Below are 144179 nucleotides of genomic sequence, written 5' to 3' on the forward strand. Positions count from 1 at the left end.
CACTCCACTGTGGTGACTGCACCCAAAGATTTCAGCACTCTTCTTGAATGAAGATAAGCAACTAGCTAGAAATAAAAGTTGACAAGTTTGTTTTCGTTGTCCATAATGAGAGAAATGCAAAAGGTAAACCAACATGACAATGTGAAAATACTTATTAAACTTTTAATAATTTGAGCTTTTATTTGTAAGCTTAGATTTAAAAAAGTGTTTACTAAAACAATATATTCTTAAGATAGCATTCTTTTAAAAATCTCTCAGTATTTTCCTTAAAAATAGAGATGTCTGCCTTCTGTCCTGGCCAAATTCCAACATGGATAATTACATTCTTCCTACTTTCTATGGCCTCAGCAGTTGCAGTTGGACCCAGTTTGGGATAGTGGCCCCTAGTGCTTAATTTGTGCCAGGGCTTGCCAGTGCACCTCTAGGCTTGGCAGGTGATAGCCCCGACACCTCTGGTCTTGCCACGTCAGTTATGAAAGTAAAATAATTTTCTGAGCCCAGGCACCTCTTTCATTACAAATTAAGCACTGGTGGCCCCATTGAGGTAGGCCCTATATAAATAGATAAAAAGTTTTAGCCATGAGAATTTACAATCTATGTAAAATTGTACTTGCAAGGGGCACAGAATCAAACCTGGGTCAACTGCTTAGAAGAAAGCTGTGCTCCCCAGCATACTACCAACTGTATTATTTCATGTTCAGTGCTAAACTGTTCAGATACATTTGCTGTGCACTCGAGAGACAGACAGATTTAAATTTCTGCTCTTTAAATTTTGTTGGTCTTAGCCTTTACTCAAACAAAAGATGTACACCTCTACCCCGATGTAACGCTGTCCTCGGGAGCCAAAAAAATCTTACCATGTTATAGGTGAAACCGTGTTATATCAAACTTGCTTTGATCCACTGGAGTGCGCAGCCCCGCCCGCCCCGGAGCGCTGCTTTACCACGTTATATCCGAATTCGTGTTATATCGAGTCGCGTTATATTGGGGTAGAGGTGTATTTACTTCATTGAGAGTTCAAAGTCTGTGGGATTTGAACTTTGAAAATGTAAACAAAAATATTACTGGATATAATGTAACTATAATATTGGATAGGGCCATAGCAAAAATGGTAGAAGTTTGAAACTTGAAGTAGCACTGAATTTGTTTCTGTGTCTATGCTGGTCTACACCAGTGTAGTTTCCACTGAAATCAGTGTGAGCTGTAATCTGTTACACCAGCGCTGAATTTTTCCCATATTCCTCATTGAGAACTAGCACCTTTGTATAATTTCTGATACAGCACCCAATTTGTTTGATTCAGGACACTTTTCTGTTGTTTTACAGAAACATATGAAAAGAAAGATGTGGTATAGTGAACTGATTATAGGGTAGATTATAGATAGAAGATCTGGGATCTATTCCTGACTCTGCTAAAGATTCACTGTGTGATCCTGCAAAAGCTATTAAATCTCTTTGTGCATCAGTTACTCCATCTATACAATGATAGGGTTGCCAACTTTCTAATTGCACAAAACTGAACACCCTTGCCCCATCTCTGCTCCACCCCTTCTACGAGGCCCCGCCCCCTGCTCACTCCATTCCCCCTCCCTCTATTGCTTGCTCTCTCCCTCTTCACTCGCTCATTTTTACTGGGCTGGGTCAGGGGGTTGGGATGTAGGAGGGCGAGAAGCATAGGCACCAACTTTCCCCGGCGCCGGTGGGTGCTCACGCCCCGCCCCGACTCCACCCTTTCCCAGCCCCTGCCCCACCCCCATTCCAACCCCTTCCCCAAAGTCCCCACCCCAACTCTGCCCCCTCCCTGCCCCTATTGGACCCCTTCCACAAATCCCCAACCCAGCCCCGCCTTTTTTCCGAGTGTGCCGCATTCCCCCTCCTTCCCCCTTCCTCCCAGTGGCTGGGAGGGGGAAAAAGCAGGCATGCGGCGTGCTCAGGGGAGGAGGCGGAGGCAGAGCAGAGGCGGAGGTGAGCTGGGGTGGTGGGGGGCGGGGAGCTGCCGGTGGGTGCTAAGCACCCACCAATTTTTCCCCGTGGGTGCTCCAACCCTGGAGCACCTATGGAATCGGCGCCTATGGGGAGAAGGCTCTGGCTGGGAGTGTGGGCTCCGGGGTGAAGCCAGAAATGAGGGGCTTAGGGTGTGGGAGGGGGCTCTGAGCTGGGGGTGGAGGAGGGGGCTCTGGGCTGGGAGCTGAGGGGTTTGGAGTGTGGGAGGGGGTTCCGGGCTGAGGCAGGGGGTTGGGGTGTGGGAGGGGGTATGGGCTCTGGGCTAGGGGTGCGGGTTCTGGGGTTGGGCCAGAAATGAGGGATTCTGGGTGCAGGAGGGGCTCCAAGCCAGGGCAGAGGTGCGGGGGGTGCAGGCTCTGGGAGGGAGTTTGGGTGTGGGAGGGAGCTCAGGGCTGGGGTGCGGGAGCGGAGGTAGGGTGCGGGCTCTGGGAGGGAGTTTGGGTGCGGGAGGGGGCTCAGGGCTGAGGCAGAGGCATGGAAGGGGGTGCGGGCTCCAGGAGGGAGCTCCAGGCTAGGGCAGGGGGCTGGGGTGCGGGAGGGGGTGTGGGCTCTGGGCAGCGCTTACTTCCAGGGGCTCCCCGGAAGCGGCGACATGTCCCTTGGCTCCTAGGGTTAGGCATGGCCAGGCGGCTCTGCGTGGTGCATGCTGCCTCTGTGCACAGGCACTGCCCGCGCAACTCCCATTGGCTGCAGTTCCCAGCCAATGGGAACTGCGGAGCTCGCGCACAGGGAGCCGGCGCACGGGGAGCTGCGCAGAGCCAGGTAGGTAGCTTGCCAGCCCTGCCAACTGGACTTTTAACGGCCCAGTCAGCGGTGCTTACCGGAGCCACCAGGGTCCCTTTTCGAAAACCGGACACCTGGCAACCCTAACAATGGAGCAAACCATGCTGTGCATAATAAAGCACTTGACATATACAGACAAAAGTCATTGTAATTAGTAATATTATTTTAATTGTTATAATTATTTGAATATTGCATACTGCGCTCATACAGCAGAAAGTTCCCTTAAGCCAACTGAAGTTTATTTAAGTACAGAACAGATGCATTATTACAACTCCTGTGCAGACCAGTTTGCACTTGTTTATTCAAAGAGCATACAAGCTCTGTTGGCACCACCAGTAGAGTTAGTGAGATATACAAATTAATAGTTGCAATACAAGTAGCTTACAAACTCCAGTGGTTAAGACAGAAGACCTCAAACTGTGAAAATCGATTCCTTAAAAGAAAAAAAAGAAAATGTGGAAGTAATGTTTAAAAAATTAAGTGCAAAAAAATAATGGTAATACAACTTTAAAAGCACTGAAAAGTCAATACATTTCAAAGGTTAAGGTCATTGTGGCAACATTAACTTGGCCTAGTTTTACATACATATGTAGGATTTTCTATTCCTTTTGTTCCCCTCTGAAGTACGAGCTTATTACTTGTTATTCATATACACTTAAAAATTTACAAGATCCCCCTCAGATCCATTAATTTATATCTTTTTTACTCTTTCCTTACTTTCAAAGGTATTGAATTGTAGAGTCTCTCTGTAGCTGAGGAAGGCTCCAGTCTACTCTGTATCAGTCCTTGAACAGCTGGAGTGGTCAATAGTGAAGAAAACCTCAGGGCCCAGGATGCTTCCTTACAAGATCTTCTCTATATTTTATAAAGAGTTACCTAAATTACTTCCTTATGACTTCACCCAAGTCTCTCATCGCTACTACTAATAGAATGCCAATGAAAAGTTTTCATCTTTCCATACAAACAAGATGTCAAATTCTGCAGAAATCTATGCTCTGTTACATTTTTGTTATTTTTCTAATCACACACTACTGGTGGTCTGCAAATTATAAGATTTTTCATCCTATAGAGAGTTATCATATCAAACCAAAAGCAAGCTGAAGAATTTCTGGACTGAGACATATTAGAACAGGGGTGGGCAAACTTTTTGGACCGAAGTCCACATCTGGGCGGTGAAATTGTATGCAGGGCCGGGGCAGGGGGTTGGGGAGAGGGAGGGAGTGCAGTGTACAGGAAGGGGTTCAGGGCAAGGGATTGGGGCAGAGGAGGGGTGCAGGGTGTTTGAAGGGGCTCAGGGAAGGGGGTTGGGGTGCAGGGTGCGGCAGGGGGTTGGGGTGCACAGGGGTGCAGGGTACAGCATGGGGCACAGGGCAGGGGGTTGGGGTGCAGGAGGTGTGCGGAGTGTCTGAGGGGGCTCAGGGCAGGGAGTTGGGGTGCAGGAGGGGTGTGAGGTGCAGGAAGGGGGCTTAGGGCAGGAAGTTGGGGGCGGGATGCAGGAGGGCTTCGGGCTCCGGGGTGGCAGCGGATCACAGATCAACTCAATGAGAAACCAAAACAAACTAATCAGAATAAGTATATTTCCTTTAACATATTTCCCCCTTCCTTTAAGGGGCCCAGGGAAGGAGCATTTGGAATAATAGTCTCAGAACCCTGGTTCACAGCTCCCAAACTTAAAGTCCAAAACAAAGCCTCAAGCTAGTCTAGAACCTGAGGAAACACACAAACAACCCTGCACTATAACCTGCATGACTTTTATTCTCCACCTTGTTGCCTCTTCCTCTTTATATAGCCCAGCCCCAGGGCAGGGCCTCCTTGATTATACTCCAAGCTATCATTTTTTAAAGGATTAGTACACTATTTCACAGAGATAAGTACACGTACTTCAGGAAATATGCAAATGTCTGAGAGGAGTGGAGAGGAAACTTTTCTTTGTAGGAGGTAATCCCATAATTTCCTTTTGCAAGGATTTCTTGCATCTTCCTCTGAAGCACCTGGGATCATCCAGTCACTGACTGAGCCCTGTAAATACCTATAAACTTGCCCAGCAACTAAATTTTTTCAGTAGAAGTTCCTCTGTGCCTATCCTTCTGCGCATATGCACTGCAGCCCCATGCCTAAACCCCAGAGAGATGCATGAACCAGAGGCGTAAATGCGCGTTCCTCCACCTAACTCACCCGTAGGGCCCAATCCACTAAGGGCAATAAGAGCTCACCTACCAGTTTGGGCCCTTGTGGCTGGCCCAGAGGGCCCTCCCTTATAACTTTTAGCTCAGTGGTTAGGGTACTCACCTGGGATGTGGGAGAGCCCCAGTTTAAGTCTCCCCCCACCTGTGTGGGAGAAGGGATTTGAACTGGGATCTGTCACCTCCCAGTGGTCCATCTAGTTCAGTGTCCTTCCACTAAATGTTTCATTTTGATCAAAAGTCTGAGAAGTTTATCTTTGAGAATTTGTGGCGGATGCGTGAAATCCAAGAGGACTGGAAAAGGGCAAATATAATACCTATCAAGGTAAAGGGGAATAAGGCAACCCAGGGAATTATAGACCAGTCAGCTTAACTTTGGTACTGGGAAAGATAATGGAGCAAATATTCAAACAATCAATTTGCAAGCACCTAGAAGAACATAAAGTGATAAGTAAGAGTATAATGGGTTTGTCAAGAATCAATCTTGTCAAACCAACCTAATATCCTTCTCTGATAGGATAACAAGTCTTTTGGATTGGGGGATGGGGGGAAGCAGATGATGTGATATCTCTCTACTTTAGTAAGGCTTTTGATACAGTCTCACATAGCCTTCTCATAAACATCTAGAAATGTAGTCTAGATGAACATACTGTAAGGTGGGTTCACAACTGTATGGAAAAGTATACTCAGAGAGTAGTTATCAATGGTTCAGTCAAGCTAGAAGGACATAGCAAGTGAGGTCCCACAGGGATCAGTCCTGGGTCTAGTTCTATTCATTATTGTCATAAGTGATTTGGATAATGGCATAGAGAGCATATTTATAAAATATGCAGACTATACCAAGCTGGGTGAGGTTAGAAATGCTTTGGAGGGCAAGATGATCTTGACAAACTGAAGAAATGTCTGAAATAAATAGAATGAAATTCAATAAGGACAAATGCAAAATACTACAATTAGGAAGGAATAATCAACTGAACATATATAAAATGGGAAATGACTGCCTAGGAAAGAGTACTGTGGAAAAGGATCTGGGGGGTTATTTAGTTTATGATCCATTATAAGAGTCAATAGTGTAACACTGTTGCAAAAAAAGTGAACATCATTCTGGCATGTATTAGCAGGAGTGTTGTAAGTAAGACATGAGATGTAATTCTTCTGCTCTACTTGGCACTCATACAGACTCCGCTGGTGTATAGTGTCCCATTCTGGGCACCTCACCTTGGGAAGGCTGTGAACAAATAAGAGACAGTCCAGAGGAGAACAACAAAAATGATGAAAGGTCTAGAAAACATGACTTATGAGGAACGATTGAAAAATAAAAGGGGGTTGTTTGGTCTGGACAAGAGAGGGCTGAGGGGGGAGCCATGGTAACAGTCAGCAGGTACATAAAGGCTGCTGTAACAAGACGAGGGATAGCCACCCACTCAGGGCAGGACAACGTGCTGTCAGGGTGGGTAAGCACTGGGACAAGCTGGAGGTGTTTAAGCACCGGTTAGACAAACACCTGCCAGGGATGGACTGGCTAATACTCACACCCCGCGGGACCAGGTGACCTAGGGGTCCCCAGCCAAGCGGGAGGAGGGACCGAGGCGGGGAGTGGGAACAGCCGCGTTCGCCCTAACCGGACTCAACCCCGGCAACCTGCCCCCGCACCTACCAGTGCCCGGCGAACTCCTGTCGCAGGCAGCGTCCACCCCCGGCAGAGGCTGAGCGCCGGCCGTCTGCGCCTGCGCGGCCGGTGATGGAGCGGCGTCTGTGGGGTGCTGCGGCGAGACTGGGGGAGGCTGCAGGCCAGGTCACGTGATTCGAGCCGAGCGCTGCGGACCATCCCCAGCCGGCAGACTCGGAGCCCGGCGCCTGCTCCGCTGCGCCCGCCCGCCCGCGCGCCCTGCCTGCCCGCGGGCACAGGCCGGTCAGCGCGAGGCGGAGTCTGCAGCGAGAGACCCAGCGGCGGCACACACTTAAATTACGTGCCCGGCGCGAGCAGGAGCAGCAGCAGCCGCCGCTCCGGCACTGAGGCACCGCAGCGCAGCCCTAGACACCTCTGCTGCTGCTCGCCATGGGATCCGCCGCCGAGCAGCCGGGCAGGGCCACGGGCCTCGTGTCCAGCCTGCTGAACGACACCCTCGAGTTCTACCGCTGGAGCTGGAGCATCCGAGGTATCCGGCGCCGCTTGCACGCACCTGCGGTGCCCCAGCCTCCGCTGCGCCGCAGCCAGTGCCGTGCCCCGACTCTGCTTCTCCGCGGCTGCCGCTTCACCGCCCAGCCAGTGCAGTGCCCCAGCCTCTGCTTCCCCCTACCCCCGCCGGGCCCCAGCCTGTGCTCCCTCCTAGCCTCCGCCGTGCCCGTCTCTGCTCCCCTTAGCCCCCGCCGTGCCCCAGCCACTGCTTGCCACCCCATTCTCTGCCTTGCCCCAGCTCTCCGCTCTTTGTTAGCTCTCCAGACCCTATTACTGTACATCCCCCTATGGATCTCCTTCCCTGCCCTGATGGAACCTGCCTCTATCGAGCGCCTTCTGCTGTATTCTCTTCCCCTCCCCGTTCTCCTCATCTCCCCCAGCAGTCCTGTCCCATTATCCCTCGCTCTCCAGTTAGTCTTCCTTTGCCAACCCCTGCTGACCCCCTCATCCCCTGTTATCACTATTTACTGCTTTCTTCTTGTCCCCTGCTACTCTCCACCTGCCCCTGCCATGCCTACTATCTCCAGCCTTTCTACTGCTCTTTTCTTCTTCCAGTCCACTCTGGAGAGAGGCTGTCCCTCCCCGTCTTCTCCCTTTACTCACTGTCACTGTCACACAGCGGTCAAAATGGCTCCATTCCTCTAGACACCATCTCTCTGTGCAGAGCACACAGGGACTCTCAGTCCATTAATAGTGCATTGAACAGTTCTGGTTTTAGCCAGTCAGTGGGGGTGAGGAAAAGAGCAAGGTGCCCCCATCCCTGAAGGTAAATTATGAAATATTAGTCTCTTCTGCCTCAGCTTTCTCTATTGGGGTCCCTGTTCAGTTATAAATACTGAGAGCTTATTGGTGCATGAGCTTCTGTTCACCCTCTAACCCTAGGTTACTGAATGATATGTTATGGTTCAAGATAGTGGGAGTGTCTTATTGGAACATGAGACTTTTCACCCCTTAGCTCATCTTCATGATGATATTAAATGCTGTGTTGTAGCCTGCATTCAGTAACAATCATATTATTGGTACTCTGGGATTTGATTGCTAAGTGAACTTCTACTTCACTTCCTCCTTTCCCCAATTTACTTTCTTGATATTTGATAGTAGTGATAAACAAGGCCTATATATTCCATGGCATGATATACCTAAATTCACCAATTAGCATGTGATTTCTCTGGAAGACTGGAAATTATGCTGCAGCCGCATTTAAATTTTACAAATCAGGGTTGGTTTTTTTTGTTTTTTTTTGTTTTGCAAAATAGGGAACCAATTAGTATAATTAATACACAAGCTTTTCTATTTATTTTTTAACTAAAATCACTGTATTCCATTGTATAGTGTTCCCACATCTTCCTTGTGCTGCCTTTGTGTCTGTGTGTATTGATAACTCATAGCTACAATGTAGAAGTTGTGAAGGGGAAAGCTGGAGGTTTTGGAACTTCGAGCAAGGTAGGAAACAGCTTGCAGTTTTAGGGCAGGCCTGTTAGGTGGATGTTTCTGCTAAAATGATCAGCAGTGAAATAGTTAACAGTAATTGATGTTCAGATGGTCATCTTTAGGTTGCAGAGTTATCCCAATGATATGACATGGGATAGGTTCACACTTGTCAGAGTTGCTTTTCCAGCCAGGCTTCAGGCTCAGGATGACAATAATGCATCTGTTTATTCTTAGTTTGTGATTTTTTTGGTTGTCTATAACAGGCAATGGATTCCACAGCTGTGCAATGACAATGTATGGAGCCTTGGTTACAGATCCTGGGAACTCACTACTTCATCAGCTGCCTTTCCCCTTCCTGCTCTGCAGCCCCCCACCCACAGCCATCTGTCAGATAATAAATTAAGCTTATGTTGTAGATACAGACAGCTTATTTCATGATCTGCCTTCCTACCCTAGCTTCTGGTTTTACCTTGACATATTTTAAATATTAAATTAATCCTATGCACTCATCTCTGCTATGGTTCAGATCTTCCAGAAGTCAGGATCACATGGAAAAGCTGCAGCAGAAATACATTGCAGTCAGCCAGTGTGTGCTACACTGAATCGATTTGCATATACCCATGTAATACATGAAAGATACCCTCTTCTCCCTAATCAGTGCTATAGTCAGACTGAAAGAAAATTGTGGTAGGGGTCTCCTTACAGCCTTTTCAGGAGAAGGATTGTTTTAGTTTTCCTGCCTACTGCATGTGTGTTTTTAGTGGCTACTGTGGTACAGTAAAATAACCGTAGTGATCAAAAGACAGAGCTGGAAGAAAGAAAACTCAAGAAAAGGGCAATTACAAAAAACAGCAGCAAAAGAGATGGCTATCTTCTATTAAAACTGCATATTATAGAAAACTTTCTAACACTATGCAGTTTCTTTGTGCCATAGGCAATAATAGATGTCCTTTTGATGTTTCTAACAGCATGCTGAGCTTCTTTCTAATTAGATCTTCAATAATTTTTCATTATTTGGTTAATTGCTGGTAATGAAGTAGTATTTTAATTTAGGATTTTAAAAAAATTAAATGTCAGTTACATTGGAAAGGGGGAGAACGTTTCTTGTTATGACCATCAGGTTATTATTTTTGGAGGCTCCCTGCGAGGACAGTCTTGGAAGGGGCCTAAGCCATACTATAACCATTTTAGTATTTCTTATTTATATAGTGGCAATATGTGTTATCACTGCATTTGATTGTGCAGTAATATAAAAAATTTGCCTCATGTTGTTACATAGTCTGTGTGTGATGATTCAATTCACGACAACTTTAGAGTCATCACATGAAAATGCTGTGTCATCAGATAAGACATGACAATGCCCCAAATTCAGTTTAGGGATTTGTGGCAGTCTTGCTCAGTTCTCTGCTATTCTGTATATGCTTTTACTTGGGGAAGGCGGCCATGGAGCATCTGGATGCCCCTCTTTCTAAACTAATCCATTTTAAAATCATGAATTTACCACCATCATGTCCTGAAGAACCATAGCAGTGATGTTGTTCAACAGCCAAGAAGAAGAAACTATGCCATGCAATCATATTTCACAGCACAGAGTGTGGGCAACATCACTACGTGGTATAATTTCATCAACTAGTGATACTATGAATCACTATTACTGAATAAACCGTATTGAAACTTCACTACAGGAACATTACACAATACACAAATGAAGAAATGGTATTCCCATTACAACCTGTTTATTCCAGCCTTCCCACATTACCTTGTTTTTCCCATCATTTATAATCATGCATCCCAGCCTCTCACCTCTTCTCATACAGTAGAACCTCAGAGTAACGAATTGACTAGTCAACCACATACCCCATTTGGAACTGGTGTATGCAATCAGGCAGCAGAGAGACAAAAATAAATAAATAGTACAGTACTGTTAACTACTAAAAAAAAAAAAAAAAAAAAAAGAGAGAGAAAGCAGCATTGTTCTCCTGCATAGTGAAGTTTCAAAACTGTATTAAATCAATGTTCAGTTGTAAACTTTTGAAGAACCATAATGTTTTGTTCAACTTCAGAGTTACAAATGTTTCAGAGTTATAAACAACCTCCATTCCTGAAGTGTTCGTAACTGAGGTTCTATTGTAATGCACAACCAGACCTTCCTGCCACTTTGCAATGTTGCCAGCCTTCTTTCCTTTTGCTGCCCCAAAAATCCAGGAATGGGACCAGGGATATCTTGGCTCACTTTTCAATTTTGGCATAGACTTCTTGTGCTACCGTAGCTCCACCCTGTCATAAGATCACCAGGAAGAGAAAAATATTGTGTTTTTTTTTAAAATCAGTTTAATCTGTCCTGGGATTATAAACACTATTGTGATAATCCCAATTGTACTTTTTTCATGCTGTCACTATAGGGCAAAGTTGTTGTTTGTCCTTCAGATTCAAAAATGACCATGACATTACTGAATGGTTTGGTTTCTGTGAACAAGTGAGTGGCTGATCAGGCCAGTTTGAGCTTTGAACTTTTTGTGGCACACTGAACGAGAGATGACACTATGAGTTACTTGATTAAGAGCGGACATGCTGCTGTTGTGACATTTACACTGCTGGCGCTTCTGCTATGCCTCAGTTCTCCTCCGCTCATAGACAGTAGCTCTGGTATGGATGAGACTTCGCCAAGTAGAACGATCACGAGCGAGATCTTCCCAAAACTCTGGGTCAGTGTTGAAATGCTTGAAGGATAACTTGAGGGAGTCTTTGAAACGTTTCTTCTAGCCTCCCTGAGAGTGTTTTCCCTCCTTTAGCTCACCATAAAAGATCTCCTTTGGCAGTCGCTCATCTAACATTTTGGTGACATGGCCTGCCCATTTCACCTGTGATTTCATCAGAGTATGGATGGTTGGAATACCTGCCTATATGACAACCTCAGTATCTGGAAATTTGTCTTGCCATCTTATCCTCATCAGTTTCCTCAGACAGCCCATATGAAAGTGATTCAGCTTCATAACATGGCGTCTGTATACTGTCCATTTTTGCGTGCGTACATCAAAGTGCATGCAAACACAATAGCTTTGTAGACCTTCAGAATTGTTTGTTGACTAATGCCTCTGCACTCCCACACATTTGCATGTAATCTGCCAAAGGTCATACTTGCTTTGATTTCATCATCAATGAGAACTGCATGCGACAGTTTACTGCCAATGTAGGTAAACTTGTCCACTGCCTGGAGCGCTTGGCCATTCACTGTGATAGTAGGCTCTATGTAAGGCTTTCCTGGTGCAGGCTGATATATCACTTGTGTCTTCTTGATGTTGATTGTGAAACCAAAATTGTCACAAGCTGAAGAGAAATAGTCCACACTCCACCCCATGTCAGACTCCGATTTGTCATACAGGGAACAGTCTCATCAGCAAATAGAAGATCGTGAACAGTCACTTCCTGTATCTTCGTCTTTGCCTGTAGTCTCCTCAGATTGAAAAGCTTGCCATCAGTCTGGTATCTGATGCCAGTCCCAGTGTCACAGTCATGAAAGGCATCTGAAGCATGGCAGAAGAGGCTTGGGCCAACATACAGCCCTGCTTTACTGCACTGGTGACTGGGAATGGTTCAGATGACTTGTCATCATACATAACACGAGCGAGTATGCCATCATGGAATTGCCTAACCATTGCACTGAATTTCTCTGGGCAGAGTTAAGGTTGTTTGGATGCCCTAAATGTACATTTCCATTCTTTAATGTGTTTGGATTTCTTGTAAGTTTAACCTTAACTCTGAATTTCTGTATTTAAAAGGCTTGGTTTTGAGATAATTGCAATATCTCTAACTTTTTTCTCTTTAAGTTATTCATGTACTTTCAACTTTAACACCCTGTAATGTAGCTTTTTGGTCTTTCTTGTCTATTTAGGCCCCAGTCCTGCAGATACTTAAGCACGTGTAACTACTCACATGAGTAGTCTTATTGGAGTATATGGGAGTATTTCCATGAGAAGCACATGTATAACTTTAATGTTTAAAATCAGAGTCTTAGAGTTTAAAGTAGGATGGATTGTTTTAAATCAGTAAGCAGGAAACTTTGATTTAAATCAACTTCAAGTTTGTATTTTCCATTTGTATTTCTTACTTTCTCTTAAAAAAATTGATTCTCATTAGTTTGCATAATTTGGTACTACTTTTTGCTAACCAGGGTTGAGAGACACCTAAGCCCTACTTGCCCTCAGCATGAGGAAGTCTTTTCTGTGCCTGCTGTGATCATCTCCCTGAAACTCACTAGTCTCTGCCAACAGAAGCACCATCTTGCAGGCCTGGCTTTCTGCACAAGTAGTGATAGGCACACACCAACCCTCAAGTCCATGCAGCATTCCTTGTAGAATCTAGCCCCTTATCCATTAGACACTCACAGAATTACCAGACCTGCTTTTCCCAAAGGAACAGTATATACCAGATTGTAAGAGTCAGCTCAGGATCACCACTTTGCTTAATACCACAGCACTTAGATATGTTTATAGTGAAAATACTATACTTGAATCTTCTTTAAAATGTAAGAATATTGGAAACAAATGGTTACATACAAATCATTGCATGCTTTCTAGAGACTTAAATGTAACTAACAAGTTAAGCTTCTTTAGACAGGAGGATACCTCACCGAAAGTTCTCTCCAGTGTTTTCAACCAAGCCTGGCTTAAACCCCTGTTTTATGAAGCAAATTTGCTGTCCATTTACTTTCTTGGTAAAGGATGACTGGTTATTTTCTTTGTCCCCCAAAAATATAGTAGAGTAAACCTTTGATGTGCACCTCAAGATAGAGTCAGTTCCCCCCGCCTTGCTGTTTGCTTCTTCCTGTTACTTTTCTGTCTTTGAAGATGTTTTTTTCTTTTATAACCTTTTAGCATTTAGATTAGACTAAGGAGAGGGAGACCTGTTGTGAACCATAATACTTAATTTACATGTGAACAGCACAACAGGTAAACACTTCTTGTCTGACAAATCTGTTTTTCACCTTTGCTGGTGACCAGTCCCTAAGAACATAAGAATGGCTCTACTGGGTCAGACCACTGGTCCATCTAGCACACTATCCAGTCTTCTGGCAGTGGCCAGTGCCAGATGCTTCAAAGAAAATGAACAGACCAGGAAAATTGCAAATGATCCATCCCGTCATCCAGACCTAGCTTTTCACAGTTGGAGGTTTAGGGACACCCAAGCATGGGGTTGCGTCCCTGATCATCTTAGCTAATAGCCATTAGTGGACCTATCCTTCATGAATTTATTTAAAATTTTTAAACCCAGTTATACTTTTGGCCTTCACAACATCCCTTGGCAACAGGTGCCACAGGTTGACTGTGAATTGTGTGAAGTAATTCTTCGTTTTCATTTTAAACCTACTGCCTATTAATTTCACTGGGTGGCCCCTGGTTCTTGTGTTATGTGAACAGGTAAATAACACTCCTCTATTCACTTTCTTCCCAAAATTCATGATTTTGTAGCTCTCTATGATATCCTCCCCATTAGCCATCTCTTTTCCAAGCTGAAAAGTCCCAGTCTTTTTAATCTCTCCTCATATGGAAGCTGTTTCATAGCCTCAGTCATTTTTGTTGATCTTCTCTGTGCCTCTTCCATTTCTAATATATTTATTGAGATGGGACGACTAGATCTGCACACAGTATTCAAGGTGTGGGCATACCATCGATTTATATAATGGCATTATATTTTCTGTGTTGTTTTTTTTAATCTATCCCTTTCCTAATGGTTCCTAACATTGTTAGCTCTTTTGACTGCCACTGCATATTGAACAGATGTTTTCAGAGAACTATCCACTATGAATCTCTAGATCTTTGAGTGGTAATTGTATGTATAGTTGGGATTATGTTTTCCAGTATGTGTTACTTTTCACTTAACATTGATTTGGTCTGCCATTTTGTTGTCTACTCACCCAGGTTTGTCTATTTTTTGCCATTTTGTTTGCCCAGTCACCCTAGACACAGAACATAATTTTCATTGTATATACATAATTCCTTACACAATACCTGTACATGAGTTGTGCAGTAATACTGATGACGAGCATGACACCAGCTTTGATCTGGGACCTCACATGACATCCTTTGAACTAGAATGTACATACCAGACCCAGACAAACCTTGTAATCCCTGCATGCCTCCTTGCCAGTTGGCATTAATTGGTTCTTGGGTCACACTTATAATGCATGTCTAACAGCATGTGGATGAAAGTAGGAATTAAAGAAACACAAAACCAGCATTTTAAAATTGTGTTATTAGTTAAATCTACTTTAAATGTGCTGGATACATAAGGAAATAGATGTAAAAAGTTTTAAATTGATCAAAACACAGTTTTATTGAAAAAAGGAAGTGTTCTCTGTAGTTAGTGAATTGAACTGATTGTTTGTCACCATGTCCTTCAAGATTTTTAGAATTAGTATCTCTCATCCTCTCACACCTCATTTTTATTTTTTAGAGTGGAAGAGGAAAACAAGCTTTCCTACTTTTCAACTCCCAATCAGGTTCTCAATTTTGAATGAGTTAGTCATTGAACTGAATCAGTTGAATAAACTGAAAAGAAGAAAATAGTCTGACTGCACCCACAGCCGAGGCCGCTGTTGTCAAAAGCTGGTTTAGCACTTCCAACTCTGGTTCCAGATGGTGAGCCAGTGATTTCCACCAGCTCATTTTAAAGGATGTCAAGCAAACTCAGACTTAAGGCCAGAAGGGACCATTGTGATAGTGTGGTCTGACCTCCTGCACGTTGTTGGTCACAGAACTGCACTCACCCACTCCTGTAATAGACCCATAACTTCTGTCGGAGTTACTGAAGTCCTCAAATCATGATTTAAAGACTTCAAGTTACAGAAAATCCACTATTTACTCGAGTTTAAACCTGCAAGTGACCCGTGCTGCTTGAATATTGATTTGATTTAAACTACTATATTGTACTAAGTTTATGCCTTAAAATAAGTGGTCATAATTTCAAATTTAACTTTAAATGATCTTGTTTTAAAAATTAAACCTGTTTAATTCACATTTAAAAAATCCAGTTTAAATAAAAATCAGAATTAAAAAAAAAAATTGTTTCTTCCTCCCCCGCCTCTCCCCTCCCCCATTTTAAACTCTCCAGGGCAGGGACTAATCTTGACTGTGTACAACACCTAACACAATGGGGACCCTATCAACTGATTATTCTTCTTCCTATCCCCCCTATTTATTCTTCTGTTTTATCTTAGTTTTTTTTCCCCCCATTCTGTCTATGGTTTATTCTCCCCTTACTATTTTAATTATCTATTCTCCTCTCCCACACAGTCTCTTTCCTCAGCCCTATATCTCTGCATACGGGACATTTGGGGCTTTTGGTATCTCAAAGAGGTGACAGAGGCAGTTTGGACAATCAGGCTATGCAATCGTACCCGTTACAACAGTAGCTAGATCAAGGTACTGACATGATCAGCAGCAACAACATAGTTAACAAGTCAAGCACTGGCATGTTTATCTTTAGTTTTCAGAATTAATGCTCCTTTGAGAAGAATGAATTCACATCAGTCTGATCAAGAATTGTTTTAGAATATCTACAACCACACAGAAGACAACATTGCATCATACTTTGTTTTAAAAGGAAATTAATATGAAAAGCTGTTACCATAAAGCTAATGCAGTTTAAAATCCCAGGAAGTCAAACTGGCAAAATTAAGTTCCAGCTTAAGATGAATTGTACATATGAAGGCATTGTCTATTCCTGTAAATTTTTTGTTAAGTGTCTGTCTGGTTTAGTACACTTATATCATTAAAATATATAACAAAATAGGTTCACAAACTTTTTCATAGCAAGGACCATGTCTTTTGTGGATCACTTCCCTCCCCACTTCTGCTTACATATGTCAGTGTGGAAAAGCAATTCCTTACATGCAAAACTAGTAACAGAAAAGAATTAATGTATTTTTGAAGCAACAAAACACAACCATCACCACATGACCCATGAGTGCTACGTGGAGCACTGGTGGTACATGAACCAGTTTGAAAACTGACAAAATATACAGCAAGTCTAATGTGCCTTGTTAATTAATGTTGCTGGATCTTTAACTTGTGTGTTGACTTCTTGTGATTGTTCGATCATAATGTTGTATTAATATAGCTTTCTGCATTTAACTTGCTTGTTTTTAAAGAAAAAAATTCTTTGTTTAATAAGCATTTAAATGGCCCCAAATAGGTTTTAAAGTTCAAGTCTCCGAAGTGAATGGGATGTAAACCTTTACTATTGTTGTATGATTAGAGTATTTTTACTGGGACTAGGTTAGAAGAACAGCAGTGCCCCTGTTGATATGGCTGCATCACATTTGCAAAGAGAGGTAAAAAATGAACTTTCAGACTGTTGCAGGATGTAATAAGTAAGCTGAGACCATGAAATTCTAAGGTCCACATTTTTCTTTCATGCCCATAGTACTGTCACTGATGTTAAAGCCATATATATGAGTTCTGTTTTAAACATTTTGCAATGTGTTCTTCACTGAGGGCATTTCTACATGTACACATACTGCATGGCTCTCAGGGGTGTAAATCTGCAGTGGTCCAGTATGCTAAGTGTCTGTGCAGAACCTACTACTGCAAGCTAAAAGTATCCTAGTGTGCTTTGGCATACAGCTGATTCAAACTGTAATATATCAAAGTGCACTAAGGAGCTTTTAGTGTGCATCAGCAGGGTCCACATGGACAGTTACTGCACGGCATGCGGAAGCACTGTAGATTTGCACCCCAGGCATGCCAAATGGTAAGAGTACATGGTATACCTGCCTTGAACCATTTGCATTGTCCCAGCAGCATCCTTCCCATGTTTGGCAAGGTGGGTAGGATAGATGTGTGATGGTGTCAAAGAAAAAACAGCCTAATTTTAAATGTAAGATTTTTCACTGATGCTCACTGTATACGCGCAGAAATGATTTGGGTTGGGATTTTTTTTTTAAAGTTAGAAGTAATTATTTAATCAGTGTTCACCCCACGCCCCATGACCAAAGTCACTCAGCAAAGACACTGCTGACTTTAAAACATTGGCAGTTCTGTAGCATTTAAAAAAAAAAAAAAAAAACGCTGTGGTTAGTGGGGTGTTTTTGTTTTGTTTTATGGTGGAAATGCCATTTCTCCACTGAGCTGTTTCCTCTCTCCATTGTGACCTTAAGTAGAGCTGGTGGCTCAGCGGAGGAACTGATGGTAGATGTCATACATGGCTGCAAGCCCTCACAACAATGTTGGCTATCTGGGGCACCTACAAGCTGTTACTATCTCCAGCCCCCAAATCCTTCTGTGCCCATAGCATCATTGTAACAATTTAAAGAGAGTCTCTGCTAGGATTGCCATGTCATTAAACTAGCCTAATGTCACTTCATTGTGCTTGTGCATGTCAAGGAAGCATTTCAGCACTATGCCTACAGTCGTCTGGTGCTTGTAGGTATGTGAAAAATATTTAGATGGATGAGAACAGTTACATTAATAAGGATTATAAAATAAAGTTTGAAAGATATAAACCCCCATGCTTCTGAACATAAGTTGGTCTTTAACCAAGGGGGCTAGGAAGACCTGCCCGTGAGGAAGTATCTTTTAATAATTTCCCATTTCAGGATTTCCAAATATAGACTAGACGACCCTGTGGTCTGATCTGGTACTGCAGTTTATTCCATAAGTGTGGAATGCGTTTATACTGGTGCCCAGTAATGCTCCTATAACTCACTGTCTGAAGCAAATGGAAGTGTATATATCTTGGCTATAAAGCTTTTTGCTCAAATTTGGTTTGCTAATCTCAACCAAGTAATGAGTTAAAGTGATACTGCAATTAAAGATGGTGATATTTCCATTCTAAAGTTCTCATTTTAGTTGCTTACAGTTCTCAAAAAAAAATATATTTTTTTTTTTTGTCTAAAGCTTCTCATTCCTGGTTTCAGGAAAGTTTCCCACTAGCTTTTCCTTCTCTTGGTGGTTTATACCTTTTTAAGACAAACGATTTTTGGCTTGGCATTTTTAATACTGCTCAAAGGAGGAGGTTTTTTTATTATTAGAATTACAGAGTGGGAGGAAAGGGGAAAAATTGAATTAAATCTGTCTGCCTGTTTTTAAAGATGGGAAGTAATTGACAAAGGCCAGTTGCTTGGCTCCCATACTCATTTTTGGGCTACTGTCCACATAATTCGCCAGAGTTAACGTACTCACTCCTCAGTGCTCTTGCAAACACCTACCATGGCTGTCACAACAATGGTGTGTGTAGAATCCTCTTACACTAGGCCTATGCTGTTTTCCCTATTAGCATAGTTGAAATGCTGCTGGGTGAAGATAAGGCCCAATCAAACAGCCAGTAAGGCTGGTTAAGGTTGGAGTGGGTTCAGAGAAGGGCCATGAGATTGATTAAAGGATTGAAAAACCTGCCTTATAGCAAAAGACACAAGGAGCTCAATCTGTTTATTTTATCGAAGAGAAGATTGAGTGACTTGATCACAATCTGTAAGTACCTACATAGGGAACAGAAATTTGATAAGAGGTCTCTTTAGTCTAACAGACAAAAGGTATAAAACAAGATCCAGTGCTGGAATTTGAAGATAGACAAATTCAAATTAATAAGGTTCACATTTGTAACAATGACAACAATTAACCATTGGGAAACTTGATGAAGAGTTGTGGTGGATTGCCATCACTGGACATTGTTAAATCAAGACTGGGTGTTTCTCTAAAAAAAAAATACGCTCCATTTCAGGCATTAATTCAGGGAAGTCCTGTTGTCTGTTATGTACCTCCAGCTCAGTGATAAATCTGTGCCTTAGTTTTCCATCTTTAAGAGTCCCAGAATGCTAATAAATTAATTAATGCTTCTGAGTCACACATAATAGAGTGGTAGAAGAAGAGGAGTATCAATTCCTAAGAAGACAGTCATGTTAAAAGCCTTTTAAAAAAAAAAAAATCCACGTTACCAATATCTCATGTTATTAGAAGTGAAATAATTTTATTTACTTTTTGCATTTTTCTTGGCTTGAATTAGTCAGTTTTACTTGAGTTTATAGAAATTTGCTACTCTGGTTCAGTAGCATCTTTTCATATAACAGCAAAATATTGCAATGTTTGGATTGCAAATGCCATAGGGGAAAGTTTATTTTTGAAAATTGTTTCTACTGAAATTTTCAAAACCTGACATTTCTATTAGTCTTGGGTTTTGCAAAAAGCTAGTTTTTGTTCCAAAGCTTAAATCTGACAAAACTAGATGCACTAGCGTCATTTGAAGTGCTGTCTATGGCACAACTGGCTGAATTGTCAGAAGAGGAATTTAGCAGAGGCCTGGGTGGGAAAAGCATTGCTTTTTTCTCCTGTTTGATGGTGTTTAAGGAAACTGAGATAGGAGGTCAGTTCTCACCTTCAAACTCAAATTGGACAGACTGGTCAGTCATTCGCCAAAGGGTTTAAGGGCATATTTGCAGCTCATCTGGAAAGCATTTCTCTTGTCCATTCTGAGGTTTCAGTTATCTTGAACTACTGAGCAACAGGATTCACTCATCTATAGGGCACCTCTTCCTGGCTGCTCAAGGCCTGGTATCTCCTTCCATTGTTCGTTCTCAGTGTTCCCTCTCACTCACTGGGACTCCACACACTCCCTCTTCATGACTTGGTCCTCCAACTGGGTCACCATGTGTTTTCCCTTCTGGGGCAGGATGGCTGCATATCAAAGTCTCTCCAGATGAACTGTCTGGCTGCCTTTCCAGGCCATCCTCTAATTCAAGACTAGGGCACTTTCCTCAGTGGTGGACTGAGTACCCCAGCCCACCCAGTAATCCAGGTTCCAGTACAGGGACCCTCTGTTCAGCAACCACAGTCTGCTTACTCACAGACTCTGTTACTATTTCTCTGTGCTTATTCCTTATTTTGTCCTCTAGCACTGGTCCTCCAGGATACTACTGGAGCTCCCTGTGGCTGCCTCACTCCTCTCAGGTGCTTGCCAGAGTCTAGATTCCAAACATACCTCCCTACTCCCTGGGAATGATTGCAGACTACTTCCCCTGTAGTCCCCTTCTATTCTGAGCCTTCTGGCTTTGTATGAGCCCACCCTACACCTGCTCAGCTGAGCTTCATCTTCTATTAGGGCTTGCCTAGCCATCCTAATTCTCCCCTAGGTGCAGCCTGCTAAGTTAATTGGCCCTTTCCTAGCTACCTTAACCCCTCCAGGTGAGAATTCTTTTGACATCCTGGCAGACTCTTTTGACAAGCTAAAAAAATGTGATAGAATGTATTTGTAATAAATGTATTTGAAATGTTTATTATGTGTGCTAATTCTTCAGTTCACAAGCTTAGGACCGAGGGTTGCAGACACTTATTAGAGTGTCATGCTTTGTACCGTGAGTGATTCCCTTCAGGTCAAGTAGATTATGTGCAGTAGTAAATACTGTACTTGTTAGTAAACGTTTGCAAGACTGTTATTTAGTAAACATTTGGGCCATTATTTCTGAAGCATAGTGTTTCTTTTAGCAGTTTAAATTCTTAAAAACTCCATCAGAAGGAAGCTAATTTAAAGCCTTTATAAACATTTTGTTGTAGTTTAATGTGTGTGAGCTCATTAATCCTGACTTGCTTTCTTACGATGGTACTCTTTTGTTTTGTAAAGTCCTTGCTTAATGATAGCAATAGGAGGGCTGACTGAAAGTATCTGAAAAGTCAAATAAAATAATACGGTACCTCAGGAAGTGATCAACTGGTTAGTAATATCTGGGATACTATCATTTTTGATGGAATTATTAAAATACCAGTTTAAATTTTGTCAAAATACACTGAATAAGCTGAAAAAGCTTGCTCATGAAGCACGCGCCTTTAGAAATGTAACTGTTTAAAGACATCTGCAGAAGTGATGGTAATTGGACAGATGGATATGCTGGATTGGCACTGTAAGTGTCTTTGCGCTGAGAATAGTAGCCATAGCTATTAATACTTTGAAAGGCTCCCCAGATAAATTAGTGAGTAGCAACCTTCTAGCTAAAGAATGAATATGCTCTTAATCTAAAAACCTAGACTATTGTGTGTTGATATTACATGAAATATGAATGCAAGGATATTTTAAACCTGCATTATGTATTTTTAGATGTATAATGCTTTCCAAAGCTAATATAGAAACTGGATGGAAAAGCCACCTTAGACCATGAAGTCATCTTCCTGCCAATGCAGGATTTTCCCCTACAATATATATTTGTAGATACAGTGTTCTTCTGCCTCTTTTCACAGTTTATACTTACTGGTTAAAATAATTTGGAAAGATTAATTTTTGAGTCTCTATAATAACTTACAGATAATTATAAAGAAAATAGCCCTTAGATTTGACAGAAGCAAATTTCACACCAAAAAAATTGAACACCGTATAATATGATTTGGTTGAGCTTCTTTCTGTTTTAGCTTTCGCTCACCACATTATTGATTCCCTCCCCCGTAAAAACGTTGGAAGATAGGTTAGTTTTGTGTCCTTAGTGTCCTTGTGTTCTTTGTTTTCTTAGCATGTAGGTGTTTTATTTAAGTCCTTTATTGAGATTCTCCCCCCACTGCATGTAACTTCCACTAATGCTAAAGCCGCATGTGTCTCATAAGGAGAATTAAATACCACAAAGATAGGTACTTAAAGAATATATATTTTTTATCTCTTGCTTCAGATTTATAATGTGGGATTTTGAAGAACTTTCACTCCCACCCACCCACCGACAATTACAGTAAAACTTACTCCATATGAAGGTCTGAGTTTTGCATAACTATATTTCTCATGTGGTAAAAACATTAACATTTGTGACTGCTAGACTCCATGTTTTTTGTTTGTTTGTTTTTTTGAGTTCATTCTTTCGGCTAAGTGCAAATTAAAACTCTTACCTTTTTGGAATATACATTTTTATTTTTCTTACAAAAAGAGATGTAGTTGTGTTGTTGGCTATGCTGTAACAAGTCATTTTACTTGTGATCAAATTAGAATCTGGGTTTTAGGATTTGGAAGATAAATGCATTAATCCACTGAAACATTCAGTCACTCTCTGTCAATTCTAATCAGATAAAGGCATTGGTAATTTTGAACTGAAGCAGTTGGAGGGGTCAGCTATCTTGCTTTTATATTTAATTTTCATGAGAAGATTCATTTCTCAACTTCTTGCGAGTGAATTTGCTGGATTTAATAAGTCAGTAAGTCCCTTTAAAACCATAGTTTTTTGTGCCCAGCAGATGTCATTTATGGTCATCACACTGTAATGAATAGGGTGCATAATAGTACTGATTTTGCTGATGTAAGGATGTTTGACTTTTTTTTTTTTGCCTGTTAACAAAATATGTTCAAATTCATTATAAGTACGATATATTATCTGATTGTGTGAATTAACTTTTCTGAAAAGAAACTCAGGGCAACATCAGAGTGACTGCAGACTATGTTCTTTTGTATATTTCAGTCAAGCAACCTTAAATCAGTAAACCGTAGAGAAGTTGTTTTATTGAAGGTACTTATTATGTATTGCCGGATTTAACCATAATTGTGTGAGTTAATTTACGCTGTTATAAATAGATTTTGGATGGACATGCAAAGTAACTTATAAAAGAAATGTTGAGACATGATACACACCTCCAAAGGACTGCTATATTTCCTGATATATTGACTACATTCCAGTAGCTCTACTGTAAAAATATATCTTTGCATTTAGTATTGAGACTCATAAATAAATATAAGAAACCATGATGTAGTAGGTGTGATAGAAGTTACCAACAATTAACTCATCAGTAGTGGAATGTCAATAGTAGAATTGATTGTGCTCTCTTTGAAAATGTTTTGGGTGGACCAGGGAGCAGCTATTAACTGTGTATCTGAACTATGCAGATCCATTGTTCAAGCTGCAAGCACAGTTACAGTTCAGGGATTGTAACAGCAACTGTGTAGCTTCTGTGTGATTTGCTCTGTACATTGTGGGGAGGGTTGCCACTCCACTGAGATGTTTCCTCAGGTATTGCATAGGTGGTAAAGATTTTACCATAAGTAGAACATATCCATATTTTTTTTTAAACTAGATGTTGTATAACTTGTAGCATTATACTTTTGTATTGTGATTTGGTGACCTATTAAAGGCATAGCTTTGCACCTTTACACAAAAGAGAATGTAATTACACTCAAAACTATTTTTCTTGTCACTTGGAGACTTCAGCTTTACTAGCCTTTTTTGCATTTTATCAAGTTTTCATCCTATTTTTGAATTTCAGGGTCCCATGTGAAATCTTCGGCCATAATCCTGAAACAGATCTGCATGGGCAGGCACCGGTAGCAGTGTGCAGCCCTAATAAAATCATGAGGGCTCATCACTGGGTAGCAGTGTCTGTCCATCAAGATCCAGTTCCTAGATCAAGGTCTTCTTTGGTTTTTCTATCCCAGGGAAGGAGGGGAACCTCAAAACCCTTCTAGAAACTGTCAGATTCTTTTAAGTTTAATGGAGTTGAGTGCAATTAGTATTTGTGGAAGGAAGGTGGTGGTGATATGTCTCCCATATTTTTTCTTATGGAAGGAAATGAAAATATAGGAGGAGATTTTATATCTGGCTATTTTTGTCAGGGGTGGAGCACCTAGTTCTAGTGCTGGCTGCCACTTCCCGCAGCCCCCATTGGCCTGGAACGGCGAACCACGGCCAGTGGGAGCTGAACTCGGCCAAAGCTGGTAACGCAGCAGGTAAACAAACCAGATTTGGCCACGTGCCAAAGATAGCTGATCCCTGAATTAAGCCAATAGATATTGTGACAAAGTTCCTCCTCTATCTTGGTGGGTCCTGCGCTTATTGGCGGATTTTCTTGCTTCAGAGATTCACCATGTGGGTTGGGGAACAGCCCAGAGACCTTCCCCTCTGGAAGAACCCACAGTCCAGGTCAATTGGGAGGTTTGGGGGGGGGGGGAAGAGTGTTCAGTAGTGTTCCCTTGGATCTCAATTTTTTACTGGGATGGTGGGGTAGTAACTAACTGTCCCATGGACACATGTTATCCCCGTACGTTTAGCCTGCAGCAGTTGACTACGCTTCACGAGCCTCCCTGAGATGAGCGTGATAGCACTCCCAGTGCCGTGGTCCCTACCCCATTTAGTTTCACTGGTCTGGTATACGTATGTGGGGTTAGTGAGACCCCCACAAGGTGGATTAGGGAGCATGGATCTGTCCAGTTCCCCAGGTTACACCATGTGGGTTGGGGAACAGCCCAGAGACCTTCCCTTCTGGAAGAACCCACAGTCCAGGTCAATTGGGAGGTTTGGGGGGAACTCAGGCCCGCCCTCTACTCCAGGTTCCAGCCCAGGGCCCTGAGGACCGCAGCTGTCTATAGTGCCTCCTGTAACAGCTGCATGACAGCTACAATCTCCCTGGGCTACTTCCCCATGGCCTCCTCCAAACACCTTCCTTATTCTCACCACAGGACCTTCCTCCTGGTGTCTAATAACGCTTGTGCTCCTCAGTCCTCCAGCAGCATACTCTCTCTCACTCTCAGCTCCTTGTGCCTAGCTCCTCACACTCGCACCACAAACTGAAGTGAGCTCCTTTTAAAACCCAGGTGCCCTGATTAGCCTGCCGTAATTGATTCTAGCAGCTTCTTCTTAATTGGCTCCAGGTGTCCTAATTAGCCTGCCTGCCTTAACTGGTTCTAGCAGGTTCCTGATTACTCTAGTGCAGCCCCTGCTCTGGTCACTCAGGGAACAGAAAACGACTCATCCAGTGACCGGTATATTTGCTCTCTACCAGACTCCTGTACCCCACTGGTCTGGGTCTGTCACAATATATAGGGATAGCCTGAATTCTACCCCACCAGACGCTGAACACTGCCAAGTACTGCCAAAGAGGGACGAACCTGACCTGTCCCAGATGGTAACAATACAATTCCCAATTTACAACTGGGAGAATTAGCTCATCAAAGCAGATTGCTTTGTTTTACTTTTTCCCTGCCTGGAAAGAGGATGATAATGGGAACTCTTACCAGAGCCTGGTCACCTTTTAGAGTTAGAGTTGTGGGCTATGTCTCTCCTGGTACCTGCATTGTCCATCTTCACTCTGGTTTCTTTGCACATATGGTATTTGATTAAGAGGTTTTCTGTGCCCGACATTTTCTCCTGTCATTTCTATTGGGGTTCCCCTTGATGCAGAAGAAGGAATTGCTTATTATGTTGGCAGTTGGTGGGATTCAAATGGTCTCCCTGTGCTCCCATTTCAATACTGGCATATTAGACATTCAGTGTCTTTTGAACCACTGGCTGGAGATGAAAGGCCAGATTCACTGATGCAATCTTGATCCTTTGTGCTGCTCAGGCAGTGCAAAGAAGCTGCAAAGCAACTGGATCTCTTTTCGTTTCTGTGTTACCACACCCTGGCAGCCCTTCATGTATGAGATGAGAAGGTGATGTGGCCAGAGCATGCTACTTCTTGGCTACTCCCAGCTCTCAGATGGCCCAGAACTGACTCCAGAATCTAGAAGCCATGATTGGTTCCATTGCAGACACCATCTTATCTTTGCTTGGCAGAAGCTGAACAAATTGAGACTCTGCGCCAATATTTCATTCTGTTGGGAAGCTGAGGTTCTGTTATTTCTGGTGGGATAAGTGGTGCACTTGTTTATCTCAATTTGCTAGAGAGAAAGCAGTTGCTAAAATTGAATGGTAATAGAAGTGTGGGTGGGATGGTAAAATGGTAAATCATCACAACTTGATTTCTGGGGAAATATTTAGCATCTTGCTAGGGCTGCAAACAAATGCTGCAGTGCTGAGTATCCCAGACTTTGAGTACTGTAAAGTCACGGTTCTCAGTCATGGTCACAGGTTGGATCATATTTTAAGAGAGATACTGTCCCAAGAACTATGTTAATTACAGTCACCTCTTGCCCTTCATGTTTTCTCCCATTCTCACCTGGTCTGTTCCACTATATCTCTCTGGCACAGTTGCCAACTTTCTTGTGGTAAATAAACACTCCAACTTTCACAATAAACCCAAAATCAAACTAATCACATTTCAAAACAAGGCCAAAACAAGCTTATCCCTAAGAACCCCAACACTCCATGTGACTAGATTTCCCCCCGGCGTTCAGTCTGGGGACTGTGGTGGGCCCACTGTGCACCCCTGACTCTCTTCCCCCCCCCCCAGCACCCTTGCCCCTGATTGTCCCCCCTACCCCTGGTTGCTGGGAGCCGATCAAAAAAAAAAAGAAGCTACAAACCAAACATGCCACCAGCGCGCTGGGCTGCGGGGCTGCGAGCTCCTGCCGGGCAGTGTGGGGGCAGGGCTGCCAGACATGCTGCTCTGAGTGGCATGGTAAGGGGGTGGGGAGCGGGGGGGTTAGATAAGGGCAGGAGGTCCTGGGGGGCAGTCTAGGGAGCAGGGGGCGGTTGGATGGGGCCAAGGTTCTGGGGGGGCTGTCAGGGGACGGGGAACGAGGGGTTGGATAGGCGTGGGAGTCCGGGGGGGGGGCTGTCAGGGGGCAGGGGTGTGGATAGGGGGCGGGGCAGTCAGGGGACCGAGAATAGGAGGGGTTGGATAGGGGGTCCCGGGAGGAAGCAATCAGGGCACAAGGAGCGGGTGGGGGGTTGAATGGTGGGGGGGTTCTGAGGGGGGCAGTCAGGGGATGGGAAGTGGGAGGGGGTGGAGAGGGGGAGCGGGACAGGCTGTTTGGGGAGGCACAGCCTTCCCTACCCGGCCCTCCATACAGTTTTGGAACCCCGATGTGGCCAAAAAGTTTGCCCACCCCTGTGCTAGTGACTCCAGTTTTTGAGGCTGTCTCCTGTTCCCTTTTCTCTTTCTATTCAATAGCAACAGCCCGCTAGTGGATGTAGTTAGCCTGGTTTCTCTTCCTTAATCCTTCTATCTAGCCTCGAAGCTCTTCATTGCAAAGAAGAGCTTGGACACTTGTAAAAGTGGCTGGAAGCAGGGAGGAAGCGCCAGCACCGTGTGATTTGGCCTTTCTGCAGGCTACAGTCCTGCAAATTTTGCTATACAGAACTTGTTAACAGTCCAGATGGTTTTGAGATATCTGACCCTAAAATATGGTTCTAATTTGTACAAATGGAAATGTTGTGCTTTATATTTTTTTCATCGATTCTGTATCAGAATTGCACAATTTACAAATAAAAAGATGGGTTTTCTGTCAGCCCTGCAACTTAAACTGGGATCATGTATTAGTTCAGGGTTATGTAACATGACCAGTAATAAAGATTCTTCATGCCAAATTTTACCCTTAGTTACATATGTACAACTGTATTTCTTTCAGTGAGGTTGCACAAGTGTAACCAAAGGCAAAATTTTAAGACAACGATATTCCACAAGTGGCCCTGTAATTGAAATTTAGTTAACAATACCACTGATAGTTCATGAGCCAGAAAATAATCCTGTTCACTCTCCTACAGCTGTGCTGATGGTAATGAAAAAGTTACTCTTTGTATGTAAAGTAACTAGATACAATTCTGAGTACAGATAAAAAGCAGATCTGCTGCTTAAATGGGTGCCGTTTTTTACAGGGTTATTTTTCAAAGTGGAGCCATGCTTTAATTATTGTATCTCAAAGATGTCACGAGGTCCTCAGACTAGCAATGCTTTTTTGACACCGAACCAGGACTTAATATAGCAAATTCTGGGCCTTTAAATATAACTTCAGATCTCTGGAGTGGTGCTCTTGAGTGACTCACTGAGTCTGTAAATAAAACCTTGGTCTCCCACATGGCAGTAGGTACTCTCACTAAGCCAACCCTTTAAACTGTTTTATTTAGTAGTTTTCCAATACTCTTATCATTACCTCTAGATCTGAGATCTGTCCTTTAAATCAGCTTCTATACCAGATGACTGGACGATAGCTAATGTGACTCCAATTTTTAAAAAGGGCTCCAGAGGTGATCCCAGCAATTACAGGCCAATAAGCCTGACTTCAGTACTGGGCAAACTGGTTGAAAGTATAGTAAAGAACAAAATCATCAGACACATAGATTAATATAATTTGTTGGGGAAGAGTCAACATGGTTTTTGTAAAGGGAAATCATGCCTCAGCAATCTACTAGAATTCTTTGAGGGGGTCAACAAGCATATGGACAAGGGGAAATCCAGTGGATATAGTATACTTAAATTTTCAGAAAGCCTTTGACAAGGTCCCTCACCAAAGGCTCTTAAGCGAAGTAAGCTGTCATGGGATAAGAGGGAAGGTACTCTCATGGATCGGTAATTGGTTAAAAGATAGGAAACAAAGGGTAGGAATAAATGGTCAGATTTCAGAATGGAAAGGGGTAAATAGGGGTTTACCCAGGGGTCTGTACTGGGACCAGTCCTATTTAGCAGATTCATAAATGATCTGGAAATAAGGTAAATAGCGAGGTGGGAAAATTTGCAGATGATACAAAACTACTCAAGATAGTTAAGTCCCAGGCACACTGCGAAGAGCTACAAAAGGATCTCACAAAACTGGGTGACTGGGCAAGAAAATGGCAGATGAAATTCAATGTTGATAAATGCAAAGTAATGCACATTGGAAAACATAATCTCAGTTATACATACAAAATGACGGGGTCTAAATTGGCTGTTACCACTCAAGAAAGAGCTCTTGGAGTCATTGTGGATAGTTCCCTGAAAACATCCACTCAATGTGCAGTGGCACTCAAAAAAGCTAACAGAATGTTGGGAGTCATTAAGAAAGGGATCGATAATAAGACAGAAAATATATTGCCTCTATATAAATCCATGGCATGCCAACATCTTGAATACTACGTGCAGATTTGGTCACCCCATCTCAAAAAAGATATACTGGAATTGGAAAAGATTCAGAAAAGGGCAACAAAAAAGGTATGGAACAGCTTCCATATGAGGAAAGATTAATAAGACTGGGACTTTTCAGCTTGGGGGGGGGGTAGATATGATAGAGGTCTATAAAATCATGACTTGTATGGAGAAAGGAAATAAGGAATTGTTACTTACTCATAACACGGGAACTAGGGGGTCACCAAATAAAACTAATAGACAGCAGGTTTAAAACAAACAAAAGGAAGTATTTTTTCATACAACGCACAGTCAACCTGTGGAACTCCTTGCCAGAGGATGTTGTGAAGGCCAAGACTATAACAGGGTTCAAGAAAGAACTAGATAAGTTCATGAAGAATAGGTCCATCAATGGCTATTAGCCAGTATGGGCAGGGATGGTGTCCCTAGCCTCTGTTTGCCAGAAGCTGGGAATGGGTGATGGGATGGATCACTTGATGATTTCCTGTTCTGTTCATTCCCTCTTGGGCACCTGACATTGGCCATTGTCGGAAGACAGTACTGGGCTAGATGGACCTTTGGTCTGATCCAATATGTCTGTTCTTATGTTCTTAACTTTAAGAAATGTGATTCCTAAAATTACAGTGAATATATTTTATGTAAACTTAATGAAAAAACATGTAGTTTGTTATTTCAGTTAATTTGTTATGTTTTATTTCCCTCAGACAAACGTGTTGATGACTGGTTCTTGATGCAATCTCCATTTCCAACACTGACTATAAGCACTCTTTACCTCCTCACTGTCTGGCTGGGTCCCAAGTGGATGAGGAGAAGAGAACCCTTCCAATTGCGCTTCTTGCTGGTTAGCTACAACTTTGGAATGGTTCTACTTAACTTCTATATTTTCAAAGAGGTTGGTATTGTATTTTTAAACTTTTGAATTGTGTTAGAATTCACAACTTTGACAGTGTTAGATAAATTGTATAATTTTTATATTCTCTGGATAAATTTACTGCCTGTTTTGGAAGCTGAATACATTGATTGGATTTTTAGAGCTCTCTTGGTAATGGTGTTGTTGAAAATGGTATATATTGAGTTTGTGAATCAGCATTCTGTAAAAACATATATGTAGGAGTCATGTAGAATAGCTTGACTTATTAATACTTTGTTTAACGCTGACGGTAAAAATCCTTTTTGAGTGGAAGGTATGTCTGCCCCTGCATCAGATTCTTCTCACAATTACCCAGTTCTGGAGCATATCAACGGAAGTCAGTGGAGTTATTCTAGACTTGTACCAGTATAACTAAAATCAGAATTTGGCACCCTGTCTTTATTTTTTTCCTGCAAGGTCTCAGACAAGCTATTATGTTAGAAACTGAAGGATAGCTACATTATATTGGATTGTATTTTCAGTGTATGTCTGCAAAATATTAGTGAGGTAATGGAAATTCAAACTTTTCTTGATCTTTAGAATGAGAACAAAAGAGATAAATCATATTTTCTTTTAGTTAAGGGCAGCGAGGCAAAATCTTACAATAGTATTCCTACTCAGTTCATGGAGTTGTCTATTGAAAAACATGAGATTTCACAAACATGGATTTATGATAGCCAAGTTACTTGGTCTTGCTGCCTGCTACACTTCACCTTTCTTAGGCCTTGTCTACCTGGGTAAATTGACCAGCATGGCTAAAACAGAGTATGTTACCCCTCAATAGCTATTCTGGAATAGCTCCCATGTGGACACTTTATTCCAGAATAGAGTATTCCTAAGGGGAGTTATTAAGAAATAGCTATATCAGGATATTTTATTCCACTACAGTTATGATAGTGAATTTCCTTGTGTGAGCAAGGCCTTAATGGGATCATGTTCAGTGACCTAAGCTTGAATTATCTTGCATACAACTTTATAAGGTGAGAAATGTTCACCTGAATGCTCTGATTACTAGAACATTCCTTACTGCTTTTTAGTGCAATTCATATCAGTTCAGCAAACCTTTTGCTGATTTAAAATTTGTGACTATCTTCATTCATTTGCTGAAAATCTTTCTTCAGATTAACTCGTTGATGGAAGAATTTAGATTTTGCTAGCACAAGATCTGTTGCCAGGAGCCTGGAATTAAACAAGTGAACTGTGCAGTTGAAACTAACCGCGTTTAGGAACTGGGCTCTTAAAAATCTATTTTTATGTGTTCACCATTGAAGTGGTATTGTTCCCGATGATTATTTTTTCATATAGACCTAGGGCTTCTTTTACAGCATTGTTGGGCTATGTGGAAGCTGCTTGTGTCAAGACATATTTCAGTAGAATGAATTTTAACCATGACTCCTCAGTGAAAGTCCTCTCCCTATTAAATTATTCAGAACATACTGGACCACATTCCTCTCCTATTTACACCACCCACTAAAGACAATAGGATTACAAAGAATATATGTTATAGCAGAATTTGACTCAGTGTGTGTCTCATCTAATTGCAAAGAGTAAACAGTGCCGTGTCAGCACTACATTTGATTTCTTCAACTAAAGGTGGGAAAGGTGAAGTCAACTCCAAGGTCCTCTCTGAAGACTTGTAATACAGATAGTGTATGCTGGAGAGGGGGAAAGAGAGATGGTTGATCTAAAAATAATATATTCTGTAGTTGATGTCACATTACATCACTTTTTCAGGTAGATGGCCATCTTCAACACTAAGTTTAGAAATGTTAGTGCTAATTAAAAACTTAATGTCAGTTTATTCATGATCACAAGCACTGCTTATCTTGTGAACTTTGCATTGAAGAGCACTGGTGCAGAAGCTGCAAATCAAAATCCTCAAGACTCTTCTCCATTCTTTTAATGAATAGTGAGACCAATTTCAGGATACTCTCAATGTGTTACTCTGCGCCTGTGGTAGACTCTTTAAAGTTATCAGAGTGTATCAAGTTCAGCTTCAAAAAAAAAATGGTTCCACTACCTACAGCTATCATTGAAACATCTCTGATGTGTTTATCTAATGTTAAGCTATCACTAGTAACTGGTACAAGCTCAGAGGGCGATAAAGTAACACCGGAGGATGAAGTAAAATGTAGCCGTTTAACCCAGGTTTTAATTGTTGGTATAGTGAAGAGTCTGATAGCCTTGGAAGATTAAAAAATGAACTATATTTCTCCATGTTTGCAACACTTTTTTGTTACAAATTTGTGTCTGAGCCTTGACATTTTGTTTTCTTATTGCCTGACATGGGTAAGCAGAGTGACATTCTGCTCAAATAAGTTTCTGGGGATCTCATACTAGTTCATATTGGTCCATTAGTTTTAAATCCAGGTCACTCCTAGCATGGCAGATGCAGTTGCACAGCAATAGGTATACTCAGGTGACTACTCAAGATTTGTCTACTACTGAGAATTTCAAATAGCCCCAGAAAGACTGGATTCACGTAGGAAATGAATCAGATTTATGTATTCTTAACATATCAAATTCTAATATATATTAACTGTTGATACTCTGAGTTCTTTTATTTTGCAAGAAATAAATTGGGATACTGTGTGTAGTAAGCTTTTAACTTTGTTACTCTAGTTTAAGATCATTATCCCAAGTATTCAGTATGTACTAAGCAGGACTAAATGAAACGCTTGTAATATCAAAATGCGTGTTTTATTGATCTTAGAGACAGATCAGAGAAGAGCATTTGAAATAAACATTTGCACCTTAAGTTTTCAGAGATGCATGGTTTATAGCTATGCAGCTTAGATTTCAGACAGCACAATGTTTTAGTGATTTACTGATTCAAGGACATTTTAACTTACATTAGTAACATGATGCAAGATTCCCACTGTTGTGAATTATCACAAAGTTCACAGGCAAGCATTTCATAGCAGATGACAGAATTTGGCCTGAAATGCCCAATAGAGTTGAAACAAATCAAATTACCCAGTAAACTCAATAGACATTAGGTACCATTTAAACTTCAAAATGCTGTCCAGGTATCCTTCCTGATGGCTAAATCCATCAACAGCCTTAGATACCTTTTGACTATGACACTTATAGATTTTTAAGGCCAGAAAGGACTATTTAGATCATCTTGTCTGACCTGTATAACACAAGCTATAGATTTTTACCCACTTACCCCTATTTTGACAATATGTGAATTCATAGGTGGGATCAGACCAGTAAGTGGGCTGGCCTTACAATGAGTTGTAAGAGGACTCAGTGGACTGTGCTGATTTCATTGTTCTCTCTCCCTATTAACTCTTTTGTGAAGGGTCGTTTTTGTCATCTCTCCCTTTCAGCATGTATATACTGCAACTAGTGAAGCTGGATGCCTTGGGCTGCAGATTTATCAGTATCTGAATGACATGCAACTTTACATCATCTCTTTGTTAGCTACTCTGTTCTTTTTCTCCTCTTCCAGTTTCTGACAGAGATGGGGACACCGAGCAGTAAATTCATTGAAGATTGATCTGAATAAGATAGATGTGACTGCTCTGTAGAGGCTGGAATAGGGGCTGCATTCTCTTCTGGAGGTCATCTATATAACCACTTTTTGCCATTATGGCTGACAGCCTAGAAGTCGGACCTGATTCATTGCTGTCTTTGGATTTGGAGACATGGCGGGGGAGGGAGGCAGCATGACACACCTTGTAAAGTTGACCAAGAGGCTGTGGCCCCCCCCTTCTGATGAGAACTCATCACAGTGATTGAAACCTTTATCTCCTGCAGGCTAAATTATTGCAAAGTGCTTTATTTGGGATGACCCTTCCAGAGCACTTGGAAGCTTCCGCTGGTACAGAATGCAGCAGTTAGCCTCAAAGTGGGGTGTATATGAACACATTATACTGCTGCTTTTTCCTGGTTTTGTATTTGCCTCTGTGTACAGTTCCAAGTGTTGGTTACAGTATTATAGCCCTGAATGATCTAGGGCCCAGCTATCTGAGAGATCATTTTCTCTCCCTATATCCCATCATAAAGTTACTCTTCTTGCAGGTTTCATTAAGGGATTCTGAGTCTCAGAAACATGCTCCCTCTGCTGGCAGGATCCATGTATGAATGGCTATAGGTCACAGTGGACGTGGTCGTAATTTATTCTGTTCTCTAAATATCTTGCAGACTATTCAGTTTATTTATTTTTTTCTGAGTATTTTATGTTTAATTTAGGGGACCACTTGTTTTGACACCACGAGATATGAAAAAGTACATTGTTAAAACTAAATATTGACCACTTTTTAAAATAGCATCTTTGTATTGTAAATAAATATGATTTAAAATACTGCTTTTGGAGTAAATTTATACCACCACTAAAATCACTAATAAATAATTATCTTTGTATGGACTCTTTCCCCTCATATATAATTTTAATATTTTCAGCTATTTTTGGCATCCAGAGCTCGAGGATACAGCTATGTCTGCCAGACTGTGGATTATTCAGATAATATTTATGAAGTCAGGGTGAGTACCCTTTTTATGTACTGTTATTCTGCACAGACAAGGGTGTTATTTTAAGCTTTAATTCAGCAAGTCTGAAAACCATATGTTTAGAATCAAAAGGTATTGATCAATCTTCCTTCTTCCCACCCCATGCTCTTCTGCAATCCTCTGTCTCCTATCATGGGTAGCTTCATGTAATCTTTTGCTCACTTCTGAAAGACAGACTAATACCATATAACAACATATATTGCATAAATTTATATGAATATGCAGTTTTCAAGATATACGTTCTAAATAAAGTCAGGAAATGCAAATATTAAAATTCTCTTACCACTGTGGATTTGCTCACATACTTCTACTTTTGTATGGCTTAAAAATAGCAGTGTTAGATGTGCACATAATCCAATTGATTGTTTCAGGTGCCAGAGTGGACTTTAGAGATACCGCTGGGATATGATTGGGACATTGATTGACAAGGAGTTCCATAGTTTGAAGTCTATTTCCACAGTCACAGATAGGCTTGTGTCTCAGTGCCCATTTATGGAGAAAGTCGGTGCATCTGCCATCTGATGTGTGGATGTGATTCAGAGTGAATCATATTTTCTGTGGGAGTGAAAAGCCACAGGGTTCTTTGGTTGAGTCCTTGCTGAGGTGTTATTTGTTAACATCTTTCCCCCTTGCCTACCTGTAGTCTTTGGAGGAAAACCCAAATCTTTGAGCTCTTGAGCTGTAACCCACAAAAAGATTTTCTGGCTTAGAGTTGGAATGTTGGTATATTATTTAGGTCTTCATGTATTGGAAGATTCTTGTTTCTTTAAATAAAATTGTACTCCTGAATAATTCTCATGTTTCAATGACTTTGAGGTGGTTAGATATGCACTACTACAGGAAGCCATGGTTGTGTCATTGACTTCACTGTGCCTGTAATAATCTACACGATGATGTTAAATTGAGAATGGACAAGTGATGTGTAGGAGTGGTGTATCCAGATTGGTTAGCAGTATTCTGTGTAGAGTAGACAAGGACTGGTGAAGAGAAGCATAGAGTTTTTGCATCAGCTCTCCAGGTCATTCCTGCTAGTTTCTGGATGAGGTTTACACACATTTTTATTTTGTCATGAATATTTTTCAGATATTGTTGGCATGTGAAGCTTCAGTCTAATGTCACACCAAGATATTTCAGGGGTGTGGGAATGTGTCCTATCTGCTGGCCACAGAAATCTGCATGGAGTTCCATCTTACCTTTTGATTGTTTAGAAAAATGCTGACACAAGGGGGGAGGGATAGCTCAGTGGTTTGAGCTAAACCCAGGGTTGTGAGTTCAATCCTTGAGGGGGCAGGGCAAAAACAGTACTTGGTCCTGCTAGTGAAGGCAGGGGGCTGGACTCAATAACCTTTCAAGGTCCCTTCCAGTTCTAGGAGATAGGATATCTCCATTAATTTAATTTAATGGTCTTAGAGGGGTTTGGTTTTAGCCTCCAGTATAAAAAATATCCTTCCATGATTTTAAGGTGACACACTGAACATCCCATATTTTCAAAAGCACTTAAATGATTCAGTGGGACTTAAGTGTTTCTGAAGGTTTTGGCCACTGTACATGAAAACTTAATTTTAACAGTCTAATCCAAAATATTGTTTATATAGTGCTGTAAATGTATATAATGTTTAATTAATAGAATATGCTAACCAAGAACCAGATCCCTGCCCTGAACAGTTGTCTAGCTATGGGTGAAACTCAAAAAGTCCACAGCCTGTTTAAACATCCATAACAACATGGAAATGAAGAAAAGAATCACAATTGTCATCATCACCACCACCTTATATCAGTTTCATGGCCAATATTGCAAAGCGTGAGCAGGAATAGTGACTCTATGTACAGGATTTATAGGCCATGTTGTCAGAAATCCTTCAGCTTCACCTTCATCATTACCATGTTCTTTGCCTTCATGCAGAGCACTGCTGCAGAGCTCAGTTCTGTGAAGGACTGGATGTCCTACTACTTTTGCATGACCTCTCAATGGCTCACCTCCTGCACAATGTAATCAAAATAATTTTGTTGCATTTTGGGCCTTCTGAAACCCCTCTGAGAAAGAGAGGTCACCTGCCATAATACATAAAAGAACACAATACAGTTAATAAAAAGAAAATGGCATTTGCTACAGACATTACTTATGCCCAGTGTGAGCAAGATAACATTGCTAACGGAACCTTAACTTTTTCAAACTTCATGATAAGTTCTTGATAAACGTTCAGAAAAGAAGCTTAAATGAATTCACAGATTCTAAACCAAAATGCCTAGGTTTCCAGTTGATCTAGCTGGAATATGGTGGAGAAAATACAAATTGAATAATACCTATTATTTTACTAAAATAGCAGTAATTAGTTGGTAATACCAAACCAATATTTTATAGACTTTGTCCAATATCAAAAGTTGATTTTCATAATAAAATATCTGATCATTCCAAATTTGACAACTTAATGATATGCTATTTACATTTTTTTAAAACTTTGTGTCCTATAAAGACATAACACAATTAAATCTACACAATTTCATAGGTTCATTTCCTCCTCCTGTAATACAAGACATTCCAAGTGTTGTTACCTAAATAGGAACTCAAATTTAATTTCCAGACAGAGTTTCAATAGGTCCTATTTCTGTATTAAGGACTTAATCTCATGAATCCTTTCTTTGACCAGACAGAAATCTTTAATTTAAAACAAAATATTTCCTGATACTCAATTTTCTTTAATTAAATTAGTAAAAATAACCAAAGGGGTATCCAAATCAGTTCTGGTTACTCTTTCACTTGAAAATTTACCATCTGCAAACTTTTTATCATACTTTAAATTGGTGGTATATGTTCTAATAGATCTAGATTTAAAAAAAAACAACTAATTTTAGATTTGAATCAAGACCGCTAATTTAATAGCCCAAAGATCTCTCTGAAGAAGAGTGTCTGTATTGGAATATATATTCTCAATGGTAATAGAATAACCAGTGGATAAAATTGTCAGGCGTATAGGAAAATGAATGGCTTGATCCTGCACTATTCAAATCAATGGGGGTTCTTCCATTGATTGGAATGGCAGCAGGATCAAACCCTAAGTGCAGTTGTGGAGCTTGTACTAGTAACCAGCAACTTCAACCCTCTAGGTGGTGCAGAGGTTCAACAGCTACCACTCCAGCCTATCAGGCAGCTTAGTAGACTAGACAGAAATCTCAGAATCAATCCTCTAGAAGAGATGAAAAGTTAACCATTTTTTCTAACAACATTCGAGTCTGTTGATTTTGCAAATGGCTGCTACCAAGTTGAATTTTGATGTTTAGACCCTCAAACCTGCAGATATATATGGCCATCATAATTCACCAGAAATGTTTGATATACCAATGGTTTGTGCATGATCTTATCATTGAAATCAAACTGTACTTCTCAGTCTATTAAGAAGAGAAAGGAGAAGACACAAATCATGGTTTTAACACCTATTGCACCCTAATATTCAACTTTTTATAGCTCTGAGTCATCTGTATATCATAATATTAGAAATAAGTTAATCATACACAGAAGTTATTTTCCCATAAAAAGTGAAATCATTTTCTCAATTTCTTGCAAGCTTAGTATTTGTTGTATAGTATGTAATGCTTTGTAGTTTGACCAGAATTAAGATAGAAGTTCTGGCAATTGTATTTTTTTTACAAACAAAGCAACAGTAGTTAGCTGAGGTGGTGGTTTATGACACTCACATTGGTTACAGCTGAAGATAAACTGGTAGTAATGAAACTGGTAGTAAGTCTCAACAGATCAACCCTAGTTTCCTTCAGTCTCTACTTGATTCTTGACAAATAACACAGAGAAGATGGGCATGAAGTCAGTGAACAAGGATTGCATAGAATAAGGGAGGCAACAGCCATTAGAAAGAAACTACACAGTGTCATATACGGTGAGGCCATTGACAGAACTGAGTCCATCGTTCATTCAGAACAGGCAGTATCAGTTGTGTGGCACAGAAATTGCTATGCCCAATACACTGACAAAGGCAAAATCCAGAGGTTACAGAACACAAGAGTATCTGCAACTGATTTATCACATGTGGCAAGCTGTAGTTTTCCCAATAAAAACGATCAGTGTCCGTAATACAAGACAGTCCAGTTTTGTGAAACCTATGAACTGGAGATGTTGCATGTTTTGACAAGGCGTGCACCATAAACAAATACTCATCTCTGTAACTACATTCAAGATGAGTGAACAGATAATGAGGGCAGGTGTATTTGACCACAAAATGAGTGTTCATTTAGCTGGAGTGAATGACCTCATAGCTGCTGAATCTAACTTGTTACATCCCGTTTATGAAGTTGATGATGAAGCAGAATGAGGGCACCAAAATTACTGATACAGCAATGCGTTGGCTTGAAAGTGAGCTTCAGCATGCAGCCATCTGAGGTATAGCGTCATTACTGCAATCTTGTAAAGGAAACTGGCACTGAAATTCCACACGCCTACATAAGTCATAGATCATCATTTAAGGACAAACTCCAAGCTCATATTGGAGACTTATTTCAGTTTCTTTCATTGTCTGATTGGTCTCCTGCTGAGAGACAAACACTCTTAATTCCAACCCAGTATAAATACATATCCAACTCACTAATGATTCTTGCCAAGATGATAAGAAAGCTGTCCCCATTTACTATCCCCCCCAGGAGATATATTTCTGTCACTGGGTACATGTTGCAGTTGAAATTCTAGGAGATACTTTGTCACACCCTGGCCACAAGGGTTTCAGGGTCAGTGAGGATGATGTCTGCACATGTTCCTCCAGTGCTGTATGAAGACGATGGTAATAAAGAGAACTCTGAGAAACAAGAATCAGTGAAATGCAAGGAGCTTAGTGTAGCTCAATATTTTGTATGTGGTGTGAGTATTGGCAGGAAATGGACACTAAAGCATATTGGTCTTGGGTGAACCCTCCATCAGGCAACAAGGTCAAAACAACTTGTTCAGCTTTTCCATAAGACTAGCCGCTGCAAGAGTGGGCACAGCCCTAGCAGAGAAAACCCTACAAAGTATGGAAGCTGAGAATGATGATGTTATTCCTTCCAGCTTGTTCTCAGAATATTTTTTCCTCTATGCAGCCACCAGTACTGACACAAATTATGTTTTCTGGATGTCAAAAACAAAATCTGTGCAACCCAAGTTACTGCTTGGCAAAGAGGACTTGCCCCATATCTGATGTTGAATCATTTAAAGCCATCAAATAACAGCATACTTTAATGTTGCTGTTGCAATTGACCCAATCCTATCAGACAATGTAAGAAATGGTAAAGCTAAACCAGTATACATGGACCATGTTTGCAAAGAATGATACTCTGAATCTGAAGAAAATTGCAAAGCTGCGGTGCAGGCAAGAGCTTCTGATTTGGCTTTTATTGTTAAACATCAAAATGAGACCCCAAGATGTGGGTTTTAGCCAGTTGCACATGACAACTAGCACTGGATACTGGCCAATCATTCACGTGCCTGCCCAAGAGCTAGACATCCTCAGTGCTGTTGTACAGAGATGCAAACGTGTGTCAGTGCTTGGCCAGCAGTATGTGGGTCTAAACGTTGATGAAACTCTGTACTGTAAACTGATGAAACTAAAAAGGGCACACCAGGGTACAGAGAATGGCTTATTCCATGATTAGGTGGCCTCCATATCTCAATGAACTTTCAAAGACTTATAGGCCAGCACATACAGGCTTGAGGGCTATCAGATGACTGTATTGAAAGTGGAGTTCTTGGACCAAATCATCAGAACAAGCTGTGATGTCAAATCACATGGCAGGGTGACGCAGGACTACAAGCAATGTTTCAAGCATTGTGTTGCCTACTTCTTCCACAACTCTTGGACTTTATAGGAGCACATGATCGAGAGCTTAAAGAGGATATTGTCAAAGCCAATCAGTCACATTCTTATGGTGAGTTCATGTCACTTCATCTTTGTAATTCACAAACATTTTGAAATCCCACCTTCACATTGGTGACCAGTTGAGGTGAAGGTAGTAGGAACTTCAGGTTTTGGTGGTGATACATGGAAATGGTGGCCTTACTGCTCATGCTCAACCATGCCCAGAGAGAAGGAGATTGGGAGCTGCATCTCTTCACCTTCAAATGTGTAATGTCATTCTTTATGAGAGATGACCACACAAACTATGTGCGGTACAATCTGCACTGTAGAAATACATCCACTACCACCTGAAGTGCTCAAGGAGTTCCAGCAAGGGAACTTTATTGTCAAGAAATCATGTCAGAAGTTCAACCAAATGGACCTTGATCAGACCCATAAGTGGCTTAATGGCATAAGAAAGAAAGGAGGTGGAATTATAGGCATCACTAAGATTTGGTCAGCTCCCAGCAGATGAGCCTTGTCTTACAAGCTGAGAGCCCATATTGCAGCAGACACCAAAGCCAAGTTCTACGTTGGCTTGGATGACTAGCTTATTCGCAATGAGTCAAGAAAGGCAAGAAAGCAATGTGACAATGAAGATGAGGATGCACTCTTACTAATACTTCAAAGGCTCAAAGTTTTCTCTGGGGAGGAACCACCCACATCATTGCAAAATATTTCAACAAGAAATCTGGCTACTGAAGCCATGCAAAGCACACTGTTGAATGCAAAGATCCTAAGACAAGTGCATTTGGACAGCTTTGTGGAGAAAGTTTATAACATAAGAGGGGATGCCTGAACATGTACACATTCATGAGTCACTGACAAAAAATAATGCTCCAACTTTTTTCTGCGCTATATGGGGTGAGAAAAGAAGTCAAAGGAAAGGCTTTAACCATGAAGGCAGACAGAAATATTCTTCAGTAACTAAACACAGCCTGTGAAGCCAGCAGGACTGTGAATCTGCAATAAAATTTGAAACATGAGTTAATGCCTGTCCCTTTGGTATTGGCACAGATAAATTGCAGTCTAAGAACAGGCACAAAAGCAATACTGGGCAATGTAATGACAGCTAATGTCCACTGTCCACTAACGGTTACCCTGAGGTAGTTGACAAGGGGTTTACTGTTCTTTACGAGCAACTCCTGTTTCAGATCTGACAAACTCACTACACCAAATACACCACTTTCATGGTATTAATCCATGTCAGGTAAGGTCTCTAATGAAAGCTTGTAACTTATCAATACTCATAAACACTGTGAGATGTGTGTATGGGTAATAGCTAAGGAATAATGCAATTATATTGAAAATTAGGTCTTATGGCTTTGGAGTAAAATTGAGTCACATGGGAACAGTATGTCTCAGTGCCAGCCCTGGCTATCTGATTATGCAGTATATTGCTTAATTGTCCACCTTTGCCCCAAGCAACAGAAGTTATTGGAAAGTTATCAAAGGTTTCCCTCAAAACCACTTGCAAGGAAAATATGACTCTCTATCTATGAATAAAAGTAAAAGACTAATTCAGTAGATCACAGGATGGAGAAACGCATTCTGGAACTATTCATTGAGGAGGTACCTGGATGCATGGGTGTGTTTCATGAAAAATTGGGTCCTAACTCCTTGGGATTGCAAGCACTGCAAAAGACTCAACTGTGTGGTGAGAATCTATTGTATTAGATAGGAAAGGTAACTGTTAATAAGTGTAGGCCCTATTTTGCGTTTTATGATGTTGTTTTGTATGTCACCATTTGTTTCCGTCACTCACACTTGTTTCTGTTTGAATCTCTGTTCTTTCTTAAATAAAATTCCTTTTGTTTTACTATAATTGAACTCCAGTGTTGTGTGTGATACAGGAGCAGTGGTCTGAGGTAAAACTGGTGAACTGGGGTACGCTGTTTCTTTGGGAACAAGGATGTGGGATTTGATCAGGGTCTGGATTCCACAGGGGGACACTTTGAAGGACTTGAGGGATGGGGTATATCTATTGTCAACCTGCAGGAAGCAGGGTTGGTATAGTCCAGAGGAGAGTGCTTGAGTGGCTAACGGGCTGGTTGTGTTAGCCATAGAAAAGCCATCCGGAGCCAAAACATTGGAGACTTTGCAGACTCATTTGTAAAAACGGTACTTAAGAGTGGAGAAGACTTCCACGGTATAGACGTTGTGTTTGACGGGTACTACCAGGACTCTGCTAAGGATGGTACAAAATAAAAATGCTCAAGAGGTACAAGACCCATGCGAAGAGTAGTGGAAGGCATATATGTGCCTCTTCCAAGTAACTGGATGAATTTCACTGTGTTTTTCAGAAAATATTTTTAACTGAGCAACTAATGACACAAGGATCTGACACAAATGACGCAAATCATTCTGGCTGGTGGCTTTCAGGATAAGGCTGAAGCATAGGGCTCAACAGCAACAGTTCACACCAATTGACTGGTGCTCATGAGGAAAAATGAGATACAAGAAAGATTTTACACCATGTCCACAGTGATGCTGATGCCAACAATGTGGTGATTGCAGCCAGGGACACTGATGTGCTTACTCTTTTGCTGGCATACTATAACAAAATGGCAGGCAAGCAGTTTGGATGAAACCTGGCACATCAAAGGAACCAAAATATTTTCTTGTTCATGCCATTTGTGAGAAACTACAGAATGGACCCACTGTTCTGGAAACCCTGCTCCCATTTCATGTCCTGACTAGTTATGATGTTACCTCTTCTATCGCTGGACACAATAAGATGACTGCATGGAAAGTGTTTCAGCGATACAGTCAGCTTCTAACACACCTTGGACGGGGTGACATGCACTTGTAGGTCAAAAGTGCAAAAGAGTTGATTTGTCAGAGGTAAGACTTGTCAGCAGTCCACAGTACTGATAAAACACGTGCCATTTTGTTCACATGCTTGCAGTTATCAGAAGCTATACCCCAACAAATGGTGCTCTTTTCTTCCACATACAGAGAGCTCATTACCAGGCACTAGTTTGGCACTAGACAGCTCCACTACCGAAATCTAATTCTTCCTCCTCCAAATACAGTGGGTTGAAAACAGGAGAATAGAGGTCTGGTGCCACAGGTCAGGTCATTGCCACCAGTACCAGCGACTGCCTGGAGGCAATATTCTGTGGCTTCACCAAAGGGTGCAGAAGTCAACGTTGCAAGAACAGGACAACACAACTTGCTTGTACAGAAGCATGCCAACGTAGAAAACTGGAACAAGGGTGTGTCAATGTACCTGACCCTTCGTGTTTACGGACAATATCAAATAAGTAAATGTCATAAGTGACCCAATAAGATGTTGATTCAATCTGCCACTGAATACCAAAGTTTATGGAAATAATACATTAATATGTGTGCTTAACTTGTGTGCATTAAAATGTTTATTTAATGTTTAGTCAAGAAAATATTTTCAGTTGTTTTTAAAACAGGTGTTTTTGGAGTACGTGATACATTTCTGATAATTGAATCAGGTTGCACACTTTTGTGTCAAAGTGCAAATGCTCAGGTTAAGAGCCATGTAAAAATTCTTTCATGGTTCTATAACATATTAAAATATTTCTAGTACCTCTTGCAAATAAGAAACTGAAATTCAGTAGCTTTATAAAAAGATTGTGCATATTTGATTACTTTTCTTACATCCTACAGCTCATTATGATTGAACTGAAAGATGTTAATTCGAACAAAAAAGAAATAGACATTTCAGCGATTTCTGTTTTGTTTCTTTGCTCTCTTTCTAGATTCCTTTATACACAACATACAGCTTGGTAACAACCATATTTGGATTCAGCACATCCTAATCCTCTTTAAAAGACTTGTTACCAACTTTTAACAAAACCTACTTCTTACAGTTAACTTTTTTGAAAATCCCACTAATCTAGAATACGCAGAGAACCAGTGTTGGGATTTGAGAATTTTACCCAGAGAGAAAATTTTCAGCAGTCTTATGGGACCTCTTCAAAATCCTGTACGTTCCTCCAAGATATGTATATGAACTTCTATGACCTCATTTCCTTTCCTGAAAATCTGAAAATCTTTTCTATTTTGTGTTACGCTACGGATTTGAGAAACATTCAGCTAACACCTTACAGTGGAACTTTTTCAAAGAAGGGAAGCTACACGTGAGCAGTGTTTCCCTGTTGATGTCTGTCCAGGCAGTGTCTTCTATTTCAATATGCATTTTCTGCTCACATTTTCTCTTGTTGTCTTGTAAATATATTCCTAAACTTGGCTAAATCTGAAACATTTTGTTTTCTGTTGCTTTTGCCTTTCCAATTAGTAATGTTACTAGTTTTGAAAACAAGGTGAACAGATTTAAATATATGCATAATTTAATGTAAATGTTTGGTGTAGCAGGATTTATAGTAAAAAGAAAATATGAAGCAGAAGGATCAGGGTGTGATGGGTTGGATCACAGAAACCCCCTTGGGAGCTGCCACCTGTTGTGCAAAGACTACCTCTGCTCCTGTTTTCCTTGCCAGCTCAGGACTCCGGCACCCTGTCTTGCTGAGACAGACACTCCCGTCTGCTCCAACACAGACCCAGGGTCTGAATCTCTTGCCCCAAAGCTGCAAGTTTACCTGAAAACAGCTCACGGAAGTTTGCTCGTCTTTAGCACTCAGATGCCCAACTCCCAATGGGGTCTAAACCCAGATAAATCCGTTTTACCCTGCATAAAGCTTATGCAGAGCAAACTCATAAATTGTTTACCCTCTGTAACACTGATAGAGAGATATGCACAGTTGTTTGCTCCCCCAGGTATTAATACATACTCTGAGTAAATTACTAAATAAAAAGTGATTTTATTAGATACAGAAAATAGGATTTAAGTGGTTCCAAGTAGTAACAGACAGAACAAAGTAAGTCACCAAGCAAAATAAAATAAAATGGGCAAATCTATGTCTAATCAAACTAAATACAGATAATCTCACCAGTTCCAGAATGCTCCCTTTTACAGGCTAATCTCCTTTTAGCCTGGGTCCAGCAATCACTCACAACCCCTGTAGTTACTGTCCTTTGTTCCAGTTTCCTTCAAGTATCCTGCGGGGGTGGAGAGGCTCCTTCTTTAACCAGCTGAAGACAAAATGGAGGGGTCTCCCACGGGTTTAGAAAGACTCTCTCTTGTAGGTGGAGACCCCACTCCTCCCTCCTATGCAAAGTCCAGCTCCAAGATAGAGTTCTGGAGTCACCTGGGCAAGTCACACGTCCCTGCATGACTCAGTCTTTACAGGCCGAAGCCATTGTCCACATGGTATCTTGCATGTCTCCAGGAAGACTTCTTATGTGGATTGGAGCATTCCAAGATGCATTGTTCTCCAAGTGTTTCCTGATCAGGTACTTAACCTGGCGAATTCCTTCCTAAAGAAGCTGACCAAATGCCTCCCAAAGCTTACTTAGAAACCAAGCAAGCATACAGCCCATATTCTTAACCTCAAGTAGAAAATGATATATATGTACAAATAGGATCAATAGATATAGTAGATCATAACCTTTACGGAGATATATTACATGGCCCTGGCAGCACAAAACATATTCCAGTTATGTCATACATACATTTATAAGCACCCCCTCCCCATAAAGCCTTATGGGGTACACTGTCATAAAGGGGATACGTGGTCATGTAGAAGGGGAAAAGTAAGTACAAAACCAAATGTGAACATTATGAACATTTTAAGGAAGAGCTGATCACGTCTTTGTGAATCTGTGCTGCTTGAGTCTCGTACAGTGTACAACAACTTTACATTGCCTTCAGCTGAGAGCAGTTTTCTCTCATGAAGAATAGTCTTTGAGTAATACAGAGGGGTTTTTGGATCAGGATAAGATATACGGGTTGGCAAATAATAATAAATAATGTTTTAACCTTTTTTCTGAAAGTGATAGCAACAAAAAGTGCAATTAGGAGGCATGGTACAATTCAATTCTCTTATGAGTTGGGCTATAGTGTTTGGCACTGTTGGAAAATTCAAGTATATGAGAAACTGCACAATATTTATCCCCTCTCCCCAACACAATGGAGGTTTGTTTTTTGTAACTTTGACTGTCAAGTCTTGTAAGTATAAAGTGAATTTAATTTAGACTGAAAAACTATACATCTTTCATACAGAGGCAAAAAGAGATGAAAGAAGAATCAACTTTTTGCCACATTCAGCAGTGTGTCCTGCTTTGCAATTAAATTTAAAGATAAAGACCTGAAATTTTCGAAGGTGCTTCAGAGAGAGAGAGAGAGCCATAACCACGGAAATCCCATTAAAGTTCAAACTCCCTTAGGCTCTTTACAGCATTTACAGCATGGTCTTTTCAAAAGTTATGCATTTCCTCTTTAATTCTCATCAACTGAACAAATTCCTCAAATAAATTAAAATTAAGCATCTGTTTTGCTGGATTCCAACCTCCAATTCTCATTCGATCATCAGAGCCTGGTTTTGTTCTTTCTTTGGGCACGTAGTCAGGCTCCTCTAGTCTATTGGGGTTTACAGGGAGCTATGGGTTGAGGAATTTGGGGTTATTGGTTGTGGGGGTATTAAATAGTTTGCAATTTTGAAATGTGCTATTTGTGATGCTAGGAGGACTATAGTGTGAAGTGGTCTAGGACAGCTATCTTTTAATAAAAGGTATTTCTCTTCTTTTGGCATTTCTAATAAGTGTACAAGTGCCTAGAACTTGAATAGGTATTTTTAATATAAAATAAACAAAATCATGTAAGTAACTGCAGATTACAAATAAATTTTGGATTACAAGATTCTAAACTCTTACAAAACTCCATAAGAAGGAAATGTGAGTTTAAAAAAACAAACAAAAAAAACCTCTCCTTCACAGTATATACAGTATATTTATGATCTCATAAAAGATACTCCTGCAAGTCCTCTGTAACCAGTCCTTTAATTAGAGTTCTTCTGAAGGGAAAGCAAGGAAAAGAGGGATTCCGCTTTAGAATCCTGTGGTGTATTGGGGTTTTTTTTGTTGTTTTTTAGTTTCTGCCCTTATACTAAATAAATAGCTTTTCAAATGGAATGATAAACATAATATGTGATACAAAACTGTTCAGGCACGAAAGATTTGTGTGTGTGCACTTGTTTTGGCAGCAAGTATATTAAAATTAGAATGAAATAGGAAAAAAATAGTGTAGTACCTATGCAAGGATGACATGCAAATTCATGAAGCATTACATACTTTCAGATTAAACTAGATGATCTAATGGTCTTTTCTGGCCTTTAAACTCTTTGAAAATAGTTAGGCCCTGTCTATGCTGGGCATTTTCACTTGAATAGATACAGTGGTGCAAATCCCAGCATAGCTGCACTACACCAGTGTAAAACAGGCCTTGTACCAGTCAGCTTACCCTGGTTTGGATCTGGTGAAACAAACCTACTACTGACAAGGCCTTAGGTTAAAATTGTTAATGTGAACATGAAGTCATCTTTAAAAAAGCTTGCAGTGTGCAGAGGTCATGGAGTTGGATCTGTTGCTGACCCCTTAATCTTAGGCAGTAATGTAATCTTTCTGGGCCATCTGGTGTCCTAACAGACTTAGATTTGACTCATATGAAAGCTCCCAGGAAAGAAATCTTATAATAATTACATTATTGGTTTAAAGAATATTTAGTATTGTATATTATTTTTTAATTAATTATTTTTATTAATTGAATTATTTCATTGTTACTCTTTCTGTTGAACTTGATATTAAGATGCAACTTTATCAAAAATACAACTATCAGTTAGGTCCTACATTTTTGGTGCTTTACAAAGCAAGTTTAATGGTGCCTGACTGTTCTTGATATATTACTTAATTGGACAGAGCATAGACATGCATGCTTTCCTATCCCCATCTCCAAGTGGCTGCTTGACCTTGGACAAGCAACTTAACATTTCTTAGTTTCATTTTTTCATCTATAAAAATAGAGGCCGTACCTCAATCCTTAGGGGTATTGGGATAATTAAAGACTTCACAGCACTTGAAACCTGTCAACTTCTTTGTAAGTGATAAGTAGTAGCAAAACTGAATTATTTATAGCTGTTGAGCAGAGCATGCAACTGATATTTTCTACTTATGTAGCACCCTTTAGGTGGGGATTTTGAGGTTCTGTTTAAAAAAAAAAAACTGGGTAGGCATAATCCCACTGAGAAATGGGGAATCGGAGGCAAATACCACCCTGGATCTTTAAAATTATTCATGCCTTACAGGAAGGGAATGTCTTTTAAATGGATTCAGTGTTGTTCACTTGAATTCACCTAACAGGACATGAATAATCTGCAGGACAGGTAGAATTCTAAGGCTCCTGGACTATAAATATTGAGTGACCTGCTCGAGGTCATATGGCAAGCCAACAGTGTGCTGGGCATAGAAACCAGGTTGTCTGACTACCAGACCTCACTTTTACTTCCACACTCTGCCATCCACATTAATCTTCAAACACTGCTTCTTGTTCCAGGGTTTCTTTAAGAGCAGTTACTGTACTACAGTGTCACCAATGGGTGTGACGCCAAGCCTTGCTGTGGGAGTTAAATATATGACTGCCTGGCCCAGAAACAGAAGTGCTACTTATTGAGCATTATGTATCTTAAAACTTCTTTTGGCTTGTCCATATATCTGGGAACTCCCAGCTCTGGCAGTCTTCTTTGTTTATTTCTTTCATCTACTCTCCCTCTCCCTGTTATGACAGAAATTACCCAGTTTTGTCTCTGTTCATATAAACTAATGAGTCTGCCTCACCTCCCTAGCATCTGCATTGGTTTCAAAATATGTGCAGAGATGATGAAGCAGGCATTCAGCAGTTAACATGCAAAGCATGCAGATTGGCAACAATAAACTGTGTTGTTACCCTTCTGGGAGCTCGCTGACTCTGCAAAGCAGAACTGCAGCGTCTGCTCCTGTGATGCTTTCTCCTTCCAACCTTTACCTAACCTAAAATGCTCACCTCACTATCCAGGGTGTGACTTGATGGATCCAGAGGCAATTGAGACATCCCCCTTGCTCCTGCTCAGGCTGGGGAGGGAGACATCCCCAAGCAGAAACAGCTGGGGCAGTGCTGCATATCCTCCTACATCCCCCTTCTCCTCCCTACTCAGTTTATGTATTTGAGGGGGAGTGTGCAGCTTCTCTCTCTCTTTCCTTCCACCCCCCATGCAGCGGGCTGTCCGACATGGCTTCCATGTAATGGAGCCCAGTACACCTACCACCACTGAACAGTGGAGCCATCCTGCCAGGAAGGTGGAGGAAAGGGTGGCTTCTGCTTGCTTTTTACTGCAGGGAGCTCTTGCTTTCTGCTGGCCTCCTGCCATTTTGCCTCTGTTCCAGCCCTGCCAGGGCCATTTTAATGGACAGGGGCCTCAGAAGACATGGGAGACCTTTAATTATGAGCTTACATATTTCATCTTCCATTTTTTATTTATGGGGCCCTAACACATATATGTATCCTGTGTTCATTACTGTAAGAGCAGGAATTTCTGTTCACGATTTTACATATTTATTTAATAACACTTGCAAACCTGTCCCTTGAAAATGGTTTGAGCATTTTTGATATGTGGCTTGACTGTTTTTAGATGAATACCAATGTACTTCAACTACAATTTGAATATGTAAATTAATACATGTACCACTGTGAAGGGTGACCAGAGGTCCCGTTTTTAAGAACATAAGAATGGCTGTACTGGGTCAGACCAAAGGTCCATCCAGCCCAGTATCCTGTCTACTGATAGTGGCCAATGCCAGGTGCCCCAGAGGGAGTGAACCTAACAGGTAATGATCAAGTAATCTCTCTCCTGCCATCCCCATCTCCACCCTCTGACAAGCAGAGGCTAGGGACACCATTCCTTACCCATCCTGGCTAATAGCCATTAATGGACTTAACCTCCATGAATTTATCCAGTTCTCTTTTAAACCGTGTTATAGTCCTAGCCTTCACAATCTCCTCAGGCAAGGAGTTCCACTAGTTGACTGTGCGCTGTGTACTGTGATCTGGCACACCAATTTAATTCAGAAGAACAGTACCAAAGAGATGTTCTTCAGCATGTGGTGGCAGTTATAAAGTTTTTAAGTGCTAATGGGTTTGGCTTCCATGGCCAGGATGATGTATTAGAATCCGAAAGCATTAGAAATTATTTTGGGATTTTGGAACTAATATCACAGTTTGAGTAATTTCTGGCTGACCACCTACCTACATTTGTACAGAAGGGGAAAATTAAGCCCTCCTATATGTCGTCAGCTGTCTCTGATATTCATTGAATTGATGGGAATGATAATTAAAAATACTATAGCAGCAGAATTACAGCAAGCCAAATATTTTTCTGTAATTGTTGATATAACTCCTGATGTAGTGCATGTAGACCGGCTCACACTCATCTTCTGATTTCTCAATTCAGAGGGGCATATAATTGTGAAATTCATTGAGTTTCAACTACCTGAGAACCACATGTGCAAATGGCCAAAGCTGTGGTGGCTATGATTAAAAAAAACAAGCTTTGGATGTGTCTGTCTGCTGTGGACAACCGTATGATAATACTACGTTCAGTCGGAGTCAACAGTGTTAACAATTGCTCAGATGCAGTCATTTTTGGGGGGCTATGCAGTGACTCTATTCTTTCCACTCTGCCTCAATATATTGATGGAAATCCATTTTCACAACATAAATACTGACACTAGCCAGAGATTGTTGACTCTCAAAAGTCTGTCAGATACTCAGTGGTGTAATTGTGCTGATTCTACCAAGCCATTGTGTCAAAACTATAGCAGTATTCAACAAGCCTTGGAAGGTCTTTCAAAAAATATAAATCAGCCTCCAGACACTTGTTTATATGCAACTTATCTTCAGATGAAAATGGAACAATTGGAGACAGCTGTCATGGCACTCTTTTGGACACTGTGCTTCAGCAGTTCAAACTGACCAGCACCCAGCTACAGAAGATGGACATAGATCTAAGTGTTGGTGTTAATGTACTGTGCTCCCTGGAAACATTTGTTGGGATATTATGTGAACAGTTTGAGGATTTTGAATTCAGTTCAAAGAAAATGTGTATGGTACTTCTGAATACAGTATATTCTACTTATTAGCAATCCCTCGGAAATGGCAGAAAAAAGTTGCCATTATCTGGCAGTTGCTAATAAGCGAAAGGCAGGTTTGCGAGGCTGCAGCCAGGGAAGGAATTGCTGGGATGTGCCTGCCCTGGCTTCAGCCCTGCAAACCTTCCTGTGGCAGGTGCTCCGTATGTCCCAGTGCTTCCTTCCCTGGCTGCAACCTCATAAACCTGCCTGCAGGTGTAGCCTTTCTTCCAAAAACAATATTGTTAATAAGTGGCATGCCATTGCCAATATCCAAATCCCATTAATATTAAAGTCATTGGGTTGGGATTGGTTCCTGGCAAAATTTTGCTAGTAACTGGAAGTTGTTAATATCCGGATCAGTAGTAAGTGGAATCTGTTGTACTATCAACATGAGTTTGTCGTCCCCGTAAAAGAAAACCAATTGAGGGTGAGTCTGAAGAGGCAGTAGAGCCAGTACTTGAATGAAGCCATCAGTTTTGCACTGAAACATTTTTTGTCAGAACTGACAAACTTGCTTACGTCACAGACTAGATGCTTTCAATGTGCTATATGAGTGCTTTGAAGACCTGTTTAAACTGGGTTCAGCGTATGCCCAGGGCCCTGCAGGGACCCCCACGAGAATATAGCATTCTATAGTATTGCAACTTTTTTTTTATGGAAGGGGCCCCCGATATTGCTTTGCCCCAGGCCCCCTGAATCCTTTGGGCAGCCCTGAGTGTCTGTCAATGAAGTTCGCAGATATACAGCAGTTTATCCTCAAGACTCGGACCAAAACTTTCTTGACAAACTCTTTCAGTGTCAGTTCTCTGCACAAAATGAAACAAATTACCATATGCACTGCATCAGCTGCTACCTCACAGTTGTCTGGTGTCTACATTTTCTAAAGTTGACACTGGCCTATGAATTTTTCTCAACCTATCTGTGACTAAATGTGAAGGAGAGCAGTCATTTTCAAAGATGGATAGGATAAAAAAAGAACCAAGATCCACAGTGCAGCAAAACAGTTTGAATGCTTTTGAGGGAACAGAGTTGGTCCAAGAAATGAACTTTGCCAACCTAATCACTGACTTTAGTTTGCTTAAATCTCAGAAAAAAACAGCTCCAAACAAAAGGTATGAATTGTTTTGTATAGCTTTTACATTGAGAGAAATGCCCATAGCAATGGTATTTGTTTTTTTCACCTATCAGACACACCATTCACTATGTCACATTATTAATTATAGTGTATGTTTGTTACTGCATTTCAGTTATTTGTGTTTACAATGCATTGCTTTACCTCTATGGCTATTTTTTTGCTGTTATGTCTTTATCAAAAACAAAAATTACTATCTTAGAAATTAGTCTTAAAAGCTTGAAAAATAAGCCTGATTATAATTTGGGTTGTTTATTGAACACAGTGTCAGTATGAAATACTACATTTTTATGAAATATCAGAGAATTAGAATAGTGTATATCAGGTCTCTAGAGAGAGCTGTTTTGATATCAATGCCTATTTTTGCTTTTTTGTAAATTGTTTTGGAGAAGAATTGATCAGACAAAGTCTGCGCAAAGTTGGGTAGTAATTCTAGATGATCTTGCTCTAGTGAATACTGTTTCTGAATTCCACTATATTTGGCTGCAGCAGTAGTCTGTACATGAAACCAAATTGCTCTATTTCTGCTTCCTTTGTAGTGAACTAGTTATCTGTTTTCTCTGTCAGTCCTTGCATGGAATTGCTAAAGTGTTTAGTGTCTAAACTGACATGCGATATTGAGCAGGCAGTACTTCTGAGGAAACGTATTAACTGTAAATATTAATTGCTAGCTAAAGCTAATTCTTAATGTCAGCTATGGTGCATGTTTTGTTCCCTTATTCTGTTAATTCTTTAAATAACATGTTTTTCATCATATCAGGAAGGTTCAAAGTTTCGGGGGGTTTTTTATTGTTTTTTCAGGAGGTGGCTTAGAGTATGTGCCCAAGGCCATGAGAGTTCTTAATCCAGCCCTGAGCCCTGACCTTACTCACCCTTATTGAATGAGCTAGATCTTTTACGATGCTGGGGCTAGGGCAGGGATCGGCAACCTTTGGCATGCAGCCCATCAGGGAAATCCGCTGGTGGGGCAGGATGGTTTGTTTACCTGCAGTGTCCGCTGGTTCGGCCGATTTGCAGCTCCCACTGGTCGCGGTTCACCGTTCCAGGCCATTGGGGGCTGTGGGAAGTGGTGACCAGCACATCCCTGGGCCCGTGCCGCTTCCCGCAGCTCCCATTGGCCTGGAATGGCAAACCGCAGCCAGTGGGAGCCGCGATTGGCCAAACCTGCGGACGCTGCAGGTAAACAAACCGTCCCAGCCTGCCAGCGGATTTCCCTGATGGGCTGCGTGCCAAAGGTTGCCAATCCCTGGGCTAGGGTAATTGTCAAACTTTGTTTGGGGACTGGAAAGAATTTTTCCCATATGGCAAAATTGGCAAACTGCTGTGTAGGGTTTTTCATCTTCCATTCAGCATATCTGAGGTCTGGATTTGGACGAGGTAAATTACATTGTCACAACTTTAGCGGGCTCCATTGTGGTTGGTGGGTTAAAAAATGGTCAAATATGAATCCCCTGTAACCCAGTGGGCTGGTTGGGCATGAGCTCAGAGCAATTTGTTGCATGATGATGGGGTGTGTTTTGTTCAGTGTTTGGCTCCCCTTTTCTCCATTCTCCTATTTTCTTCATGGAGGAAGGGAGCAGGATAGACTCTGACTTCCAGATCAGGCCTGAGCATGTAAAGAGGGTATTGCCCTTACATGTGCCTGTCAAGTTTGTAGAATCAGGCACCATTGTTACCCAGTTGAAATCCACGCTGGAACAGCCCAGCTAGGTAGTATTGGGGAATGGTCTTCACTGGTTAAGGGTTTTAGTAAAGTTGTGGCCTCTGCATTTAACCATATCGTGGTGTATGTGCCTCCTTGTTTCTGTGTCCATGTCAAATTGTGGTCTGCTTGCATACAGGACTTTCAGTAGCAATCTCTGTAGAAGAGACTAAGGTAAAGAGGAAGTACATGAGAGATAGTAAACTGCTTCTCTTTATAGATGGCTAAATTGTAAAATACGGTAGCCTTTATAAAATAGTATATTGAACCCATGTTCAGAAATTACAAAAAACTACATCCTTGGCTGGAGTAAAATCCAAAGAAGTCTAATGCTCTGATGTTGCCAGATGTTTAATAGTTAAATCATAACTGACTTCTCCTAACCTATGATTCCACTCCTGCTGTAAATAACCCAGAATTCAGGGCATTTTTCAGAAATGGAATAGAAACTGCCAAAAATGCTAGTCGTATCTTCCATTTCTTCCTCACCGCACATTGATGTAATTAACTTTAATTTCATTTAATTATTTATTTAAGAATCATTAGGATCTTTGTTCCTATATTGCAGATAGCTGGTGCTTTATGGTGGTACTTTGTCTCAAAAGGAATTGAGTACTTGGACACAGTATTTTTCATCTTGAGGAAGAAATTTAACCAAATCAGTTTCCTTCATGTCTATCACCATTTCACTATGTTCACCTTGTGGTGGATTGGTATCAAGTGGGTTCCAGGAGGACAAGGTGAGTGAACTGTCTTTTTCTCTTAAGGCAATATAGACATAAGAGTGAGAATCAGCCTATTTGGAATTAATAAAGAAACCAGTATTTCATGGAGTTAACTGAATACTATATGATAAATCTATTCAAACAGCATTGGATCATAGCAGTTACATAAGTGTAACTACCTTCTGTGTGAAATGAGGGGGAGAAAGAACAGAGCTGTAGTTTTATGAATTGCAAAACACTTTACTCACAGGCATCAAATGCAAGACTGAAATTCTGTTTTTACAAATTCCCTCTTTAAAAAAATTGTCACCTTGCTATATGAAGCAGGCAGATACATTTGAAAATTCAAGTTGACAAGTGTCTCTTTAAGGTTGAGCCGTACATGAGGATTTTCAAATGAAATTACAGGGAAATCCTACAGTCCATGGTGACAAAAAAAAGTATTACTGTCTTGCAAGGGGTATCCTACCCTGCAGAGGAAATTACCATGAGTTCTGGCAAGAAAAGACACTCTCTCCTGCATGACAGTAATCCTTTAGGCAATGTTAGCTGTGTAGCAATGTGTGGTTTGCAGTTTGGAATCCTAGGCCATCACTACTTTGCAAATGTATAGTATCTGTTAGAACATGCATGTCTAAAGTGCAACTATTAATTTTTTTTAAAGATTGAAGTATATTTACTATCTAAATAATATTTTTCATAGAATCATAGAACTGGAAGGGACCTCGAGAGGTCATCTAGTCAACTCCGCTGCACTCAAGGCAGGACTAAGTATTACTAGACCATCCCTGACAGGTGTTTGTCCAACTTGCTCTTAAAAATCCCCAATGATGGAGATTCACAACCTCCTAGGCAATTTATTCCAATGCTTAACGACTCTGACAGTTAGGAAGTTTTTCCTAATGTCCAACCTAAACCGCCCTTGCTGCAATTTAAGCCCATTGCTTCTGGTCCCATCCTCAGAGGTTAAGAACAACAATTTTTCTCCCTCCTCCTTGTAACAACCTTTTATGTACTTGAAAACTGTTATCATGTCCCCTCTCAGTCTTCTCTTCTCCAGACTAAACAAACCTAGTTTTTTCAATCTTCCCTCATAGGTCATGTTTTCTAGACCTTTAATCATTTTTGTTGGCTATTCTCTGGACTTTCTCCAATTTGTCCACCTCTTTCCTGAAATGTGACGACCAGAATTGGACACAATACTCCAGTTGACGCCTAATCAGCACGGAGTAGAGCGGAAGAATTACTTCTCGTGTCTTATTTACAATAGTCCTGCTAATATATCCCAGAATGATGTTTGCTTTTTTTGCAACAGCGTTACACTGTTGACTCATATTTAGCTTGTGATCCACTATGACCCCCAGATCCCTTTCCTCAATACTCCTTCCTAGACAGTCATTTCACATTTTGTATGTGTGCGGCTGATTGTTCCTTCTTAAATGGAGAACTTGGCATTTATCCTTATTGAATTTCATCCTATTTACTTCAGACCATTTCTCCAGTTTGTCAAGATCATTTTGAATTTTAATCCTATCCTCTAAAGCACTTGCAGCCCAACCCCTCCCAGCTTGGTATTGTCTGCAAACTTTGTAAGTGTACTCTCTATGCCAGTATTTAAATAATTGATGAAGATACTGAACAGAATCAGACCTAGAACTGATCCCTGCAGGACCCCACTCGTTATGCCCTTCCAGCATGACTGTGAACCACTGACAATTACTCTCTGGGAACAGTTTTCCAACTAGTTTTGCCACCACCTTATAGTAGCTCCATCTAGGTTGTATTTCCTTAGTTTGTTTATGAGAAGGTCATATGCGAGACAGTATCAAAAGCCTTACTAAAGTCAAGATATACCATATCTACCGCTTCCCCCCCATCTACGAGGCTTGTTACCCTGTCAAAGAAAGCTATCAGGTTGGTTTGACACAATTTGTTTTTGACAAATCCATGCTGACTGTTATTTATCACCTTATTATCATCTAGATTTTTGCAAAATGGTTGCTTCATTATTTGCTCCATTATCTTTTCAGGTACAGAAGTTAAGCTGACTGGTCTGTAATTCCCCAGGTTGTCCTTATTTCCCTTTTTATAAATGGGGACTATATTTGCCCTTTTCCAGTCTTCTGGAATGTCTCCCATCTTCCATGACTTTTCAAAGATAATTGTTAATGGCTCAGATATCACCTCAGTCAGCTCCTTGAGTATTCTAGGATGCATTTCATCAGGCCCTGGTGATTTGAAGACATCTAACTTGTCTAAGTAATGTTTGACTTGCTCTTTCCCTATTTTAGACTCTGATCCTACCTCATTTTCACTGGCATTCATTATGTTAGACGTCCAATCGCCACCAACCTTCTTGGTGAAAAACGAAATAAAGAAGTTATTAAGCACTTCTGCCATGTCCACATTTTCTATTTATTTTCTTTCCCCCCTTATTAAGTAATGGGCCCACTCTGTTCTTGGTCTTCCTCTTGCTTCTAATATATTTGTAGAATGTTTTCTTTTTTTCCTTTTATGTCCCTAGCTAGTTTGATCTTGTTTTGTGCTTTGGCTTTTCTAATTTTGTCCCTACATACTCGGGTTATTTGTTTATATTCATCCTTTGTAATTTGACCAGGTTTCCACTTTTTGTAGGACTCTTTTGAGTTTTAGATCACTGAAGATCTCCTGGTTAAGCCAGGGTGGTCTCTTGCTATACTTCCTGTCTTTCCTACTCAGTGGGATAGTTTGCTCTTGTGCCCTTAATAATGTCTCTTTGAAAAACTGCCAACTGTCTTCAATTGTTTTTCCCCTTAGACTTGCTTCCCATTGGATTTTACCTATCAACTCCCTGAGTTTGCTAAAGTCTGCCTTCTTGAAATCCATTGTCTTTATTGTGCTGTTCTCCCTCGTACCATTCCTTAGAATCATAAACTCTACCATTTCATGATCACTTTCACCCAAGTTGCCTTCCACTTTCAAATTCTCAACCAGTTCCTCCCTATTTGTCAAAATCAAATCTAGAACAGCCTCTCCTGCTGTTGCATCCTATCAAACAGTGCTTTCTACTGAAGAGTTTTCAGGCCAAGATTTTCAAGAGTGAGTGCCTAAAGTTTGACATTCAAGTCCATATTTTAAGGGCTTGTCTACACATATTCCTGGTGAACTCCATATTTGCGGTGCTACTTCTGGTTAGGGTTAACCCACAGGAACAAGGCACTCTTATTCTGAAATAAGAGTGTCCACAAATGGAGTTGTTCCCAATTAAGTCCATCGATACTTAAGTCCTTAGACACCTATGTAAGTGGTTCTGGTTTTCAGGAGACTGTAATTCATTGATGTTAATGGATGTTGCTGGGTGCTCAGTTGTTTTGAAAATCATTCTATGTATTTGGGTGCCTAATTTTAGCCATCCGTAGATGGCAATATTAGCCTAAATGTAAAGAATTATTAAATGTTAAGGGCAATCCTGAAATATCAGTGCTATTGTTTTAAAGTTAATTTTTTTAACAATAGATTGTTAAAAGTGGTGTATTGCATGTTGCAAACACCCATATAACTTTGCTCATGTGAGTAGTCCCATTGAAGTTAGTGGGACTACTCACATGACCAAGTCACTTAATTTTGGTACATGTTTATAGGCTCAAGCCTACATAGTCAAACCTGTCTAATGGACAAAAGATGTGGATTTCAACTTAAGTTCAGTTTTTATGCATATTACTATTAGTGCTGACAATACATACAAGATTTTAAGTACAAAATGTGCCAATTTTATTTTTACTGTGTAATACAAAAAAATAGAGGTAACTTTTTGGTTTTCATGTTTAAAAATAACACTTTGTTGTTGTTTTGTCTGAACAGCTTTTTTTGGAGCCCAAATGAATTCTTTTATTCATGTTGTTATGTACATGTACTATGGATTAGCTGCCTGTGGCCCTAAATTTCAGAAATATCTGTGGTGGAAACGATACTTGACCATATTACAATTGGTAAGTAAAATCTCTCTCTCTCTCTCTCTCTCTCTCTCCCCCTGTCAAACTAAAGGTGTACCAGCCAAGCACGAGGCTGGATGGCTGTCACTTATTCACAGATCAAGTCAGAAGCTGATGTATTTCTAGAAGTGCAATGGACTTTTGAAATAATTACACATAAAATTGCTCTTTGATTATTCTTTAAAACAGTCAAAATATGCAATTAGCCAATAATAGTAATTAAACTGTTATTTTGCTTTTGCAAAATAATCAAATCTGTATCAGTTTGATTATAGTGGCATGACAGAAATAATGAACACCTGATTACCAGAAGGCAGTTATACCATGAAACTATTCTGTGCCCTTAACGTAATCTCTTATTTCAAAGGAAAAGACAATCACTGTAAAGTTCGATATTTAATCTTCTTATTTACACAGCAGCACCTGCTAGTGCAGACTGTAGTTAAGGGTCTGATGATGTTTCCATTTGTTCTTTTTACATTTTTAAATGAATTTTAGTGTTAGTGAAACAGCATTGGTGATTGAAGAATGTATTTCAAACCTCAGAGCAGGTGCAACACACAAAGTGATGACAGTTTCCTAATGGTGCCCTACTGAGCTATTTCAACTCTGAACTACCAGGGATCTCCTCTAAGGGGGGAGAGCCTCCAGGTCTATTCATTTTCTGGTTTCTCAGACTGTCAACAAGAGTGTCCTTTGGTTCCAGCTGTGAATTATGGGTTTTGTGTTGTGTGAACAAAAATCCATAATGTGCTAGATTGAGTCCACTTACTCTTTCCACATAAACTACCAAACAGCAGCCAAGAGGTAATGACTTGCAATCACTGTTGGGCTGTGGCATATAATGGGGTAAGCGATAAGCAGTCACTCCCATTTTCATTTTTTAATGTCACAGATCAAAGATTTTTCTTAGATAATTTCTTCTTTGCCCAAACTTTGTCTTTTCCCCTGTACATGATGATAGCATGTATGGTATTAAATTATGATCTACATGCTGTGTTTTATAATAAATCTTTTAAAATATATAGACCAAAGGTTGTATATTATATGCTACTTTTTACAGTAAGTACCCGTGCGCCAATCCACGTCCATATTTTTTTTTAATCGTGGGGCCTCAGAACAGAAAAGTAATTCTGTATTCCTTATCAGCTTCAAAATGTAGGCTTGAGTTAACTGGCAGATGTAAAATTTAAAAGGTTTTTTCCTGTTGTTTTTATAGGCCTTGTCTATGCACAAACTTGCACCAAAATAACGGAATCAGTTTTAATACGCACCTTTTGTTAATTCAGTGCAAGTCTGTGTGTGGACACTTTGAATTCAGTCAGAATAGAATATTTGTATTCTGAAAGACATGTCCACAAGCAGACTTGCACTGAAACAACAGACTGTTTAAATTAAGACTCATTTAATTTGTTATTTCAGTGTGAGGTTGTAGGTAGAGCAGCCCTTAGCCAGGCCTTTACAATAGTTGTCTCTGTATGGTAAATAAAAATAGTGGTTGGAGCTGAGGGAAAGGAAGAGCTTTTTAAAATAATTTTATTAAATTTTGAAAGAATTATTTGTAAGCATTGAAGGCTTGACCTTCCTCAGCAGTAGAGGGAGGGAATAGTAGGGAGTGCAGCCACCTTTGGCAACAGGGTTTGGAGGGTATCAGAAGTTGAGGTGCCCATGTTTATAATCAGCATATGCATACATTGTTTTGAGACCAGAGTTCTGGTTCCTAGAGTACTGAGATTTGTATAGCTGCTGTGCAGCTTTTCATGATCTCGGGGGGGATAGCTCAGTGGTTTGAGCATTGGCCTACTGAACCCAGGGTTGTAAGTTCAATCCTTGAGGGGGCCATTTAGGGATGTGGGGCAAAAATCTGTCTGGGGATTGGTTCCGCCTTGAGCAGGGTTTTAGACTAGATGACCTCCTGAGGTCCCTTCCAACCCTGATAGTCTATGATTCTATGACAGATACTGTAAAGGAACAGCAGTCTAATCTCTAGTAACTTACTTAAAATGCTGTGAATGTAAATGTATTACTACTGTTTGTATTTGTTAGTGTAGAGAAATATTGCAATTATATATTACTTACGTAAACCATGAATTGTGTTTTTCTTTATAATGAATACATTATTGTATTTTCAATAAAAGTTGGTATAGTCAAACCTAATATAGCATCAAATGGTTTATTATGCAATATTTTATTTTTTTCAGATTCAGTTCCACGTGACTCTTGGCCACACAGCCATGTCTATTTATATCGACTGTCCCTTCCCTAAATGGATGCACTGGGGTGTAATGATCTATGCCGTCACCTTTATTTTCTTGTTTGGTAACTTCTACTATCGGACATATAAAATGCCCAAGGAACCCATTAAGAATGGCAAAATATTGAATGGTGCTGTTGCAAACGGTGTAAACAAACTAGAAAACAATCTAGTGGTGGAAAATGGAAAAAAGCAGAAAAAGGAAAAAGCAAAAGGAGAGTAACTTATCCAGGCCTTAACCATTGCTGGCAGTGGGGAACCTCCAGTTTGGTTTAAAAAGAAAAAGGAAAAAAAAAGAAACACAATGTACCAATTAACCCTTAGGTTACTGAAGAGCTAGAACACAGATATTTTCATTATTTATGAAGATTGTTTTAACAAAAATACTTCAAGTTAAGTTTCTGTTGTAATTATGTAATTATCAAGCATTTGATGATCTCTGTGTAAACTTTTAGATTGCTGGTGCTGGTGAATGTAAGAAAGAATTGCAGTAAATAACATGTTTTAGCAGTCCAAAGGTTAATATTACCAATGATCCAATGATTTGTTGAAGCCCACATTTCTATGTGGAAAAAGGCAGCTTTTGAATATTTCTGTTTCTGCCAGAAATTTATTAAATTCCAAATTATGATGTTGTATGTTTTTATCTGAAAATACAAACTCTCTTATCATTAATTAGAGATATCTCAAGACACAGTTATGTTTATATGCTGAACAGAATCTGTTGACTTATCAGACTCTCCTTGTTTTGATTTAGTGTCTGCTACAATGTTTCTTCTATTGTGGAAATATACCTACCTCTTAATCTGCTGAAAAGAACATTTAACATTAAATAACTTTAATTTCTGAAATATGGAGTCTTCTAATATAAATATCAGTTAATGCTAATTGGAGAAAGAAATTGCTTTTCTGAAAAAATACATTTTCACCTGTTTTGTAGAATTATCATCTGTCCCTTTCAATGCAAGCTTGGAATGGTATTTTGGATGTGATTAAATGGGGAGAAAACTTTAAAAAAATATATTTATATGAAACAAAGTACATCTCATAGCCTAAAATAATCCATCTGATGTAAGGTTATTCTACCTTGTCCCCCACCTGCATTAAACCCATGGTGCTAACTCTTACAACACTCAGAATGATTGTGTGGTGTTATGGTGAGGGGGAACATACTGTAGAACTTAATCCTTCTTTTGCAAATGCTACGTGCGTTCGACGCCAGTCATGTTTAAATAGAAAACAGGCACACTTCATCAGGAGAGAGAATCTGCCGTTAAAGTATGTCTTTACAGCAAATACATTGTAGGTATATTCTGGAAATATCTACCCATCAGTTGGTCTTGCATCTTAGTATTTTGATGATTGTAGACTACACATCTGGTATTGTTTGCAGGCCACTGCCTAATGCAAATGATAGAGGTAGATTGGCTGGCATTCCTCCAATAGTGCTGGCTCTTGTCAGTCTAAGTTACAGGGTTGCTCTGCCTATCATTCCTTAGTCAAAAAAGCTATAAGAAGACAAAGCCTTTTTATATAGCACTTCACAAAGATTAATCTTTCCTTCTGTGAGGAAAGCATGGCAGTATTTCTTATTCCTTTTCTGTTTAGATGGATACTGAGGCATGGAGAATTGTCACTTGTTCCAGCTCACAATGAATATGATGGGACTGGGACTCGAAAGTAGGGCTCTTAACTCCTAGTTCTCTGGTTAGATCCCAAGAGCTGTCCTGCTGGTTCCCAGATACGTTTCTGACATTTGTGGTTAAAAACAGGTGCATCACTAGTCAGCTCTCTTAGACTGAGGAAATGGTACAATTTTTAAAGTAAAGAATTTATAAGAAGCTCTGTATGTAGAAGTTAAAATATCCAACACAATTTAAAAATTTTAAGTTATCCATCCACCCTATAATAAACAATAGGCAAACAAAACCAACACCTCTTCTGTTACTATGTTTCTGTCCTTCCCCATTTTACTAAAAACTCTCTCTGTATCCAAATACCAAGATAGGAATGCAAGGAAGAAAACTTGAGGACATAGCCTGTAGTTCTGGAAATGAGGATTAAATTGGAAGTCAGTTCTTCAGTAGTAAGCCCTCTTCTTACCCCCAAGCAGAATACATGACCGGGTACTGGATGGCTAGAGCATAGGGGCTTTATTGCACTGGAACTGCATTAATTATCCTATTGGCTTAGTCTTGATGCTTTCCAAAAAAAACTCTGGATTTGTACAAATGTATATTTCTGTGTAATGATAGTCATAAAGCATGTGGGAGGGGAAAAGGGTCGAGGTCTTTCTCAAACAAATCTGCATGTATTCTCCCTACTTCTAGTAAACTAGCATTTTGGCTTGGATGTTTTTATTTCCTTTCTTTTTAAGCCAAATTAAATAAAGTGATGCATACATGTAACATCTTCTGGCTCCTAAAGAGCCTCTCGAGAAATGTTCTGGTACAGGTTCAGTTATCTCTCTGCCACATCTTTGAAATAAAAATTTCATCTTGCATGTTGACCAGTATTTGGGAACCAAATTCCCACTTACTGTATGCATCGAAAGTGCACATAAGGATAAAAACAGCTGAAGCCTATGGCAGGAAGTTAGGCAAATCTTACATTGGAATTTTGGGTCTATGACTTTGGAATTCTGGGTCAGCTGGTGATTGTAAATGGGGAGCTTGCTGGTGGTAAAACTACATTCTGAGTGAATCCAGGTGCAGGCACAGCTCTTATGTCAGCTGGGCTCACAGGCAAAGCCAGTTATAGAGATCTTTCCTGGCACACTGCTATATGTAGCGTTTACCAACATTGTCACTGAGGTAGCATTGAGCCTGCAGCATCCGTCCTCTGCTACAGGGTTTTCCTTGATCCAGTTCTTGTCTATTGATGCCCGTATGATTCAGTCCTACTTTGAGCCGGAGTATGATGTCTCTTATTGGTGGAGCGTTCTGCAGTTTGACGAATGGCATAGCATGGCTGTGAGTGGAATACTTCTACTTTCTTTCTATTCCTTCCTGTGTCTGAGAAGCCAGAGCTGCAGAACACAGCCAAAGTTGACATTTTGCAGTTCATCCTCTCTCCTCAGGTTTGAGGCAGTAATGCACATGTATGCACTGCTAGAAACTCACTGTCTTGCCCATTCTGTGCCTTGCCTGATTGTCCATGGCACCTCAGAATTTGGCTCCAGATGTAGACAAAGTAGAATGCATGTGAAAATACGTGTACAGATACACAAAATTAAAACTTAAGTGCTGAAAATTTGTATAGTGAATTATTTTTTTGCTATTCACTTTTTATATAATCATGACTCTATTTAACCATTTGACAACTAGGACTTTTCCATTGAAAGGAATTTCTTTCCTAAGAAATTTTGAAACCTTTGGACCAATCAGCTGTCATACCACTTGTACCTGACCCCACACATATCTCCTCAACCCTATTTCCCATAGTGAAACTTCATCTCTTGATAACTTAATTTTTTTTAAAGCAAACTAGGATTTATATATGTTCTTAACAGGTACTCCCAATTTGAGAAGTAACTGATAAATTTTAAATAGGACGTTTGGGTGCTTCTAGGGATTAACCACCAAAACCAAGCTGCTTTCACTGATTATAGCTTGATGCCAGGCATTTCAAATGTGAATGGCATTTGTTGGTCATTTTAGGCATAGGCTTCTGGGAACCTCACAGTGCCCCTTGTTCAAATGTAAAACAGCAGATTGAGGGATGTGATCATTCCTCTCTATTCAACATTGGTGAGGCCTCATCTGGAGTACTGTGTCCAGTTTTGAGCCCCGAACTACAAGAAGGATGTGGAAAAATTGGAAAGAGTCCAGCGGAGGGCAACAAAAATGATTAGGGGGCTGGAGCACATGACTTATGAGGCGAGGCTGAGGGAACTGGGATTGTTTAGTCTGCAGAAGAGAGGAATGATGGGGGATTTGATAGCTGCTTTCAACTACCTGAAAGGGGGTTCCAAAGAGGATGGATCTAGACTGTTCTCAGTGGTACCAGATGACAGAACAAGGAGTAATGCTCTCCACGGCCACTGGGGGGGGGAAGGCAAGTGGGGCAATTTGCCCCGGGCCCCACAGGGGCCCTCACGAGAATATAGTATTCTATAGTATTGCAACTTTTTTTATGGAAGGGGCCCCTGAAATTGCTTTGCCCCGGGCCCCCTGAATCCTCTGGGCAGCCCTGATGGTCTCAAGTTGCAGTGGGGGAGGTTTAGGTTGGATATTAGGAAAACCTTTTTCACTAGGAGGGTGGTGAAGCACTGGAATGCATTACCTAGGGAGGTGGTGGAATCTCCTTCCTTAGAGGTTTTTAAGGTCAGGCTTGACAAAGCCCTGGCTGGGATGATTTAGTTGGGAATTGGTCCTCCTTTGAGCAGGGGGTTGGACTAGATGACCTCCCGAGGTCCCTTCCAACCCTGATATTCTATGAAAATAAATATGGATGTCTCAAATGCACATTAATTGGGGGATCATTGTCATCCATACCTACAGACATCACATGTCATGCATGCTCTGATAGCTGACCAATGACTCCATTCGATGGTAGAGAGCATTTTAAGAAAACTACACGGTTAATGGGATAAGGGAAAAGTCTTCCTCAGAATAAGCTTCTAGTACATCTGGCAACCATGTGCTCGAAGTTGGGAATGGATACAGGTTTACAGGCCCCAATTCTGCAAAGATTTGTGAACATGCTTAGTTTTATTCACCTTTACCAACTTCAGTGGGATTGCTCATGGTGTGTAAAGTTAAACCAGGCATTGCTTTGGTGCAATAACTTGTAAATAAAAGCTTGTAATTTGGCATGTTGCAATTTGGATGGAAGGGAGATTTATTACTGGATGTCTTGAATCAGTTGCAAGCACAAGCAATGAAAATCTAGAAGGGGGGAGAAGTAGCAAGTCATCTCTGACTTCTAGTCACCCAGCAATGTGGTGCCAGAATTAATCGGACAAATTTTCTGCTAGTATAAGCTCTTGAAATTCCACTAAAGTCAATGGAGTTGTGCTCATTTACATCAGCAGAGAATTTGGTCCAATTACTTCAGTTTCCAAAGAATGAAAAAATACTTGCTTTCTGTGTGTTTGTTTTATTTGCCAATAATGCATGTAAATAGAACTAATGAGTGGTTAGGGAGGCTTCTTGTGCATAGGATGCTTTGCTTTTGTAAACATTAAAATAAAATTTATTTTTCCTGCTGCTCAGGAGTTCATTGGTTATGATTTTCATATAGATAGGTTTTTTCTCTCAGTGTCCCACTTGGCTTTGTAAAACTTGTCAACTCTAATTGCATCACTCCCTTTGTTCTAAAGTAACTTGTCACACAGCACAGTACTTCACAGGGAACATTTTTCAGGCACATTCTTCCACTTTATGATTTGGGGGATTTTCTACACCAAACTTGGGTCTGAGCAGATTAGTCCCGAGGCTTTGGAGTCCTAGTCAGGGAACTGAAAACTTAGTGAAGAATTTGGCTTCAACTTAGATTCTGTGGACCCCATAGATGTCTGAGAGGTTGTACAGTGTGCAAGTCAGTGCCATATGTGGTCCTAAATGTCAGCTTAGGCCAGCAGAAGCTGGGACTGGGCAGGGTTAGCATTTGATGCTTTTCCAGCTTGTTGTAACAGCAATAGTATTGTGCCTTGGTTACATGGGCAGAAGAGAGTGAGTAATTCAGATAAGTAAAGGGAGCCAGTGAAATGGTTGAGTATAATGATCATGTTGATGGAAGCCCTCAGAATCCAGCCTATTACTAAAACCTCTTCTCTCCTATTGTACACTGGAGAAAGTGCTGAGGAGAGAAACCTTGCACCATCTGAGGGCCTTAGACACTCCTTTCCTTGCAGTATTAATACTAAGAAAAGAGAAATTAAAAAGTAAAGCTACGTGATTTAGTAATTGCATCATAATGCTTTGTAATTATACAGCACCTTTCATCTGAGAATCTCAAAGAGCTTTACAGACATTGGGCCTGATTCCCCATGGCCTTGTCCTTTGCATAGTCACTCACACCTTTACAATCCCATCATTGGTAGGAGTGGAAAATTGTGACTTAATAGTGCTTTATACCTACTTTGCTCCCTCATTGCTCAGGTGCAAATGACTACACACAAGGTACAAAGCAGTGGTAAAGAAGGCCTAATAGGGGTATGTCTACACTGCATCTGGGAGCGAGACACTCAGCTTAGGTCCATAGACTTATGTTAGCACAGACTTGTGCTAGTGCTCACGGTAGTGCACTAAAAATAGGTGGACAGATGTTGCTTTGACAGTGCGGCTCAGGCTGGCACTTGTGCTCTCAAGCAATCTTTGTCTACCTATTTTTAGTGCACTATTGTGAGCCCCATCAGCACAAGTTTGTGGACCTGGGCCAGGAGGCTTGCTCCCAAATGCAATGTAGGCATACCCTAAGGGTATGTCTGTGTTGCTTAGCAAACCTGGGCTTAAACTCGGGTTTAAGCCCAACCCTCTCACCAGCCACAAAGTCTTCTGACTCATGCCAGAAACCTTTCATGGCTCAGGTCTGAGGATTACCTAGGATTATGGGTCCAAGCCCAAGTCACACTGTGGCATAAATTCAAGACCATTCAGTTTGCAGTGTGGAGGTAGCTGAAGCTTAGGTCACCAGGCTCCTGTCCATAGTCTGCCATCACTATCCCACAAACCCTTAGGCCTGTGTATCCCGGTCCTTCCACCACCAATTTCCCACTCGATTCCCAGGAACCAGAAGCATTTAACACTTCATTGCCACCCGGAATGCTTAACTGGAAACACACTTAACCCTATGGTATTTTAGCTATGGCCAGCACTAACAAGAAATCCAACATCAAACACACTGCTACTTGGTCAGAGGAACACAGCCAAATTCTGGTGAAAATGTGGTGTGAAGAGAGAAGAGCTTCAACTTCTGCAAGAGCACCAGAAACAACCATGTATACAAAAATATGTAGGCAAGGCTGGCAGCATTGGGGATCCACTGGACTGCCTGTCAATGCCGGGAGTGAGTCAAGCAGCTGAAGACCGAGTACTTCGAAGCCAGAGATGACAACAAAAAGAACAGGAGTACTTGTGGCACCTTGGAGACTAACAATTTTATTTGAGCATAAGCTTTCGTGAGCTACAGCCCACTTCTTCGGATGCATAGAATGGAACATATATTGAGGACACACACATACAGAGAGCATAAAAAGGTGGGAGTTGTCTTACCAACTCTGAGAGGCCAATTAAATAAGAGAAAAAAACTTTTGAAGTGATAATCAATATAGCCCAGTACAGACAGTTTGATACTTACATGGGGAGATAGATTCAATGTTTGTAATGGCTCAGCCATTCACAGTCTCTATTGAAACATAAGTTGATTGTATCTAGTTTGCATATCAATTCCAGCTCAGCAGTTTCTCGCTGGAGTCTGTTCTTGAATGCAAACAGATGGACATCATACCAAAAGGACTGAAGGTAAAAAATCCATTACAATCTACATATCACACAGACTATGCTGAGAGACTGTGTCACACACTCTCAAAGAAACTGCGAAACCACCTGATCAGCATCCTATACAGCAAACAGGGAAAGATTAAGAATGAGCTCTCAAAACTGGATACTCTCATAAAAAACCAACCTTCCACACAAACTTCCTCATGGATAGACTTTAGAAAAACTAGACAAGCCATTTACAAGACAAACTTTGCCTCTCTACAAAGGAAAAAGGACACTAAACTGTCTAAACTGCTACATGCCACAAGGAGCCACAACAGTAGTTCCCTTAGCCCACCCAACAATATTGTTAATCTTTCCAGCTATACTCTTAGCCCAGAAGAAGAGCCTGTCCTATCTCAGGGCCTCTCCTTTTGTCCCTCCAGACCTACGAACATGATACAGTTCTGCGGTGACCTAGAATCCTACTTTTGACGTCTCCGACTCAAAGAATATTTCCAACATTCCTCTGAACAGCATACTAACCCACAGAATCCTCCCTACCAACACTACTAAAAAAAAAAAAAAAAAAAAAAGGATTCTGCGTGGACTCCTCCGGATGGTCGAAACAACAGACTGGATTTCTACATAGATTGCTTCCGTCAATGTGCAAAGGCTGAAATTGTGGAAAAGCAAGATCACTTGCCCCATAACCTCAGCCATACTGAACACAACGCCATCTACAGCCTCAGAAACAACTCTGACGTCATAATCAAAAAGGCTGACAAAGGAGGTGCTGTCGTCATCATGAATAAATTGGAATATGACCAAGAGGCTGCTACAGGCCATTATCCTCTGATCCCACTGAGAAAAGAAACTACACCATCTGCTAAAAAAAACCTCCCTGACAAAGCATAGGAACAAATCTGTACAGACACATGCCTAGAACCCCGATCAGAGGTATTCTATTTGCTACCCAAGATCCATAAACCTGGAAATCCTAGATGCCCCATCATCTCAGGCATTGGCACCCTAACATCAGGATTGTCTGGCTAAGTGGACTCTCTCCTCAGGCCCTACGCTACCAGCACTCCCAGCTATCTTCAAGACACCACTGACTTCCTGAGGAAACTACAATTCATCGGTGATCTTCCAGAAAACACCATCCTGGCCACTATGGATGTAGAAGCCCTCCACACAAAGATGAACTACAAGCTATCAGGAACACTATCCCCAATAATGTCACAGCTAACCTGGTGGCTGAACTTTGTGACTTTGTCCTCACTCACAACTATTTCACATTTGGGGACAATATATACCTTCAAGTCAGCGGCACTGCTATCGGTACCCGCATGGCCCCACAGTATGCCAACATTTTTATGGCTGACTTAGAACAACGTTTCCTTAGCTCTCGTCCCTGACTCTCCTAAAGCCCTCTACTTGCACTACATTGATGACATCTTCATCATCTGGACCCATGAAAAAGAAGCCCTTGAGGAATTCCACCCTGATTTCAATAATTTCCATCCCATCATCAACCTCAGCCTAGATCAATCCACACAAGCAGTCCATTTCCTGGACACTACTGTGTTAGTAAGCGATGGTCACATAAATACCACCCTATACTGGAAACCTACTGACCGCTATGCTTACCTACATGCCTCCAGCTTCCATCCAGGACACACCACACGATCCATTGTCTACAGCCAAGCTCTAAGATACAACCGCATTTGCTCCAATCCCTCAGACAGAGACAAGCACCTACAAGATCTCTATCAAGCATTCTTAAAATTACAATACCCACCTGTTGAAGTGAAAAAACAGATTGACAGAGCCAGACGAGTACTCAGAAGTCACCTCCTACAAGACAGGCTCCTCCCCCGCAAAAAAACAGAACACCACTAGCTGTCACCTTCAGCCCCCAACTAAAACCTCTCCAGTGCATCCATCAAAGATCTACAACCTATCCTGAAAGATGATCCCTCACTCTCACAGATCTTGGGAAACAGACCTGTCCTCGCTTACAGACAGCCCCCCAACCTGAAGCAAATAAATACTCACCAGCAACCACACATCACTGAACAAAAACTCTGACCCAGGAACCTATCCTTGCAACAAAGCCCAATGCCAACTCTGTCCACATATCTATTCAAGTGACATCATCATAGGACCTAATCACATCAGCCATTCCATCAGGGGCTCGTTCACCTGCACATCTACCAATGTGATATATGCCATCATGTGCTAGCAATGCCCCTCTGCCATGTACATTGGCCAAACCAGACAGTCTCTACGCAAAAGAATTAATGGACACAAATCTGACATCAGAAATCATAACATTCAAAAACCAGTAGGAGAACACTTTTAACCTGTCTGGTCATTCAATGACAGACCTGCGGGTGGCAATTTTGCAACAGAAAAGCTTCAAAAACAGACTCCAACGAGAAACTGCTGAGCTTGAATTGATATGCAAACTAGATACAATCAACTTAGGTTTGAATAGAGACTGGGAATGCCTGAGCCATTACAAACATTGAATCTATCTCCCCTTGTAAGTATTCTCACACTTCTTATCAAACTGTCTGTACTGGGCTATCTTGATTATCACTTCAAAAGTTTTTTTCTCTTACTTAATTGGCCTCCCAGAGTTGGTAAGACAACTCCCACCTTTTTATGCTCTCTGTATGTGTGTGTATATATATCTCCTGAATATATGTTCCATTCTATGCATACGATGAAGTGGGCTATAGCCCACGAAAGCTTATGCTCAAATAAATTTGTTAGTCTCTAAGGTGCCACAAGTACTCCTGTTCTTTTTGCAGATACAGACTAACATGGCTGCTACTCTGAAACCTGTCAGAGATGACAACTGCACCTGAGGAAACTCCCTGTCTACCTGCCTCTTCTGTGAAGAATTTGGTGGTTGGAACTGCAGCAAACACAGAGCCAGCGGTGTTGCATGACAATCTGCTGAGGAGCATGACACACTTATAACCCCTCAGTCACAGGCACCATCAAAGGAGAGCCTGCAGCCTTAGGATCAAGCAGCTGAAGTAACCCTGGTCCTCATGCTTGTCAAGGGTCAGGCTATGCTGCCAGAGCATCTGCAGCACAGCCTGGGTCCATATTCAGAAGACTTGTTTGCAGATGGCCTGGGGGAAAGCAGCCTGCAGCTGAAGCAGCAGCAAGAAGAAGTTGCACTGAAGCCGGAGCCTGGTATGTATTGGCTTCCATATATTTTGTTATGAATACTAACAATGGGAGGGATTTCTGGGTTATGTAAATTTGAAATATTAGTACAAGCTGTGGGTTGGAGTGTGCTTCCATTGAGGGCAGAAGCCACACCATTTTCCCAGCGACCCTGGCCGCCTCCCAGACACCACATGGGATTCAAAATGGATACTGGGAAATGGAGGGAAGTGGGGGAGGTTAAGCAGTTAGCATGAAATTTTACTAGTTGCACACTTATTGTTAGAAACATGGATTTGAGTTATTAGACTTACGCATCTTACTTTCCCTTTCCTGCAAGTAGAACACAGCTTAGAAATTGGCCATGCTGGACCATCCTCCTAGCATAGCTGAAGTGTCCCAGACTGCCTGTGTTGCCAGCCCACATGACATCAGAGTATGTATTTAGTATTATGGGTATGAATAGTATTTAGTCCACAGTGCCTATATTATGAGTCCTCATGGCAGTTGAGGATATATTTAGTCTGAGGCTGCTAGTTGAGTCTGTACAGTAATTCAGGGAACTTTTAAGAAGGCGTCTCCATCCAAAATCAGCATCTTATTTATTTTGCCACTAATTTTCCCCCATTTCTGGGCGGTCATACTTCTCATAGAGTGCAAACTCCAGATAGTTACATTCTGGGCTAGTTCATACTTTTAGGGCTGCCTCTGTAGTTTATGAGCCCTATTCATTTGTAGATCAGTCACCAGATGCCAAAAAATCTCCTTTGCATAGGTAGATGGCGCTCCACTGCTGGCCTGGAATTAAAGCTTTTGCTTCCATTCAGGCACCTTCAAGACTATGATGTCCTCCAGAGCTTGTCCTGCCTGGAAGGATTATGAAACTGTAGCTAGTAACAGAGTCCTTCATAGGATTCCACCTCACCCCAGCCCACCAAAAAAGGAGATTTATGAATGCTTTTAATTTAGTATGGTATGTGCATCTTACCAAGATGTGTATGTTGGCTTCAACCATGACATTCAGGAACTTCTATGCAGGGCAATGAATTTTATGTGAATAAAATAAAACCAAAAGATAAAAAGTATCATCTTTTGACCTTAAAGTGACACAGTCCCAGGAAAACTGTAGAAATCTCGTTTATTTTCATAGACAATAATGCACTCTTTCATTTTTCTTGGCAGGCCCTTCCACTTATACTGGGCAGAGGGAAGGAACTAGCAGTCTGGGGGAGCAGACTGACACCAGCGTACAAGGAGAGAGAGTCACAGATTAAATTAGGCTGGACATTTTGGGCATAGCCAATGAGCAACTTTCTTATCTGAGAGTAAAGGAAGAAAGAAGGCAAGAAAGTCAGTGAGACTGCCCAGCAAAAGGAGAGATTGGCAGCCCAGTTCATGGAGGCAGAGTGGAGGTTGAGGGAAGAAGACAGTGCAGCAACAGTAGCTGTTTGAGAAGTTGCCCACTCTCATGGCAGCCAAGTGGCAGTCTTCAGCGGCAGCTTCATGCTCCGAGTCTCCTCCATGCTACCGTGTCCTGCAGGCTATGCAGCCTTTTGACAGCCTTTTCGAGTTGGCTGGTCCATGGCAAAGGCAATGAACATAACATTGAACAGTCATATGTACCCTGTATATTCCTCACTTCTATTCATCCACAGCCCATGCATATGAAACATGCTAGAAGGGCCAGGAGAACAGGGAGGACACAGAAACTAATATAGTGGCAATGTATATGGTTTGGCTGTTTTCCCCCTTTTTCATTTGGCTTCTTACTATGCTCTGTTTTTTTTATTTATTGTCTTTTACATCTTGATGGCAGCTAATCTGCCTCAAAGATTTTTAAAATGTAACTTATTTACTTGCATGTCTACAATAAACATTTGTAAACAAGGATACGAGTAATTTTTGTTAAAACCGATAAAGAAACCTCATTATAGTAATCCATAAGCTGCATGTTGAGATAAATCAGTTTTATAAAATACAAAACAAAATTCAGAGAACCTCATTACAGTAATCCGTAAGCTGTTTGTTGTACATTAACAGTCTTTATAAAACACATAACAAAATTCATAAAAATTCTAACATAACTGTCTGTAAAAACTCTACATGGAAGTCAGTAATTATATTATGTCACTCCCCTTCATCCATGTCACCCTGAATGTGAACACACAAAATACCTCTGGTTTCCTTTGTGTGTGTGGATCCTGCCCCAGTAATGACAGGTGTACTTTCTGATTGCATGTACCATTGCAGCAATCCAGCAATGTCTTGCGTCCACTCCTGGTAAAATGGTTTAGCTTTGCAGACATTGTGCAGTGCACAGCAGGCCACAATAATGTGATTGGCATTGACAAGATTGGCATCCAAACAGTTCTGGAGACAACGCCATCTGGATTTCAGTTGACCAAATGCACATTCCACCACCCTCTGACTGCTAGTGAGCGGGTAATTGAACCTTCTTTTGTCAGGGCCTCTGAAATCAGGGTACAGTTTCATAAGCTGCAGCAGAACAGGCTATGCAGGATCCCCTAGAATAACAGTGGAGACAATGGCTCCATTTATATCAATGCCATCTGGAGGGAATAATGTCCCAACTTGTCCATGAAGGTAAAGTCCTGATCTCTTGGAAACCCTGGCATCATGACAGGTTTCAGAGTAGCAGCCGTGTTAGTCTGTAGCAACTTGCCAGTTCATCCCACATTGGTGTCCAGGAACTTGCCTCTGTGGTTGACCTGGGCCTGCATAATGGTGGAGTAGTACCCTTTGTGGTTTATGTACTCCATGCACTCTTTGTGGAGGACAAACACTGAGCTCATAAGTCCCGTCAATAGACCCAGAGCAGTCTGGGAAGCCCATTCTCTCAAAGCTGGCAGTTATTTCAGGAACATTGTTTATGCCCAACACCTTTGGGTAAACCACAGTCCAGATTGCCTCACAAACCTCCACTACCATAACTCCCACAGCTGACTTGCCAACACTAAACTGGTTAGTCACAGACCTGTAGCTAGATGGCCATAGCAACCCATTTCTGGACTGGCATGGCCTCCCTTGTGTATGTCCTGATGCTGGAGGGTCAGGACAAGCTGATCACACAGTTCCAGGAACATCTACTTCTTCATGCAAGAGTTCTGGAACCACTGCTGATAATCCCAGGGTCCACATGACGATGCTATCCAACCCGTCTGTCCTTGTGGTGGTGCTCCAGAAGCACTGGTCTGCATAAGGGGCATCTGCAGTTATGTCAGCAAGCATGATCAGCGTCAGCTGGGTCATGGATGCCATCTCTGTACCCTTCTCGGAGAGGTGCCTTTGATAGGACAAATACTGCCTCCAAAATCTCCATCAGTGTCTCACAGATGCTCTGCTTGCATGCTGAAATAGCAATGAGAGGGCAAGTTGAGCAGTTCTTCCATTGGTGCTAGATCCAACTTACAGGCTCTGGTTGCAGGGAGAGTGCAGATCCAAAAATGGCTCCACTGAATGTGGTGGTGGGATAAGAGCACTTCTGGTAAGTGCCAGGCAATGGATAGAGAATTCTCCCACCATGCACCATGAACCAAGCCCCAGAGTGGCTACAGATAGCAAGGGCACTAAGAATCCTGGGATATGACCCCAGAAGCCACATTGTCTACTCGTGTCTGCATAATGCAGTATGGATGCATCGAAACAGGTATGAGACTCGTGTTATAATGCAGAGTGAGTGGTCAAGCATGAGCTTGCTAAGATCGGGTCTGCAGGCGTGTGTCCACAGACCCAAATTTACTATGAAATGTAGACATACCCTTAATGATAAAGATACCAAAGTAGGATTTTTAGTTGACAGTTATGACCAAATTCTGCTTTGATTCACACTTTTTGCAACTCCACTGAAATCAGAGGGCTGATATGGGGGTGTATGTCAGGGCAGAACTTGGCCCTCAGTTAGGTAGGAAAATGCATACTACAGTTAGACAATTATAAATTCTGAGGTCTGGATTTTTTTTCTCGAATATATGGCACAATACTTATTCCCTCTATATATGTACCAAGAACTAAGAGCTGGTATTTGTGACCAAGTTAAGTGTTCTGGAATTAAATGATTTGATAGAAAACAAAGGATCTATTGTATTTTATGTATTTATTTTATCATGTCACCTACATCTTTAGCTGTCAGGTTGGTGTTTTTGTTGTTTCGCTTGTTTGTGATTAACTACTTATCCGTTACCTCTATTGAGATCAAAGGGGGTTAACACAAAGGTTAAATTGGGTCAACATATTCTGTGGTTTGAGATGCAGTCTTGAACGCCATTACTCAGATAAAGCATTTAGTTAAAAGTCAGTTCTGCAAACTATAAATTCTTTATATGGACCAGTGCCTTTGAGTATCGTTGTTGTGGTTCACCTCCTGGTGAGGTGATCCCAGCAATTAGAGACCAGTAAGTCTAACGTCAGTACCGGGCAAATTAGTTGAAACAATAGTAAAGAATAAAATTGTCAGACACATAGAACATAAATTGTTGGGCAAAAGTCAACATGGTTTCTGTAAAGGGAAATCGAGTCTTACTAATCTATTAGAGTTCTTTGAAGGGGTCAAAAAACATGTGGACAAGCGGGATCCAGTGGACATAGTGTACTTAGATTTCCAGAAAGCCTTTGATAAGGTCCCTCACCAAAGGCTCTTATATAAATTAAGCTGCCATGGGATAAAAGGGAAGGTCCTTTCATGGATTGAGAACTGGTTAAAAAACAGGGAACAAAGGGTAGGAATAAATGATAAATTCTCAGAATGGAGAGGGGTAACTAGTGGTGTTCCCCAAGGGTCAGTCCTTGGACCGATCCTATTCAACTTATTCATAAATGATCTGGAGAAAGGGGTAAACAGTGAGGTAGCAAAGTTTGCAGATGATAGTAAACTGCTCAAGATAGTTAAGACCAAAGCAGACTGTGAAGAACTTCAAAAAGATCTCACAAAACTAAGTGATTGGGCAACAAAATGGCAAATGAAATTTAATGTGGATAAATGTAAAGTAATGCACATTGGAAAAAATAACCCCAACTATACATACAATATGATGGGGGCTAATTTAGCTACAACAAGTCAGGAAAAAGATCTTGGAGTCATCGTGGATAGTTCTTTGAAGATGTCCACGCAGTGTGCAGAGGCAGTCAAAAAAGCAAACAGGATGTTAGGAATCATTAAAAAGGGGATAGAGAATAAGACGGAAAATAGATTATTGCCCTTATATAAATCGATGGTACACCCACATCTCAAATACTGCGTACAGATGTAGTCTCCTCATCTCAAAAAAGATATACTGGCACTAGAAAAGGTTCAGAAAAGGGCAACTAAAATGATTAGGGGTTTGGAACGGGTCCCATATGAGGAGAGATTAAAGAGGCTAGGACTTTTCAGCTTGGAAAAGAGGAGACTAAGGGGGGATATGATAGAGGTATATAAAATCATGAGTGATGTGGAGAAAGTAGATAAGGAAAAGTTATTTACTTATTCCCATAATACAAGAACTAGGGGCCATCACATGAAATTAATGGGCAGCAGGTTTAAAACAAATAAAAGGAAGTTCTTCACACAGCACACAGTCAACTTGTGGAACTCCTTACCTGGGGAGGTTGTGAAGGCTAGGACTATAACAGAGTTTAGAAGAGAACTGGATAAATTCATGGAGGTTAAGTCCATTAATGGCTATTAGCCAGGATGGGTAAGGAATGGTGTCCCTAGCCTCTGTCTGTCAGAGGGTGGAGACGGATGGCAGGAGAGAGATTACTTGATCATTACCTGTTAGGTTCACTCCCTCTGGGGCACCTGGCATTGGCCACTGTCAGTAGACAGAATACTGGGCTAGATGGACCTTTGGTCTGACCCAGTATGGCCATTCTTATGTTTTTGTTAAGTGGCCTAATGGCTACAAATATGATTATGCATTGATTACTTAATGTGTCAAGAGAATCACATATTAGTTAATTACAGAAACTTATTCACATGATGGATTATGGTTCTTGTATTGAGCACTGTTGTATCAATTGTCTGTAGGCTGCTAGTACACATTGTCTTGATAGTATTGAGACTTTGGTGTCCCTGATTGATGGGCTGAACACCGGTGGAGTTAGGACAGCCTTAAATGAAAACAAAAGCAATTTCATTTTAGATTCAGTATGATGGAAATGATTATGCCTCATTCAGAATCACTATTGTCTGTCAAATCAATATGTGACAGATTGTAGCCTGCTACATAAAGAGGCAAAATTGATTCTTTAAAATAGATTAGTGACTATCTATTAGTGACTATTAGCGACTTTTAATAGACAAATGCAGCTTGGGGTTGATCCTTAGATTGAGGGCCCTTAAGACCGTAACAGTGTCAGATGATTCCAGGTCAGACTTGTGTTTCGTAAATGAACTACATTTACTAATTTGTTTTTAAAGGTAAGAAATACAAATGATGAGTCACGCCAAAAGTTGGAAAATTCAGAGCTGAGGTTCATTCTTTCCTTAACTTTTGCTATTGTATCTCGCTACTGCAGTGCTCTGAGACCATTACGATATTATTATTATTGCTACCTATTTATTATGTATATATCCTGTAACAGTGTTTTGTGAACATACTTGGCTCTTTACAAAACACTTAGAATGACGACAAGCATCTTAACTCCTAGCCACGACTGCTTAAGTTAAAGACAGGGTGTTAGATCTGCACACCTATAATGCTTACATAAACAAGTAAACTTTTGCTCTGAATTCTTTGACTTTTGGTCTGTCAGACTTAAAATATTTTAAAGCTCTTTGCAGGTGAAAGGTGCTATACAAGTGCTAAGTATTATTCCATATAGTTCCTTTACATCTGCTTTGTTTCTTTTTGTACCTGTGTCTCTTAGTCGGATGCCTACTCTTACAATATGTTCTGTGGGTTTCTTCTTTCTCTTTCTTTTTTTATGTTACAGAGTGTAGGAGGACATGTGATGTAATAAAATAGGTTCCAAAGGAATATTGCTATTTAATTCAAGTTGAGGTATGAACTTTGGGCCAGCCCAGTCCCCCATCTGTCACTTTTGTGCCTGCTGAGTAGCACAGAGGGAACGTAATCTGGCCACAGCTGACCTGTTGAGAATTTCCCTGGTAGAAGTGAATACTCAATTGGCATAAAGCATCAGAGTTGGTTCCTAGACTACACTCTCCCTCATTCATTCCTAGGCATAAGGGGCCAAGAGACTGGGATGGGAGGGCCAGAGCAGAGTTCCCTCACTGCAATTCTCAGCTGACATATGGCCCCTTAGGAGCCATAGCCAGCTGCTATAAGTTAGAGCAGTCCCTAGCATATATTGACACATGAGCAACTATTGCCCAGTATGTTTGAAAGTTTAGAATCTGCAGCTTGGGTTGCAGAATTTAGTTCCAGATTCATGTTTCTTCAGTTTAGCATCTAGTCTGTTCTTCCGTTCAATCTCTAGTTTCCAGTGGCTGGGTGTAAGCAAATGTATCCAGGTTTTCCCAAGAAAACAGTAAAAATTGTTCTTAATGGCTGCTAAATTTTTAATGGAAACTTGTCTCTCTCTCTCTTTGCTCTCTTTAACCAATGTTCATGTCTGTCTGTCTTTTTGCCCTGCAATGTTATCATGAGTTAATTTATAAAGCCTAGAAGAAAATTGCAATGTGCACTGAGGAAACAGTTACACTTGTTACAGTTTGTCATTCATAATTCAAAGCAATCAAATTTACTTATTTATTTTAGAATGTCTAATAAATAGAAAGCTGTATAGTGTTAATGGATTAAATAGAAAAAAATACTTTGCATTTACATAGTGCTTTCAAACCAAACATGTCAAAACACTTTAGAAAAGTGGGTATTTTTTTATACAATAGAGCAAAAAAGTTCTTTTCAGGTCATTACAATATTTAATTTAAATTTTGTCACTAATTATTGGGTTACAGGGACAAATTACAGTTTTGTACTCTGATGTCAACATATATATTATACACTGCTCGCAAGAGTTTAGGACTATGGGGGAGTGAGTGTTTATTAAACGATAAAAATATTGTTAGAGTTTTTGTAATGAGGTATTCTGTGATCTATCAAAGTTTAATAAAGAGAAAAGAAAAAGCCTTCCAACCTTGTCATGTTAATTACAGGCAATCAGCAAAAATGTAATATTTCTTGGATAGGACCAAATCCTTGCCCCATTGAAATCAGTGGAAGTTCTTGGCTCACTCTGGATTTGAGCAAAACGGTCTTTAACTTCTGGCTGACTTCAGTGGATGTCCTGGCTGATCAAGGACAGCGGCATTCTGCCCAAAATGTTTAAATAGGATTGCTAAGACACATGGTGCATAGTAAACCTTAAACCTTAATTGCGTGGATTTTTACAAAGTTCAAACTCTTCATGTATTTTACTATACACATGAGTAAAATCTGGAAATAGAAAATTCAAAGTTAAAAAGGCATCCTATTAATCTTGCTATTTAATAGGCAGCAGATTTAAAACAAACAAAAGGCAGTACTTCTTCACACAACGCACAGTCAACTTTTGGAACATGTTGCCAGGAGATGTTGTGAAGGCCAGAAGTATAACTGGTGTTGCAGAGCTCCGGCTTTGCCTCAGGGGTGGGGGTCTTGCGCTTGCAGTTAGGGCTCACCTCAGAGGTTTGCTGTGACCCTCAATGTAGCCTCTCTCCCCTCCTAGAGGTAAGGGTTACAACTTACTGATCCATCTTCATCATCGGCCAGTCAATGGATTTGGTGTAAGAGCCCTCTTTAGTCCCCATCTTCCTACTCGGGGAGTGTTTTTGTAGAGGGTTGGGGGGACCTAGGCCCATCCTCTTCTCTGGGTTCCAGCCCAGGGACCCTAATGGCACCGGCAACAGGTAGTTTTCTGAGCAACTACTGGAGCTATAGCACATCCCTGAGCTACTTCCCCAAACAGACCCTCCTAGCACCCTTCTTGGTACCTGACCATGCTTGTCCTCCTGGCTCTTTCACTGCACACCTTCTTTCTCCCAGTCTTCCCACAATATACCTTCTTACTCCCAGCTCCTACCAGCCAGCCTTTCTGAAGGGGCTTCCTTTTAAACTAGTCCAAGCTGGTTCTAAATGGGCTTCAGGTGATCTGATTAGCCTGTTTCCCTTGATTGCTTCTAATCAGTTCTTAATTGGTTCCAGGTATCTTATGGAGTCTGCCTGACTTAATTGCTTTTAGCACCTTCCTGACTGCTCTGGGGCAACCCCTGTCCTGGTCACTCAGAGAACAGAAAACTATTCATCCAGTGTCCAGTATCTTTTCCTTCTACCAGACTCCTGCACCCAACCGGTCTGGGTCTGTCACACTGGATTCAAAAAAGAATTAGAGAAGTTAAAGGAGGATACGTCTATCAATGGCTATTTGCAAAGATGATCAGGGATATAAACCCATGCTTCAGAAGCTGGATTGGACGACAGGGGATGAATTACTCGAAATTGCCTTGTTCTGTTCATTCCCTCTGAAACATTTGGCACTGGCCACTGCCAGAGCCAAGATACTGAACTAGATGGAACTTGGGTCTGATCCTGTATGGCCATTCTTATGTTCTTAAACATTTTTAAAGAATGAAAATGAAATTGCGGTTACCTGGAAATTACTTCAGTACTAAAGCAGAACGTGTGATAGCCACATGTATCTGAATGTCAGCCCCCACATACCACAGATGACAAACCAGCATATCCATTATAATTTATGTAATAGTCACTGAAGAAATAGTCTGCTGCACATTGCGGGGGAGCACACAAACAAGCTTTTTCTCCATCTGCGCATTTTCATTAAAATTGTCTTCATAATAAGAAGCCGTATCAGTTTCAAGTTTGCACTGGTAGCTCAGGCTTTAGCAGATTCCAAGAACTCCATTAGAACTATAGATTATTGCTACAACATTAATCCATGCATTTTGTAACAGTGTTTTATCTTATAGGTCTAAAAGCTATATTTTTTTGCTCCAAGAGCTTGATCCAGAGCCCACTGAAAGCTGGAAAAGGCATTTATTTACTAATAGCTTTTGATTCTGCACTGTTATTAAGCAAACATATATCAGGGCATTTTTGTTTTTAAATTATTGTAAGCCTTTAAGTATTTGTATATGTTTGGGCTCAAATATTGCCTTAGCAAAGGTATAGTTCTATTTATTTTTCAGTAGGAATTTAGGAGAATATTTCTCTATCAGGGCACTCATGTTTAGCAACATGCACCCTGGCTTAGTTTTAGGGCTTGTCCCTGGCTCCCATTGACTCCCAAGTGAGTAGGGATGGGCCCACAGTAGCAATCATGGTTCAGCATTTTGCTGTAAATATTAAAGAGAAGGTTGTCCAGCAATTTAGTAGATTGTGCATTAAATGTGCTTCAAGCGTTAACATTTTTATATTGCAATTTGAGACATTCGTTGTTATGTCGTAGCACACAAGTACAATGGCTGTACTATCTTAGGGCCAGATTCTGATTCCCTTATTCACGTGGAATAGGACCTTAGTCCTTGAGTAGTACTGCCAAAGTCAATTGGGCTGCTTGTGGACGAAGGTGCTACACCGCTACCTCGATATAATGCGACCTGATATAACACGAATTCGGATATAACATGGTAAAGCAGCACTCTAGTGGATCAAAACAAGTTGAATAGAATGCGGTTTCACCTATAACGCGGTAAGATATTTTGGCTTCCGAGGACAGCGCTATATCGGGGTAGAGGTGTATTCAGTATGAGTAACGGTGTCAGTTTGGCCCCTGCTGTTTACAGTTTGTAGAAACTGTAGCAGACTGCTTTCTTTATGGAATAAATAGAGGGGATTGGTAGATAAGAGCTAGAGCAGTGGTTCTCAACTCATGGCCACGGGCCGCATTTGGCTCAATTAGCACACAGTTGCGGCCCAGCTGTGTGCTAAAAAAAATCCAAAGTTTCCCACTCTGGTCTGGCAGGGGGCGGGGCTGGCTGAGTGGGAGAGAGCATCACGCAGCCCTGTTCCAGTATTCCTGCCAGCAGGGAAGGTGGAGCAGCCCGCTGTGGCAGGGGAAGAGCTCAGCAGTCCAATGTAGGGGGCCCTGCTGGGCAAGTGGATCCTGAGGGAGCCCGGCCTCCTGAGCAGGCCCTGCTCCTGCTCCAGCATGACTGATCGCTCTGTTCCCAACGGCCAGAGCGATCCCCAACCAGCCCCAGCCGCGCTGCCAGCTCAGCTTGATGGACACAGTCACCTCCCAGCAGGGCCGATGAATGCTGGGTTCTGCTTTGTAAATTACAACCTGCTTAACATTAACTTTTGGAATTACAATAAATATTTCCATGCATTTTGGACTAGGGTAAAATGAAAGAAGCAGAGGTGGCATATAGATTAAAAATGGTTTCCCTCCTCAGTTTTGGTGCTGTATTGAAAGTTAAAATATTGTATCGCAGTTTGGAAAGTACACGTTAGCACAGAAAAGTATTGTTTAAAACAATTTTCATGTTGAAAAGGCAAACTTGCAGGAAGTGAATTAGTGAATATGCTTTGAGTAGTTATGTATTGAATACTTAATATAGAAGAGCATAGAAAATAATAAGCTAATGATGGACGTCTAGTGAGTAGTTGGGCCTGATCCAACGCCCCCTGGACTTTGGGAAAGCTACTAACTTGACAACTGATTTCTATGTCTGTAATTGGCCAAACTAGAATCATGTCTCTGAGAGCCTTTGAACTTTGGAGAAGGTTTGGACCCATTTTTACTAGTAAAGCTTTCACAAGGAGAAAATGTGTAAATACTGATAAACCACTGGTAGGAGGGCAATCAAGATGTGCTAATAATCATAGTAACAATGTGTTAATGTTAAATGTGATGATATACAGAATTTAAGGCTAGAAGTGAGTGATTGTGTTGAGATTATGAATGCAAAAGCACTAGTCAGGGTTTGCTGGCTCTTAAATCACCGGGACAGTGAAAGTATTGCCTTGTTCTAGCTTGACAAACTAGTTTGAACTCTATGTTCCCAGTGTAAATAGTTAGGATAGTAATTTTGACTGCATAGCATCTTGAGGCATTGTGAATATCAGTTTTAATATATAGTATGCAGTGTGTGCCATATGACAGCTTCTTCCTCTGTCTACACTTGCATTACAAGAATAATGTGATGCCATTTAGGCACAAACATTGTCTACCTTAACACTGTTATAATTCGGAAGGCAATATATTCTGAACTTTAAATATATATTTTTGTCAATAACCTACCACTTGGAAAATGTAATATACTCTGCAGCCTCTTCCAATGACTGCGAAGTCCCAGGCCAGGACAGAAGGAGACTCTTTATAATGACACTAAAGTATAACAGGCTCTGTTTAGTCTGAGAGTTACTGAGCCTGAAAGAAGTACAGGCTCCTGTTTGTTTCCTATATCTTCAATAAAGAATCATCATTGTATTCACTACAGCTGAGTCTTCTTTTTAGTATAACAAAGGACCTATACAAAGAAAAAAATTAAGAAAAAGTCAGTAGATGGTGTGTATGGAGTCCATTGCCAAGCACTCTTTTGTACCTCTCTGCTATCCTGGTAGCAAAAGTAACCATAGTTAAGGAACACAGGCGGTGCAGCTAATTCTCACTATTTTACCATGAATCTTGAGATATTTTGTAATTTAAAGCCCCAACTCCTGGAGTCAAGTGATTAAATGGGAATCTCAGCTTTCATTAAAATAAGTTTTTAGCCCTCATGGTTGTGGAGAAGAGTTTGAAAACATGGACCTTAAAGGTTCCAAAACTAAAAGGCAAATAAAAACTAAAAAAATATTATTTGTTCATCTCTCCTGATATTTAAGTCTATGTTATGATTTCTGGGGCCTGACTCAAGAGTTTTCAATGCTTGGGATTGGCAATACTGAACCAGAATCAGACCTGCTGTAATCAAGGTGCAACTTTCAACTGGAACCACTCAGTTACAATACAGTTGCTGGTGCTTACACCGAGTCTAAATTTGGCACCATTATTTACAGAGCTGTGCTGACAACATGGGCTGTGCCAGTGGAATGAGCTAATGCAAAACTCTTTCAAGCTGCACTTGAACCATAGAAGGAACCACTAGACCCTAAAAAAAGGGGAAAGGGGTAAACGGTTAAGAAAAAATATTTGTTTTTAAGAGGATTAAAAACATTATAGATTGAAAGAATTAGAAATTCTAAAAGTGTACTTGACCAGCTCCTTTTAATAACTGCAGCTTGCAACCCAAATCACTGGCCACTTCCATTTACCTGTGTCGGGTTTGCTTGTGAGTGCTTATGAATGGGAATGGGAACACCATTCTGGAGGCTGGAAAATAATGATGAAATGCAGCTACTTTCAAGTACAATCTATGAAATTGTTTGAAAGATTTAGCATGTTATTTGAAACAATCAAAGATTAAGATGAATAGATTCCATGGTCAGAAGGGACCATTGTGATCATCTCGTCTGACCTCCTGTATAGGAGACACAAGGTGGGTGAGGTAATATCTTTTATTGGACCAAGCTTTGCAGCTATACAAAGCTCTTTGGGTGACCATGTAGCTTGAAAGCTTGTCTCTTTCACCAACAGAAGTTGGTCCAATAAAAGATATTACCTCACTCACCCCATCTCTCTAACATCCTCGGACCCAAACAGCTACAACTCTATAAACCTCCTGTATAACACAGGCCTCTTATAGCCTGGTAAAACCTTGGTTAGTTGGGTTAAAACCCTATTGAGGTTGATAGGTGTGAACTCTCCCTTCATTTAACATAACTGCAAACATAAGTGTGATGGGGTCTGCGGGGTGCAACCTGGACTGTGAGACCACTGACCCCTCTGTCCCACCAACCTGAGCTTGCACTCACACTATGATGCTGATGTCAAGCTACAAACCTCTGGCAGGCACTGCACCTACACAGACATCCACAGACAGGGACTGTGTTATATGAATGATCTCCGAGCCACTCATGAACCAACAATAGGGAAGCTCCAGGCAATTCCCCCCCAGCTCTCCAGTCTTGCACCCCAGAACTGTACCATCTTGCCCTGGTCAGAAGCCTGGCCAGTGTAAGGTCATTTAGTTAGCCACTTCCTCCATGTGGAATGGACACATGCTAGCCTTTGTAAACTGAGCTGAGATTTCCCAAGTACTTCAACCAAAACACACTGTTTTAGATAAAATATAAATCAGGTTTATTAACTACAGAAAGATAGCTTTGAAGGCATAGAGATCAGAGTTGGTTACTTAATAAACAAAAATAAATTCACAGTCTAAGTTCTACACTCTAAACAGGGATTTGACTCAAGCTGTGTCTCACCCTGACAGATCGTACAAGCAGGTAACAGATCCTCAATACACAGGGTACGTCTACAGTACAAAATTAATTCGAATTTATTCTATTCAAATTTTCGGAAGCAATTTTATACATTCGGTGTTGTGTGTCCCCACTAAACTGCGTGAATTTGGCGGAGTGCATCCACAGTACCGAGGCTAGCATCGAATGTCGGAGCGGTGCACTGTGGGTTCCCGCAGTCCCCGACGCCCATTGGAATTGTGGGCTAAGCTCCCAGTGCATGATGGGGCAAAAACATTCTTGCGGGTGTTTCTGGGTGTGTGCCGTCACTCACTCCTCCCTACGGCAGACACCATACTGCCAGCAGACGGTGCAGTACGGTGCACAGCCTGTCTCCTGGTACTATGAATCTACCTCGCATGTCCTCTCATTTTTCTATCTGCTCTTTTATCTAACCATTTCCCGCCTTTTTTTGGCTACTGTGAACCGAGCACCACAGCTTCCGCCACAAACTCTGCTCTCCCACTCTTGCATCGCTAGCTAATTTTTCCATGTTGTCTGTCCTGGGTTCGCATGCAAGCTACAGAAGGCAACAGTTCCCCGCCGTTTTTTGGCCATTATGAACTGAGCTGCACAGCTTCCGCCGCCTTTTCCATGTTGTTGGTCCTGGGCTCCCATGGAAGCTACAGACGGCAACAATTCCCCACCGTTTTTCAGCCATCATGAACTGAGCATGGAAAAGGCGGCGGAAGCTGTGCGGCTCAGTTCATAATGGCCGAAAAACAGCTTCCACCGCAAACTCTGCTCACGCTTCTGCCACAAACTCTGCTCTCCCACTCTTGCAGCTCTAGCGAGCTTCCTGACTCCGTGAAACATTTACCGCCTTTTATCGGCCACTTTGAACCAAACAGGCCTCCTACGTTTTGCGCCCTTTTTCCAGGATTACCCATACAGGTGCCATAGCATGGCAATCATGGAGCCCACTCAGAGTCTTCTGCAGTTTTGACCATTGTAAATACCTCGTGCATTATCCAGCAGTATGTGCAGTACCTGCAAAACTGGGCGAGGAAGTGACGACAGTGCGATTACTATACTCATGAGGACATGGACACAGACATTCCTAGAAGCACGGCATGTGGCGATTGGGAGGTTATGGTGGCATTGGGCCAGGTTCATGCCTTGGAATGCCGATTCTGGGCCCAGGGAACAAGCACAGACTGGTGGGACCGCATAGTGTTGCAGGTCTGGGATGATTCCCAGTGGCTGCGAAACTTTTGTATGCATAGGGCCACTTTCATGGAACTTTGTGATTTGCTGTCCCCTGCCCTGAAGCACAGACACCAGAATGAGAGCAGCCCTCACAGTTGAGAAGCGAGTGGCCATAGCACTGTGGAAGCTTGCAACACCCAACAGCTACCGGTCAGTCAGGAATAAGTTTGGAGTGGGCAAATCTACTGTAGGGGCTGCTGTGCTGCAAGTAGCCAATGCAATCATTGACCATCTGCTATCAAGGGTAGTGACTCTGGGAAATGTGCAGACCATTGTGGATGGCTTTGATGCGCTGGGGTTCCCTAACTGCAGTGGGGCGATAGACCGAACGCATATCCCTATCTTGGCCCCGGCACACCGGGGCAGCTAGTACATAAACCGCAAGGGGTACTTTTCAATGGTGCTGCAAGCACTGGGGGATCACAAGGGACATTTCACCGACATCAACGTGGGATGGCCGGGAAAGGAGCATGACGCTCGCATCTTCAGGAACTCTGGTCTGTTTAGACGGCTGCAGGAAGGTATTTACTTCCCAGACCAGAAAATTACTGTTGGGGATGTTGAAATGCCTATAGTTATCCTCGGGGACCCAGCCTACCCCTTAATGCCATGGCTCATGAAGCCATACACAGGCACCCTGGACAGTAGTAAGGAGCAGTTCAACTATAGGCTGAGCAAGTGCAGAATGGTGGTAGAATGTGCTTTTGGATGTTTGAAAGTGCACTGGCGCAGTTTACTGACTCGGTTAGATCTCAGCACAGCCAGTATTCCAATTGTAATTGCTGCTTGTTGTGTGCTCCACAATATCTGTGAGAGTAAAGGGAAGACATTTATGGTGGGGCGGGAGGTTCAGGCAACTCACCTGGTGTCCAATTTCGCACAGCCAGACAACAGGGTGATTAGAAGAGTGCAGCAGGGCGCACTGCGCATCAGAGAAGCTTTGAAAGCCAGTTTCATGACTGGCCAGGGTATGGTGTGACAGTTGTGTTTGTTTCTCTTGAAGTTACCTGCCCCCTATATATATGAAAGGAAATAAAGTCAAAATTGTTTAAAAACTGTTCTTTATTATTTGTTGCACAACACATTGAGAGAAATCCGAAGGTAGACTGGGGGAGGAGGGAGTATTGGGTTAGGGAGGTGGAGGAGGAGGGAAGGACAAGCCCAGAAACCAAATCAAAAGTTTGCATATGCCAGCTTTCTGCTGCTTGGGCGATCCTCTGGGGTTGAGTATGTGGGTCCCTGTAGCCTCCCCCGTTGTGTTCTTGGGCGTCTGGGTGAGGAGGCTATGGAACTTGGGGAGCAGGGAGGGCGGTTATACAGGGGCTGCAGCGGCAGTCTGTGGTCTTGCTCCCTTTCCCGCATTAGATCCACCATACAGCGGAGCATATCAGTTTGTTCCCCCATGAACTTGACCATAGCGTCCTGCCTGCTCTCATCGCGCACGTCCCTCCTCTCTTCGTGTTCCTGTAATGCTTTATGGGACTCCGCAATTGTTTGCCTCCATGCATTCAGCTGGGCCCTATCCATGCGGGAGGACTGCATGAGCTCAGCGAACATGTCATCCTGAGTTCGTTTTTTCTGTCTTCTAATCTGGACCAGCGTCTGGGACGGAGTAGATAGGGGTCGCATTGAAACATTTGCACCTGTGGGAGGAGAAAAAGGGAGGGTAGCATTTTAAAAGATACATTTCAGAGAACAAAGGGGACAATTTGGTGTGAGTAAGCCATCACACATGGCCGGTCAACAGAATTCAGCTTGCAGGCAGCCTAGGTGCACACGGGGTTCTGCTTCTTCTACATTCATTTCAATGCTTTCAAACTGCTGGGTCCCCATTCCCATAGCAAGCAATGCCTGGTGGGTTTGCCATATAAAAGGAGGGCCTGTGGGCTCTCTGGGATGATCGCTTCACACAACCCCCTCTCCCCCGCCCCCACCGTGTGGCTCCGATGAGGCTCTGAGCAGGGATGAGCCCTTTAAACTAAACACGAACAGCCTAGCGTGGCTGGGTTTCCCATCTGCCCCCCACTGCATGACTCTGATCAGGCTCTCACTCACCAGAAGTACCTTCTCCAGGGTCATGGTCCAGGAGCCCACCTTGGCAGTGGGAGGAGGCTATTGGCTCCAGTGTTAAGAATAGTTCCTGGCTAGGGGGGAAAACAGATTCCCCACTTGCTGCCTGTGCACTGTCCTCCTTCTCCTCCTTTTCATCCTCCAATGACTCTTCCTCCTCGCTCCGTGCAACTCCCCCCTTGCAGGTGTCCATGGACAGTGGTGGGGTAGTGGTGGCATCACCCCCCACAATTGCATGCAGCTCACGGTAGAAGCGGAATGTATGGGGCTGTGACCTACAGTGCCCATTCGCCTCCCTGGCTTTTTGGTACGCTTGCCTGAGCTCCTTGATTTTTGTACGACACTGCTCTGTATCCCTGGAGTAGCTTCTTTCTGTCATGGCCCTGGAGACTTTAGCATAAGTATTTGCATTCCTTTTTTTGGAACGTAGTTCTGCCATAACAGACTCATCTCCCCAACATGCAATGAGATCCAGTACCTCCCATTCGGACCATGCTGGAGCTCGTCTGCAAATCCAGGACTGCATGATCTCCTGTGATGGTGGACTGTGCTGATGGTCACCTGTGCTGCTGGTGACCAAACAGGAAATGAAATTCAAAAGTTCCCGGGGCTTTTCCTGCCCACTTGGCTAGTGCATCGGAGTTGAGAGTGTTGTCCAGAGCGGTCACAAGGGAGCATTCAGGGATAGCTCCCGGAGGCCAATAACATCGAATTGCGTCCACAATACCTTTAACCCGGGACTGCGATCTCGATTTAAGCGCTACTCTACTTGCCGAGGTGGAGTACAGAAATCGGATTAAAGAGCCCTTTAAATCGAAAAATACGGTTTGGTCGTGTGGATGGAATCTTTTTTTTTTTTTTTTTTTCAAATTAACTTGGCTAATTCCGAAATAACAGACTAGTGTAGACCAGGCCTAAGTCTTTGTCCTCCAGACAATCCTCCAGGCATTGAGTTGGGGAGGGTGGGGGGACGGCAAGTGATGTTGTCACTTCCCCTCTTTTATATTTTCTTCCAGGAGTGTTTGTGCTGAGTACTGTTTAGAGTAGAGCCGTGTGGGTGAACACACAGATTCTGAGGTCACAGGCAAGAACAGAAAAAAGGCAGAGGAAAAAAGGCAAGAAAAAGCCAGGCAAGAGCCTGTAAACACAGTGTGACCCTGGGGAAATCTAGAGAGAGAGCTTTTGGGGTCTGGTGTTGGCTAGAAGGATTTGGATGCCTGGTAAGCTAAGAAAAGGCTCCTTTTCTCTTGGTTCATGCTGCATGAAACACAGGACTTTGTACGTTCCTTGTAAATAAACAAGACTGCATCAAAGAAATACCGGACTACTCCAACTGGAACACCCACATTGCCCTAAACTTCGCTTAGCCACTTGGGTTAAAAAGAGGCAACAGGCCATAGAACTTCTCCAAAAGAATTCCTAGAGCATATCTTCCAGAAAAACATCAATCTGGATTTAAAAATTGCCAGGGATGGAAAATCCACCACAAATGTTGGTAAAATGTTCAAATGGTTAATTGCCATCACTGTTAAAAATGTACTCCTTATTTCCAGTCAGAGTTTGTCTAGCTTCAGCTTTCAGCCTTGGATCGTGTTATGCCTTTCTCTGCTAGACTGAAGAGCCCATTATCAAATATTTGTTTCCCAGGCAGATACATATAAACTGTGATCAAGTCACTCCTTAACCTTCTCTTTGTTAAACTAAATAGATTGTGCTCCTTGAGTCTATCACTATAAGGCATGTTTTCTAATCCTTTAATCGTTCTCATGGCTCTTCTCTGAACACTCTCCAATTTATCAATATCTTCTTGAATTGTGGAAACCAGAACTGGACACTGCAGCAGTCACTCCACTGGCAAATACAGAGGTAAAATAACTTCTCTACTCTTACTTGAGATTCCCCTGTTTATGCATCCAAGGATTGCTTTAACCCTTTTGTCCGCGACATTGCACTGGGAGCTCATGTTTAGCTGATTATCCACTATCACCCCCATATCTTTTTCAGAGTCATTGCTGCCCAGGAGAGAGCCCCCCATCCTGTAAGTATGTCCTACATTCTTTTTTCCTAGATATTTACATTTAGCTGTATTAAAACTATGTGCTTGTGCCCCTCTTATAAATTGGTCCAGATTGCTCAGTGTCAATTATATGTCACCTCCCCCAATTTTTGTGTTATCTGCAAACTTTATCAGCGATGATTTTGTTTGCTTCCAGGTCATTGATAAAAATGTTAAATAGCATAGGGCCAAGAACTGAACCCTGTGGGACACTACTAGAAATACACCCATTCGATGATGATTCCCCATTTACAGTTACATTTTGAAACCTATCAGTTAGCCAGTTTTTAATCCATTTAATATGTGCTATGTTAATTTTATATCCATTCTAGTTTTTTTAAATGAAAATGTCATGTGGTACCAATTCTAGCACCTTGGAGAAGTCTAAATATATTACATCAGCACTGTTACCTTTATCAACCAAACTTGTAAACTCAAAAAAAAAAATTGTTTGTTTGAGAAGATCTATTTTCCACAAACCCATGTTTATAGGCATTAATTATATGGCCCTCCTTTAACTCTTTATAAATCGAGTCCTGTATCAACTACTCCATTATCTTGCCCAGGGTCGGTTTCAGACTGAAATTACTATAATTACCCAGGTCATTCTGTTTACCCTTTTTAAAATATTGGCACAACATTAGCTTTCTTCCATTAAATTAAATTCTTTATTAAAAGGTACATCTTATTATTGGTGAAGGCACTTCTGACACAGCTGACTTTGATGTCTCTTCAAGACAGCCTCAAGCCCTAGTTAACTCCCCAAATTCTCATGAGAAGAGCTGGGAAATGCTTCTCCAATTTCTCCTTAGCATCAAGAATTTCAACCAGTGGATAATCTTAAAATAGATTTTCAATGTCCCATAATATCACTGAAAATGAATATCTTCTCTGGTGCTCAGAGCAACTTATGACCATTCTGAGAAGACCAATTTAAGACTTAAACAATGTAAAATAATGCTCAGGAAGGAAGACGGAAGTGTATGAAATGGACAGACCTATAGTGTTTCTGAAATGCCAGGAGTGTAATAGTGCTTTTCTGTGGAGTATTACATTAGGGGTACATTGTCAAAGCAATGAAAAGTGATGTAGCTGGTTCCCATGCTACACAAATGTTGCCCATAATAAAAGAGAGCTCATGAGGTGGCTGAAATATTGTGCAAATCCTACTTTAAATAAATTTTTTACAAGAACTTGACTGATGACAAATGTACTTGTCATTTAATGTTCTTGTTCCTTCTAAGAAGCAATCAAGCACATCAAAGTTGCACCCTTAGGTCCAAATTGTGGCAGGGCTAGCATAACAGTACAGTGTGGGAGGGATGCTTTGCAACTCCATACACCTCCTCCAGCTACCTGCATCGCTGGTAGCAAGACGAGAGTGGAAGCAGACTCGCAGAGTTATTACTTCTGTATAGTGCAGGTGGGCAGGAAGGGACAGAGGGGATAGAGAATAAACAGAGCCTTGGGTCTCCTCCCCTGCTATTTCCCCTACACAGTGCACCCAATGGCATAGCTATTCTGGTAGGACAGCAGTGTATTCTGCTAAATGATGCAATTTACTCCCTGTCTGGAGCATGAGACTGAGTCACGCTTGTTCCTTCCTCAGGGCAGACAGTTATCTCACAATCTACTCCTAAGGGATTTGTATCATTGTGGTGCTTGCAATTGTCAGTGTTCACAGGGCCGGCTCCAGACACCAGCTTGCCAAGCAGGTGCTTGGGGCGGCCACTCCGGAGAGGGGCGGCACGTCCAGCTATTTGGTGGCAATTCAGCGGATGGTCCCGCACTCCCGCTCGGAGCGAAGGACCTCCCGCCGAATTGCCGCCACAGATCGCAATCGTGGCTTTTTTTTTTTTTTTTGCGCCACTTGGGCCGGCAAAAACCCTGAGCCAGCCCTGAGTGTTCAGTAATAAGAAGTATCAGGGGGTAGCCGTGTTAGTCTGTATCTACAAAAACAACAAGGAGTCTGGTGGCACCTTAAAGACTAACAGATTTATTTGGGCATAAGTTTTTGTGAGTAAAAACCTCACTTCTTCGGATGCATCCAAAGAAGTGAGGTTTTTACTCACGAAAGCTTATGCCCAAATAAATCTGTTAGTCTTTAAGGTGCCACCAGTAATAAGAAGGCAAATTCTGTTCTGGAGCACTGATTGCATTTTTGTTTTACTGGTTATTTCACTTAATGATGGATGTTAACTCACCAAAGATTTGTTTCAGAGCCTTAAAAAAAAAAGAAAAGAAAAAGAAGCCCCATATATCTATAGTTGTGATCAGTACTGGGAAAATTAAAAGAAAATGTTGCTCCTCTATAGGATACATGCAGATTACTATGACAGGCACAAAAAAGGATATTTTATTAATACAAGAAAAATAAAGATTTGGAGATCTTACTAACTACATAACATATACAGGATTAAGTTAATTCTTCTTTAGAAAGCAGCTCATTCTACTGCATTGCAGGTTAACCTTTAAAATATAAAGTTAAGGCTATTCACTTAAGAAGCAAAAGTGAATGTTTACTCTTACAATACATGCGTGCAATATGCATTATTTAAATAGTTACATTAGAACCTCTTTTTTTTGTGCACATCTTTTCGTTTTGGGTAAGTTTGGAAGAAGGGTAGATCATGATCACCTAAAGAACGTTCATATACATAGGCTATTTAGTACACTGCTGAGCTTGGGGCACCAGTACAATTATCCCTTCTCCCCCTGTCAACCCTCCCCACCCCAGGTGAAATTATGCATCATTATGAGCTCAAAATGCTGACATGGAGAATGTGCAGAGATCAGAGATAGAACCTAGCTCTCCCACAAAGCACAGGTGAGCATTATTGTTAGGCATTTTTTTTTTTGTAATTACAAGTATTTTTGCTTTTTATGATTGCCCCATGTGAGTGTGTTTTACTAATTTAAAGAAATCAGCACACTAATTTTAAAGATAATGATTTTTAAATGTGTATACTTAATACTTGTTTTTACCAAGCGAAAGGAGCTATCGTGCAGGGTGCAATTCTAAGTATGTGTATTTACCTTGTTCCAGCTCTTGTATATCTTGAATGTAAGTATCAGATTTTCCGGGGCTCACTATTCAGTCTCTCAATAATATGCTGATACAGTGAAACCCCGCTATACTGCGGTGTTTGGGGTCCAAAAAATTACATCGCGCTAAATGCGGGGTCACAGTATAGCAGGGTTTCAAGCCTGTCAGTGGTCCCCAAGGTGTGCACCGCCTAGTGCCCCTAGTGTCTAGTGCCCAGCAGGGGAGGGAAGCTGCGGCCCCACGCCTGCCGGGGACAGAGAGCTCCAGGGCTGCGGGCTCCTCCCCGCCCATGGTTCCACCCCTTTCTGCTCCTTCTCTGGGGTGCCACTCAGGGTCCCCCCATTTCACCCCCCCCACTGCAGCTCCTCAACCCGTTTGCTACTTTATGTCGTCCCCACCCCCCACTGTGGCCCCAAGACCGGAGATGCCCTGTCCCCCCGTCACAGCCTGAGGCCGCAGTGGGGAGTGAGTGCCCCCCCAACCCCCAAAGCTGTGAGGCCGCCTCCCGGGGCCGCAGGGGGGGGTCCCAGTGCTCGGGCTTCCCCTGCCCCCCCCTGTGCTTCTGCCGGGGATGGGTTGGAGCGCTGGGGGCTTCCCCTGCCCCCTCCCCATCTTCTGCTGGGGACACCATCAGGGAGGCGCGAGGGGCCCCCGGGCGCTTCGGCGGCGCTCTGGCGGTTTTTTTCTTTTTTCTTTTCTTTTTTGCGTTTCAGCGGTGCTCTGCCCCCCCCCCTTTTTTTTGGCTTGGGGCAGCCGGAGCCACCTTCTGACCGCGTTACATCCGAATTCGCATTATCGCGGGGCACGTTATACCGGGGTTTCCCTGTATTTATCTTCCGAGAATAGCCACTAGAGGGTGATCAATGACTGAATAAACAATGATAACTGATTAACCTCTGGGTGAAGAGAGGTTTACAATACAGAGATTTAAGGTTAAAAATAAGAAGAAACAAGAAAATGTCACAAATAAATCATGCAGGTTTGTTTAGCAATCATGCAATAAAACAGGAAGAGGAAATGGAGTTTGGCTCGAAAGAAACATTAAATTGTCTTGAATCCAATTTAAACATCTGCTTACCACAGTTTCAGTCATGCCAAAGTCTGAATCAGCAAGCATCACATTTGATTGCAATGGTGACTACTCACAACAGTAAAAGTAAGCATGTGAGAGTTTGCAGGATCCAGGCCAATGTTGCTGAAAGCCTCCCTCGCTGATTTTGTAGGGAATAACAGGCCATAATATTGGCTGATGTAAATGCCTATACAAAAGAAAAAGGTTAGACATTAGGCCAAAATTTTGAACATGGGCCCCTAAATCCATATATAGAAACCCACATTAAAGTGGCCATACTTTTAGAGGTGCTGAACACCCACAATGCCAGATGATGTCAACAGGGGCTTCAGACTTCAGTCCTGAACTGCTTTCAGTTATGTGTTGAAATGTAAGTGCCTACTTTTGAAAAATTTGGCCTTACATTTTAATCATAGCACGTTTGGGCTAAGACAAAGCTGTGATTTGTTAGGGTTCATCGAATATCAGGGCTGGAAGGGACCTTAAGAGGTCATCTAATCCAGCCCCCTGCTCAAAGCAGGACCCATCCCCAGACAGATTTTTGCCCCAGATCCCTAAATGGTCCCCTTAAGGATTGAACTCATAACCCTGGATGTAGCAGGCCAATGCTCAAACCACTGTGCTATCCCTTCCCCTGAACATGCATTGCAATTTCCAGTGTTTACTCTTTACAAAAGATGCACAATTAATATTTATCCACACACAAATGTTGTCTAATGAAAAACATAAAATGTCTACAGCAATCTACCTCTTTTTATTAATTTTTTTTTACAAGTTCCTTTCTGTCACAATTTACAAAATTAGGTATTTTTTTCTTTAAAAAGTCTGGTACATACAAAACCACTGCCATTATTCCAAGCATGTACCATGCCCAAAATATATGTAAAGACATAAGGCGAGACACTCAGCATGGCTGAGGAGAGCACTTTGGGGAACTGAGTGGGGGTGGGGTGGTCAAGGCAACTAAACCATTTTTTCTGCTCTCCTGATCCTGTGCTGACCAGCAGGCAGTCTAGGGACCACTTTCAATTAGGCCACATGCACTGATCAGGAATCAGGTGGAGTTCATGGAGGTGTGAGAAAGAGACTTATTCACCCTCTACCCTGCTAACTGTGGCTATAGGTGAGGCAGTGGCTGCAGTCTCTCTCCATGCATTCCTCTGCTCTTGGGTATGGAAGGTGGTGCTAGATCAGGGGCTTGTATTAGGGGCCTTTCTTGCCATCTGTGCACTGTGAAGTTTGTTGTCCTATGTAGAATGGCCACTCTTCAAAGTTCAGCGCAAGTGGCCAAGGGCCAGACATAGAATGCAAAGGGTGACAAATACCCCAGCTGGCGGTCACAAAAAAATAATTCAGGCAGAAAATTTTAAATTCTCTGGGATTCAGTCATTTAGTGTAAATCACTCTTCCTATAACTTCAGTTTTGTGGTTCATTATCTCTGATGCAAATAATTTTCATCAATAAAGGTGAGAGGACCCCAAATATGAATGGAATATGAGTAACTTTGAGACTAACCCAAGAAATAAGTGGCCTTACTTGATAGCTTTCGAGCAAGAAGCAGGGCAAAGTGAGTCTCCTTCAAACTTTCCAACACATCTGTTTTATGAGATGAGATGCACAGTTTGGAAGGGTTGGGTTTGGTTTGTTTTTTGTTTATATTTTGAAGGTGAGTGAGAACAACTAGCCAAATTAAAGGGGTAAAAACAAGATCTCACAAGATAAGGCACTTTGTACTAGAAGGAATGGACATGAGAGGTATGACATGGGATAAGCAATATGAAGAGAAGTACAGATCACACACTCAGGCTTAACTAGTTACTTGGATTAACTGCAGTTACCTGGCTTCAGAAGATACCAGGAGTGTCTGTGATGTTGATACAGTCAAAGCTGAAGATCCCACTCTCCAATTAAATGCTTGGTGGAGTAGCTAGAGATGGCACAAGTGATGCAGATATGACTGCCTTGTGTGGGAGCCAGTAGAGAATTGCACACTAATTCTCAGGACTCAGAAGACTCTGGACGTGTCAGGCTGCAGGACATCTCTCCTACCCTCTTTTCCAGCACCTCTGTGATGGCAAGAAGCTCTCTGGCAGGGGTGCTGCAAAAGCAGGATGTAAATCAGGTATTGTGTAGTACTGAATGGCATAAGACTAAGCAGCTGTTTAGAGACTGGTGGGCACCTCAGCTTGGCAGCATGTCACTGAGGTTTTACCCTGCAGGGTTTGCAGATTAGATCATCGCAGCAGTGTATTACAGGTATGGAGGATATCTGACCACTCAGGTTGGCTATTGCAAGCAAGGAGCTGTGGGAGAAGAGGTTGGTCAATTTTCATGCCTGGATCAGTCCACCTTCCATGTTCTGCAAGGTGAATGCTAGAATATTAGAAGAGAAGCTAGCAATATGAGAGTGGCTCCTTTTTTCTTAATTAATCATAATTTTTTTCAAGAGCATCCTGTGATTTGGTGTCTTAGTAGCTATAGAGAGCTAATCAAGAATATTGGTCATTTCTGTTTTTACATGACCTTTTATCATTTTCCTAGGAAAAATGGCAAACTGTCAACAGAATAGTGAGTGTCCTGTGCAGAGGCCTACAGATAGATGATGGAGCATGCTACCCATCAGGCTTTCTCAAAAACTACCAACACCATGTTTTGACATCCTTTTTGGATCTATTGTCTTGAACTTGAAGGTGTTAGATTCTACAGTGTTAGTGGTCAAGCACTGCTTGTACCATGACATTCTTCCTGGACATACACTACAACTGTCAAGAGGGAAGCATTGGGGAATGACATGGTAGTTGGGCAGTTTGACATACCCAGTGGTATGGGCATTCTTTTAAACTTTGGCCATTCAGTCAGGTTATGTTGCTTATAAAATTTTAGTGTATAAATGGCCAGCCCACAAAACAACATTGATTACTGTTCAAAGATGATCCCATTTTATTATACTGCATACCTGCAATCAGTTTGAATGGGAAGCAGATTAATGTCTTTTGTAGACAGGTTGGGAAATCAGATTGGTTTAGCATCCAAATAAGTCCAGAGTCTTCACAGATGTGTTATAAACCCAAATACATTCCTAGCAGCACATCTCTGTTCATATTATTATTCCAGACTTTTATGTCCCCATAGAATGCTACAAAGGGCACATAGAATGCTGTGAATAGTCTCAAAATGAACGTCCCTACAAAGATATGCCTTTCATCTTTTGCTTTCTTTCTCTAAAAATCAATATTAAGCATCTCATTTCAGAGCTGAAAGAAAAGATTTTACTATCCAGCAGGACATCTGAGTTATTAACCTTGAACACTAATCAGTATGTTAGAATGTTCACACCAGATTTAGAACTGAAGATAAAAATCTAATTGAATCAGCAGGGGGCACAATTTCTTTGAAATATCACAGCCTTTGCTGCAATGTGTTATTTCCCTCTATTACCTGCTTACAGGCCTGCTTACCACTCCAACATGAAATATATACCATATTTTCCCCCGGTTACCCAATTCACTTCACTGATATTCATTTTTTCCCCTCAAGTAGGGCATGTGAGAATGTGTGTTCTGGCCCTTTGGGGTTCAGGAGAATGACTCATCTGGGCTGAGATCACGTCACCCTAAGCTGGACCTAAGGAAGAAATTCCAGGATCCCTGCTTTCACCACAGTGGCTCATCAAGGACCAGCAGGGATTACAGTAGTGGGGTTTGTTGACTAATTTGCCAGTAGGAGCTATATAACCTGCTGATGTTGGCTGGGGGGAGCCTAGTAAGGAAGCTCAGTGTCCAGCCAGGAAATGTCCATGCAAGAAGTCTCACTCAGAGCTGAGAAGGGAATTTTCCTGCCCTATATTCTGGACTATTTAGGTTTCAGTTGTTATAAGAGTGACTGTTTAAAACTATAAAGAAACAGTGGGTCGCACCTGAAAAATGGGGACCAGATGTGGGTCTTGTGTTGATTTGATTTGGCTAACTGCCCAAAATATGTGCAGCACCCAGGGAAAAAGGAAGTGTTGCTATATCAGCAAGAGAGTTTGGTGTCATTACAAAGAAGGGATGCTATGCCTGGCTACAGGGCTTGATCCTGTATGATCTCAGTTGACCCCTCAGCAGGACAAATCCTGAGAGCCAAGTTCTGAGCTGCAGTGCTGTTAATCTGGTGTAACTTCTCAGAGGCTGAACAAGCTAGTCCAAATTCACAATGATATCAGGGAGAGCACAATTTCCTTTCAGTCTTTAACTTCAGTGGGAAGTTAGAGCCTTCCTGTTAGGACTTCCACCAACATGGCCGGCTGTGATGGTGGTATATGCAATAATCTTACCATTAGAAAGTGGACTGGCACTCTTTATTCTCAAGCCACAGAACAGCTATTCAAGGTGATGATTTTCAATAGTGACTGCCTTGTGCTGAATTTGAACCAATGACCTAGGGGCGAAAGAGCTTTTATCTCATTAACAATTGCCTGATTCATTTAGCTCCCTGATAAAAAGGCTAGTCTTTAAGTAATAGAAGAAGGAAGTGATATGGTGATTTTCAAAGGGTCAGATTCTGTCACCTTGATTCACATTGAATAATATGTATGTATCTGTCTGTCTGTGTTATGCTGCCATTCACCACCAGAGTATTTAAGTACCTTCCATGTAAGATCAATATTAATAAAAAAGTCCCTAGTGGACTTTCTGGAGACCCTGGCATTTCTCTCCGGTGGGGGTGAAAACTCTGCTTGGGGTAGGATTGTTGGGTTTTAAGGTTTTGTTGAGCTTTTATCCTTATTATTAAGGGTTTGTTGGGTAGAAGGGGATCTCAGTGCTGTGAGTCTCATTCCTATGGTGGAAAGAATTTTTGAAGTGGAAGATTTTTGCAGTGTTTCCTAAAGATGGTCTGCATTCACCTAATCTCCTCTGGCAGATTGGTCCATAGCGCAGATCCCCTGGGCTGAGAATGCTTTGTTCCCAGCTCTCACATGCTTTGTGATCTGCATTGCCCCAGAGAAGCGCAGCTGTCATGCTAGTTCCAAAAGCAAAATTCAGTCTTTGGTGAGCTGAGGCTTGATTAATTACACCTCTACCCCAATATAACGCTGTCCTTGGGAGCCAAAAAATCTTATCACATTATAGGTGAAACCGCGTTATATCGAACTTGCTTTGATCCGCTGGAGGGCGCAGCCCCCGCCCCCGAGCTTTACTGCGTTATATCCGAATTTGTGTTATATCGGGTCACATTATATCGGGGTAGAGGTGTAATTGCTTTTAAACTTAGGATGAAGATCTTAAATTGGCCTCGAAGCTAACTGGGAGCCAGTGGAGGAACTGGAACATGGGCCTGATGTGGCAACAGTGATTTAAACCATGGAGAAATTCCTTGATTTCAGGTAGTTGGTTGTAGGTTTCAATGGAACTAATCAAGGGGCAAGGCATTATTCAGTATGGGTCAAGATGGCAGAATCTAGGCCATAGTGACTATGACTCTGGGTCAAATTCAGAGATGCAATAAATGGTGGTGTGAGTGTAAGCTGGTATAAGTTACATACCCAGAGCATTTTAACTGGAAAACCAACCAATAGGGGAGTGTAAGATGGCAGCGGGTGGGAGCTGCTTTACTTACACATTCTTGTTGGTTGCTTTTTTCCTCGATTGATCCCAAAACTTCTCCCCCCTCTCCTCAGACCTCATCTACCCTGGAGAAATGTATCATGACTAGAAACGTATGTTTCCCCCAGCACATCTGTAACATGATCCACAAGTAATTTTAACCAGTTTACTGATTTATGCCACTCAGTTTCACCCAGTGGCTCATATATAAAATAGTTATAATTAGAATTTAGCTGTTTTCTGGATAAGATGTGATGGGATGATCTGGAGCGAGGGGGAAAGTAATTTTAAAATAGTTGCATGCTATTGTGATGAGCTGAGTTGCCACTTAAGCTGAACCCTATTTGATACAGTCAGTAGTAAATCTAATTCTGGAGTATATAAAATCCTGCTAATCTAACCTTCATCCAAGAAAGCAGATAAAACTCCTGAGCTGGGGAAACTTGTTTTAACCACAGCAGGGAATGTCTTGCCTTTTGGAGTGTGGAGGGGGCAGTTAATTAAAATTCAAGAAGACTCCTTGCAACAGAAGATGTTTATTTAGACAACTGTCAGGAGGAGCCCAGTCACAAATGTTAATACATACATTATAAAGAGCTCTGATGGTATTCACCCAAGAGTTCTGAAGGAACTCAAATATGAAATTGCAGAAATACTACTAACTGTGGTATGTAACCTATCATTTAAATCAGCCTCTGTACCAGATAGCTAATGTAATGCTGATTTTTTTAAAAAGTTATCTGAAAACATTCAATCCATATGCATGGGCAATCAAAAAAGCTAACAGAATATTAGGAACCATTAGGAAAGGGATAGAAAATAAAACAGACTATCATCATGCCACTATATAAATCCATGGTGTGCCCATACCTTGAATACTGCATGCAGTTCTGGTTACCCCACTTCAAAAAAAGATATATTAGAATTGGAAAAGGTGCAGAGAAGGGCAACACAATTGATTAAGGGTATGGAACAGCTTCCATATGGGGATATATTAAAAGGTTTGGACGATTCAGCTTGGAAAAGAGATGACTAAGGGGGGATTTGATAGAGGTCTATAAAATCATGAATGGTGTGGAGAAAGTGAATAAGGAAGTGTTATTTACCCTTCACATAACACAAGAACCAGACGTCACCCAATGAAATTAATAGGCAGCAAGTTTAACACAAACGTAAGGAAGTACTTCTTGAAACAACACAGATTCAACCTGTAGAACTCGTTGCCAGAGGAGGTTGTATAACTGGGCTCAAAAAATAACTAAGTAAGTTCATGAAGAAAAGATCCATCAATGGCTATTAGCCAAGATGGTCAAGAATGCAAACCAATGCTCTGGGTGTCCCTAAACTTCCAACTGCCAGATGCTGGATGACAGGGAATGGACATTTGATAATTGCCCTGTTCCATTCATTCCCTTTGAAGCATCTGGCATTGGCCACTGTCAGAAGACAAGATACTGGGCTAGATGGACCATTGATCTGATCCTGTATGGCCGTTTTTATGTTTGTATGAAGGAAATGGAAAGAATTAAATATTGCGGGATATGGACTTGCATTCGATATTTAAAAAATTGGAACATGTGCTGTATTTAGGTAAGATTCTGCTTTCTTTGTGCTGCACCTTTATATTTAAGACCCCCCAGCCTATTTGCAGAGACAGCAGCCATTTTGATCTTATTAATAGATTCATAGATTATAGGACTGGAAGGGACCTCGAGAGGTCATCGAGTCCAGTCCCCTGCCCGCATGGCAGGACCAAATACTATCTAGACCATCCCTGATAGACATTTATCTAACCTACTCTTAAATATCTCCAGAGACGGAGATTCCACAACCTCCCTAGGCAATTTGTTCCAGTGTTTAACCACCCTGACAGTTAGGAACTTTTTCCTAATGTCCAACCTAGACCTCCCTTGCTGCAGTTTAAACCCATTGTTTCTGGTTCTATCCTTAGAGGCTAAGGTGAACAAGTTCTCTCCCTCCTCCTTATGACACCCTTTTAGATACCTGAAAACTGCTATCATGTCCCCTCTCAGTCTTCTCTTTTCCAAACTAAACAAACCCAATTCTTTCAGCCTTCCTTCATAGGTCATGTTCTCAAGACCTTTAATCATTCTTGTTGCTCTTCTTTGGACCCTTTCCAATTTCTCCACATCTTTTTTAAAATGCGGCGCCCAGAACTGGACACAATACTCCAGCTGAGGCCTAACCAGAGCAGAGTAGAGCGGAAGAATGACTTCTCATGTCTTGCTCACAACACACCTGTTAATACATCCCAGAATCATGTTTGCTTTTTTTGCAACAGCATCACACTGTTGACTCATATTTAGCTTGTGGTCCACTATAACCCCTAGATCCCTTTCTGCCGTACTCCTTCCTAGACAGTCTTTTCCCATTCTGTATGTGTGAAATTGATTTTTCCTTCCTAAGTGGAGCACTTTGCATTTGTCTTTGTTAAACTTCATCCTGTTTAACTCAGACCATTTCTCCAATTTGTCCAGATCATTTTGAATTATGACCCTGTCCTCCAAAGTAGTTGCAATCCCTCCCAGTTTGGTATCATCCGCAAACTTAATAAGCGTACTTTCTATGCCAATATCTAAGTTGTTGATGAAGATATTGAACAGAGCCGGTCCCAAAACAGACCCCTGCGGTACCCCACTCGTTACGCCTTTCCAGCAGGATTGGGAACCATTAATAACAACTCTCTGAGTATGGTTATCCAGCCAGTTATGCACCCACCTCATAGTAGCCCCATCTAAATTGTATTTGCCTAGTTTATCGATAAGAATATCATGCGAGACCGTATCAAATGCCTTACTAAAGTCTAGGTATACCATATCCACCGCTTCACCCTTATCCACAAGGCTCGTTATCCTATCAAAGAAAGCTATCAGATTGGTTTGACATGATTTGTTCTTCACAAATCCATGCTGGCTGTTCCCTATCACCTTACCACCTTCCAAGTGTTTGCAGATGATTTCCTTAATTACTTGCTCCATTATCTTCCCTGGCACAGAAGTTAAACTAACTGGTCTGTAGTTTCCTGGGTTGTTTTTATTTCCCTTTTTATAGATGGGCACTATATTTGCCCTTTTCCAGTCTTCTGGAATCTCTCCCGTCTCCCATGACTTTCCAAAGATAATAGCTAGAGGCTCAGATACCTCCTCTATTAGCTCCTTGAGTATTCTAGGATGCATTTCATCAGGCCCGGGTGACTTGCAGGCATCTAACTTTTCTAAAAAAAGAGCAGGAGTACTTGTGGCACCTTAGAGACTAACAAATTTATTAGAGCATAAGCTTTCGTGGACTATAGCCCACTTCTTCGGATGCATATAGAATGGAACATATATTGAGGATATATATATACACACATACAGAGAGCATAAACAGGTGGGAGTTGTCTTACCAACTCTGAGAGGCCAATTAATTAAGAGAAAAAAAAAAAAAAAAAAAAAAACTTTTGAAGTGATAATCAAGCTGTACAGTACAGACTGTACTCGGCTAGCTTGATTATCACTTCAAAAGTTTTTTTTTTATTTTTTTTTTTCTCTTAATTAATTGGCCTCTCAGAGTTGGTAAGACAACTCCCACCTGTTTATGCTCTCTGTATGTGTGTATATATATATCCTCAATATATGTTCCATTCTATATGGACTGTACTCGGCTAGCTTGATTATCACTTCAAAAGTTTTTTTTTTTTTTTTTTTTTTTTTCTCTTAATTAATTGGCCTCTCAGAGTTGGTAAGACAACTCCCACCTGTTTATGCTCTCTGTATGTGTGTATATATATATCCTCAATATATGTTCCATTCTATATGCATCCGAAGAAGTGGGCTATAGTCCACGAAAGCTTATGCTCTAATAAATTTGTTAGTCTCTAAGGTGCCACAAGTACTCCTGTTCTTCTTTTTGCGGATACAGACTAACACGGCTGTTACTCTGAAACTTAACTTTTCTAAGTGATTTTTAACTTGTTCTTTTTTTATTTTATCCGCTAAACCTACCCCCTTCCCATTAGTATTCACTATGTTAGGCATTCCTTCAGACTTCTCGGTGAAGACCGAAACAAAGAAGTCATTAAGCATTTCTGCCATTTCCAAGTTTCCTGTTACTGTTTCTCCCTCTTCACTAAGCAGTGGGCCTACCCTGTCTTTGGTCTTCCTCTTGCTTCTAATGTATTGATAAAAAGTCTTCTTGTTTCCTTTTATTCCCGTAGCTAGTTTGAGCTCATTTTGTGCCTTTGCCTTTCTAATCTTGCCCCTGCATTCCTGTGTTGTTTGCCTATATTCATCCTTTGTAATCTGTCCTAGTTTCCATTTTTTATATGACTCCTTTTTATTTTTTAGATCGTGCAAGATCTCGTGGTTAAGCCAAGGTGGTCTTTTGCCACATTTTCTATCTTTCCTAACCAGCGGAATAGCTTGTTTTTGGGCCCTTAATAGTGTCCCTTTGAAAAACTGCCAACTCTCCTCAGTTGTTTTTCCCCTCAGTCTTGATTCCCATGGGACCTTACCTATCAGCTCTCTGAGCTTCCCAAAATCTGCCTTCCTGAAATCCATTGTCTCTATTTTGCTGTTCTCCCTTCTACCCTTCCTTATTTTATAACTGTTCCTGAGCGTTTGTGGAAACTGAACAATACTACTGCTGATGGTTTTTTAAATCTCTCTCTGAAGGGTGGATCCTTTAGCAAACATCTCCAGTAGTGTTTGAGGCTCATTGGCAGGGGTTGCTGCAGTTTAAGCACTGTGTCTGTTGATGAAACTTGTTACAGTTGTAGGGTTGCAGCAGTCCCTTATTGCCAGGGACATCCTTTATTTTCTCATCTCTGTACAACAAGATCGGGAGTTGCTGAGTGCTGCAAAAAGCATCAAAAAATACCCCGGTTGAATGTAGTTGAGCACTGCTTATTGTTATTAATACTTTTATATAATGAAGATCTTATATTAATTATAATAATAAGGATGAGCATAATAATATCAGAGGAGGCGTAGGGTGGGGGTGCTAAAAACATGTCCTTATTTTTGAAATATAGGGTTGGCAACCCTAAATTGAAGCAATTTGCCTGCTGTTTGATGGAGCTGGTGTCTTTGAACTCAGGCAGAGTAATTTAATATAATCTCCAGTAACCATATTAGTTTGTCTGTGTATATATATACCATGCTCATCACCATCCTAGCCGAGTGCCCTGCAGTTTAAATAGAAATAGTCTAGGTACAGTTGAATTCTCATTGTATGTAGGCAGTTAACACGTTTGATCTGGAAGTGGTTTCTCCCAGTGAGAGATAAAAAGACTTCCTTTAAAAAGTGGAAGTCAAATCCTAGTGAGGCAGATAGAAAGGAGTATAAACACTGCCAAATTAAGTGCAAGAATGTAATAAGAAAAGCCAAAGAGGAGTTTGAAGAACGGCTAGCCAAAAACTCCAAAGATAATAACAAAATGTTTTTTAAGTACATCAGAAGCAGGAAGCCTGCTAAACAACCAGTGGGGCCCCTTGATGATCGAGATACAAAAGGAGTGCTTAAAGAAGATAAAGTCATTGCGGAGAAACTAAATGGATTCTTGCTTCAGTCTTCACGGCTGAGGATGTTAGGGAGATTCCCAAACCTGAGCTGGCTTTTGTAGGTGACAAATCTGAGGAACTGTCACGGATTGAAGTGTCACGAGAGGAGGTTTTGGAATTAATTGATAAACTTAACATCAACAAGTCACCGGGACCAGATGGCATTCACCCAAGAGTTCTTAAAGAGCTCAAATGTGAAATTGCGGAACTGTTAACTAAGGTTTGTAACCTGTCCTTTAAATCGGCTTCTGTACCCAATGACTGGAAGTTAGCTAATGTAACGCCAATATTTTAAAAGGGCTCTAGAGGTGATCCCGGCAATTACAGACCGGTAAGTCTAATGTCTGTACAAGGCAAATTAGTTGAAACAATAGTTAAGAATAAAATTGTCCGACACATAGAAAAACATAAACTGTTGAGCAATAGTCAACATGGTTTCTGTAAAGGGAAATCGTGTCTTACTAATCTATTAGAATTCTTTGAAGGGGTCAACAAACACGTGGACAAGGGGGATCCAGTGGACATAGTATACTTAGATTTCCAGAAAGTCTTTGACAAGGTCCCTCACCAAAGGCTCCTATGTAAATTAAGCTGCCATGGGATAAAAGGGAAGGTCCTTTCATGGATTGAGAACTGGTTAAAAGACAGGGAACAAAGGGTAGGAATAAATGGTAAATTCTCAGAATGGAGAGGGGTAACTAGTGGTGTTCCCCAAGGGTCAGTCCTTGGACCAATCCTATTCAACTTATTCATAAATGATCTGGCGAAAGGGGTAAACAGTGAGGTGGCAAAGTTTGCAGATGATACTAAACTGCTCAAGATAGTTAAGACCAAAGCAGACTGTGAAGAACTTCAAAAAGATCTCACAAAACTAAGTGATTGGGCAACAAAATGGCAAATGAAATTTAATGTGGATAAATGTAAAGTAATGCACATTGGAAAAAATAACCCCAACTATACATACAATATGATGGGGGCTAATTTAGCTACAACAAGTCAGGAAAAAGATCTTGGAGTCATCGTGAATAGTTCTCTGAAAATGTCCACGCAGTGTGCAGAGGCGGTCAAAAAAGCAAACAGGATGTTAGGAATCATTAAAAAGGGGATAGAGAATAAGACTGAGAATATATTATTGCCCTTATATAAATCGATGGTACGCCCTCATCTCGAATACTGCGTACAGATGTAGTCTCCTCATCTCAAAAAAGATATACTGGCAGTAGAAAAGGTTCAGAAAAGGGCAACTAAAATTATTAGGGGTTTGGAACGGGTCCCATATGAGGAGAGATTAAAGAGGCTAGGACTCTTCAGCTTGGAAAAGAGGAGACTAAGGGGGGATATGACAGAGGTATATAAAATCATGAGTGATGTGGAGAAAGTGGATAAGGAAAAGTTATTTACTTATTCCCATAATACAAGAACTAGGGGTCATCAAATGAAATTAATAGGCAGCAGGTTCAAAACAAATAAAAGGAAGTTCTTCTTCACGCAGCGCACAGTCAACTTGTGGAACTCCTTACCTGAGGAGGTTGTGAAGGCTAGGACTATAACAGAGTTATAAAGAGAACTGGATAAATTCATAGTGGTTAAGTCCATTAATGGCTATTAGCCAGGACGGGTAAGGAATGGTGTCCCTAGCCTCTGTCTGTCAGAGGGTGGAGATGGATGGCAGGAGAGAGATCACTTGATCATTGCCTGTTAGGTTCACTCCCTCTGGGGCACCTGGCATTGGCCACTGTCGGTAGACAGGATACTGGACTAGATAGACCTTTGGTCTGACCCGGTATGACCTTTCTTATGTTCTTATGTTCTTAAATAAGTAAACGTAACGCGTCCATGTCCTGAAGGTGTGAATGGAAAATAATGCACAGTACTTCCTGAGGAGCCATGAATATGATGGCCCCATTCTGGTGCATGGGAAACTGTAAGTTAAGTTGATGCTGCTAAAGATAACTGGCCTGATCTGATTCTGAGCAGCTCTATTCATGAGCTAAGTACAAGAAGGGCACAAATGTGGCTTTAAATTTCCTTAGCACTCCCATATACTGTAGCAGCTGGGGGCATTCCTGGTATAAGTTAGAGAAGCCCTGAAGCTTCTTTAAGTAATGGTCTCCTTTCCATGGCCTTTGTATGAGCCATGGGGCAGAACAGGCTTAGAGCACAGTGCAACATCCCCTTCCTGTTCCCAGCCTTCCCATAACACCTCCCTGTCAGCTGAGGAGGATCCCTGCAAAGGAGGTATTCCCAGGGAGTCTCTCCACCAGCTATGTCCCCCACACACACACCTTGCTTATCACTGAAGTAATGTAGAGGGGGCAGACAGCAATGGAGTGGCAGGCAAAATATGTTCTGTGTAAATTACTGGTCAGCCTCATTCTTTTCAAAATCATATTCCTGTTTTACCCTCGCTATTGTAGTACGTATTGTATGAGAGTTGGGTCTTTCACCTCTCTTATTTTGGTCTTGTTTTGCCTGCAAGTTTATCTTCAAGTGATAAAAACTCAAACTGTCCAGAAACATATGCTGTATTGTAACATCAGCACCTTTAAAATACATTCGATAAAACTATCCCTGGCCTGGATCTCCAAGGAGATAATTGCTTCTGACAAGCCAGTTAATTCCTGGAGGAACCTAAGGACCTACTATGGAATAGATAGCCTGAAAAAAAATAAACAAACAAAAAAACAGGTAGCCCAAAAAGAGGACTGTCCTGAAACTTCTCTCAACCCACCTGTTTTATCACGAGCATCAATAACAACTTTGCAAAATAATGTATGCTACTTGCATTGATAGCCTTTCCAGGCCATTGCTATTGATTTCTGTCTTTCTAGATAAGTAATTTAGGGCTTTATCCTGCTGCCATTGGCTTCAATGGGAGCAGGCTAGGGCCCATAGAGTCTGTCACGTGGTTGTAGTGCAAGTGGTAGAGGACAACTGGCCTAGAATCCAGCTCCCTCAGAGTTCAGATGGCAAGCCAGGCCAGGTAGTCTCCAGACCAGTAAGGGGTTCTGTCACTGCCTGCCCTGTAATGTAGGGGGACTTTGTGCTGTGTGGTTCAGATCCCTGACACCACTAGCCAGCCCACAAGTACAAGGTCTCACCCTGGCTCTCACCAGCTTAGTTACTCATTGCAGGGTGACACCAACAGCTCTTCCAGTCCTGAGTCTCCCCAAATCTGTCCTCCCTGCATTTCTAATTGCCAGACACTTGGATCATTCCCCTCTGGTTTATTATCTCCTAAAGGTGTGAAACCAGCCCCCCAGTTACCAGCTCAGTTTGGTATACACATGCCACATAGTTTGCACATCACAGACCTGCTCGGGAAAAAAAAGTTCATTTAATAGAAAGACCACAGATTCAAAGATGACACAGAAAAGGAGAGCAAACACATGCAGGTTATACAGAAACTAAACTTAAAGTCACAACCTCAGGTTTTACATTTCCACATTAGATTACATTATTTTTCTAATACAATTTACCTATCGCCTTAAAGTAGTTTCACAGCATACCCCTTACCTATAGGAAGGATCCAGTGTACACAGACAGCTTCCCATCTCCAGACTGTCTCTAAAGTTCATAGCTCTTCTGAGAACGTTTGCACAGCCATATAGCCCCAATTTACTATGCATGGTATTAGGCAGAAGCAGATGTATACCTTGCTTTCAGTGATTGTAGTATGCATGTCCTGTCAGAAACAATACTAAAGCACAGGGAAACTCAGGTGTGGGCAGGGAGTTCATTCAAGAGTTTAACTGTGGTTTTGAATAAGTATTTAGACGAACACCCGGTGTAATTTTTAAATGGCGCTTTGTTCTACTGAAATTAGGCTTTGAAATGAAAAGTGCAGGTTTACTGTACATCCCAGCACTTGCAGAAAAATTGTAGTGACTCTTGAACATAGGAATTGACATACTGGATCAGAGCAGTAGCCCCATCTTGCACAGTGTCCTGTCTCTGACATTGGCCACTAACTCATGCTTCAGAAGAAATTGCAAAAAATCTTTTATGAACAAATTTGAAATGACCTGCACTTTGAGAAAATTTCATCCTAACTACTAATTAATGGGTGTTTATATGCCATACAAATTATGTATCCAATGTAATGGTAATAGGGGTGCTTTCTTTGATAGAAATCACTAGACTTTCTTTGAATCTTACTAAGGGTTGGCCTACACTAGGAACTTACACCAGTATAGCTATGTCTCTCAGGGGTGTGAAAACTCCACATCCCTGAGAGATGTAGCTACACTGACTTAATTCCCAATGTAGACAGCGCTAGGTCAATGGAAGAGATCTGAAAATGCTACAGCAGTGCAGCTGCTACTGCTGTGCTTCAGTGTAGACACTACTTACGCTGACAGGAGGGGTTCTTCCCTGGGCATAGGTAATCCACTTCCCTGACAGGTGGTAGCTGGGTCGATGGAAGAATTCTTCATTTTCAGTGTAGACATACACAAAGCGTGTGTGCGTATGTAGGTGTGTTTGGGGGTGGCAGAGTGGGTGGAATCCTGGCCCTGTTGAATTAATGGCAAATCTCTATTGACTTCAGTAGAACCAGGATTTCACATAATCACTAATATTTTCTGGTCATAAGTTCCACAGGTTAATCATCTGTGTTTCAAAATTTTCCTTTGAAAGGTAACAAGATTAAAACTGATCGTTTCTTCTGGACTTGCTGTGGTAAAGAAGAACACCCGCTTTATCTTCCCTACCGCATTCATTATTTATACACTTCTACTATTTCCTCTCTAAAGTGACAGTGAAAATAGTCCTTCTAATCTCTTCCCACAGAAGTTTTTTTTCCACGTGTCTACTTATTTTCCTGACCCATTTCTGGAGCCCATATGTTTCTGCTATGCCGTTAAGATAGAGTAACCAGAACTGAACATAATATTTAGGATTAGGATGTATCATTGATTTTTTTAGTGGAATTTTAATATGTTCAGACTTCTATTCTCTCCAGTTCTTTTTGTATTTTGATCACTGCACATGAAGTAGAGGTTTCTACTGAGCCACAAGATGCTGCCAACAATTGATGGCCTTGTCTTTTTCTTAAGTGGTTACATTTAATTTAGAACCAAATAAGGTGCAGAGTAGTTCAAATTGTGTCTTCTAAAGTGTATTATCTTGTAGTGTCAACAATGAATTTCAGCTGCCATCTTGTTTCTCAACTGCCTACTTTTGTCAGTTCCTTTTAGAGTTCCTGGTCTTGCTTTACCTAAAAAAAATTTGTCATCTGAAAATTACGTTACCATTCTGGTCTGTAATTCTTAGGATGACAATATCTATTTATTAAAGGTTACCATTAAGTCTTTTGGTACAAGAGCTACTTTTAATAAGAGATTGTATATTTATCTAAAAAATGCGGTGAAAATCTCCTCCCCTATGCCAAGAACAGACTTGGTTTATACTCTTGCTGGTGTATGTGAGATGAGGTAAATATAATTCCTGGAAGCTTCTGTTATGTATGTCACACAGATCCTGAGGAAATTTAATATACTATTCAGTTAGCATGATTGAGTGTCTTTCAGGCAGTCATAACTTAACCCGGCAATAAGGCATACATTTTTGATAGTGAAGGTAATTAACCATTGAAACAATTTACCAAGGGGTGTATGGATTCTCCAACACTGATAATTTTTAAATCCAGACTGGATATTTTCTTAAACAATATGCTCTTGGAATTATTTTAGGGAAGTTCTATGCCCTGTGCTATACAGGTCATCAGACTAGATGATCACAGCGGTCCTTTCTGGCCTTGGAGTTTATGAATCTATGAAAACCTTTTCCATATATGTGAAATGGGTTTAAAGCACAATTATATAAACTACTTTTATCCATATATAATAATCCTGGCCCCAGCACTCGCACCGGAAGCAGTTTTCAGTTATTGAGGTGCTAGTAGGTCCTGCAGCAATGATGCAGCAGCATGGAATGCTGTCCTGGGAAGGGAACATCCAATGTGAGGCAGGGGAGAGGCTGGGATGATGCAGAAGGGAAAGCAGTTAAAAAAGCTGCTAGAAAGGAAGGAGGAAAGGAAAAGAACCTAGATGCTGAGCTAGCAGATGAATCAGAGGGGGTGGGAGTGAGGCGATAAAATAAAAGAACAGGAGAATAAAATAGGGGACTGGGAAGAGAGAAGAAGGTGGCAGGTCAGGAGGAGCAGAACAATAGAACAATAGTAGACACTGTTAGAGAAGGGAAGTAGAGGAAAATAAAATCTACAGGCATATTGGAGAGAGGGTATCAAGGGAAAAACCTAAAAGGAAAGATAATTGGTGAAAAAGGGAATTGATCAAAAGGCTGTGTTAGATGAAAATAGATCCTGAGAACAGTAAATGAGAAACCCAACCACAAAGGACTAAAGTAAATGAACCAAGAGAATGACTGTTTGAACATCTGTTGAAGGGAATACAGTTCAAAGGCACCTAATGGCCACGTGAGGGCCAAGCGGACAGATGCCTCACTGTAACATTGCAGTAAAGCAATAAAGAGTAGGATCTTTTGCTAACGTTGTAATACAATACCATAACCATTTTTATTTGGCATAAACCTCAAAGCATCTTTTAGTGAGGAGAGAGAGAATTACAGGAAAGTACAGAACATAAGAACATAAGAAAGGCCGTACCGGGTCAGACCAAAGGTCCATCTAGCACAGTATCCTGTCTACCGACAGTGGCCAATGCCAGGTGCCCCAGAGGGAGTGAACCTAACAGGCAATGATCAAGTGCTCTCTCTCCTGCCATCCATCTCCACCCTCTGACAGACAGAGGCTAGGGACACCATTCCTTACCTGTCCTGGCTAATAGCCATTAATGGACTTAACCACCATGAATTTATCCAGTTCTCTTTTAAACTCTGTTATAGTCCTAGCCTTCACAACCTCCTCAGGTAAGGAGTTCCACAAGTTGACTGTGCGCTGCGTGAAGAAGAACTTCCTTTTATTTGTTTTGAACCTGCTGCCTATTAATTTCATTTGATGACCCCTAGTTCTTGTATTATGGGAATAAGTAAATAACTTTTCCTTATCCACTTTCTCCACATCAACCATGATTTTATATACCTCTATCATATCCCCAGATATGATCCACAGATTTTGGACAGCAATATTTTCAAAGGTCCCAGCCAACGCCATATTCAAAGGGCTCGCACTTTCTGAACATTTGTAGTTCATCTGTGAGCAAAATGTTAATAAGTGCAGTTGAATGGGAAATGATTTTTGTTTCAATTACAAATTTTGATGAAGATGAAAAAAGTTTTCATTATTGTTGAAAATATTTTCAAAAATAAAAATCCATTTTTGGTTGTCAAAAACAAGAAGGAAAAAAAACAATGGAAATGTCCACTTTGACAGCAATTTTGTCTCAGCTATGGAGAAAAAATTGACCTTCTTTATTGATAAAGTATGATAGCTGACATCTACTCACCACCAAGATGATGCTTAATCCAATGAATCAATTATGGAACTGGATGACCCAGCAGGATTCTGGCCTTGTTATTTTCAGCCTTCAGGATTGTTAGCATATAAGCCTGTTTGTTAGTCTGAGATAGAATTTTGGGTTTGACTTTTAATACTCTTACATCCTTACTAATATGTGTGAAGAACAAAGGACAAAGATGCTGTGTGTTACATTTCCCACAACCAGTTGGGACTTTTAGTACAACGAGACACATAAAGGATAAAGCTAAAAGTGTTACAGGGTATTGTGGGAGTGTAATATATGAGTGCACACTTGACGACTGCCTCAACTCCTTATCTCAAAGCAAGCTCAGGCAACCAGTCGGGAGGACAAGGGGGGGTGGGGGTGGGGGGAAGGTAAAACACTAAAAGACCAGAGAATTGCCTGCCCCTGCCTGGAGCACAACCTCACTCCTTACCCCTCCCATGGGGTACAAAAGGGGTGAGATGAAGACCCTGACTCATGACCCTCCAGAACAGAACATGACCATAAGTTATAAGGGGTGTGAGTAGGGGTGTCGATTGCAAGTATATTTGGGCCTGCTAAGAAGGAGTGGGAATGGGAGAATGGGGGACTGGGAATAGGAGAATGAAAAACAGGGACAGGGACACAGGCAAAGCTCTGCAGTGTCAGAGCTGGGAAGGGGGACACAGGGTAAATGCTCTGCGGCTTCAGACCTGGAAACAGAAGAATGGGAAGAGGAAGCTCCATCAGTGTGCGGAGCTAGGGGTTAGAAGAAGAAAGGGTTCTATTGGTGTATGGAACTGTAGTTGTGGGAGGGGAAGGGGAAAACTATCAGCGTATAAAGATAAGCCTGACTGGTGTGAAGGGCTTCGGAACATGGTTAAACTCTATCGGCGTATAAAGATAAGCCCGACTGGTGTGAAGGGCTTCGGAATATGTTTGCTTGGAACTATACCCCAATAAACATCGCATTGCCTACACTTTGGACTTCTGGTTTTCTGCTTTCCGTCTGCATGACAAGAACCAGGGAAGGGGATGAAGGGAAAGCCCTCTAACATGGATGAGGAAGAAGACTCAGGAATTGTCCAGTGCTCCTCTCTGCAGACTGAACTGGGGAAATTGGATATTAAAGGCCTCCCTATGAATGACAAATAATGGGTATCTTTTTTTCGGGGGAAAGGTAAAGCTGTAAAAAACAAGTTATCAGAATGCTTCTAAAGAAGTAGGAGTAAATATTTCCCTGCCTATACTTAGTTGCTAGGAGAAGAGATTCTGATATGCTTTGTATGACTAGAACGAAAGAGAAAGGTCCAAACAGTTATCCCTAGTAATTAAACATTGGTACTACTCTCTTTATTGCAATGAGAGAGCACTGTACTCTCTATTGCACTGGATTTATAAGGCAGTGTTGGTGGCAAGGCTTTAGTGAAAATAAGAACAAGGATTGTCAGGAGCTCTAGCTGCAGCACTGATCTCAGCTGAGGAAATATTGGTTACGATTCACATCTGGCAAATCACCACACATAGCCTGTTACACTGGCCAGTGCTCACCATCTTGTTTCATTTTTTTGCTAATTAAAGTCTAAAGTCATATTTCCGTGTTTTCAAGAGATATTTTCATAATGCAAATCATTACTGCAATATATCAGAAATCCTTGTTTATGCACTATGTCTCTGCAGGGATTCAGCAGGGCTACCCAGAGGTTCTTGAGGGCCTGGGAAAAGTCTAAAACTGAGATCCCACCACCTTCCAAAAACATTGCCATTGAGGAGAAGCCCCTGGGCACAGAAGGGGTGCAAGAGAGCAAGCCTGCTCCTCGCTCATCCCACAGCAGTGGCTCCTGTCCAGCCTGAAGGTTCCCCTTTCCCCTCCTGTCCAGCCCCTCTGTCTGGGAGTTGAAACCTGGCCCATGGGGTTGCAGTGCCACTTAGGCTCTGCAACACCTCACACCAAGTTACACCACCACTCACTCAAATTTGGCCCAACTGTCTCTCCATCTTTATGGAAAGAATACAAGGCCAAATCTGATTAGCACTGTAACTCCATGCATTTGCTTCTGCTGCTTTTTCTAATGTCTTTTCTCTTTAAGGGCTGGTCCACACTAACCCCCCAGTTTGAACTAAGATACGCAACTTCAGCTACGTGAATGATGTAGCTGAGGTCAAAGTACCTTAGTTCAAACTACAAGGTGCTTACCGCGGGTCCACATGCGGCAGGCAGGCTCCCCTGTCGACTCCACGTACTCCTCTCGTGGAGCAGGAGTATGAGCGTCGACAGCGAGCACTTCCGGGATTGATTTATCGCGTCTAGACAAGACGCGATAAATCGATCCCAGAAGATCGATTGCTTACCGCCGAACCCGGAGGTAGGTATAGACATACCCTTAGATTTCTTCTGATCTTCTCCTTTTGGTTCTCCTTCTTCTGCTGCTCCTATCTTGACTAACTTGTGTCTGCCTGCTCTCTGCCTTATATATAGTTTTTGGCCTGTTCTGATTGGCCTATTTTTCAATCCTAGCATTAGCGTACCTATCTCCAATCACCTTTAGATTCTTTCTCTGATTGGTCCATACTTATATACCAATCATAACTACTAAATCTATGGTGACCCTCACATGTTTTTGGACTGTTTATTTACCAGACGTACTTTATGGTGGTGGTACTAATTAAAAATTTCCAAAGGGTCTAAGACCAACTCTCCTTCCTGGACCCACTATGCCAGGTAAACTAATCAGGGACTCTCTGTGTCTCAGAACTCAGGGAATGCTGAGGCAGGGAAATGCATGGAGCAGTGTTTCATTACTGCTCTTAACAGTGTAATGTATATTCCCTTCTCTGCCCCTCCCTCCTACACACTTCCTTCTAGATCAGCTAAACATTGCCAAAAAATCGAAATATTTTTTCTTATATTAATCAGATATCAGATGTACAGGATGAGTCACCACATGAACATTGGCATTATGCCCCTTGGTATTTGCAGGCCAACCCTTATTCAGTAATGGATAGCTTGGCAAACCCTAATGTAAATGTCTTATTGTGAAGCAGCAGTGCTACCTTTGGTTCCATGAACAACGGAACTACGATATTGACAACCACCTGAAATATTAGCTTCTCTGGTGATAATAAAGCAGAGTTCCTGACAGCGCATTGGAAAAAGCCACATGACATTCCCTAAAGCTATCCTGCTTTCCCATTTTGACTGTATACATTAGTAAATGTTATCAAAAGGAAGCTATCTGATGGGTTCTTGAAAACATTCAATAAGTCTAGTAGTTGTCCTCTGACAACTACAGACCTCAGTTTGGTACAAAGAGCTATGGACTGCATTTTACAAAAGGCTGTTCTAATCCTGTTGCAAACAGGGCTGGCACTGATGAAGCGTTTGCCTTTGTCCAAGACATCAGCTGAGTCTGCTCTCACTAGATGGTAAAAATCATACACCGTGCAAATTAGAGCAGGGCCTCCTGTTTACCACATCCCCAAGGGTCTACGGCTGTCTCCCAAAGTCACCTGTAGCCTACTCCTCTTCTGAGCCAAGTTGCGTTTCTTCCTTTCCTTCTCCTATTATTTCTTTAGGAGGTGCTAGTTAATGTTCATTAATAACCAGTCGTGTTATATACTCAAGAGACTAGCAAATAGGGAGGAAGGAATTGGGAGATTAGGGAGGGGAGGAAAGAAGTCTGGGAAAGTGAAAAGGTACATTTTCTTATCTAATAAGTGTGTCTTTGTGAGAGTTTCCTTTTCAAGGACTAAACTCTGTGCACTTATGCATGTGCTTATCTTTAAGGATTGAACAGTCCCATTGACAGGTCTACTTCTGGGCTTAAAGTTAAACACATACATCAGATAAATTTGCAGGACTGGGGCCTTACTCCACAAATTGTCATAATCTGGCCCTATCTTTTTGACCCTCTGGATATAGTTAGCTGTAGAGCTGAGTGGATAATGGATTTTTGGTTTGGGGGCCATGCTAGCAGATCCTGATAGAAAAGGGAGGTGCTGTAAATGGCAAGAAGCCTCAGTCTGAATACAGTAGAATGGTGGTTTTCAACCCAGGGGTCCGCAGACTATATCTAAGACTTCCAAAGCAGATCCGCACCTCCATTTGAAACTTTTTAGGGGTCTGCAAATGAAAAAAAGGTTGAAAATCACTGCAGTAGAACTACAAAGCAAGTACAGGACTAAGGCATCTCCAGTAATAAAGATTCTGCTGCTGGAACTTATTATTAATTTATTATTTGTATTGCAATAGTACCTAAGAGCCCCAGCCATGGACCAGGAGTCCATTGTGCTAGGCACTGTACAAACACAGACCAAACGCTTGCAATCTAACTGCAAATGAAGAAGTACAGTAATTCCTCACTTAACGTTATATTTATGTTCCTGAAAAATGCAACTTTAAGTGAAACGATGTTAAGCAAATCCAATTTCCCCATAAGAATTAATGTAAATAGGGGGGATTAGGTTCCAGGGAAATTTTTTTTTGCCAGACAAAAGGCATTATATACATTTTAAACAAGCAATTTAATTCAGGTACTGTATTATAGTTGGGAGGTGCCCCTGCCTTACCCTACACAGGCACAGCCCACTGGCACTGGAGATGACGCAGGCAAGGAGGCTGAAGGTGCTGTAGACTAGGAGAAGCACGTTGTGCAGCAGCGGCAGCTTCCCCTACTCTGCAAGCACCAGGGACGGGGGGCTCAACCCTTAGCCCACCCACTCCCCCCGTTCCCCCAAGCTCCCATCCTTGACCTGCCTCTTCTCTCCCCCCACCTTCTCCCCCTTTACTTCCCATGCTGCGTCCTCACTCCTCCCCCTCCCTTCCCTCCCTTCTAAACAACACAAGCCAGCTGATTGTCACGGGCAGGAGGCAGGGAAGGAAGGGGGGAGGCGCGCTGAGTCCTTGCTCCTCCCCCCTCCCTCCTACCTGGGGCAATCAGCTGGCTTGCAGCGTTTAGGGGGCAGGAGGGTGGGGAGGAGCAAGGACTCAGCATGCAGGCTCCCCCTCCCTCCCCTGCCTCCCGAACGCGGCAAGACAGCTGATTGCCCCAGGTGGGGGTGGGGGGAGGAGCGAGGACTTGGCACGCAGGCTCCTCCTCCCTCCCCCCACCTGCTGCCCGGGGCAATCAGATGGCTTGCAGCGATTAGAAGGGAGGGGAGGGAGGGGGAGCCTGCACACTGAGTCTTTGCTCCTCCCCCCTCCCTCCTGCCCCCAAAACGCCGCAAGCCAGCTGATTGCCGCGGGCAGGAGGCAGGGGAGGAGGGGGAAGATGCTGATCCATGGGGTCTGCCAGTGGGTGGGAGGTGCTGTGGGGAGGGGGAGCGTAGGGAGGCTGCCAGCTGTGGAGAAAGCAGGCAGCCAAACAATGTAAGAGTGGAGCATTGCACAACTTTAAATGAGCATGTTCCCTAATTGATCAGCAAAGTAACAACGAAACATTAACTGGGACGACTTAAAGTGAGGAGTTACTGTACAAGTAAACAATGAGACAATATTGGTCCGCATAATAAGCAGCTATTGCTGAACACCAGCAGTTTAACTGTTGTCAAGTAAAAACATGGGATCATGGGTTTTGAAGGTAGATAATGAATTAGTTTTATGGATGTTTGTGCGGAGCGCCTCACAATCATGAAGGGCAGCATCAGAGAAAGCATGGAGGTGCTTGTTTGGAAATTTGTATAGGCGATGGAGACTGGCGTCACAGGATGCTTGAAGGAGGGAGTCGACATCTCAACAGTGAATGAGAGATGAATAGGCCATTAAGGGCCTTGAAAGTGAAGACAAGTAGCTTGTGATAACCAAGAGGGTGCTAGCGGAGGGATGTAAGAAAACAGGTGACATGATCAAAGTGACGGGCTAGGAAAATGATCTTTGTAGCAGCATTCTGAATGGATGTGAGTGGAGCATTTGTCAAGGCCAGAAAGAAGGATGTTTCAGTATCCAAGAAGCAAGTTTATGAGAGCTTGGATGACAGCTCTCTGGATGATTAAGAAAGGCCATATCTTAGAGATGTTATACAGAAAGCATCTATGAGATTTAGACCTAGCATGGACATGAGGACCTGGAGGATGTAGCGGGAAGGGCTTGGCAGAGGAGGGGAGGAGATTATGAGCTCTGTTTCAGCCATGTTGACCTTGAGTTGAGATGTCAGAGAGACAGGCTGAGATTTTCATTTGGATAGAAGGAGACAGATCTGCGAGTCATTAGCATAGAGACTGAAGCTGAATTTGTGTCTGTAGATGGGACTACCCAAAAATAAAGTGAAGAAAGAGATGAGGAAGGGACCAAGGACAGAGTCCCGTGGAATCCCCAAGGAAAGTTGGAGGGTGGATAAGGAGGATCCTCCAAAGGACATGATAAAGAAGAGAGCAGAGAAGTAGGAGGAGAACCAGGAGTGGACAATGTCATAGAAGCCAAGGGAAGACAAGACTTCGAGAAGAACAGCATGGATGATGCTGTCAAAGGCAGCTGACAAGTCAAGGAGGATGAGGATGGAGTACTGGTTCTGAGTTTTAGCTAAAGAAGAGGTCATTAGAGATTTTAGTGCGAATACGTTCAGTGGAATACAAGGAACAGAAATTGGATTGGAGAAGGTTTATGAGGGCATTGGAAGAGAAGAACTACAGACAGAGAGTTTAGAGAGGAAAGAGAGAAGGGAGATGGAATGATAGATGGAGAAGCAAGTGAGATCTAGGGTATTATTTTCTAAGATGGGAATGACTAAAGCATGTTTGCATTGTGAGGGGAAAAAGCCAGTGGAGAGTGAGAGGCTAAGGAGAAGACTAAGGGAAGGGATGAACATAGGCACGAGGAAGATTGGGAGAACGTAGTTAACCATTGTTGATGAGTGATTCAGAAAAACATCCAGAAAAACAGTGATTCAGAAAAACATCTCCAAGAGCTGGGTTGGCTTTGTAGTGCTAACAAGGGTTAAATGTAGGACAGTTGCATGAACAAAGAGGAGGCAAAAACTGGGGCAGCGTGGTTGCATTTTGGAACATTCAAGCAGCAAGATCTGTGGGAAACACACTGGTTGCAGTTTGCAGGGCTCACATACCTAAATTTCAGGTTTAAACAAACTCAAATTGGAACATAATGAAATCTACCTGCAAACCCAGATATCTCCTCAGTTTGGCCCAAAACTGGGCCTGGGATGCTAAATCTTAGCAAACACATCAACGGATCTGGACAGAGTTTTGAGGGCTGGGTTATTTTTAAGTGAGTTTTGCATTGTTTGGGGTCTCATCACAAACATTTTGTACAGTTCGAACAGCAGCATTTTCGGAGGAGAGCACCAAGGGCAATGCTACTGTCAGAATTAAATCAAGGGAGGAGCTAGTAGCATGGAATGGTGTGGAATTTGGTGGGCTAGGCCAAATGCTGTTACAGGAGAGGCCTCACTGAGGACAGAGTCGTGACCACGGAGCATTAAAAGAGCATTGAGTATCCTTTGATGTATTTTTGTTCCATTTTGACCATTAGAAGACTACACCACTGGTCGCTGTAACTCAAATGATTTGATGCACCTGTAAAATTAAACATAACAAGCCAAATGGATGACTTCAGTGACATTACTGCAGGGACAAATTTGGCCTTGTTTTTCTTGATTTGCTATATTATGTCATTTTATTGATGTATTAACTCCCAGGAACACATCTGTCTTGATTTACTCATTACAAATGGGCAGCACTACTTTTGTTTTTGAACATCTCAGAAATGTGAATGGTTAATTAAAATGTATGGCCCTATCAAATGTTATTGTAATTGCATTTCAATACTAATTTAAATGGTCAAAGAATAATAAAGCTAGATAGTACTGTATGTCTGTTGTGAATTGCTGAGAGAGATGTAGCAGGAACAGAGAACCCCAGCAATCAATTTCTGCTTTGCCTATGAACACCATTTTGGTCCCTCATACTGCTGGACCTGCTGAGAATATTGTTTCTTTGATTAATGAGTGGTATTTTTCTGTAAAAATCAAAGAGTTTACTATTATTTGCTGTCAGAAATTGTTTGTCTAACAAATGAAGGAGAAATTTCTTTTGCACATACCTCGTGCTGGTAGAGCCATTAATCAGAACTGTCTTTTCTGAACCTAGAGGGCCAATTAATAATGATGAGTTGGAACCCCATGTAGGGTATATTTCACAAGTACAAACTGATTGCTCATGCCTATTCAGTTTAACTGATTGTTCCACCCACTTACTCTTAATTAGCTGATTCCCTGCTCTTGCCACCCATTCCTTGCTCTCACCCAACCATGCCTGGCCATTTATCCTTGCCTTCTATTCCCACCTTAAGTCTTCTCTTCCAATGTTCCCTTTCTCTCCCTTCCAGCGCCACTTCCCTTTTATTCTCTCACCCCAACCTCACACCCACTCTCTTTTCTGTACTGTACTGGTAAGAGCGGTGTCACAGTCTGCAAGTCGAGCAGTGGTTCTGCGGTGTGCTGTGTGGAAACAGCATGTTGTGTGCACCTGAGTCAGGATAAATAACCTGGACCCATTGCACTGGTGCAAGTTGACTGTGATTGCACCCAAGTAAGTTGCAAAGGCGCAATTCTGTAGCACAGACTATTCTTGTCATGTTTTTGAAAAGTGGTCTACAGCACAGCAAGGCACCATCTAACTTTAGCTTTCCCTTCCTTGTTGGAACCAGAACTGTCATTTTGCTCTGAGTTAAAATATTTGCTTCTATGTAAGAAGCATTTTATATAATACCTTTTTCAGCTTGTCTCAAAGTGCCACATACTGCCCCAAATCCAGCCTAGCTTCTACCAGCTCACCCCTGCCCAGAATTGTTTACGATCTGAGAGCTCAACTCTAAAAGCACTCACTCATGAGTAGCTTTACCTACCTGAATAATCCCATTGAATTCACTGGGACAGATGGTGCCTGCAAGGTCTAGTTGCAGTGGGAACTTCATACCACACTGAAACACCCCCACCCTTCTTAGAAAGCCGCCGAATTTCCGCTGAAGACCCAGAGCGGAAGGACCCCCCACCGCTGAATTTCTGCCACGGGCAGCAAAATGCTGCCCCCCCAAATCCTGCCACCCTAGGCGACTGCCTAGGGTTGCCTAGTGGAAGCGCCGGCCCTGTGTGTTGCCCTTTCACAAAGGGCAGGCTACTGGGATCTCTTCCTCAAGGGGAATGTCATTTGCCTCATTTTTGTTCAGGTTATACCAATAGTGCTTTAACCTTTCCCCTCCTAAATCAATACTGTCTTATCATAGCTTTTCTCTTGATAGAGATTAAGTACACCTCTACCCCGATATAACGCTGTCCTCGGGAGCCAAAAAATCTTACCGTGTTATAGGTGAAACCTCATTCTATCAAACTTGCTTTGATCCGCCGGAGTGCACAGCCCCGCCCCCCCCCGGAGCTCTGCTTTACCACGTTATATCCAAATTCGTGTTATACCGGGTTGCGTTATATCGGGGTAGAAGTGTAATTGTGTTGTGATTGAGTAACTGTATCATACTTCTGGATGCCAGCCAAACCACTGGTCTGAAACACCTCACTCTTATCAGGCTTCTTTCTTTCTTTCTTTCTTTCTTTCTTTCTTTCTTTCTTTCTTTCTTTCTTTCTTTCTTTCTTTCTTTCTTTCAAAATAATTAAAAGGGCGAGTGTCAGGTTAAAAATCTTCTTTTTAAAATCCCCTGAAATGTTCTTTCCCCATTTACAAACAATACCTATTACTATTTTTTTAAGTGTAGTTTATTTCACATTATTTGTAATGCTTGTTTTACACAGTGTATTTCTTTTATCTTGGTCAATGAACATTGACCCGAAACTAACCTAAGACTGCCCACTCAATTGTCAAATTTTCATGCACTGGTACAATGCTGTAATGTTTGGTTTGCAAACATTGCAGGGGACTGTTTATAAAACTGTGCCATTAGAAATTAAAATAATGTTTACACCAAGTTAAAACATGTTACCTTTTTTTTAATATAACCTAAACTTAGGGCTAAGTGTCGCCTGACCATGTCCCTTTAAGTGAATGTAGTGTATCTGAAAGTTGCCTGATTAAGAGCCCTGGAGATAGCAGTCCTGTCTGACTAGCACTATAGCTAGCAGCAGAGTCAGGTTACCCAGAATGCTTCACCAGTAAACCTCCACCCTGTTATGAAGGGACAATATCTAAGGCTAAGAGCAGGTCTGGTTCTGTCAGTCTGCATACCTTGTATCCAGAAGGGGCCCTGACTTGGGACTTGACCCATAGCGAGAGGGAAGAAGGGAGGAAGTCATTGCTACACTTGGTCAGCTGCTCACTTCACACATTAGGAGGGAGAGTGAGCTGCTGACTCTGTGAGGTATGTGACGTGGGCCCCAGCTGCAGAGCACTGTGTACACCACCTCCTGGCAAGACAGAAAGAGGAAGGGGAGGAAGGATGGTGGCCTAGCTGGGGATTCCAAGGACCCTCTCTACATTATGAATGTTGGTGTCTGAAGGGGAAACTTCCTGGGGCCTCCCCCACACCTGCAGTGAATGGTGCCTCAGTTGTCTCGCTCGGGTTCAGTTCCATGCTCTGTCACAGACTTCCTTTTTGACCTTCAGCAAGTCACTTAGCCTCACTGTGCCTCAATTGTTCATCTGTAAAATGGAGATAACAGCAGTTCCATATTTTGCAGGGGTGCTGTGAGGATAAACACATACTCTAGACAGACCATGCACATGCTTAAAGCTAACTTAAAGAAAGCACATGCACATGTGTTTGCAGGAGCAGGGCCTACTACAGAAATGCTACTGCTATTACTTAAAGTGATTATATTCTATATTTGTAACTTGGACATACAGAAGCTGATTCTGCTGCCAATTCTCTAAACCCACCTCATACTCATGCTGAGTAGTACTTTAGTGCTCAAATATTCCCATTGAGTCATAGCGTCTACAATTACTATCATTAAACAAAACCATAGATGGGAAAATAAAGGTTCTTAAATTATCACATTTTTCTCTATTAAATATTAGCCCTGGAGAGGATGATTTTGGATCCAGTGCACTCCTTGCAAATATGGATTTTATGCTACTTTTAGGATTAAATTGATTGATTCTCTGTTTGCTGGGGTGGAGGGGACAGAGGTGGAAAGGGGCCGGTATCAAAAAAAGTATATAGTATGCTGGCAGATGAAGAGAACATTGCTTGACTTTTCTCAATAAAGGAAGAATGGTAATATTCAAGTATAAATATTTTGGCAGATGCACTTATGAAAATTATGGAAAAATAAAATGATTGTACTTGATGCTGCCTTAAATTGCCCCAAGGAATAACTTTGCTGTCTGTTTTATACATTTGTTAGTAATATTTTCTTCAAGTGAAGATCCTGAGACTTTTGTATTGTACACTAAAGTTTTTCTTTTAATAGAGAAAAGCATTCCTTATTTAGGCACTGGCAGACTTCTGATATGCTGAGATTTCATATAAATGTCTCTTATCATGACTAAAGACAGACAGATTATTGAGAGAAGAAGGTTTACTCATAGTTTGTCTAGTATTCCTTTAAATATTTCAGTCAGATGAATAGGCGGGGAGAGCCCGGTCTCATTAATCTTCATAGAGATGTTCATGTATAAACTCTTGAGAGACAAGCTGCAGGATATGGGTTATTTTAAGCAGCAGTTGCCTGTCTTTGTGGCGCTGAAAATCCATGTGGTCTGCAAAGACTGACAAATAAGGAATTAAAGCATTTATGTGAGGCCAGTGAAACCTATTCTCTGCTGAATTATGAATCACTATAGATGGACAGGTCTGAGGGAGCAATGTCCCTGGTTAATGAAAGTTCAAACAAGTTTAACTATGTAAAATGCACATGAAATCCATCTTGTTAGCTACCCTTGGCCCAACATAAACATCAGGAAGGGGAAATTAGTGGAGAGAAAAAAACTTCATGTTTTATTCATTTATGTTAATTTAAAGTATCTTAAACACTGAATACCCTGAGTCTCAAGATTCTGAAACCTGCTCCATTTTGGGTGAATTAAAGTTGGCTCTGAAAAAATAATTAAACTCCCCCCACTACATACACATACACCCGCCAAACTTAATGTGTGTGATCCTTTACCTGGATAAAACTCTGATTGAAATAAGGACTATAGGATTTGGCCCTGAATTGTGTCATTTCAGTTTCCATGTAGTAAGTAATTTCATTGGACATTTTTTGGTATGAGAACTCAGCTTCATGATCCTATCACAAAATCTATTTCTGTTAAATAACACAGAGCTGCTCTATATACACTTGTTCAGCATAGGAGGACCTCTTGTGCCAAGAATCATAAAAGCAACCCCTCCATACACGCTGGCTAGGAGAGGGTTAATGAGCTACTGTGAGCTCAGTCAGCCCCACTCCTCTAAACCTGTACTCGATGTCAGGCCTGGAGCTAGGGATTAAAAGGGGAGAGCCCAGCTCAGTTGGGAACAGGCTGTGGAATAGAGCTGACCTACAGCGCTCACTCTGTGAAAAAAAGCCTGGCTTCAGTCCATTCATTTCCACACCTGAACATGTTTGTATTTCTCAAGACCCATCTTAGCTTTGAATTTTGCTTTTTGAACTGAATCAATGCAAAGCTGCCTTCATCAGCATGAACTGACACTTCATGATGCAACCATTGCTGACTTTTATCACTCAGTGGCAGTTAATGGAATAAAATATAGACCAATTGAAAAAGGCACCTATTCAAAAAGTAATGCAGTTCCTGTTGAAATAATAAGGGACATCTAGTTTCTGGAAATGGATCCTATCTGCTTTCATTTGGAATAGAAGTCTGAGGATCAGCAGCTGAGTCCCAAAGTAGCAAAGTACTTCATTGCGTGTTTAAGGTTAAGCATATTGGTAATCCCACCCCTCTTCAACAAAGCTCTGAAGCACATACTTAGGAACCACTGAAGTCATGGCACTGCTGTTGTCAGAGACTTAAGCAAGTGCTTAAACGCCTTGCTGAAGAGGGAAGGGATTAGCTAGTGGTTAAGTACTTTGCTGTATTGGGGACTTATGGACAACATGGAATACTATTCTGGTTGTTCTCTTACCCCTACAAACCTGATTTCTCTGTCTGGTAAGATAGCATCTGGTAAGCTATTACACTAGATGCTCTTTCAAACTATTCTATTAGGTTTGTATCATTTGTAGTGTCTTATTTAATAAGCAAAGCACATCAGTTTGGTTTCCACACTGGGAGCCTGACAAATCTAGTCTAGTATCCTGTGTGTGAAGCTTTGTGACTGGTAAAGGGGCCCACCAGATGTGTAGGGAAACAGAAGATCCCTTTAGAAATAGCAGCGAGTGATCTGTTCACTGTTGCTGAAATCTTTTCTTCCCTTTAGTGTATTGAAAAGTGTCTTCCAGTCCTGGCTTATTTCTAAACTAGCAGTATCAGAATTCTTGGTCCACCAGAAAACTATTCCAAGCACCCTGGGTTGGGTGATGGCAATCTGGGACCATACAGCAGTACGAGGATCCTCCCACCACAGAGAAGCAAGGGTGGCATCAAAAGATCTCCATTTCCCCTTGGTGGTGGCAGCAGTAAGCCCCACCTACTTTTGGATGACAGCAGCAGAAGTGACAGCAGGAGAACCCCTCCCTTTCCCCCATCACCAAAGCAGCATCAGGACCCCCTCCTCCTTGCTGCAATCCTGTCGCATCAGGCAAAGGAAGGACCTCCATTACTTACCCTGGCATCTGCGGTGTATCTGCGTGGATGAGTGGACCAGACCAACTGCCTTCTTCTCCGCCTGCCATACACGGTCTGTACGGGGCTGTGTTGCCCTGCTTCTTCCTGCTGAGCACTGGGTTTTGGAAAGAACACCCCATGGAGCTGAATGGGGCAGTTCACTCAGAAATTTTCATTCAAATAAGTTACTTGTGATTCTAACAATCACATGACTCCAGGATCTGGCGTGCTAGGGACAGACCATCAGTACCTATGCCTTTATCTGTTTCAGCAAGAACCTCAGTTTGGACTGGATGTTTCACCATTGAATACAGGAGGAGGTTTTGTCTGACAGCAAGTTTGCTAGCTAAACTTTTATATACACCAACCCTATGCGTCCATTCATCCAGAGTCCTTCCGTCATTGTTAATATTATAGTAACAAGGGCTGCTCTCCATGGTCCTGAACGCGGGGTTTCAGTTTAACGTACTACAGCCCCATTGATATATTTAGCTTAGCCCTCAATTATGTTTCTAATCTTTATCAAATATCATTTGGACTACTTGGGCTAATTATGGCCTTCATTTGTAGTCTGCTAGTAGGCATACCGTGGACATAACTGAGGGCCAAAATTAGCCCAAGTAGTCAAAATAAAAGAGAATGAGTGTTTATTAAAAAGTCATGTTGTAATCCCCTTACCCTGGTCATTGCCAAAGGCACTACTATAATTAATAAGAGAACCATGCAAACTAAACTACATGGCTTCATTTCAAATTCAAAATGACCTTGACAAATTGGGGAAGTGGTCTAAAATCAACAAGATGAAATTCAAAAAAGACAAGCCCCTTATACCGCAACATGTGCGTGCCACTCCAGAGGGTGCCAGAGCCAGTACCCTACAGTTACTGCTGAGGGAAAAACTTCCAGCACCGACCGGTGCATGTGACAAGCACACACACCTAATATGGAATGAGCAACACATCTTGAAGAACACCAGTTACGGAAAAGGTAACTGTCTTTTTCCCAACCACCAACCCCTTATGGATGGAGGGTCATAGAAGCCACAGGAGTTTCAGTAGTGGTTGCAGAGCAGTTCTGTTGGCTTGTGTTGAGGGAGGATTTCTCTCCCCACATGCTGCCCCTGCAGAATGACTCACTCCATAGCCCAAAACTACCAGTCCCTAGCTGTACTGGGAGAGGCCTAGTGGCAGGGCATTCTTAGTGGGGGATCCTCTACTTTGGAATTCATTTCTCTTGGTCCACCAGGAGTTGGTGATATTCAGGGCATACTGCAAGATTAATTTGTTTTCCCAGACTTTTGGGGGGAAATGCTTGGGCTTATGGAGTGGAACTGGTTTGGGAGAAGGATATCATTATAGCAAGATTTTTTAATGTTCTTTTTGACCTACTTTAGTTTTGACACAACAAGCACCTAAAGTATTAGCTTGTTTCAGTGTAGAAGCCCAAATACATAGCTATAGTAACTAACTCCAGGGACAGGAGAAAAGCTATGACACCCACTTGAAAAGAAGCTGATTAAGTCTCAATGCATAACACTCCCCATCTATTTTAATCACATCATCTTGTGAAATTATTTTAATGGGGAACTTTTAAAATCTGTTATGCTTACTAGGAGGTGGTAAAATTGATACTGAATCTGGAGCTGAAACATTTAAACAGAAGAGCTCAAGCCAGCATTCCTGTGAAATGCAATTTGAATCTTGGCATAACACACATCTCAGCTAAGCGCAATATTAATATTCCACCTACATCCACAAGGGTTTGTTACAAAAGATACACATTCAGTCTCTTCCAGCTGTTTCCTAAATAACTCTGAGTTTGTCTGCCAGCATACTTACATACCTAGGGTTAATTATTTGCATTATGGTAATGCCAAGAAGTCCTATTGTGCTCAGCCCATTGTGCAAATGTTGCAGAGAAGGTCTCTGCCCCAAAGAGCTTTCCGACTAACACTATAGACAATGGGGAAAGAATACAACAAACAGACATGAGGAGCAAAGGGTAATAATGAGACAATTTAGATCAGTATAATAAGCAGTAAGTATAGCACACCAGCTGCCTAACCATTAGAAAACATAAGAAAACACTCCTTTTCTTCCTTCCACCCTCAATCAGTGTAATGTGTTGAGCTGCTACTGAGTAATGACCACTATCATTATTCTTTAGCTCAACAAAATATTGCGATACAGAGAACAAAGATAGAATTTTAAATGACATTTAGAGTTTAAACAATGTTGTCCCATTAGAGGTAACAAAACATAAGAAGACATAAGATACAAAACACTATCCTCTAAATTTAGTTTAGAGTGTGTATTAATCCTGTTAGTGATAGAACCACAAAAGATACTAAGTATGAATAGCTTTATTCAGTTAGAGTAATTAAAGTGTTGTCAAAGCTTAAGACAATCATGTTGTCAAGGTTTTGATCAATGAAATTAATATTGTCCATATATATATTTACCCAACCTAACCTTCAATAAAGTAGAAACTTTTAAATATGATGGTTGAAGAGGGACATAAGCTACAATTGTTTCTACCTGCAGCTAGTAAATGTAGTGAATTGCCTAAGAGAAGATGGAAAAAGTGAAATGGGACACAATGTGCTAGTGAATTTGTATTCTTCTAACCCTAACAAAGTAATACATGTGAATACGCAGCTGATCCATGAAAAGCAAGCAAAAATTTCTCAAAATAAAACAGAAGGAACGGCATTTTGGGCTGTATAAGTAGGGGCATTGCCAGCAGATCGAGGAACGTGATCGTTACCCTTTATTTGACATTGGTGAGGCCCCATCTGGAATACTGTGTCCAGTTTTGGGCCCCACACTACAAGAAGGATGTGGAAAAATTGGAAAGAGTCCAGCGGAAGGCAACAAAAATGATTAGGGGTCTGGAGCACATGACTTATGAGGAGAGGCTGAGGGAACTGGGATTGTTTAGTCTCCAGAAGAGAAGAATGAGGGGGGATTTGATAGCAGCCTTCAACTACCTGAAGGGGGGTTCCAAAGAGGATGGAGCTCGGCTGTTCTCAGTGGTGGCAGATGACAGAACAAGGAGCAATGGTCTCAAGTTGCAGTGGGGGAGGTCCAGGTTGGATATCAGGAAAAACTATTTCACTAGGAGGGTGGTGAAACACTGGAATGCGTTACCTAGGGAGGTGGTGGAGTCTCCTTCCTTGGAGGTTTTTAAGGCCCGGCTTGACAAAACCCTGGCTGGGATGATTTAGCTGGGAATTGGTCCTGCTTTGAGCAGGGGGTTGGACTAGATGACCTCTTGAGGTCCCTTCCAACTCTGATATTCTATGATTCTATGATTCTATAAGGAAGATGATACAAAATAATTACTATTTCTGTAATCTAAGAATGAACAAAAAATACCAATTACTGTATAAATCTACTTTTCAGTTTTGCATGTGATCTCCTGGGAAAAACTAAATAATGCTGCCTAATGCTGTAATTTAATATGCAGGCACATAAAACAAAACATTAAAAGAACTGCAGTGGCAGAGGTCTCAACTGAAGATTAGCTCCCAATGGGAATGTCAAATTCTTTCTGGTAAACACAACTCTAAAAAGCCGTAATGGAACATTTTACTTTTGCTGATTTCAGGATTTCATTTTCTACTTGCAGTGTGTTTCCAGTGATAACTGGAGCATAGTCAGTTTACAAAAACACAGAGATTTATTTAGTAAAATAGAAAATTAGTCAGTGAAAATTGCTTTGTATCTTGTAACGTTGTGCCTAAAAGGTGTGGTGGCTCATTATTTAAGGTACAGTTCTTTCTTTGTATTTTTAAAAAACACCTGATTTTTTAAATATGTAAAAGCAGAAAGATAGAATTTGACTTGTCCATCCACACCAGTAGGATACCATCTCAGTTCTCCGGATTATCATCCCAAATTTGCAACAATACAATCAAATCTCAAAAAACACATAGCAAAATATACACTAGACTAAAGCTATGTCCACACTGCACACCAAAGTGATGGTTTGTAACTGCCCTGTGTGTCCACTGCTAGCATGAACTAAAAGGTGCCAAGTTCACATTAATGTAGTCCTCTTCAAACAGGATTATGTTAACGTAAACAAGGTATCTTTTGGTTTGTACCAACAGCATCCACATGGGGCAGTTACAAAGCAGCACTTGGGTGCGTGCTCCAATTCATAGCCCCGTAGTCCAAACTGGCTCACAGTTTGAGAAGCACTGTTATAAACGGTAGCTAGTAAGGACAAGCTGGGTCACCTTGTTCATCCTCTGGCTAGGGCAGGATATTTCTCTGCAGTACAGCATTGAATGATTTCTACAATTTACTTTTAAATGTCTCTGACATCCCTTGAATACTTTTTGGCAGTCTAATGGATTGCACTCTTAGGCAATCTTTCCATCTTAAAGTTATCTTGATTTCATCCTATCAGTCCTAGTTATACCCAAGGCCCAAGGCAGCAGGGGGCAAAAGGCAGGAAGGCATCAGGAAAGGACCAGAGGAGGGATCAGCAGTCACCAGAGGCGGGAGCATGGGTCTTGACATGAGTGTCACCACTTGGATTCCAATACAAAACCATGTATGAGGAAATGGAATACAAGGAAAGTGAACATTCTCACTAACTAATAGGGTTGCCTGGAGTCTCCAGGAATTAAAGATTAATCTTTAATTAAAGATTCTGTCATGTGATGAAATCTCCAGGAATACACCCAACCAAATTGGCAACCCTACAGTAACAAACCCCATTTGTTTTCTGATTCTACAAGAGTAACACTATTGAAAATTACAGTTAAGAAATGAAATTGAAAAATAATTGTTGGTACAAAGTCCCAGGACAGGATTAAATTCTAATCCTAAATCTTATCTTGCTCTCTTTTAAAAGCTAAATACAATTATCTTGTACTATGTGCAACCCTTCACAAAAATACAGTGGTTTCCATGAAAAAGGCACACTTAGTGTAGTTATTACACAATGATATCAGAGAACTTCGGTTATTTCATAGTCTTGTGTATAGGGGAGAAGTGCAATATTGCTGCTATTGAATGCTACCTGTAGATCTTTAACAGTTTACAATTTAGGCTTCAATGAACCGCTAATTATAGGTAACTATTGGCAACTTTATACCTCTTTTTCTGGGTGTCCAACTTCGTACCTGAGGTCTGATTTGCAGAAGTTCTGGGCACCCACAGCTGCAGTGGAGGTCAATGGGAGCTGTGCTCAGGGCTGCGCAGAGCAAAATCTGAAATTGAGGCCCCCCTCACACTTCCCATCCTGAAATTGAAACTGTCCATTGACGGAGGCAGCCAGGCCAAACTTGAGTGGTGCTGCGGTCCTATGTGCCAGGTCACAGTACCACTCACTCAAATCATACGGGCTTGGGGGCCCTCTCAAACAGGTGTCCAAGGCAAACTGACCCTTTTGTCCCTGGATGGCACTGGAAATTCTCTGGAAAATGAGTGCTTGTGTGTCAAATTGGCATCCACAATTACAGAATATTTTTGACACTAATCTCTCTAAGCCTCAGTCCCCCATTGATAAAATGAGTATATTGATGTCCCTTCATATTACAGGGAGGTTGTGAAAATAAACTAAGGTTTGTGAAGCACTGAAATATTATAGTGGTGAGCACCATAGAAAAGTCCATGATGAAATAAATAATTGTCGTCAGAGCAGGGACTGAATAGCGTAAATAAGGCTTAGGGATGTATAATGAACAGTGTGGAGTAACCAAAATATTGAATAGCTGCTCATTTAGTGAGCACCAACCATCCTGTGCACTGAATGAGGCAAGAATCCTATGGAAAAAATAGTATGTGTGCATGTATTTAAAGACTGTATCAGAATGCATAAGCACAAGGTGACTGAATTCAGGTTCCACAGGCAACCTTAAATCTGACGTTTCCTAACTTTTGAGTGTTTGGGTTTACAACCTTAATAATGTTCTTTTAATTTAGTTTGTGTGTGTGTATATGTGTATGTGTGATATAATTACCATGTGGTAGGGGAATGTCAAATGGAGATTTCTGGAAGTTAAAACTCAGAATTTCTGTCAAATCTCGGGTTTGAAGACAAGTATGTGGGAGGAATGTCACTGGTCCATGGAGGGGGCAGGGATTTTACCTTTCTTGCTGTGCCCACATCAGTGCAACATCAGCAGAGCTGGACCAATATAACAGATTATTTGGCCCTTTATTCTTTAACTGTTCTATATGCCCCAGTAATGCAAGTCTTTTATTAGAATGAAAGCACCAAAGATGTAAAATATGCAATCTAATAATTTTATTTTTGTTTACACTTTTCTTTCTATGGCTCTATGCATTGTAGAAATAGGCCTTCTATGATAAACAGAACTTATAGTAAGCAAATGGTACTGCAGTATATTTAATGAGTCAACTATCAACCATCATTTATCTAGATATCAACTATTATTAGAAATGAAGCACTGCTCTGACGAAAAATAACTGGTATGAATAAATGGGAAAAAAGATGTGTCTTCACTGTAGAGAGGCAGCTGTCCTAATTTATTGTTAATGTAAACTTGGGTGGGTAAGTGGCTTAGGAAGTGAAATGTATATGCCTCCAGGGGTTTATCAGAAAGATTAATGTAGTCAACATACTGTAGATCAGAAGGGGGGAGGGGAGATATACCCTAATTTAAACCAGGAAAGAACACTAATTTGTTTCAATGTGACACAAGCACACAGAATATTGGCTAGTCCTTGGTACCTGAATAGCAGTGCTCAAAGAGAGTCAGAGGCATAAGGGAAAATCTGCACTAATAGCATACAAATGTTTTGTCAGGTAAACACCACAGCTGGATATAAAGCTAATAAAATCAACTTGTGTGGGGAGTGCACACTGCAGATGCCAAGAAAGCAATAACAAATGATATTATTAGTAGTAATGAAGTCAGCTTGTACTATTTATAATGTAAATATAATTTGAATTTAAAAATTGCCTCATTGGCAGAACAGAGGTAAAATTTTCATTCATCATGTTTTAAAATAGACTAATCACATAATATATTCTTAGTAACCACAAATGAAAGGCTTCTTTACATAGAGATGATTAATACTAGTCAGAAAAATGTCAAGTATTTTCCTTTTGTATAAAAACACATATTTTATCTAAAACACAAATATTCTGGACTGAATAATGAAATGCTGAAAGTTAAGCTAATGAATAATATATAGTTCTTCTTGCAGTGATTAGAACCATTAGAAAAATACAGAAGAAACATGATTACATCTGATTCTTTGAGCCACTACATATCGAGGAATGGAATCTAGTAAAATTAGTGGCTCTATTTTGAATTTTCTAAAACCTTATTTCCATAATATGGAAATCAAGCTGCACAACTGTGGAGAAGAAGCCACCAGTGGAATCAACCCTGAAGCATTGGTTCCACTTTGATCATGAATGTTTGGCTTTATTTGTTACACAACAGAAACTTTAATAAACCAAAAGGGGGTGGGAGAGAGGAAAGTTTAAGAAAGGTATTTTTAAGGTGGGGTGCATCTGCATTCTTTTTTTTTTAACCTTAGAAATATTGGAAATGTTGAGTTTGATCTTCTAGGTGGTGTTGGGAAAGTCCTTGGTGGTCATGAGGGTGGCTTGTGAGCTTCCTTGGCCCTAATTTGAAGGAATATGGTATTGAATATATAACAGAAACATATCTTCTACCAAGAGTTTCTAAGGCATTTGAGTTAAATAGGCATAAATAAAAGACAATTTTAAATAATCATAATACAAATTAGTTTCCCCCTCAGTGAATCAGGCTTCACTTGCTTGGTTTGTCTTTCATAAATCTACTAGTTCTCCAGTAACCCATTGAGTCTGTCAAGATTTGATTTTCTATTAGTGAATAACAAAAAATGTGTCTGTAGCACCTGTCTCGCTACACCCAGCTAGTATTAAACTCCTTCTCTGTGCCTGGACCTTAGCCCCTATTCATTGCCCCAAAAGGAGCTGACAGATGTGGTCCATTAGACTGCTTGGGAGCTTGAGCTGACAGCTGTGCCTCCTAGTAAGGGAAGCCATAAAAAACCTTCAAAGGTTCCATGCTTACTTTGGACAAACATTCGTTGTGGTTAAGCCATTTTAACCTAACCAGGAATTATGCAGAAAATGACTAAGTGGGAATTTTAGTAGAGGGAACATAAGACCAGGCAAGGAAATATAGCCTCTTTTTTCTGCTCTGATAAATATTTGCCACAAATGGGAATGAAAATCATTCATAGCAATCTTCAGTGGCAATAAGGGGTCTGTCTTCTTGCATGCCAAACTTCATGAGAAAGAAACAAGTCCCAGAAGATGGTATTTGTGATAGATATGGCAATATCCCAGACAACCCTTATGGAATTACAGTAAATACTTTCGGGGTATTATTTATTTGTTATTGTGGAATTGTATGTAATTTCTCTAGGAGATGTGATTAATGAAATCTCTGGGAAGTATTGGGAACTTCAAAGGACTTTTTGGTATAACATGTGTGAAGTGGATTTCCTAGGAAAATCTTGGGGTGAAGGGAATGCAAATGACACACCTCCCTTTTGAATCTTCACCTTGAGCAGATAACCGCTGTCTGGCTAGTTAGCTACTCGGGGTCTCTTCCAAGGCCCAAGAGGGATAAATGAGTGATTCCCAGAGTCATGAATGTGCTTGTTCTGAGCTGAAGCTGTGATGAACTGGAACTACAGGAAAACCCCCTATGTGGACTTTGAAAGACTAATCACCAACCAGAACCTTTGCTGGAGTGAAAGGGTGATCTCTGGTGAGCTTATTAGCATGCGTGTGGATTCTGTTATTGTTTAGTATATTTTGTCTGTAATGGTCTTACCTTAAAACTGTGCTTGCTTAAAAAGAGTTGTGCGGTAACGTACACCTGTGGCAATTACACTGTATAAGGTCTCTGAAGAGAAGGCAAAAGAAGCCTCCTTAGGCAGCTGGTCTCTTGCTGGGGATATCACAGGAAAGTCAGGGGGCTGTGCAACCTGGAAATACCCTAGTGAGAAGGGAGTGAGATGCAGAACTCCACCCAAGAGAGGCAATGGCTGGGGAGCTGGAAGTGGGTGCCCTTGCTGGATCACAGAGGGGCAATTTCCCCTGAACTATAACAGTATTGCACTACTGTTTGGATACTCAGGGATAGTGAACAGTGAAGCACTATCTTTCCCCATCCCCTTTTAACATTACAATGATATAAGACATTATTTCATAATAATAGTTGCCATGGCTTACAATTCTGTCATCTTCATCATGAAGACAGTTGCCAACTTGAGATTCAGCAGAACTCTGGTAAACTGAGGGCTTGTTCACACTTAAAATTTTGCAGGAGCACAGCTGCAGCCGCACTGCTGTAGCGCTTCAGTGAAGACGTTACCCATACTGATGGGAGGGGTTTGCCCACCAGTGTAGGTAATCTACCTCCCCGAGAGGGGTAGCTATTCTCCCATCGACTTAGCACTACCTACACCAGTGGTTAGGTTGGTTTACCTGCGTTGCTCAGGGTGTGGATTTTTCACATTCCTGAGCAATGTAGTTATACCGACCTAATTTCCTAGTGTGGACCAGGCCTATGTCTGCTAAGCTGTAAGTATGAGTGAGTAAACAAACCATGCCTGACCTTATTTCAAGTCCTATATCGTTTCCTTATTAAAATATTGAAAGACAAAGGAAACTTCATCTAAAAAACCCACCACTTCCATGCCAGCCATCTTAACTGAGCATTGAATATTGAACAAAAATATATTGAGCCTAATACTTCACTGAAGTCAATGGAGATGTGCCTATTGAATTGACCTATAGACCCAGTCCTACCCTCCAATCAATACAACTAGTAACACGTAGTAGTTGCAGCCAACTATCTAAAGACAGAATTGGACCTACAGAGTTTTAAATGGCCCACAGGACTACTTTGCTTCTCCCAGCATCAACCAAATGTTGAATGGTCATGTCTTTTAATAGTTCTCAGAGAGACAATGCCCTCGTGGAATGTCAACTAATTTATTAGATGGCATATTGATAGAAGATTAGGAAAGATGCCCATCTTTTTCAAAATACACCTTCATGAACTGACCCTTTTGTGTGCTGCTGTAGACTTTTTATGAGCAGAATGCCAGATTGGGTTGAATGCCCAGTCAATAAACATTATATTCAATTATAACAAAAACTTGCTTGCTGAAGACATTTATTATAACTGCCCACATGCGGAGAGGGTATTCCCTTAAACCAGCTCTGACTGAGCTGCTGACAGAGGGCCAGTTCACAGAAATGTCGTAAGTTCTACTGTGGGTCAAATGTCTGTTTAATTAACTTAAATTAGATAGCTTTAAAAGAGCCAATGGCCGTTGATTGCTGCTCAGAGGTGTGGGGAATGTATGGAGTGGAACCTTAATTAGCCAAACCGCACTCTTCCAGAAGGGGGTTCTTTTCCCAAGGTGTGAGAGTATGTTCAAGCAGCCTGGGCCAGAACCTTTTAGGCATCCCAGAAAATATGAAGTATTTTGCTGAAATGAGTTGTTGCTGGAGAACTGAATAGAGCTACTGGATTTATCTCCCTCCCCCCAAGAATTTTTGTAGGTATATGCATGTGGCACAGACTAATGTATTTCAAAGGTCAAAAAACAAACAATCTTCTTCAGTATTATCTTTATGACCCCAGGATAAGTCATCCTTGATTGGGCCAGTTTAGCAATATACACAGATAGGATAAACTGCACTAGAGGCAGCGAGATCTCTCCCCATGTCCCTTTGAACACACATGTTGATATTGGGTGGAGTTTTCAAAAGTGCCTAAACATAAGTCCTAAGTCTCTTGGGCATTTTGAAAATTCCACCCATGGAGTGTGTATGTATGTGTGTAGAACAATTTTAAAAATGTGCTAACGTTAATGTAGCCTAGTTAGGCACTCAAAGGTCTGGAAATGCCAAAGGGAGGATTGCTTTGTTTCACTTGTGCATATGCATTATGAAACAGTCTTTGGTAGTTGTATAATCACACATCTTTTCTTATAGAATATATTGTATTATAAAATAATACAATATGCAACTATTTTTCAAAAAACATTAGATAGAGGCATAATATTTTGTGTAACACTCTTCACATACCAGAGTCCATGAAAATCATGTATACAAGGTGCTGACAAAAACTCAATGATTAATAGCCTGATTTCCAAAGGTGCTGAGCACCCCAACTCCAGTTAATGTCCATGAGGAAGCTGCATACAAAGACTTACGCATTAAGGGACAGATTCTGCAGCATGCTCAGCAGCTCCAATTGTTCTCAAGTCATTGTGCCTGAAGTCTGTAGTGCAGTAAAATCTCAGTTATCTTGATTTGTTACAGCTTCAAGCCAAGGACCTTGATTAAGTGAATCAATGTCATGTTCGCTGCTATAGTGAGAAAATGTTGGGTCTACTGTATAGTACTGTTACATGCTATTGGTGTATACTTTGTCTGATAACAATCTTATCTTAAGAAATAATGATTTTTGTTGTCTCAGTTTATTAACTGTACCTGTCTTTCAATCTAGGGGCATATTACAGTATTTGCATAATTGAAATCAATAAGAGATAGACGCCTACGTGCTTTTGAAAAGTCTACTAGGTACCTACCTGCATCTTTAGATGCTTAAATACCATCTAAAAATCTGGCCCATAATTCTTAGTTTAAAAAAAAGAGCCCCCCACAACTTCCCATCCCCAAATAATGTTACCAAATCCAACCAACCTCCCTCAGCACTTCAATCAAACAACTGCCTCCCTTCAGTCAGGACATCAAGAATGACCTTGAAAAATTCCTTCAGTGTTATCCCTAAGGTCTGTGAATACAGGTACTGATGGATCTAAAAAAAGGGAGCCAGTTTTTTCATATCAATCCTGTTCTTAGAGACACCTTTTTTTCTTGTCTCTATTATCATATCTGCTTGGGGTTTCCCCCCTCCCCAGTATAATATTTCTTTGTTACGTTCTGCATACATCAGTTTGTTAATGCACTATATAGATTAACGATTACTCTCCTACATGTATTAGTGCTAAAAACAACTCCTCTATAATTTGAAAATTAGAACCAAGGCCTGGAAGGTAGCCAGAGAAGGCAGGAAGGAGCATATTTATCTCTACTGAGGATTCATGTATAATATTATTATGATATAACTATATGAAAAATTAATCTGGTTATAGACTCATAGACTTTAAGGCCAGTAGGGGCCATCATGATCATCTAGTTTGACCTCCTGCACATTGCAGGCCACAGAACCTCACCCACCCACTCCTGTAATAGACCCATAACCTCTGGCTGAGTTACTGAAGTTTTCAAATCATGCTTTAAAGGCTTCAAGTTACAGAGCATCCACCACTTACACTAGTTTAAACCTGCAGATGACCCATGCCTCATGCTGAAGAGAACCCACAGGGTTTCTGCAGGTCTGACCTGGGGAAAATTCCTTCCCAACCCCAAAATATGGCAATTAGTTAGACCCTGAGGATTTCAGCAATACCCAACAGACAGATACCAGGAAAGAATTCTCTCTAGTAATTCAGAGCCCTCCGCATTCCTGGCCAGTGGGATATTTGCTACTAGCAGTGGCAGATTGGCTACATGCCATTGTAGGCAGTCCCATCATGCCATCCCCTCCAGTCAGCCCAGCATCAGGATCCAACGGGGGAGGGGAGGTAAAGCACTATATAACCTGCCCCTCTCTCTCTTGTGCATATTCTCTGGGCTAGCCATAATCTATCTTGTTTTCACCACAAGAAACTCATCATAGAAAATTATCAACTGGAGTCTGCATGCTATTAAAAATTATACCCTTTCTATTAGTTTATTCCAATATTGGCTAATTCTAGGACATGCAATATGTGTCAAAACACACTTCCAACTTTAAGAAATCATTTAACCTGTGTGCTTTAAGGTGTAATATTATCTAATATTCAACAACACTAATTTTCAACAACACTAATCTTAGACATGAATCTCGATGCATGTGGGATCAAATGTTACATATCTTTTCACATGTCCCCAACTGAACTCCCCATTCTACCTCCTGAGGTCCCTTTCAACCCAGATATTCTATGATTCTATGATTGTAACAATTTACCAAAGGTCATAGCAGATTCTCCATCACTGGCAATTTTTAAACCAAGATTGGATGTTTGAACGTATCTTTAGAAAAAGTCAAACATGAGTTAATTCAGAGAAATCCTATGTCCTGTGTTATGAAGGAGGTAAGACTTGATGATCACATTTGTCCCTTCTGGACTTATAATGTATGAATTGATAACATCTTGGTGTTTCCTGCCCCCTAGGCAAGAATAGCCAGTGTAGGGTTCATTTTGGTAGGCCAGATTTTGATTCCACATTAGATTAACAGTGTAACAGATTTATTTTCACTGTAGGAATTTATTTTATTACTTTGAATATTAAACTTACAATTTCTGAGACCATTTGAAATGCAAAAGAAGGCTGTAGGGCCAAATTCTTCTCTCCATTTCATGGGTGAACCATATAGCAGAGGGAAGAATTGGACCTAAGTAACTAAAGTCACCACAGTGCAGTAAGTTTCATACCTTTGTTTTTGCCTCAAATCTCCATTTGTAGAGTAAGAGTGGGAACTTCTCTATATCTGTCTGATAGCACTGAAGCGTATTTGATTAGGTTAACTGGGGTATTCTCCTTAGTCATTGCACTGAAACAATGGGAAAGCACTTCAGATATTTAACTTGATTCTCTGTGGCATTTGTAGCAGCTGTGATGCTGAGCATTAAATTGTGCATATGGTAGCTGTGTTTAAGGATGCAGGGTAATGACTGTACTTCCACTAAAAGGAAATGATGAAGGAAGTAGATTTACTGCATGTATCGATTTATCTTTATACATTAGTTTGTTACCAGGGAAGTCATTTGTGCTATCATCCTGCCTAAAGCAGTAGTAGTGATTTATATAATCTGCAAATTGTGTAATATCCTGATCCAAAACCCAATGAAGTTAATGGAAAGACTCCCATTGACTTCAATGAGCTTTGGATCCGGCTCTAAGAAAATATCAGGTTAAAAAAACCCCAAAAATGAAGTGAGGTCAGTTCCGCTGCACAGCCTGAAATAATAAAATCAGTCTTTGAATCTGGCAGGTAAGAGATGAATGGAAGTGCTTAAATGAGTTTCTTGGGTATATTCATTATAATGACGAGTAAAACAAAGGGATTCAGTGTAAATTATGTGTGTGGAGGAATCCCCAAGGGACTCTCATCAGACATGTAATGTGTTATTCCTGAATCCCATCAGTACTGTGCAGTGCAATGTGGTTCTGACCTCATTCACTAATTTCACCATATTCAAGGATAGAGCCTGATTCAGTACAAAATACTGTTGGCAAATGAATCACTGATATGAGTACAAGAGAAAAGATACGAGAATGTGAGTGAATCAGTAGCACCTTCAAAATATTGTCATAAAGGGAAATCCTGACCCTATTAAGTCAATAGGAGTTTTGCAATTTATTTCAGTGAGCCAGAGTTTTACCCAGGGTTTCTAAGGATATGTCTACACTTCTAACACTGCAGCGGCACCACTGTGTAGTGCTTCAGTGTAGAATCTACCTACGGCAAGGGGAGGGATTCTCCCGTCGGCATAGATCATCCACCTCTCTGTGAGGCGGTCAATTCTTCCATTGACTTAGCACTGTACACCAGGGGTTAGGTCAGGATAGCTACAATTCTCTGAGGTGTGGATTTTTCACACCCCTGGGAGACATGGCTAAACTGATGTAAATTCCTAGTGTAGATCAGGCCTAAGAAGTTGGGAAGGATGGAATCCAGGGGTGAAATCTAGCCCCATTGAAGTAAATAGCAAAGCTCCCTCTGACTTCAGGATATAACCTAAGAGTAGGTTATTCCCATGTAGGGATATAGACTATTTGAGTTGACACAGACTATTTCATCCTAGTCTATATATTTCCAGTAATTATACTTTGATAAGTGAGAATAAGGCCTTAGGAATCTTTAGCAGCTAGACTTGATTGTATCTGATTATAACTTATGTGAAATCCATTACACTAAGCTACATTTAATTAAAGGGAAACTTTTTACAGCAAAGCTCCCTGGAAAGAATAATAGATAAAGAAACAGACGTATTAAAGCAACACTTCTATGCACAGCCATGGAGATATACAGGAAAATACTTTTAGCAAGTATCTGATGAAGGAGGATGGGGCTTTGAAAATTATAGGCAATTCAGGAAAATTTCATTTGCCTGGAAAAGCAAAATGCAATGAAAATAATTAAATCATAATTGTGTTAAATGAATACTCCCTCCAGGTATCAAGCCAAGATATGTGTATTAAAAAGCTGCAGAACCCACTGAAATAAACAATCATTAAAGGAACAATCATGCTAAAAATCACCTTTTAGTAGAACAAGACTAGAGGGCTTCTGCTGTGCATAAAAGGTAAGAGTTTTAAGGACAAGTGTTCTAAAAGCCTATGCTGCTGCAATGATTGGGTTTCTCCCTGCAGTGCTCAGGAGAGGCCAAAAGACCTTCAAGCAATACTGCTTGTAAAACTGTATGGCTCCTTTCCTAATTACTGTATCACTTCACCTTTCTGTTGTGTCTTCCTGATTATTTTTCATCTGTTGGGGCTTGTCTTCACTCCAGGGGTAAGTCGACCTAAGTTACGCTACTCCAGCTACATGAGTCAACGTAGCTTAGGTCGACTTACCCCAGTGTCTTCACTGCGCTGCATCAAAAGAAGATGCTCTCTGGTCGACTTCCCTTACTCTTCTCAGGGAGCTGGAGTACCAGGGTTGACTGGAGAGCGCTCTGACATCATTTTAGCAGGTCTTCACTAGACCCGCTAAATCAACCCCTGCTGCATCAATGGCAGCAGCATAGATCTCCCCGTAGTGAAGACCAACCCTGAGACATGCTACTTCCCTAACTATCTCTATGATACATCCTTCTGCTGTTGTATTTCTTGCTTCCCCCCACATTACTTTTATTCCTGTTGTCTTCCTCTTCTGCCAATTCAGTTGTGCCTGATATAGTTCCACCATTTAAAAACAAGTCCCCTGTGCCTTCCACAAATCTTTCAAGTTTGTTTCTCCCTAATTCACTTTACATTTCCCCTGATCAATCTCCTTAACCACCACACAAGCTCTCTC

At 41.4% G+C, this 144179-nt stretch overlaps 1 protein-coding gene and 1 non-coding gene across 2 annotated transcripts; both read left to right on the top strand.

The window, feature by feature from the left end:
* The first annotated feature begins 6827 nt into the window (after positions 1–6827).
* On the top strand, positions 6828–66636 carry ELOVL4 (ELOVL fatty acid elongase 4). Its single transcript, XM_054024284.1, has 6 exons — positions 6828–7128; positions 30010–30197; positions 34626–34706; positions 55040–55211; positions 59037–59164; positions 61369–66636. The coding sequence occupies exons 1-6, from the start codon at positions 7029–7031 to the stop codon at positions 61642–61644; spliced, it is 945 nt and encodes a 314-aa protein (XP_053880259.1). The 5' UTR covers positions 6828–7028; the 3' UTR covers positions 61645–66636.
* LOC128835187 (U6 spliceosomal RNA) lies at positions 47671–47774 on the top strand. Its single transcript, XR_008444604.1, has one exon. It is a non-coding gene; the product is annotated as a U6 spliceosomal RNA (small nuclear RNA).
* Positions 66637–144179: the final 77543 nt, after the last annotated feature.

This window comes from Malaclemys terrapin, chromosome 3, assembly GCF_027887155.1.
Source record: "Malaclemys terrapin pileata isolate rMalTer1 chromosome 3, rMalTer1.hap1, whole genome shotgun sequence".
NCBI classification, from domain to species: domain Eukaryota; kingdom Metazoa; phylum Chordata; order Testudines; family Emydidae; genus Malaclemys; species Malaclemys terrapin.

Bases quoted from the DNA above. Each gene is read 5' to 3' on its own strand.
- ELOVL4 (XM_054024284.1), top strand. From the start codon at position 7,029: ATGGGATCCGCCGCCGAGCAGCCGGGCAGGGCCACGGGCCTCGTGTCC. The intron at 7,129-30,009 runs GTATCCGGCGCC...TATTTCCCTCAG, and splicing joins CTGGAGCTGGAGCATCCGAG to ACAAACGTGTTGATGACTGG. The intron at 59,165-61,368 runs GTAAGTAAAATC...TATTTTTTTCAG, and splicing joins ACTTGACCATATTACAATTG to ATTCAGTTCCACGTGACTCT.